Source organism: Acomys russatus, chromosome 3, assembly GCF_903995435.1.
Source record: "Acomys russatus chromosome 3, mAcoRus1.1, whole genome shotgun sequence".
Classification (NCBI taxonomy): domain Eukaryota; kingdom Metazoa; phylum Chordata; class Mammalia; order Rodentia; family Muridae; genus Acomys; species Acomys russatus.
Window position 1 is genome coordinate 49527139 of NC_067139.1, and position 144179 is coordinate 49671317.

A 144179-nucleotide genomic window follows, 5' to 3' on the forward strand; every position below is an offset into this window, starting at 1 on the left:
AATCTAAATTAAAGCCCCACTGAGATTCCATCTCACCTCGTTCAGAATGGTTGTCACCAAATATATCAAAGAACAACCATTCTGGTAGGGATGTGAGAGTAATACAATCCCTAAACACAGGAAACGTGGGAAGGTGAAGTATTTATCTCATCCTTAAATAAGCAAGGAGGTGTCTCACAAAACTGAAACCTCCATTTTATCTTGCTATAACTCCCCTGAGCATACAGTTAAAGAGCACAGCACTAAAGTGATGCCTGTGCATCCACGGTTTTTGCTGCACTATTCATAACAGTCAAGTAGTTAAACTGATACAGTCGGGGGGTGGGGGAGGTGTCTTGATCTGATTAATTTCCTCTGTGGGCTACAGAATTAAGAATCAGGAAAAAAAAAAAAAAAAAAAAGCAAACCAAACCTCAGCAGGCAACAGATAAATCCATGCACTGCAAACAGAATCATCAGTTAAAGAGGTGTTTATTGGGGGTGAGGAAGCACATATGTGCAGCGGACTCACAGAGAAAAAGAGCCTCTGAGAAGCAGAAAGGGGACTTGGAAAAAAATCTAGTCTCAAGCCTCTGAAGAATCTTCCTCTCCTAACTTAGGGTTGGTCAATTTGAAGACAGATAGGATGGTTGAGTGGTCCAGAACTCTTGTACCATTCTGAGCAGGCCTTGAACTTGTTGAGGCAGTCCATCAGCAGGGGCCCAGCTAGTAGGAGATCAATGTCATCAAGGCCTTTGTTTTAAGCTGCCAGGCTTTTGTCTCAAGTCAGAAGATGAGACAGAAACTTGCCGTCTTAAATTTTCACCATTCTTATTACTAAGCTATGCCTACTGTCCCTGTTTGCCTACCATTTCTTTGTAACTCTTAGTCTCTTAAAACCATCTTAGAGGACCTCCAATAGGTGAGCAGATAAACACATGACAGACACATGTAATGAACCTGTGACTGCCACAGTAAAGAATGAAATGTCATTTGCAGGAAGATGGATCATCCTGTAAAACAAAATAAGCCAGGTGTCTTCATTCCCAGTGCCCTCATTCCCAGAGTTTGACAATAAAAGCATTCTGTCTCTATGTGTTCTTTATCAACAATTACACACTTACAAATTAATAACAGAAAATTCTTAAGAAAAGCCAAATTGAAGGACTCAATGCTCTTCATGAGTCAAGGTCATAAAAATAACAGTAGCAGCAGCAACAACAACAGCAACAAGAAATGAATAGAGAGAAAAAAATGACTAGAAAGTTCAAGATTAGAGCAGATTAATGAGATATAACTATTGACTGCAAGATAACATTTGGGTTGGATCTATGTACAGTAAAAAGAAACTACTAGGGGAAGAAAAATGGAGGGGGACTGTGGGGAGCAAGAAGGTCCCTATGCCCATGGATCTCCAAGGAAACCGGGAATGTTAAGCACCAGGGTTGTTCTTTCAAAAGGAAAGGTGTGTAACATGCTTTCCCAGAAAGCTGGGAACTGGATGTAATAGCCTGGTGACCTGCATCACCGGTTGGGCCAGGCTATATCAAGTTCCTACAGTCAGGACCTGAGGTGAGTAAATAATCTAAATGACCTTTACATTACCTGTACAGCCAGGGGCTCCCCCAAGCTCCGACAGCCAGGACGAGATGTAGCCAATATCCCAAATGACCTCTATGCACTCTGTATACTCTGTATGATGAGATCAAGCCAGACCATTCCTTAGACCCTTAAGGCAATGGAGGTAGCCTATCTTGAGAAGCAATCTGCTTGGAAGAAATGACATGTACTTTGAGTTGTGTTCTGATGTAATTACTTGTGCTTCCTTGTGCACTCATGATTGTATTACACCAGGAAACCTTGTTCCAGATTATATTCTGTTCAAATACAACAAACCACCTGACATCAGACTCCATAAATTTTATACAGGTTGACAAAGTCTATCTGAATCAAGTTTTTATTCTCATGTCTTCATAGATCACTGTCTGCCTTGACATCTGCAGAAACCCCTTCAGAGGACCACATTAGTAAATTGTAAATCTCAAATTATTCCATAATTTAATTTAGAGAAGATTGCAAATTCAAAGTCCTATAAATAGAAATAGACCTAAAATATTCTAGCAGTAATTTAGTCACTGAAAAGAAAGTGCATTATGTACAAATATGACATATAATGGTAAAATCCATCACTTTTGTAACTTAATTACACATATATTTCAAAAAAAAACATAGGGGCACAGGTCATAATGTGATACATTTTGATTCACTATGTTGAGTAATGCTTTTTCCTTGACTAGAACTATCAGCTTTTTGGTTTGGTTTGGTTTGGTTTTGAGACAGGATTCCTCTATGTAGCTTTGGCTATCCTGGAACACTCCATGTAGAACAGGCTACCTTCAAACTCAGACAGATCAGCTTGCCTTTCCCTCCCAGTGCTGGCATTAAAAGTGTGTACTACTCTGCCCAGCTAACCTACCAACTCTTAAAGTGTTTAGCAGATACTGGACTGGTAGCATACCAATATAGGGGTAAACATCAGAAAGACATGCAATTATCTAAATATTCAGCCTATTATTTAATGGACAAGAATTTGTAAACTTCCATCACTAAATCTGTTGCAGACTAATATCTCTTAGTCCATTAAATACCCAGTGGCCTCTTCCCCCATGACAGCAAGTGGATGCAGTCAGGACAGACACGCAACAGGTGGCTGCAGTTGCATGAACATGGAGCACCTGGAGAATCTGGAGAGACACTAAACATATAAGGTATAGAGATCAATAAATGCATACATGACTGTTTTAGGCTTCAGTAAATTAATCCCAGTTCTAATAGTTATAGTGTGTCCCATGTGCCCTGTGTTCTTCAGGCACGGTCATGGGACTTCCCGGTGGGGCTTCTTCATCCAGATGAATCTAGGCCAGTACTCTTCCACCTGAAGAAGGTGGGACCTTAGGTGAGTGTAATCTCCTCCTTGGGTTTACTCACCCATCAGGAGTCAGATTAGCATATCATGAATGTCAGATAGTTGATGTGTTGAGGGACAGCTTGTTGCCTGACACACAGGAATGACTGTTTTAATTGTTTTGCATTGTATGTTGATTTATGTAATACAATGAGGTCTTTAAGTACATCCTATCATATCGAGTCCTAAAAACAATGTACTCCATCTCACTTTAAAAACAAAGCATTACATAGGTAATATATTGTAGATATGTGTAATAATATAAATGTATATGTAAAAAATAAAATAATTTTTAAAAAAAGAAAGAAAAGAAAAAGGAAAACAAGGCATTATTCCTTTGCATCGCAATGTTTTTACTGTTTTATTACTCCTAATGAAAATACCCAATTTGCTTTAGAAAGAATATTTACTTGTTTCCATTCATCCCTAAAATACATCTCTGGTTTGAATTCTAGGTACAGTGGTCCAATCCTTCTTCTTGAACAAAGAGCATGAAGTAGCTTAGGGGTGCCAGGCTATATGCCCTTGAATGTGTGGACATATGGAAAAAGCTAGAAAGATAGAGACCGTAGATGGTGGCATCTGTTGGTCAAGGATTGATCAAGAAATTTAATCAAGTACATAACATGGGCTCATTCAATTTTCTCCGAGGTGACAAGTCGTTACAATTAAACCTATCATTAAACAAAGTCTTCAGCTAAAACTAGCCCCATCAATTTCAGATAGTCACTAGAGGCTTCAGACCATTTAATCTATGGTTCAGTTTGCATCAAATCTAATTTTGATTATGTCAGGTTGAGCTCAGCAGAATAATTATGCTGGGTTCATGAGGCATCATTGATTCCATGTATTTTCATCATCAGATTCATAACCATTAAATTTAAGGGGCAGAACATAACAAAATAACATCTGCTAAAATGACAACAATAACAATGAGGAGAAGGTTGACTACTGACTCACAGGGCCTTAGGGCAGCATTCAAACATCTCTCAAGTTTACTCCCAGCATAGGCCACTCACTGGATTTCCTTTCTTAAGAGTAGAACAGCAAGTCCCTGCCTCTCTCAGCCTAGTTCCTGACCCTAGTGTTGTTGTCATAGAGTTTTTAGAAAGAAGCTGGCCATTCACTCATGCCTGATAGGAATTCTTCAAAGGATCTCAAGTAGCCAGGAAAGACGTGTCTAAGAACTCAAGATAGGGGTGCTAAGCAGAATAATGTTAGTGGGGAGTGAAATAACTCAGACCCATGAAGCCTTTTCACATGTGTGATACATAGATTACACATATGCATGTGCACACAGGGAAAAAGAAAGGAAGTTATTTGGGAATGCTAAGGGAGATAGCAGGGTTGGGGTCCAAAAGACCAAAACAACCCAAGCAGGCACAAGAGTCCAGCAAAACAAGATCTTTATTTGAGTTAGGCAGCAAGAACTGACCAGTCAGGGACACCAGCACACACTCAGGAGCCAGCTGGATCTTTGAACATTCATCTTAGTAAGTGCTTAAGCAGATAAGAAAATCATATTGTACTCAGGCTGTTACTGATCAATCAGGGCCACAGAACAGACTCAGGAGCTGACCTGAGACCCCAAAGAGAAATTGCACAGCATTTTAAAAAGATGGAATCACAAAGTGAGGGAGAGAGGGCTGTAGCATTGTACAGTCATAGTTTTATATAAGGTGTTGAGCAAAAAAGTAAGCATTGCTGACTGCACTCTATCTGGGTCACCTGGTTTCAGGGTCCCAGACTAAGAGTTTGCATTCAAGTCCCTCTTGGACTCCTGGCCCAGAATTCAGAATAATAAAGGAAGAGAGAAGTGGGCAAGCTGCTCGTGGTCAATTAAGTCAGGACAGGTAGTACATTTATGACTGTGTACCTTAGTTTAGATAATTGGCACCTTCCCTCTTCACATGCTTTACTGGTTAACAGACAAATGTGAAACACCTGAAGAAGCAGGATGGGAACATGGACTCAGTTTGGACCTTGCCAGCAAGACGGAGGTTGTTCCTGAGATTGCTGGGCTCAGGCAACTGTCTCCTAATAGCAGAAGAAGGGGAAAGAGGAGGGTAATGGATCATGACTATGGTCGTTTGCATGAGATACTTAAGTAAAAATGTCATTATAAATCCACTTTGCTTTGTGTGTGTGTGTGTGTGTGTGTGTGTGTGTGTGTGTGTGTGTGTGTGCGTGTGTGTGCGTGTGAAGAATTTTATTAAGTCTGTTAACTTCTTTTTTTTTGGTTTTATTTTTTTATTAATTTATTCATATTACATCTCGATTGTTAGCCCTTCCCCTGTTATTCACACACACACACACACACACACACATACACACACACACACACACACACAAAAGAGACTTGATACCCTATGAGCATAATATACAGGGGAAGAGGTCCCCCTCAGTCACAGTCATAGGAGAAAGGAGTAAGGGGAAAATGGGAGGGAGGGAGGAATGGGAGGATACAAGGGATGGGATAACAATTGAGATGTAATATGAATAAATTAATAAACTATATTAAAAATCCACTTTGCACAGTGAATATACAGACAAGATCCCAAAGGAACCAGTGCCCCCTCCTTAAGGACCCCCATTAAGGCCAAAGTCTGGGAAAATTCGGCTTACCCAGTCCTCCCTTAAGGATCTCCATTAAGGCCAAAACATGTAAATTTCTAGAGGGTCCAGCTTGACTGGAAGACAGGCAGGTTGTGTAGGGTCCAGCTTGAACCAAAGACAGACAGCAATATCAGATCACTGTGTGTGTGTGGCAGGGACAGAAAAAACCTTGTAGAGTCCAGCTTCACTCAAGGACAGCCAGTTTGTGTTACAGCTTGTGTTTAAATTTTTCCACCACCCCTCCCCAACTAAGAAAGTCCCAATGCTAGTCTATTAACCAATCAATTTTCTCTGCTAAGTTCTGCTTCTGTAAAGAGTATTAAAAGACCATGCTTCGCTCCTCGAGGTCTGCAGTTTGAAAGATTTTGACAGACCCTGACGCATCGGCTCAATAAATTCCAATGTGTTTTGCATTGACATCAGACTCTGTCTCTCACTGGGGACTCTGGAAATAGATTAGAGATCTCTCTGGAGGTCTCAATCTTACAATCCTCAAGTGCAATCCTGGTGATGATTTTTAGAGCCCATTATCAAAGGAAAGATCTTGAAGCTACAGACTGAGCCTGTCTGTGGTGGGAATGGCTACAACAGAACCAAGAACGTCCTTTCTTTATTGCGAATGTGCTGATCTCAGAAGCTGGTGGCTTCCTGGGAACATTGAGCTCTGAGGGACATTCTCAATGAATCTTGGACAGAGGCTAGAGTAAGAGGTGGGTGTGATGAAATGTGGGACACACAGGTAATTACAACATTCTTCAGGACATCATGCCTCATCACCAGTGGCCATTCTCCCCTTTAAAATAGTTATGTAGACATGAAGCCAGCAGGACTGATCATTTATCATTTTACCTCTTTGTCTGTCAACATATCTGCATGGATATTCTATACTCACTTCTCAAGTATGAATCCTGTTCAGAAGACAGAGGTAAATTCATTTAAAAAACAAAGATACCTCTGAAAGCTGACAACCACACAGACATACCCAGATGTGGTGTTAAAGATATGAAGGGGTTGGTTATATTTTCTACAGCTTTCCTTGATTGCCCCAGTGTAATCTTCCAAATGTCCCTTGATTAGTGTTCAGGTACACAGCTTTCTGGGTCTGCCTTATTGAGTAACACAGTCTGTGGGAAGTAACAGTTATTCCCTTCTCAAGGCTCTGGGGTCCAGGGGTCCAGGGGTCCAGGAGCAAGATGCTGACAGCTCCAGCTCCCAAGGTCTCCGCTCTTACAGGCTACTTCTTGGCTCAGCATGCCTGGTTTCTTTGTGAAGGCAATAGTCAGATCAAAGGCCTCATTTCCCTTAATCAGTGACATCAAGGCCTCATTTCTCAACACAGTCACATTCTGAGGCTCAGGCTTCCATCTATAACTCTTGAGAGTCAAAATCCACCCCACAGGTATGGCAGCAGTTGCAGAGTGATCTGCGAAGGCAAACAATAAAGCACTGTATATAGTGTTGTCTATTAGAATATTAGAAACAGTAGCCACACCCACTGCCAGTGCTGAATATGAGAAATCTGAGCTCCCATCATCCCCCAAGGGCAGATTGCTGCTCTTCTTGCCTGGGGCCTCTTCAATCTTCCACTTGCACCTCATATGCCTCATATGCATGGAGGACATGGCTTGTGCTATGGTGTCAGGGAAGTTTTCTTGGTCATTACCTTGGGTCCCCTTGCAGTTCTAAGTCTCCATCTACGACTTGCCTCCTACCGAGATAGACAGACCGAGGCATGTGAGACAGAGGAGGCATGGTGCCTAGGTGTTTTGTTGGGAGATTTGAACTTGCACTTGACTGAGTTCAGGTGACTCTGCATCGGGTTCTGGATTGGCTCTCAAACATATTTAGGACCTGAAAACAAGTGTTGCAAACAACTGGAAGGAAATCAGATCTCCAGCAATGTAAAATGTTGAAAGGGATCTGGGGCAATGCGCAAACCAGAGGAAATTCTACATGATGGAGAATAAATATACATTTTCCCTTTTTAAGTTATACAACAAGTGTGAGGGGCTTATCTACTTAGAGTAATAGTGTACATGCAGTAAATTAGATACAATTGGAATGACTGATGACTTATATATGGTGGATAATAAGAGGTTAGGCTGCAGCTTTGTGGCCTAGGACGCCATCTGTAGTCAATAAATTTGGAGCACAGAATTTTTTCTCTTCTGACAGTACCATCATATGAGGCAAAGGGTTATTATAGATTCACAAGCTACTCCATGAGAGGACAAAGTTCATGCTTTTATGTGGTCAACAAAGCTCTTCCAAGCACAATATTGAAAACAACAAACAAACAAACAAACAAACAAAAATCGCTGCATCCCAGGATTCCTACCATGGTCAGTTGCAGTCTCCCTGCACTAGGCCAGCAGGAGACATGAGGTGGATCTAGCCCATGAAGAGTCCAGTTCAGAAGATGTGGGTGCAGCATAGATAACTATGTGTTCCAGAAGCCATCTCAGCATATTGTCATCACTACATAGGGATTTAAGCAAAAGTGTCTGGTAAGCTGGTCAGAAAACTCAGTTTGGATTCCTCCCATAGTTAGACACCAAATTAGTGATTTGTAAACAGAATTTATTTCAAGGTGAAGGAAGTACTGAAAAAGATACGAAGAAGGAAGTGGGAGAGGAAATAGAGAAATGTGTGTCTCCTCACATCTCTCCCCATGATGGCCAGGAGAGGTCCTTCCTGTCACGGAAACTGACCACACACTATAGAATCCATGATTCAGACCCAGGAAAGCTAGAATATATACACCAAGTTCTCAGTTCTTATCAAGGGGACTTTTATTAGATGGTAAGTGTGCCCTGGCATCTATAACCTGCTCTGCAAGAGGCAACGTGTGCAAACATAGCTAGAAAAACACTTAGGAAAATGTATGTGGGAGGTGTCGTTGGCATTTGCCCTCCACACATGGAAATGTCCTCAGGGAGCATTGGACTGGCTGCTGCCAAGCAAAGAATTGATTCTACCTTTACTGATATCCTAGGAGCAACCTGAGAATCAAGTGTTATCATTCTCTCTTCTTTTAACATCTACTATTCTTTTTAATTATTGGTTAAAATGTGAGAATTAATAAAACGACATGCCTCTCAGTAGGTGATATGACATCCATAGAGTAAAGCTGTTTGCACACAGCTGGCCAGACTGTAACACTGCATGCTCCATGCTGATCTTGGTGGGACATTTTCTTGTTCTTCTTATTTTACTCATCTATAAAATGGGCCAAGGAGTTGTATGTACTATAGCGGGCAGAGAGGCTCTTGTGCTCAGAGATAAGCACTGGAAAAAAAAATCCACAAGAATAGTAAACCCGCATTGCTGTCTGTTCGAAGTAAGAGATGTACACCTGTTTTCCACCCAGCAGTTTGGGAGAAGAAGTAGTTAATATCCTGGTGACTTTTTTACTATCTGTATGACTGGGACCACACTAGCTTCTCCCACAGGTCCTTAAATGTCATGTGTAGTCAATCTATAGAACCCATCTTTATGAAAGAAGTCACAATTTGCAAAGAGTTTCACTTTAGCCATGCCTAAAAATTTGTTGTGCACATAGGACTGAGTTAATTATTACCAGGAAACTTCTCTCAAAGTCTATTATGCTTAAAAATACATTAAATAAACTGCCTGGGGTTAGCCCTGAAGTTTGAACCAACACTGGCTACTGAGTTGTGCTGAACTGGATTTCTTTCTTGCCCCACATACTGCTGGCTGCAGTATTTATAGAGACCTCCCAGTACACTTGGTAGTAAATGTGGTAAGAACTAAAGACAAGAGAAACAAAAGTTTGCACTAGGCAAAGTAATTGTCTTTTTAAAAAATATTTGAATCCATTGTCTCTATTTTTTACTTATCCGTGGATTCCTCTGTCCATACTTAAGCCTGAAGACACCAGTCTTGTTGACAATAAAGTGTTGGAAATATCAAGCTGGTCTGTCTCCCTAGAACCTTCCTGCGGGTAGCACTTTGTGAGAGCTCATTTCTTTCTACTCTGCATTTTGTCTAGTGATCGTATCTGTCCCCTCCAAGAGTTTGGTAACAGACAAGGCTGTCTCTACCATGAAAGGCTGTGAAAGAAGATTAGCATCTTTCCTGTTTTCCCACAGAGGAAATTCAGATAATCTCAAGGATTCTGGTGAGTTAATCCGTCTGACCTCCATGAATCACTGTGTCTCCAACAACTGATGACGTTAGCTCAATGACAGCTTAGTAATAACTAGCCAGCAGCTGCATTTCAGATTGTCCTTTACTTTATAGGTGCTCAAGAAATATGCTTAAGAAAGCATAAGGATTTGGTCTGAACACCAGAAAAACTGCTAGGTGCTATTCAAGCCAGCTTCTTTGGTAAGATGCAATAACACTCTGCCATTCAGATGTCTGCAGACTTAAAAGATGAAAACAAATACTCTGACTTTTTTCTTTTTTAAAATAGCAAGCTGCAGAATATTTGCCAGACTTGGAAGGAACACAGATCATGAAGTTGATTAACTCACTGTTTGCCCTGAGCTTGGGGACAGCTTTACAAATATGTTCATGAGTTTTCTCAGAAATCCCAGTCTCAAATTTAGACCACACCATGGTAGGATTACTGCTAGATTTGCTTACTCTCTAGTGTCACACAAACTCTCTTCTTGGCTTTTGAAATTCAGTTGTGTAATACAAATATGGAGACAGAAAGGAAGAGAGGGCGAAAGGGGGAGAGGAGAAGAAACCAGGGAGAGAGAAAGAAGACAGACATGAGAGAGGGAGAGAGAGACAGACAGACAGAGACATGAGAGAGGGAGAGGGGGGAGACACAGAGAGAGACACACACAGGGAGAGACAGAGAGACAGGAGAGACAGACAGACACAGAGAGACAGACAGAGACACACACACACACAGATAGAGATAGAGAGAGAGAGTTAGAGAGAGAGAGTTAGAGAGAGAGAGAGTTAGAGAGAGAGAGAGCTAGAGAGCAAGAGAGAGTTAGAGAGATAGAGAGAGAGTTAGAGAGAGATGGAGAGAGAGAGTTAGAGAGAGAGAGAGAGAGTTAGAGAGAGAAAGAGTTAGAGAGAGAAAGAGTTAGAGAGAGAGAGTTAGAGAGAGAGAATTAGAGAGTTAGAGAGAGAGAGATAGAGAAATAGAGAGTTAGAGAGAGAGTTAGAGAGATAGAGAAATAGAGAGAGAGAGTTAGAGAGAGAGTTAGAGAGATAGAGAAATAGAGAGAGAGTTAGAGAGAGAGTTAAAGAGAGAGAGTTAGAGAGAGAGAGTTAGAGAGAGTTAGAGAGAGAGAGTTAGAGAGATACAGAAAGAGTTAGAGAGAGATAGAGAGAGAGTTAGAGAGAGAGTTAGAGAGATAGAGAAATAGAGAGAGAGTTAGAGAGAGAGAGTTAGAGAGAGATAGAGAGAGAGAGTTAGAGAGAGAGAGAGTTAGAGAGTTAGAGAGATAGAGAGAGAGTTAGAGAGAGAAAGAGAGTTAGAGAGAGAGTTAGAGAGATAGATAGATAGAGAAAGAAAGAGAGAGAGAGAGTTAGAGAGAGAAAGAGAGTTAGAGAGAGAGTTAGAGAGATAGATAGATAGAGAAAGAAAGAGAGAGAGAGACAGAGAGAGACAGAGAGACAGAGAGATTCAGAAGCATTGCTGATTTCTTTGATGCTGATGAAGTTCCCCTAACACATATTAATTCTTTTTTCTCTTTTCTGTCACCACTCAGGAAACCATGGGTATTTTCTCAATTGAAGTTCTCTCCTCAGAGATGACCCCAGCTTATGTAAGCTGACAAACAAAACAAAACAAACAAGCAAACAAAACAAACAACAAACAAAACTCAAACTAGCCTGCACACTTTTTGTTTCCGTTTTCTGGCTCACAACTAGCCAACAGAATGAGTCAGGGACACCACTTTAGGAAGCCAGGCAGACAAGAGCACTGGGGATGAAGAAGGGTACAACTAAAGGACAGCCTTGTCTTGTCAGCTTGGCTGCACTTGATCACTTCTGTCTTGGCTCAAGGAAACAAGTATGACTTCTTTGTTTCTAGAACATCATACCAGCATCATTTTTCCTGTGTGGTCATGCACACTTTTAAACATGTTATCCAGGGGCCACTTGTAGCAGCAAACAGATCCTGGTATCTTATCTTGAAAGGACAAAATAAACTCTTAGAACTGTGGGTAATCTTTGGCTTGCATCAAAGCAGGAAGCCTCAAGGAAATTTGCTAGTAGCTGCTGACATTTTCCCTAGGCTTATTGTTATTTTATGTTCATTACTTGTTTTTGATGACTGGGATAGAACTTATCAGGAAGGCAGTTACTGGCTTACAGGAAACTTAGAGACAGATGTGGGTCCACAAAGCTTCAAACACTTTAATTTCTGTACCCATGAAGTGGGCAGATAAGACCATCCCAAGGACTCTCAACACTGACACTGTAAGCAATCATCTGCCTTCAGAAACCGAGCAGCAATAAGCAGAATTTTCCATTGCACCCCTCTGCCAGCAAAGCCAAGAGAATAACTGTCTGAGTCAACAAGAAAAGCTCACGACACCCCAGATTGCCGTATGCCTGGTGATATCAGAGCAAGAATGACTGTGGGGAATCAGAGACAGACATGAAAAAGAACAGTGCTCTCCCAGCGGACTGTACAGCAGTGATTACAATTTGTCCAAGTCTTATTGGAAGTTCTGTCTTCTACTATGTAAGTTTTTTTTTTTTTATCACCTTTAAATGTGTTCTGGTTGAGTTGGCATGTTTTCTGATTTGCTTTGCTTCAGAGATAAGCACATTGTCAAAGATTAGATTAAAATTCCAGGGGCTTTTTTTTTTTTTTTTAAATTTAAAAGGTGGAGGTTGAGAGAAGACACAGTCTGGTAAAAGGTACTTTAAATACTACTATTTAAAGTGTTAGGACTTGAGATGCCCTGTGCTTAGAACAATAAGATGGAAGCTAATTCCAAAGTCTTCCAGTGGCTCACTATGAACAGAACCTCCCACAGAGGGGTGGGAAGTGAGGCGTCAACCTAGGGTCAACACTGCAGGCTCTCGCCTCACAATTTTTTCACTCATCACCTTGGTACGTTGTTGGCCTAGTGGGTAGACATTCTTACACACTGGCAATTAGATAATTTTCCTTCAGTTCTGTCATGAATAGACATGCTAATCTGTTACTTTAATTATTTTATTTGATTTTTATTATCTAATAGTCTTCCATTCAATTCATGGTAACCTAAGTTAGTGTTCACCTTTTTGGAGCACTGAAGACCCTGTAATCTGATCATCTACATACAGAACTCAGGGAGGGAAGTTCCTGCTAAGCTGTTGTTCATCTCTCAGTGCTACATAAAGAATTACAGACCAAGCATGTGGGTTTTCAACTTTTCTTCATCGGATCCAGGATATGACTGTTCTCACTAAGTCCTCAGAGACCTCCCCTTCATGAGAACATTCACTGGACTAATGGATAGGCCATGAGGAAAAGCAACTTTAATTACTAAGGGGATGAAGAAGATTTTGAATGGAATGACCTGGAGTGGATTATCTAATCCCATACATGGGAGATTTTCAAAATGAGTGTGACTCACATATGCAAATAAATGCACTTTGCTTAATTTTCAGAAGAATGTTACAGCTAAACTTACAGTGTATTATAGCACTGTCCTCCAGGCGGCGCTGTATCTTCAGTAGTGCAGGGACTCCTCCGGATGGCTGGTTCTTCCATCCAGATCAAACAAAGGCAGCCCACCTGACTTCAGTCTCCCTTGATACAGAAGTTGTAGGCCCTTAATCCAAACTAACATCTGAGAGTTGTCTCTTGGTTTTTGTCTAGACTAATACTTCTTGGAAGGTTAAAGTGGGTGTCAGTGCAAAGGCTCTCTGCTCTAAGAGTCTTGCTGATTTCTTCAGCAAGCCTTTCAACAGACTGTATACAGTCAAAACTCCAGGGCTTACTGAGGATAGAGCTGAGAGTCTGGGCACCCTGAAGATAATCTCATGTGGCTTAGACAAGGCCAGGGGCCTCAAAAGGGCACACTAACCCTAACCCTCGTTCCTATAGGGCCTTTTTTTTGGTTTTTCAAGACAAGGTTTGTCTGGGTAGCCTTGGCTGTCTGGACTACATGGGCTTTCTAAAGAGCAATTTCTCATGTTTTAAAATGGAACTGTCACAGGAACCAGCCACCTTGTTCAGCAGAGCCTATGACAGAATGGCAGGACAGGAGTGGTTCAGAGGCTAGGAGTGCCAGTATATGTGTCATGCACAGAGGTATACAATGTTCCAAACTCTCGAAACTTAATGTTGGTACATATGCCATGTTTCCTACATATGCTGGGGTATATTAGTAACTCAAAAAAGTATCTCATGGGGTCTTGCAAGCATTAATTAAGACAACTTAGAAGAGTATTTGGGGGCAAAGTAAGTGTTCTATAAGTGAATTGTGATAACGGATTAGGGCATTCTGTAGTCACCGTAGGGTTTGGACCTGTATTTTCCTCTCCACACAGATTCCTTCAGGGAATGGCTGCCACCTTCTTTCCTATGGTCTTCCAGCTTTAGTTCTTCCTTCTTGATCACGTTCACCCTACAGCATACAAGTGAGCCTATCATGCCCCACTCCAGAAGGCGAATGGGCTTCCTTGTCTCTGACTAGAGTTGGGACATGGAATCTGGTATCTCCCTTGTGTGGCAGACGCACAGCTGTATACGATAACAGAACGCATTCAATTTTACCAGGTTGCGTCTGTGCTTGTTGTCAGCCAGCTTGGAAGGAGTATCTAAGAGAAGACCTCCATTCAGAAGAGACCTGGTTCAAATTCAAACTCTAATACTCTCCATCTGGCCTCTGTTTTATATACCTGGGCCAATGGTCACTTTCTTCTCTGGGGCTGAGAGGTTGGGGACATTAGTGGTGCCACCATCCGCACCCATGGTTTCCACAGTGCCGGTGCTCTCCTCCGTTCCTGGCATAACTATTTCCATCTTCGCCACATATTCCTGCCCACCCAGGCAGTCTGAAATAAGATACGTGTCATGTTTTACTTCCCCATTGCTTCCAGCACAGAGTAGAAGCAAGGTTCTTTGTTTTTGTTTTTGGTTTTTTTTTGTTGTTTGTTTGTTTCTATTGCTAGACCTAACCATTTTGAAAATCAGATGCTCATCAGCAGGCACGCTAACATGCCCAGTCTGAGTGAAACACATTTGTTTAACCATCTTGGCTAGCTAAAGTCTGGCAGACACTTAAATAGTTAACAATTCAGCTCTGGATCCCCAGGGTGCCACAGTGCTTAATGACACACTTTCCCAAATGGTAGCCTTTCAGAGCCACAGGACTGAGTTTTTTTTCTCTTTAAGGTAAGTGGACCTCTGGACCGACTACTGTTCCTTCACCAATAAGTCACACTGTTTTCCATGGTTCAAAGTTAAGCTTTTATTCAGTTTTAAATTAAAAAAATAAATTTCATTATTAAATAGTGAGATGGGTCTAAACTGATGTTCAGAGAATTTGTTACTCAGGAACTGGGGGGAGGAAGGGGAGACAATTAATGAGGGAAGATCACCTAAACTAAAATTATTAGTGTTGTAGTGTTTGTGAAAAGTTCAACACGGTGTGATTCAAAAGAAACTAAAATACAAAGTTTTAAACGTGTACAATGGTGGAAGAAGAGAACCACTTATTCTATTACAACCAGAAGCTACCTTCCCAATGCCAGGCAGTGTGGTCCTTATACCACAGTGCTAATGTCATCAGGCTCATCTGCCTTCTTTTGCCTGCTTGGCAGGGATTTCAAGTATTCAAGGTGTCTCCGGGCATCCTCCTGATTCTGCCTCACATAATATACCACGTAAGAGATCACCATGGTGAACCAGCCAAACATGGTGACGAGCATGGCATAGTCAGTTGTCTTTTTAGGGAGGTTACAAAGGTCAGCATCATTGGCGGCATTGAGGAACGGTCTCCCAGCATGCTCATCCAACACTGAGGTCTTGCAAATGACATTGTGTGCTGTCTCATGATTGGATGCCATGCTCCTCAAAACCTGCTGGAGGGTACAGTCACAATGCCATGGGTTGTTGGCAATCCTAGCCCTGGCCTTCAGATTATTGAAGGCATTTTTGTGCACGCTTTGAATCCTGTTGTCAGACAAGTCCAGGGTCTGCAGGGTTTCTGCTACCCCTTTGAATGCGTGCTCGTCAATAAACTCGATGCCGTTTTTGGACAGGTTGAGAACTCTCAGTTGATGGAGGTCCTTAAAAATCTCATTGGGGATGGATGTGATCTGATTGGAGTCCAGATACAGCAAAACAGTTTCAGGAGGGAGATCTCTGGGTATTTCCTTGAGATTTGCATTGCTACAGGTGACGTTTAAACCCCCAGAGGAAGAACAAAGGCAGCCTTTGGGACACATACTGGCAGAATGAAAGCACAGTATCATCAGGACAAAGCTCTGGAGGAGGAGACACATGGAGAGGGAACGGGACAGCCACAGGTCGACCAGATTCATTCTGGAACCTCAGCATAATCACGAGTCCATTCCTCATTCACACCAAGTGTCTTGATGGTTCTGGCTCCACCCACTCTGGATTTCCCTGGTGGTTCAAAAGGATGCAGCTAGCGCAGGGCCTTCTTCATCACTCCTGTCCTTGCCTGGGAACCTAAAGGAGAGGGAAGCAGATGCAATTAGCTCATGTGCAAGGGGAGGAACATGGCAATTAACAAGGCTCTCAGGTGTCTGCCTAACACAGGAAGGTGAGTTAGGCAAGTAATTTCCATTCAGGCCACTGGGGCTTTCCTGTGTAATGGGAATCTCCTGCTGAAAGCTCCAGGGCTGGGGGAGAGGATCTCAACAGGGCTCAACATTTCCACATCCTGTCACCTTCTTTTCAGCCAGGGCAGAATTAGAACAAACTTCGCCTCTTTCTTCTCCTCTTCTGGACCCTTCCATGGCAATAAAAGCTACATATGCTTTTTACACTTCCTACAGTAACAGAGGCATTATGCAATTCAGTCCTGCATGTGGGCAGCAATGGGAAGTCGTCCCTGTACTTCAAGGCTAATGACCGTAGACAGGAATGTCTGCCGCGGGCTCTGAGAAGATACTCACTGTAGAATATTGTCTCTAAAGAAGCCTCTACTGAAGAAGTGGATGGTGCTTCTGACCTTCACTGCACAGTATTGCTGGGAGCAAACCAACAGAACCCTCAACAAGAATTGCTTTCCTTCTGAGCTCCCGAGACTATACTGTACCCGGGAGGATGCTCACATAGGTACCCCAAAGGATTCTGTCTGTTTCCTAAACAACACACCCTCAGCCCAACTGAAACAGGGCGCATTACTGTAGGGCTTTTTATATAAAAGAAAGATAATTAAGAAATACTGGCTTATAGGGCATCCACAATAGGCTATTTATTTTTCCACAGATCCCCCTCCAATGCATGCACACACATGCATACACATACACACAGCATGTAGGCATGTACCATATATGTTTATATATACTATTATGTATATGTGTAGTGTGTATGTACATAAATACACATCTACATATACACATGTTACTGTTAGACACAGCCATAGAAATTGCCTAATAGATGATCTTTCTTATATGTTTTACACACACACACACACACACACACACACACACACACACACACACACGGTGGGGGAATTGCAAAGTTAAGTGGCATTAACAATATTATAGAGTTTCCTCAAGAGCAGAGAGCAGAGGAGAGAACAAAAGCCAGAATTCAGAACTGCCCTATGATCGTGCTCACGGAAGGGGTGAAGGGATCTTACTGAGAGTATGTGGCTTCCCTAAGGTCAAATAGCTTGTAGGAGTAAAGACAGGAACCATGCCAGGCCTTGGCTCTGACTCATCCCTGTCACCTCTCTTTTCACTGCCCCCACAGCCCCCTCCACTCCCATCTGCTCTAGGACTGCAGGCTGGCTCCACACAGTGTTGCTTTTAGGGATTTTTTTTTTTTTTTAAAAAACACTATTGTGTCGCAAGCAGCACTTCTATGCTTTGAGTCTTGCTCCATGTTGTGAACCTCACGGTTCTCACCTGAGGGGCCCCTGAATGGTGAAGGAAGCACACCCGACTTCAGAAGTTTCCTTTCAGGATTCAGGGAACAGTAAGTACCTCCACTCAGTGAGCATCCAACAGCTTCCTGCGTGAGCACTAAATGACTTTGTGTGAGCATATCTTTTATAAAGATCCCAGATGGATAAATTCATAGGGAAATGATTCCAAATGTTACCAAACTTGCAGAAAAGATGATTAATGTGATCTGGAAACATAATGAACTGAGTTGTTAATCATGAGAAAATTCAATTAACAAACAGCAGAGAGGCGTGGATGTGCTTTTTGGAGTCCTGCATGCCTGGAGTGCCAGAAAGCAAAAAGGAAGGAGTTGAGGCATACTGGGCAACCAGTGAGGTCCTGCCCATCAAACACCAGAACACATAAAGGGAGGAGCCCAGAAGCACCAAGCCCTCTGTCAATATCTGGTTTCATTTGTGGTCAGGTGTCCCTCCCTCACATGCTCGCCTTTGAAACTACATTTGGTAATCTCTGGAAATTATCTACATGGGAGAGAGACAAAAGGAACAGGAAAGGAAGCAGCATGCAGACAAAAGAGAAAGGGGCAGAACTGCAGCCGGAGGATGACAGGAGGTTTAAAAGATAAGAGGGGTTGGTTGGTGGAAATAGAGGGAGTCCACATCAACCAAGTGACTGCCATCAAACCAGTGTGGCCCTCTGCCACCGATCAACTGAAAGGTGGCAAACTCTTTGGGGCCTTTACACCCTGAGAGTTCTAAGCTGATTGTTTTCTAGGTCGATGTGTTTCTTAGTTCCAAGTATCCTCAAGTTCCTTGAGGATATGGACTTGTGTCTGTCTCATGTGAAACAACAGTAAATAGTGCATAAGCACTGTGTGGTCCAGCGTCAGTCCTTGATAGCATTATTCAATTCTTTAAATATAATTCCTCTATAGTTTATTCAATATTACAAAGGTACTTTGTTATGAAGTTGACCTGAGAATTATATGACATAATATATATGGAGTTAGAGCTCAGTACTTGTCAGTTCTAGTTACTATCACCCTTCTTGGATGTGTACCCACCATCCACATAGTGAATGGAATGTGGTAAGATATAAATACTATCAGCGAATGAAGCAATGTGATTTTTAACTTAAAAAAAAAAAAAACAACTCATTAAATGTCTACTGGTTCCACATGCTAATCTGGGAACTTCGGAAACACTGTTTTTATAAGTACTTATGGAGAGGGAAAAATGGATCACTAGACTCCTCTACAGTTGTGATGGTTTTGAAATCCATGGTCACACATAAGAAATGACTGTAACACACTAAGCTCTCAGTACAAGATTGCAGCCCATCTTGAGATGGGATCCCTTTTCCCCAAATGAGCTTTCCATAGATGGAATGTTTGTTGGGAAAACTAATAGAAAGAATCTCTCTCTTTCAGAGATGCTGGGTTCAAATGAGTGTCTTGTTTTAACCATGATATTTGAAAAATGGAGAATAAAGCCTTTTGGGATTGACTAGTGGCTCAGCGGCTGTGGCTTGGTTCATACCTCCATCTGGGATAAAGTGACAAGAGGTATAGAATGTGGAGAGCTGCTCTGACCTAAAACCCTTATAGACTCTGTTAGCTCTTGTGTTGAAAACCAATGTCAACACAGGGGTAATGCAAATACATTTGTGGAGGGGCAGAACTGTTATGTGAAGCATTAGCACCCATGAAAACACTTCTACATTATGTGAGGACACATGGAGAGCATCATCTTTGAACAAGAAAATGAGCCTCCATTACATACAAAATCCTTTGAAACCCTGAGCTTGGATTTGCCAGAACCATGGTAAGTGAATGTCACTACACCACCAGAATAAGAAGACTAACATAGTGTCTTGGTGACACACAACACAACTCAACTATACAATCAAGGTCAAATCATCATCTTCCTGAGAGAGGAAGGAAGGGCTGTAATGCTGATTAACTAGTTCAAAGCAATTGGCATCATGGTGTGGCCTTAATTTACTATACATAAAAACAACAGCTGGTCAGGACCAGGCTCCAAGAAAGCGGTAGATATTCCCATTGGTTATGACCCACAAAGAACAACGTTAACAAAAACATGGAAACATGACCCTCCCAGACTGTTTGGAATCAACTTTGCACACAAACCAAAAGAGAAAATAAGCTGTGGCGCTGGGAGAAGAAGAGGACACCATCCTGCCATCAAAATGTAAGCTCATAAGAGAAGGGCTGGGGTCACAGAGGATGGCAGAGACACCATTCACCGACTGTCCCTCTGATATAGAACTGGCCAAGTCCCAAAGCTCCATTCCGAGCTCAAAACTCCTCCTCTGCATGTCCCAATTCACTGGATTCCATCATCTCTCCTCTCTTATCCTCTTGCCTATGTCAACCCCAAAGCCCTGATATTGCCAAATGTGGTGGCGAGGTGTGACCTGTCCCTGAAAGAGGATCATTTTCTACCACGACTCATGCCATGCTCACATCTTCTAGCCACATAAGCTTTTGAATGCTGGTTGGGTGACGGCCATCGCTCTTGCCAGAATAAAAGAAGCTAAGTCTCCTTAGCAGACAGATAGCTCACTCAGCAGCTGACGGACTGTCCTGTCTGACTCTCTATCTCTTTCTTCCTGTGATTAAGGGACAGTCAGGACTATTGAGAGGTGCTAAGGCAAGAATCAACAACCCTGTGGGTAACCGAGTATACCAGTGTAGAGAAACAGATGTACTCACTGCATTCTGAATAACTCGGCTTGGAGCCAGGAGGATTCAGTTAAAAGGCAAAAACCACAAAACAGGAAAACTGCTAAACTCACAACCTAGAAGTCAAAACACTGGGGGAAATATCTCTTAACCACACACATTTATAATGTTTATGTGTCAAGGGGAAGATGAGAGAACAAATGGCTTGAGTCTGTTTTTAACTTAGAGAAGACTCTTCAAAGGAATAAAAAATTTACTTAGGAGGAGAATGAGCAGAAAAATATATATAGTATATATAATATATACATATACACATTCATATATACTTGAATATATATATATATATATATATATATATATATATATATATATATATATATATCACATATATAAAACAAGCTCTCACTACCTGTAAAACGAATTGAAGCTGAAATATCAATGAACGTTTTGAAAGCAGGAGGAACATTTAGTGCCAAGAAATGTGCAAAAAACAAAGTGCTTCCAGCCCCTTCTAAGTGCAGAGAGCAATGCACTCGTTTTTCACAAGTAATACCATGCTAAATGTAGAGACAAGCTTTTCTGATGTAATGATAGCAAAGGGTGACCCCCAAGGCAGCTTGTAAAGGAGGTTCTCACAGTAGAATCACATGTATGTATAATGGTATTAAAAGGGGTAAGTAGGCAAATAAATAGCCCATATTGACAATGTTTAGATAGGCACAGGGAAATTTTGTAACTCTAAGCAAATAGTGGGGCAGAGAGACTGCCAGAGGAAAGCACAGAGCATTGCCTACCTCTGTACAGTCTGAAATTCTTAAGGCATAAAATTACTACTATAAACGCTGAAAAGATAATAATACAAAGATGCCATGGAGGAGCTAGAAAATTAACACAGCTTGGTTATTCAGCAAGTTACTGTTCTCCCCATGCAAGGGCAGGACAGTGGCAGCCCAGGGAACAAAGGCAGATCACATTTCAGGATGAGAGACTGAAACATAAACGAATAACGTGCAAAAATAGAAGTGTGAGCCATCCCCTGCAGCAGCTATCCTGTGGCCACAGCACACCCTCTGGGAGAGCCAGACAGTTCAGAAGGACTTCACCCAGAAGCGCAGTTTCTCTCATTTCTGTGCCTGCTGCCTGTTCAAGGTAAGCACAAAAATCTACACATGCACCCTGCCCAGCACCACAGATGCCCAACTTTGCTCAGCCCACCATCAGATTCAGTGGCCTCCATCAGCGCTCATATAGAGTCTTCCCCTTACTCTCTGACAAATGCCAGACCTGGTAGATGGCTTGCCTGATATTAAAAAAAAGAAAAAAGAAAAAAGAAATCTGAATAAAGAATCCTTATTTGCACGGCTTTCATTTACCAAACGTAAAGTTTATAATCTGGATATTTTTTGAGGCTTGATTTTCATGTTTTTTTTTTTTCTTCTGTATACTAATAATTTATATGATTGGGTTTTGATTTATGGCCAAGAAAAATTTAGATGGTGAATGGATTACAACCAACAGGCACAGGAAGGTTCAATCTGGGCCTCACCTGAAATATCTAAATGTAAAATCAAATCTAAACCCTTTAGCTTCACCCAGAGATCTCCCAGATCTGCCGTAGATCAGTTAGTTATCCTTTCTACTGACAGCCCCTTCCTCCTCACGTCCCTCACCCCTTGCATTGCATGGCTGCTGCCTTTTTCCTAGGTCAAATGAGTATCTTTGCCTGAAAGAGAGCAGAGGCCATCTTCCTCAATGGCCTGGACCCAGATTTTCCTTGCTCTTGTTCTCCCCATGCCAGGCTAAAGCGACCCCAATCCTTGTCATTCCTCTGATGAAAATCCTTAATGATTGCTTACTGCTCAAAACAGCCTTGTTTTCCCATCAGTGTTCAGGACACTTCTTTACACAGACAAAACCTTGAGTTTCACAATCACAGGTCAGAGCACATTTGCGTAATAATGACTGGCCACAGAAAAGGAAGCTAGAGGAAGCTACTACAGATCTCTACATTGTAGAGCTGCCTACCTGATTTCAAAACCAACAATGAAGATGTGGGCTAAGGACCAGCCAAGAGCCCATCAGTAATGTCATCTGGGTGTGATCATTCAACAAAGGGCCTCAATGCTCCCCGAGGCCCCAAACTCTCCTCTGTCACCCCAACTGCCACTCATTATCACTTTCTGCCTTAATGGCTACTCTCACCTATTACAACGGTTAGACTACATGATTACAGGAGAATATTCACGGTCTTACCCATTTTTCACATTAGTGACATTAGTAAAAAGATACTGAAGTGAATTTGGATCTGTTCTCTTTCATTACACACAGCTAATGCTTGACATTTGTTTAGAGATCTACCCATCTAACAGGGTGGTAGAACTAAACTTTGGACCAGGGTTCTGGTATAATGGATGTAGAATTCCCAAATAAGAGTTAAATTATTATAAGGTGTTTGACTGGCACAGGCTATTGTAGTCTAACCTCCTCTAACATACTTTGCGAATGAAAAAGTTCCAAAGGCGCCTGACTCATCATCTTCTTCAAGGGGAGTTTATTATGCGACCCTTGGAGTCGGGTGGAGGAGAGTGAGCTAGAATCAGAATCAGTCAATGTGTTGTTTGGAGGTCATCTTGGTGATATTTGGAGAGTAGGTGGGCCTGCTCCTCAGTCCGTAAACAGGGATGAAAAACTGTTTCCCATGGGCCACATATGCTCACCGAAGGCAAAGGTGTCCTCTAAACCAGCATAGGTTGTCCCAGCAACAAGAAAATATGGGAGGATGCTGAGCGCTAACCAAGGAATGCCTGTGCTTAGGTTTAGATATATGGACAGCGAGAATGCATGTGGTCTCAGAGTCATGGAACCATAGAAAGAGACTGTGTCATGGACTCTCATCAGGTCAAGTGGCCATAAATCTTCCCATCCATTTGGACTTCTAAGGGCAGTTGACAGATCTCACCTGACATGGGGGTGCTGGGGGTGGAATAGACAGGAAAGAGAGGGGAATACATTTCCCCTTTTCTCTCTTATCCTGAAACAAAAGAATGCAGAGAAAAGTTGCCTATGAGAATCAGTATTATGATTAAATTTCTTCTGGAATAAATTTGTACTTTGGTTTAAATTAATTTTGTTACTTAAAATAATGTTAAGATAGTACTCTCACTGTAGGCTCCAGCCTATTCATGGTGTTCTCACTCAGCAGCTGAGAATGATCAAAGAAATAGAGATTAAGAGGATGCTGGGCAAGAAAGTGGAATGGCATTCTCTTCCCCGGGGGATGTAGGACCATCTTCACCACACTCAGGGAACAGCTAAGACCCTGGTGTGATGAGCAAACAAAGGCTTCAATAGTTACATCCTGTTCACTGTACACCTGCTCAGTGTCAGAAGCAGACCTCTAAGTCCAGCTTTTTAGCCATGGTAAAAACACAGCACCATGGCACATTGTACTAATGTCAATCAAATTCCTCTTTCCTTCTCATCTAACTCCACTAAAATGGAAATACCAGCCTAGATGCAGTTTATCTCAAAACAAATGTGCTGGTGGTAGAAGAGGATGGAAGAAGGAAGCTCTCATGACAGAACTCAGACCTCAGACATGCCCCAGGACAGAAACTGGATCACAGACATCACTCTGTACAGAATTCAGACCCCTGGTTCCCCCAGGTTCAAACCTGAACTCTAGAAGTCATGAAAGAAGAAGCTGGGAACATAGATTCCCTTGATAGAATCTGCTTCTTAGATGTCCCTCAGAACCCCTGAGATTGTCCTCACATAAAACCTAAAACTCCAGGTGTTCCCAGGCAAGAATTTGGACTCCATATGTTCTCAGGACAGAAACTGGACCCAAGATGTCCTCCAGGACAGAAATGCAACCTCAGATATCTTCGGGACAGGTTCTGAACTCTAGATGTCATGTAGATAGTTCTTATCCACTATGTATTTGATCTGTGCCCTTCTTTTCCTTTTCACTTCCAATACTGAGAGTCTAAATAAAAGTACTGCATTTGAATGTCAAATCAGCTCTCTGTGAATCTTCTGATAGAGTCTGGTAAATTGAGACCACATACCCTCAACTTCTCTTGTGAGGCCCCATACTCCACCCTGACAGCACAATGGCATGAGATCCATTGGTGCTTGTTCAAGTTAGCTGTAGTACAGCTCTTTCCTGCTTAAAACTCATATCACAAGATACATCTTGTGCTGGCTGGTTTTATGTCAACTTGATACAAGGTATCACAGAGGAGTGATCCTCAACTGAAAAGAAAAATGCCTTCATAAGAGCCAGCTGTAGGACATTTTCTTAATTAGTGATTGATGGTGGAGGGCCCAGCCCATTTTGAGCAGTGCCATTGCTAGGCTGGTGGTCTTGGGTTCTACAAGAAAGTAGATGAGCAAGCCAATAAGCAGGGGCCCTTCCATGGCCTCTGTCTCAGCTCCTGTCTTCAGGTTCCTGCCCTGTTTGAGTTCCTGTCCTGACTTCCTTCTATGATGGACTAAAATGTGGAAGTGTAAGCCAAATAAACCTTTCCCTCCCCAACTTGCTATTGGTCATGGTTTCATCACACCAATAGAACCTCTAACTAGGATGCATCTTTAATTGAACCTTTGAGATACTGGGCAAAAACTGCCTCTTCTGAACATTGTGTCTTCTTCCTACATAATCAAATGATCACACTGACCTGAATGGATTTCAAAGAGCTTCTTTGTCCATGAATCCACTGGAAAAAAATAAACAAATAAAGAGCCCAAGACTCTTGTTTCTCAGCCAAGAATTCTTCCTGCTGTGGGTTCAGAGCACAGGGTAAAGATATTTTCACGTCCTGACTAATATCCATAATTATTATACAGCATGCCATACATTTATGAGATTTAACAGGAACCCATCCACCTTGGCTTCTCTCTGCTTCTCTATTATTATTTCTCAGCATGTGCTTATAAATTTACAGCAGTGAGAGCTTTTGAAACTTTTAAAATATAATTTCCATAAATTCAGCTCTCCAGAGTGCAGATTACTTGTAGGTCCCCCTTTAAAAGACCTAACCTACAGTGGATTCAGATATAGCTCTGTGTCAGTGAGTGACTGTTAACTTATAAAAAATATTTTATTCTTTTAAACCTAGTCCAGTATCTATTTTATAACAAATTTATACTAGTCACTGGCTTGGGAGGGAAAGCACTGGATTGAGAGAAACCAAGATCTCTCCATTGGATTCAATCTTAGAGTCACAAGGAGCAGTGTTCAGAAATGTATCAAGTCACAAAATTCCACACTCCAAAGGCTTTGGTATCAACCCACTCTACCAAAGATAAGCCAACACATGAACAACATCCGCCTCAGTGCTCTCATAGTTTCCAGGATATTGAACTAAATTAAAAAGAAAGATGTTTCCAGAAGCCTTTAATCAGTAAAGGAGATTCTCTATCTTAGATTTCAGTAGTTGTGACCAAAAACATCAAATAGTCTTGCTGGAGTTATTTTCTTATTACATGGGATCCATGTCAGAACAAACTCACAACCTGGATCCAAAGGAGATGAAACAATCATACTGATCACCAGAGATGGAGGCACTTTAGAGTGAAAGATTACAGAAGAAGAACAAACAGAGAACAACACTGAGAGCAGCAGGAAGACAGGACACGTGACCTTCAGATGGAAGGGGAAAGCACATCACAGAGACATTGGAAAAGATGGTCTTTCCCGTTTTAAAAATACTGAAAAACAGATATTTGAAGAACTGGGAAAGCACGAGTAGGGAAGGAGTCTTAGACGCTGTCTTAGTGTTCTATGGTGGTGAAGAGACGCCATGGCCATGACTACACTTATAAAGGAAAGCATTTATTTGGGGCTGGCTTAAGGTTTATAGGTTTAGTCCTATCATCACGGCAGGAAAACAGTCGCATGTAGGCAGACATGATGCTGGAGAAGGAGCTGAGCGTTTTACATCGTAATCCTCAGCAGGCAGCAGAAGTGACAGTGGCTTGAGATTCTGAGACCTCAAAGCCCACCTCCAATGACACACTTTCTCTAACAAAGCCACATCTACCCCAACAAGGCCACACCTCCTAATAGTGTCAATCCCTATGGGCCTATAGGGGCCATTTTCTTTCAAACTGCCACAGATGCTATAGTGTCAACTTTAAATTTCTAGGGCTTCTTTGTGATGTGAGCAGGACAGAAATGGCCTTTATTCTCATGATGCTGAAGTATTGAGAATGACTCCTCAAAATATTTTTTTTTCTGTGACTAGAAAGGCAAGGGAAACAAAGGTTGTTACAATAGGTAAGGGAATGCCAGGATATGCAAAGGCCATTGTAACATTTTTAAAACTTGTCTAAAAGGTTTTTTTTTTTTTTCAAATGAAAATTTGGTATAGGGGAGCTACTGAATAAATACATACACACACACACACACACACACACACACACACACACACACACATCCTCAAGAAGAGAAGATGCCTCTTGGAACAGTAGGAATGCCCCAGTGATACTAGGGAGAAGTAAGAAGGGGCTCTTTGTGATTGTGCTTTACCACCCCAGGACTCTGGCACATTGCTATGTAAATCATATGCAGAATGTACAGGGTTTTAATTGGTGATTTCCATGGAAAGTGTTTGTCTTTTTGACTAAAGCAAAAAAAAAAAAAAAAAAAAAAAAGTTCAAAAACTAGAAATAGGATTGACAAGATGGCCCAGCTGGTAAAGGCTCTGCATCCCTAGTCTGATGACATGAGTCCAAATCTGGACTCAAATGATAGGAAAGAGAAAAAGCCAACCCTGAACATTGCACTCTGCCATTTACACGCTCACCTGACATGCTTACACACATGATAGATAATGAACTATAAAGTATTCAAAAAACTATAATTTATTTAAATACCTACCATAACAAAATTCAGTAAATAAATATGCATGTCAATAAAAATGAAACATCATTTTAAAAGAATCAGATATGTATCACAAAGGAAAACTTTGAATGTATGATCACCTGAGCACAAAACATAAGGGATCACATGTAAATGCACACATGCATAAATATGCATGACAGACACATTTCATATATACCCTCATTCATATGCACTCATATTCACATAGTAGCCATATACACACATATGATCACATGCACACATATATACACATACTATAAGCCTGTATGCATACACACTTGCAAAAATACATAACATGCATATACATGTGTATGCAAACATGCATGCATTAATCTACATGTATGCCTGCAAGCGTGCAAACACACACACACACACACACACACACACACACACACACAAGAGCTTTCAAAGAGTGTGGATAAACACTAACAATTGTTTACACAACTCCAGGGAAAGGCTCTTTTTAGCTGATTTATGTTGTAAACTTTTATAATTGTGCTTGGGATTAGAACCCAGACAATAAAAAGAAAGACTGTCCTGTCAGCCCTGAGTGCTAGACTAATCTCCTTTAGGACTTACAGGTGATAAGCATGCACAGGAGATGTAGTTATCCTTACCAGCCAGCCACCTTGGACAGTTTACACTTTCTGAATCTTAGAAAAGTGCCCAACAGATGGTACAGGCCTGATTCTATGCAAATCCAGGTTCCCCACCTCAGATCCCATGTTAGCTGAGGCCCCAGAACAAGCCAAAGCTCCAGCCTCAGTCCCTCCTCTGTAAAGGACAGCATTCCTACTTCATTCCTCTAGGCCCTGGTGGAGCCCTGTGTTCTTGCTTGATATACTTGGAAAGAGATCAGACCAATTTCCCATTTTCGATGAATTCCCTAGAATTCTAACAGTCTACACATTGCACCAAATGAGCATCCTAGAGTCACCCTTGTGGTTTTGATAATAGCAGTGGACATCAGCCTCTTAGTATTTCTGAGAATTAACAGCAGATTAGTGAGTAACCCAGATTTTCTCAAGCACACGAGCCCCTGCCAGAGAGTTCCCATGCAGTATTGTGCTTACACAGTGCTACCTCCTAAATTCAGATCAAACTGAACAGCATCAGCACTCCCTCTACTACAGCTCTGCAGGGATGCCCCTTACCTCAGCAACATGCTCTGGGGGAGCATGAGGTGAAGGGCTTGCCCAGGGACTCCATTTGCCTTTGATCAGTACCAGTCTGTATAGTACCACCGTGTGGAAATACTCAGGCAGCTAAGGATGACCCAGGCAGAGATGAGAGAGGTGGCTACCATCATGGTCAGGTTTATGTTTAATTATGTTCCTTGATTGACACAATCTATACCTCTAGTAATGAAAATGAAAAGGTTATTGCTCTTTGAATTTTAATCCTTTGATATTTCCTCATCTTTGGTCACAACTTTCATTGGGCACTTAAAATCCTAACATTTGGGCACAAGAGGAGTTCAAGGTCATCTTTGTCTACAGTCTGAGTTTGAAGTCACCCTGGGCTAGAAACCTCATTCAAACAGAAGAAAACAATGACCACAAAGCTTTGGCTGGTCCTGATGCATATATGAATGCAGGCCAGCAATCACAATGATTCCTGGCTGCTGAGGCAGGAACATCACATGTTTAAGGTCACCCCAGGCTACAGAAGGAGTACACAGCCAGCCTGGATAACTTAGAGAGACTGTCTCAAATTAAAAAGTAAAAATAGGGCTGTGGATATAGCTCAGAGTGCTTGCCTAGCACTCAGCATCCCTCATTATTCAACCAACTAATCAGCCGCCAAAAATATTTAAAGAGAAAATGAGCACCGGAGTTAGGCATGGCTTAGTGTCTAACTGTTATCCAACCATCTGCCAATTATTAGTGACTTAGAGAACTGTGCTGCTTAAGAGTTTTGTGATTTTAGGGTGTCCTATTTCACATTTCATTTCAACATTCCTATCCATAAAATGAGCTTAGAAACATTTATGTCTAGTGTGTATCCCTCATACTGTAACACCCATGCACCTTTGCAATGTGATCTTAGGTTTCCTCCTGTCCAGACATAGAGTCACCAATCTCCCTGACTGGACTTGCTTTGGCCATAACAGCAGGCAGAAGTAGGAGGGTAACTGGTCTGATTTTGAGTCTCTCTGAAAGGTCTTCTGTACTCTTGTTTTTCTTGTGAGGACCCTGCCAAGACACACATTAGCATACCCCATGGAATCTGCTAGAAGATGGGAGGCCACACATTATAGAAGCCAACTGTTCCACCTGAGGCATTTCAAGCCTGAGCCAGCCCTGCTTCAAACATGTGAGAAAGCCCAGCCTGAGTTATCAGAGGCAATTATCTCATCTTTAGTTGATCCCTCTGAGTGAGCCAATGAGGGCCCAAGAACCAAGCTACCCACACTTGTGACCAATGACAAGTGCCTTGCAGATACTTTATTATGTAGGTGATAAATAAACATGATCACCGTACCAATGCAGTAGCTTAACATATTTGTTCCTTACCACAGGACTGGCTAGTACGTGTTTAATATCAACAACTAATAAATATTTGCTCCTTAAGAAAGTATAACAGAGACCTCATTCACAAGTGCTGTCATTGCTCAACGCTGAAGGACATCAGCAGTTCCATTCCACTGTCATTAGAAAACAAATTACTTAATGTTATTTGCTGACCATCACAGTCAATGATATTCCGGGTTGTTATGGTAACCTCTGAGCAGTCCCCAGAACCTGACACACAGATGAAAGATATTCATGCGATCTGAAGGTCAGACTTGAATAACAAATTGAAATACTGTTTGCTCTTGTTTCCCTGGTGTCAAGAACAATGGGTGAGGTGGAAACACGCACCTCGTGTAGACCTTTGGCTAAGAGCAGAGATTTGGAAGTCAGCCTCAGCCTCAACTGCAGCTCCTTTGCTGTGCTTACCTTGATTCCCCTGTGTGTGAGCAGAGAGCCACAAAAGCCCTTACTGCTTTGACATTTTATAAGGATAAAGCAAGATTACTTAGGTAAGACACTTGAACAGAACCTGGCTCTGGTCTGTGGACAATGAATCTGAATTCTATGCCTTTGTTGAACTGCTTTTGTTTCTCATGTGATCTTGGAAATAGAGCCTAAGTTTCTGTCCAGCTCTCAGAGTCACCCTGCAAATGTCACAGGAAGCAAAAGTTACAGAAATTCAGCAGGAATTTAAACATCATGTCAGTGTCCTATGGTACACAAGTACAATAAAGGACAATTTTCCAATTCTGGACATACTGCTACCATGTATATATCTGGTATAAGGTCCCATCCACACTAAGCAGAGCCCTGTCCCCATCACCCTGGAAACCCATAGAGGGCCCTCCCAACTGTACTTTGGTCACTTCCTGTCCATGCACCTTCCCCAGAGCTGTGGCTTCACTTAGATTCTCGCTGAATCACCCAAAATCACATCCTGAGACTGAAGCCTGTTCTTGACCTCAATCAGGTATGAGGAGGGATGTCCCACTTCCAGGTTCATCCATCCACCAGCTGCTCTTCCTAATCAGGCACTCACAAATCTGGGCAGAGGCAGGGAAGTGGGTGAGGGCCTGGCGTGGAGGCAGATTACATAAACAGTGCATATAGAAGGGAAAGCCAGAAGAGTCCGGAATCATCTCACACAGCCCTTAAGGATGGACAGTTGTTTTTTCCAAAGCCAGAGCTCATCACATTGGACTGAAAGCCTCTACACTACTAGCAGAAGCAGCTGGCACAAGACCAGCACTGACATCCCTGTAATGTCCCTTCGATTTCTGATTGAGATTTCCATTTTGTTAAAGCGCCTGCATAGGCATTTTACCTTCTCCACCTTCTGCATGGAGGATCACGGGAGGTCAAAGCTGGTCTCAGAGGTTCCATCCTGAGATCTACACTTTCAAAGAAGCTGAGGCCCTTAAGGAGAACTGGGTCTATAAACCATGACTAATCACCTCTGTCAGGGCATTCACAGGACAGGGGTGCCATCAGTGGGCCGTTGCTTCTGACAGAAGGGTCACACAGGCTGTATCTGCTTACCTATGATTGTAGTGGGCCCACGAAGCAGTCCTTTTAGAATACTCTTTTTTCTCCCTGCTGCACTTTTATTTTACTATTTTCCAACCAAAAGCAATCATTCACTAGACAGAAATCCCCCAAATCAAGAGGCAATGTGATCTGAGACTACCATCTTCCTTGTTTTGTACAGTGCATGAAAGCTGTACTGGGAAACACACGGCTCTGAGTTTGTATGATTCTCCTCCGGGAAGTACCCGGAAAAATTAACAGGCACCTTGGGACTGGGCTTTGTCAACAACACGCCCAATAAAACTTTCCGTGTCCCTTTAATTGTCTTCATGAAGCAAGGAGTTGTTTCCTGTCTCCTTGCTCAGACCTAAGAGAACAAGTCTGCGTTTTCCTGGCGTCTCTATTTCTGTAACCCAACCCGCAGGTTAGAGGAGGCAAAGGTGGCAGCAATATATTCAGGGGAAGCTGAGAGTCCAGGAGAAGAAAGTAAGAAGACCTGGCAGTAAATCGCTGTCCTGTCCCCTCTGAATGCTTGTGTGAGCTCTAAAGGCAGACTGCTGACATGCTGACACCCTGTTCTAAATGTCACTGTGTGTGGTGGTTTCACAAGAATGATGGAGGAAGGGAAGAACAGAGAGATACTAAGTGAGAGACACTTCTCATGCAATGATTTTCAAAGTAAGCACAGAGAGCCCACTCCACCAGGAAATGGGGAAGGCAGGGCCCTGCTCATGAAGGCTGATATCCATCCTTTGTCTCACAGGTTGATTGGCTCAGAATGCCAGCAGCTACTTACAAAGCCAATCTTTATACACAGTCAACTCACACATGGGTTAGGACAGGTGCAGCTATCTTATTTTCACCCTGAGTCACAGCTTACAGAGCTGGAAGCATGCATCTGGCATAGTCTCCCAGATTCCCTCATTTACAAACATTGGGCTGAGGCGCTCAGCCCACTGAGCACCTCTTTCCCTGTCATTGTTTTGAGCTCAACAAGTCTTAAAGTCACAGATGGGAGGTTTGGACAGAGTAGAGCAAGACATCTGTGTATGGTCCAGACAGCAGACCATCTGCATATCACAGCTGTGGGTATCTCCAGGATGGCCGGGGGCTGATGGTATAGCACATGCTCAAGACAAGCTGCTCAATGAAGGATCAGATGCCTGAAAACAGGGCAGAGCATCTCATGAACCTAAAGTGCTCATGGGAAGGGCTGACCTTTGCCTCCCCTGAGTTGTGTGTAGTCCATAGGAAAACAAGGGAGGAATAGAAGGCTACTGATTGAGAGCTGTTTCTCACAAACTTAGATTCAAAATAGAAACAGGGAGTCTAAGTCACTGGGAAATGGAGGCACATCCAGGTTTTTGAAGTGGACAACTAAACAGATCAGAAGCCACTCAAGATTCCCCTGGTCAGCAGGAAGCCAGGTGACATCAGAGTGGCCACTGTTCAACATGTCAGTACTGATTCTGTGTCCAAATGCACTGTCCCCAATCTTCTGACACAGTACAATTTCCAGAAATACACACTTGAAATGTGAAGGCAAAATACTCACAGGGAGGGAAAGACAAGGAGAAGTGGGCTGTAAAAAAATGTTTCCCTTTTCATTGTGTTTAATGATGTCATCGCTGACCCTGGGAAGATGGCAGGGCTACATCTATAGGGTTCCCATGGTCGGCAGCTGGGTCCTGTGTGGTCAGCATCTCTCTACAAATGGAAATATCTGGCACTTGCCTATCACAGGAAAGCTGAGGCTCTGGTCACATGGAGAGCTGATATGTGCCAAGCAGAAGAGTCAGTTCACAAAAGAATAGCAGTAAGTGGCAGCCGAAGCCACTCTCGCAGTACCACTGCCAGAACCACACAAGGGCTGGAAAGCGTACTTCAGGCAGTGATTAAGAGGGTGAGCTGGGGACAGCCATTGCCTTCTGCTGGTGCTGGCAAGTCATCCTTGCCCAGGATAAGCACAAGGAGCAGCATTATTCTTTCTGTGGTCTTCTACTTAAAATATGTGTCCAGGCTCTTTTTCAGTGGGTCCTTCTTTATTGGCCAGACAAGGGGAGATGTGGGCACATTTTTGAACATTCATTGTCCTAGATTCATTCTATCTTTGTGACAAACATCACAATCTTAGAGGAGGAAAGGGCGTATTTGGTTTACACTGCCAACTCACACTCCATTACTGAGAGAAGTCAGGGCAGGAACCAGGACTCAAGAACCATGAGGAATGTGTTTTCTAGCTCACTGGCCTGTTCTTCAGCTCATACTCAGCTGGCTTTCTTATATAAGGTCCAGGGACACCTGCTAGAAGTGACACTGCCCACAGTGGACTGGGCCCTCCTGTAGGAATCAAGACAGCATCTCACAGATACAAACACTAACCAATCTGACCCAAGCAACTTCACCAACTGAGACTCCTTCTACACATAAGCTAACTACAACATTCATCCCACTACTATTCATTTGCAACAGTTAAATGTTTTATTAGCATGTATTAATTGTACATAATTGGGAGCTTCATCCAAACATATAACACATGTTGATTGTACTCACCCAACTGCCCTATCTTGTCTCCCAATCTTAGACCATTCATGTTATCCTTACAGGGTGACAGCACTACCCGAGTCTCTTCTGAGATGGCCACCACGAGAGCTTCAGTAAGATATCTTTACAAACAAGAAGCTTTACAAACAAAGCAAGAAACAATTTGCAAAGGATCTTTCTGCATGCTGAAAGGAAGCTGTCTGGTTGTGTGGCTGCTCTGCTCAGCAACCAGGGATGAATGAGATAAGGCTGCATGAGGCGAGAGTGGCGAGGCCAGTTTTTGACTATTTCAACTGTAGATTATCTCACCCTTTCCCATCTGTCTCCTTGGTGGTCCCTGGTCGTTTTCACCACTCATTATCACCAGTACCAGAGGGAAGGCAGAGGAAATGAGGAGTGATGAAATTCAAATGAGTCAAGTCAGCCACTTGTAGGCTGCTCAGCTCTCAGTACACATGGGAGGAGGCTGCAGTCGGTGCCGCTGTGGTTTCAGTTCTCTGTCATTGCCACCCGTCCCCTGTGCTGCCAAGCAATCTTGAGTGGGCTGTATGGAAATGATCTGTAGGATGAGAGAAGAAAGAGAGAAAGCTCTCTCCCCCAAACTCTTCTTCAAAGAGGGAGAGAGGGGTGGTATGCTCTGAGGAACATTGTCACAAAGAACAGACACAATCTTATTAAAGGAATCCATATTTGGATGCACACAATCTCACTGGTACTAGACGAAAGGGAACTGCAGTGAGACCCTGATTGTCACAGAAGCAAGAAGACAGTAAAGTGTCCACAATGACCAGACCAAGAACAGCACAGGCAGAAGTAAGCAAGAGCATGCTAAATCATTACAGGTTTGGAAAATGAGAGAAGATTAGCACTAATACAGGTGGTGCCAGGGAACCCAACTTGGGCAAGACAAACTACTTTCTTTACTCCAGGTTTGTTGGATGGAGCAAAGATAGATTGGTCAGTAATCTCCTGTTTGCTCTGTCACGGTGGCCAATGTGGAGTACCACGTAGGTGCGTGGGTATCCCTGTAATGAGTGCTTGACAATACTGGATGGGCTGGAAGCAGGTAATTCTGTGCTGTTGGCTTCATTGAGGCTTGTCTCTATGACAGACACCCACAGAGCCTCTGGGAACAGCCAGAGACAATGAATGACAATCAAAAGGAACACAGCCTGTCCAGCTCAGCTCAGCTAGTGCTACCTTGATGGGCTATGCTAGCTCTTGAGTTGGGCTGTGCCTGCCAGGTGGCTGCATCAAAGCCTTCGTCTCCCTCTGTGCAGTCCTATGGACCTCAAGTGTCAGTCCTCAGGGTACTCCCCAGCAAACTTCCTAAATGAAAATCTCTGCCATCAGACCTTCTATAATCCAAACGGGCAATGTACACCATACTGCAATGAGTCCAGTTCGCCACCTTCTTCTTAGTTTAAGATACATTTTATATTATATAAAATTGGTATTTGACACAAAAAGAGAGACTTTGCTACGCATCAAAAGGAGGCGTGCAAGGTAACAAGGGGAAGGAAGGACTCGGGACAGAAGAAGGCTATGAGTGACACTGAAAGGGATGGAGTAAACATTTTGAGCACCTAGCACTAAAAGAAGGAAATTGTTGCAAGAAGCTAGATCACTAAGAAGCAACAGGTGCATCATTCATTTAAAATGGGACCCATCCTAGGCCAGAGTCTGAGGAAAGGAGAGGTAAGTGGATGAGGATGATCTGGGAAGACCTCATTCTGTCAATGCACTGGTAACTGAACATTTTGGCTAAGAATATGATGTTTTAGGGGAGCTACTGGCAGTGTATATTTAGCAGAGGCTTGCCGAGAGAGAGAGAGAGAGAGAGAGAGAGAGAGAGAGAGAGAGAGAGAGAGAGAGAGAGAGAGAGAGAGAGAGAGAGAGAGAGAGATTGCAGCTGAGATGCTGAGTGGCCCCATCGAGCATGCTATTCAAGTGTGCCATTCGAATGGCATCAGGTCTAGGCTCTGGATCTGAAAGAAAGAAAGATTTGTGAACAAACACCCTTCTGAATTATTTTGTAGATATTTTCCATCCATTTATATACCTAAGTATAGCAAGGGATGGATGTAAAATAGTATAGATGGTACAAGTTGCCTTTAAAGACAATGGACACCGGTATATATGGCTTGAGGCACCCTGTCTCAGTTCCAGCTCTTGCAAAGAGGAATCCTGACACCATCTTTGATGTGGATGGTGTCCTAGCATCACCATACTCCTTTAAGAAGGTCAAAGCAGCGTTCAGTACTGGTTCTCCTAGGACAAGGGACAATGACCCCTCTCAGCTCTTCTTGGTATAGTCATGCAAATCCCTGGGCTAACATCATTTGTATGAGCTTTAAGCACTCCCTCAAGTTAACATCCACTCTCCTCAGTCTCCTTAACTCAGGGTGTCACTGGGAAGCAGAGGGCACCCTGCTGAGCACTTACAGGAGTGAGAACTAACCTCCCTCTTTGGAGAAACTGTGACTTGGAGCTTGTTATTGCCCCTGCACTATGAAGTCTACCTTCACTGTGACAGCCCTGTAACCTTCAGCAAATAAAGGGATGAAGGCTCCGAGCCATCACATGCTCCATCCACATCACGTGTTAGTGAGATGGACATCGCTTTGGAAAGCAATGTGGGTGGAGCAATCGATGCAGGAAACAAGAAAGTCATGGCTAAGGAAGGTGGATCTGAACTTTCAGAGGATCCCAGAATATGTGAGGACAGAGAACAAAGCCACTGCCAGGGAAACTTTCTGGAATGCAGCATGAGAAATGAGCTCATTCTGAAGTTGTATGTTCTCAGGGTAAGAACTGTGGCTTGAGTGTTTGCCGTCTGAAAAATTACCATTAGAGCACAAGAGTCATTGTAGCAGCATAAAGATGATGGACTTTTATGCAAAGAAGATCCATGCCATTGTAAAAGGGCAACGAAATCCCTTCGGCTCTTGGTCCTTCTGTTTCCTGCCATCTAATGGCAGCAAGAAAGGCCCTCAGCAGAGGCTACAGTCGTGGACTTCCTGGTCCTCAGGATTTTGAGAAGTACATTTGTGTTCACAGTAAGCCATTTGGGTATTCCATCCAGAAACATAAAACAGACTGCCAAGAGAAGGACTTTCCATCAAGACTTCCAGATATGGAAACAGCAGACCAGGCCCTGCCAACAAGACACAGAAGAGAGGTGATGACAAGCATCATATGAACAATCAAGTCCGTGACAACACTGTCCACCAACATGCCAGATCCCCAATGCCCTGTGGCCCTTTGATACCACAGAGACTGAGATTGACTTGAGTTCCTGAGAACCAGCTGGACACAGCAGCACTGTGTAATCTGCTTGGCCACTCTCAGCAACTAAACTGTCTTTGCAGACAGACCTAAAATGTTCTCAACTTTGTTTTCAAGGCAGGGGATGCATCCAAGAAATTGTTCAGCCAGCCGTGGTCGTGAGTGAATAACTTGAGCAAATCATCTAAATTGGCTGATTCACCAACAGAAATGGGATGACTCCATAGCAGACCAGTCAGCTGGAAGGATCCAGGAAAACTGAGAGCAATGATATGTGGAGTAAGGGTCAGAACTGTGCCTCACACCAAGATTCGCCAGACAAAACGCACTGAAGTGAGACCAGAGGCTTATTCCTAAGAGAGTCTGCTGGCATGCAGCAGACCATCTCTGCCCAGGCAGACAAAAGAACAACATGAAGTAGAAATCAGACTAGGCTGTTATCTTGCATCTGAAAAAACAGATGGCTGGACAGGATGGTGTGGTGGCCTTGTTTATAGTAGGAAGGATTTTAGGATCGGAGTCTTGGGTTGGTTTCACTTCTCAATAGGGATGTAGTCCTTAAGCACTGAGTTTACTTATCCACAAGCCTTCTATTCCATGTTGGACTGAAACACTGAATATCCCTTATGTATTCAGGAGTCTCGGTGGTACTCTGCTATGAGTCTAGCATGTGCTTTCCTTAAGACCCTATGTATATCTCCTAAAACCATGATAGGGCTTAGGCCTGACTGATGGGCCTGAACCACCAGAGTGCAGTTGCAGGATGCAAGCTTTGTTAGCATTAAGAGAGCTATCACTGCAGTGTATTCAACACACCAGAAGCTGTGATGTTGAGACACCATCTTGAAGTAGGACAGTGTTCACTGTATATTCCCTTCCTTTCGCTTGACTTTTGAAGTTAAGGGGCTGGCTACTTCCTGAAAAGAGACACATAGCTCAAAACAAAGAACAAAGGAAAACACTATATAGTTTCCTAGCTTTGCTTTTCTGTTATGATCTCTCCTGTCTCCCTTTCCTGGAAGTCCTAGCATGTCTTAATTATGCCTAGAAAACAAAGGTTCTCAGACTCTAATGAAGTGATACCTGCAGACTCAATTAGTGCTGGGACAGACTGAGCTACATAAGAAGAACCTGTCAGGGAAAAGAAAGAAAGAGAAAGACAAAAGCAGTCTCCAAATGATGCAGCCATGGCTAAAGATCTAAATACACAATGCTGGGATTGCTTCCTCCTGCCAGTCTCATATGCTACAATTTCTGGATAGAGACATGGACACCAATCAGGAAATCTCAGTTCCCACACTGTCTCGTGCAAATACACTGGAAAAGTGAAACAACACAAATCTAAGTAGGTAGAGGGAAGCCAGTGGTGTGACACCACAGTGCTGCAGCCTGTAATGTTCAATGGCACAGAAGGGATTGTTGTCTGGGGTAGTGCCACAAGCAAGCAAGACTCTGAGGGTGGCACTTACATGGCCAGTGCTAGTGAAGGATACACAGGGCATGGTGAAGAACAGCCCTCTTCAGGAATTTCTTCCAAGTTCGTATTTTTTCAAGTAACCAGGAAACTTACTAGAAAGTCCTGGAGACCTTTTCAAAGGAGACACTGTGGTGTGCATGGGGCGGGATGAGGATGAGGAGAACCTGAGCATTTCCTAGGACAAGGTAGTGGCAATGAGGCACAGGCTGTAGGAAAAGTGTCAGAAAACAAAAGTAACGCCAAACAAACAAGTCAGGCAAGGCAAAGGGCTGGCATAGAGCTCCTGCCTGAGTCTGCGTGAGATTTTGCTTGGTTACAGTGTAGAGTGGATCTTGCTAACCATTAAATCTGGCAACCACATTGCACATGCTCATTTATGAAATGTACCCCTTTATATAAGCATTCAAGAACCTTCATTCATTTTAAAACCATTTTTATTTATACCAAGTCCATCAATCATCTGGTGGTTCTTCTCCTACCAGACCGCAGTTGGCACTAATGCTAACACAGCATTAAATATAACTATGGTAACTGCTGTGGCTGATGTTGATGCAGTCTTATTCAGGACTTTGTGCACTGTGTTGACACATCCACTTGTCCCTTCAGAGCCATCATAAAAGTCCAAACCGTTAACCTTAGCCCTTTTAATAGCTGAGGAAATCAAGGCTCAAAAAAGCATTCTGATTATGGGTGCAAAGCCTGGGCTTGATCAGTTGGAAAACTGAAGAGCTAGGATTCCTACACACTATGCACTGCTGTCTCTTGTAAAGGAGAGACAAAGGGTTTTAGTCAGTTATGCACCAGGAGGCCAGGAGCAAGACTGATTTCTTATGCTACTGCTATAATGCTATTACAAGAAGTGTAATTTAGTCTTAGTTTTCAAATCCATGGCCCTGTTACAAGTACATAGTCAATACAACATTTTCTTCACAAAATCTATACCTGTATTTGTTTGTTCAAGGAATATAGTGTGTTCCCACAAAATTGGCATCATGATTAGTTAAAAAGACTTTTATAAACACAAAAGATTAATAGAACACCCAAGCATACATCCATGTGAAAAGAGTGGGCTCGCTTTCTCCCTTCTCTCCTTTCTTTCTCACTCCCCAAGGAACATGGTCACTAAACTGCTGTCCTGGTCAGGGATCCTGTTGATGTTATGAAATACCTTGACCAGCAAAAGGTGGGGAGGAAAGGATTTATTTGGCTTAAGCTTTCACACCTTAGTTTATCATTGAAGGAAGCCAGGACAGGAATGCAAACAGGGCAGGGACCTGGAGCCAGAAGCAGATACAGAAACTATGGAGGGTTGCTGTTTATGGCTTGGTCCTCATGGCCTGCTCAACCTGCTTTCCTATAGAACTCAGGATCACCAGGCAGGTTTGGCACCATCCACAATAGGATGGACTGTTCCCAGTCAATCGCCAATTAGGAAAATGCCTTACAGCTGGATCTTATGGAGGCCATTTTCTCAACTGAGGCTCTCCCCTTTCAGATGACTCTAGTATGTGTCAAGATGACATAAAATTAGCCAGCACAACTCTCTTTCTTAGTACATAAGTGACAAAATTAAATATTTGAGCAAACAAAAGATCATGTTTCACTTGGTCTGTCCAGTATCGCCTTTAGTCTTTAGTTTCAAAGGCAAAATCCAGTGAATAGCAACAAGATAAGAAAGAAGGCCATAACTAGGCAAAGATGCTTCTTTAAAAATATTTGTAAATCTGTGTTTGAGGGTATGTCAAAACAGATTTCCTGCTGGGAGGTAGGCAATACCATGCTTTAATTTTTATTTTAAAAATAGCCATTGACATTCCAGAGGAAAGCACCAGTTGTAATATTCCTATGAATGCAACAAGCCATCCAGTTCCCCCACATTATTTGTGGCTTCTGCACTGTGTGGGAAGCTGTGGAGGCCAGCTGTGCATTGGCGGTATGTTCTAGAAGGAAAACTGCATGCCCAGCATGTGCAACAGAGAGGCTTACTGGATTATTGAGTGATCACAAGCAGCTTTTCCTGGTAGGCAAATGGGTGAGCCATAAAGTCACATTTCCAGTGTTCATTGAGGAATTCCCAGTTCCTGACGTAGAGCAGACCACACACAATAGAATCCTCCATAGAATTCTTTCCCACTGGACTTGTGAAGCGAAGGTACAGGCTGCTTCCCAAGCACATAGACACATGTAGCTGAAAGACAGAACTCAGCAGGACTCCCAAGCACACATCTACTCCCTCAGTGAACATTTTCATTGGGGAAGTGAATGCCGAAGGGTTTGAGGAAACAAGCAAAAGTTATTGATATCTTTGGGTTCATAAAAAATAGTGAAATATTGGCTGTGGCAGGAACCAGGAAATTCATATCTTTGTGAAAGTTTCTGAAGATTAATTTCAGTTAACAATAAAGGTTTGTGCTTCCATGTCTCAGATTAAAAAAAAAAACAATAAAATAGGTTTCATTGTCAATCATATTTGAAATTCTTCTATAAAAGCAAAAGTGGCCTGTGGGCCTGCATCTGTTGGTTAACACCAGTACAATTTCCAGTTAGTTATTTTCTCTCTTTTGCTTTGGAAGACAGGGCAATAGCTATCCAATCCTTGAGGTGCACAACCATATCCTCTTTTGTTTTCCCTAGGTGAAGCACTCAGGACACGGGATCCAGGCCAGGTAGATAAGAAGAGGGGCCCCATGCCACAGGGAAATTCTGACACTCTTGCAAAGGAGGCTACCCCTCTCAGAGAGCAGAAAGCAGTTAGGATCAAGGGTGCTAAGGGTAGCTCTTCTTTCCTGAAGACCACAGGACATGATGGCATGAAGCTGCCCATGTGAGCTGTAACTCAGAGTGGAAGTGAAAACAATCAGGCTTGCATGCTGACTGTGACAGAAGGATGCTCAGCTGCTATCTGGACCCTGAATTCTACAGCTGCTGGGCTGGGGCTTGATTCCTTTTTGGGTACCTGGCAGAGGAGCTATACTGACAGTCAGTCTGCACTTTGTGCCCCCTCCCTTTTTTTTAAAAAATAAAGGATTTTAGATAACGGCCCCAAGGATGATGTAGTCCAACTGAGTATCGGGGTTGAGGAGAGAGACAAGACCGTGTGAATGGACACCTAGAGGTCAGAAAGATATGCCATGTGACTAAAGTAAGACCGAGGCACCTGCGACAGTGACAGGGTATGTCATCGTGACTTATCCATACCGCAGAGTAGAGATAGCTTCCGTGTGATAGAATGTTCACCTGAGCAAATATCAGCGCCTCCCTTCATTTAACCAACTCCATTCCTTCACATTTGGAGCCAACTGTGTGCCAGACACTAAGGAGCACAGGCTGTGGGATAAGCACAACAGAAAGAGCAGCGACTACACGTCACACAGGGGGCCCCTGCCGGCCCCTTGGCAACTGCCTTTTCTAAATACTCGTGATAACAAGGGGTCATATGGAGAAAGCGTGAGCCTCAAGCTCACTGCTGCGCAGTCTTGCCTGAGTACTATGGCTCTAGGCAGATGACTCCAACGGCTCTAATATTTTGTGAGTGATCTATAAAATGAAAGCAAGACTGCATGGTCTTTCATGTCTTTTTCAATCTGCTGCTGTTTACAAATGAAATGCAGAAAAGACACTTTCTTGCTTTGACAAAGACACTGATAAGGGCTACAGGAAACCAGTGACTTACCACTACTTAACACAGGAGCCTCTCTTTCTCTCTGCAGCTTTCAAATGTCTAGGGAGTTTCTCGGTCATGTGAACTAACAAGGTGCCAATTCATAAACAGATCATCAAGGACAGCGGCTCTCCCTTGAGAAGATGGGCTAGGAAGTACTTCTGCTGTAGGCTAGTATTAAACTCCATTGAGAAGTTATGTGAATAAAAAGCTTCTATGTTCTTTTAGCTTTTTTAAGGTTGAGTGTGTGTGTGTGTGTGTGTGTGTGTGTGTGTGTGTGTACTGCCATGGCACACGTGGACATAAGAGGATAGTTTTGGGCAGCCATTACTCTCCTTTACGTGGGTTACTGGGATAAGACTCACTTTGTTAAGCTTGGTGACAAGTGCCTGTAGCTACTGAGTTATACCATCAGTTCATTTTTGTCAGTATAATTAACGACAGTCACATGGAATTTGGAATTGGATGGTTATCTGTGGGGAGAAGGGTCCAGGACAGGACTTTTTCCCCTCTTGAAATGTAAAACAAAGCCTGAGAAAATATTTGTTTTTTTTTTTAAATAAATTTAGTCAACATATGCAAATCCCACTTGGCAAGGTGATCTAGGCCTGTAATCCCAGCACTTGGGAGGCAGGCACAGGCAGACCTCTGTGAGTTCCAGGCCAGCCTTGTGTACAAAAGTGAGTCCAGGACAGCACAGAGAAATGCTGTCTTGAAGAGAAAAACAAAACAAAACAAACAACAAGAAGAAAAAACAAGCAACCAACCAACCCAAAACAATAAAAATCAAAGAAGTGCAAATTCCAGATTCCCTGGCAATCTAGAAGTTGACTGACATTTTGGTTTTCCGCCACTGTCACCTTTAACAACTTAAGTTTCAAATTAAGCTAATGTGGAATGAGAAGTAATCCTGGGCGAGCTTGCCCCAGGCTGAACTGACTCATCCTGAAGCTAATCAGGCACTTTCCTTATTGTCCTTTTTCTGAAAAGGCAGCAAGATACAGGAGACAGCTAGGGGCGGGAGAAGTAGGGACCTATTCCTCCCTGCTGGTGTGTTTACTAACTCCTGTCCTCCCCAGCCTTCTCAGCAGCCCTGCAGGCAGCTGGCACCACAGACTCACAGGCTCCACCCCAGACCTCTGGAGTGGATCAGAGTAGGCCTTTTTGGGTTGCTTAAGAAGAAAGGAAGTGAGTGACCTGTAGGCCTGTGTTGCTGGAGAAGTATATGAGGCTCAGGGATGGGAGCCCAGTCCGGGCATCCTTCCTCTCTCATTCACTCATTTGCTCCTTTAACAAATACTGTCCTATGATCTCTTCACTCGCCAGGCACTGTTCCCACTGGAGCTGGCAGGCCATGTCTCTGCCCTCAGGAAGATTTGCACATTCATTCCTCGATGGGAGGGTATAACACACGGACTGGTGATGCCGCTGCTTCAGGTAGGAACTTTAACAGCAGTATCCAAGGTCATGAACAGGGGCAGGGAGTTGATGTGACAGGCTCTGAAGGGTGAAGGGACTAATGCTCAGGGCAAAAGCCACGGAGAGCACTGGTGCTTTGAGTCACCTCCACTTCTTTGAGGAATGCATGAGAAATCTGTGGTCAGCCACAGTGCAAGGGGCAATGGTGGAGAGAGGTGTGGAGAGTACGGTATATGGTAAAGGCCCTACAAAGGTGAAGTAACTCACTTTCTTCCATTTTCTTACTGAGAAATCTATTTTGGATCTCAGGCAGTGCCAAGTGGTCCCCATCAGTGCCTTCCCTGCAGAACCACAGTGATTTTGACCACATGCCCCTCCCCAGGACACTACACCACCCTGCTCCAACATGCGGAAGGCTGAGTAAGTAAAGGAGAGGGCCCAGCAATCTTAACCAAGGCTATGCAAAATAGCGTCTGATGCAATCGGTGAGCTATTTCATCGCTGTGAGGCCTGTGTGTGTAGGACAGCAGTCTTGGTACGAAGAGTCCACTCAAGAATTGATGCTCTGACCTTCTCCATACCAATTTTCACTTTCCCCACCAATGTTTCTTTCTTTCTTTTTCTTTTTCTTTTTTTTTTTTTTTTTCCTGCCAGGAAGAAGCCCTAACTGTTTCTTGCAGAAAGCCTTTGTTTTCTCTTTGATCTCATGGGCTTTTGTCCTGACCTTCAACGGAGTATAAATCGGGAAATGCGCAATCTTCAAAGGCTATTTGATGTCTGGTCTGATGCACCTCTGATTTCCTGGCCCTGGGGGTGTGCTGCCAGCTCTTCTCCTGAAGCATCTTCCCCTGTGGCTCCGGCAGCCCCTGCTCTCTCGTGTAAACCTTGAATGGAGATGGTCCTCAGGAAGCAGACTCTGATTCCCCAGGGGCCAAGAATGCCCTCTCTGCTAGATGTTTGTGAATTTGCCAGGAAGGAGGCTTGGAGTTTTCTATGAGTCTACAATCAGTTGTAAAAGACTTAGCTTGGCCACAGAGTCTATCAGCAGTGCAGTTTCGGCCGTGAATGAGAAGACAACTCATGAAGTATCACTGAAATTTGGGCATCATCTCTTGTCTCCTTGTAGCATAGGAATGGGGCTCCCAGCATCCCCCAACCACTGGCCCATCGTCAGGCTGCTGTGACCCACACAGCTCCTCTCCTTCTCACAGTCATCCTCTAGACTGAGTGCTGGAAGAGGTGGAAGAGCCTGCAGCCTGGCCACCATGCATATTCCATGATAGGGAAATGTTTGCACAGAACAGCAGCCACTGGCTGGGCTTCCCTGGAGGTCAGTAGTGCTGTCTGCATAGCTCACAGCCCTAGGAGTTAGGTACTTTCTGTATCACCTATTTCCTACCCACACACCCACCCACCTTAATACCTCTCACTCCCCACCCATCCATCCTACTCCCTCCACCCCCAAGGAGGCAAGAGTGTGCTCCACATGCTCTTGGGTACTGTTGTGTAGTACTGCAGTTTTCACATACTTGATACACATTATTTCTCATGACAGTTCAGCATTCCTGGGTGAAGCAGCATGGTTTTCATCTCCCTGTGGCCTGGAGGCCACTGATGATTCATCTTGGTGAATGTTCTGATGGAACCAGATCAAGAAAGCTTGCTCTCTGACCCTGGGGGCAAGCATATGACCTTTGGTCTAGTGCCATTTCTTGTTAGCAGTGACGCCTCACCAGACTTCTGCATGGGACTGTGGCTTTGAAGTGTCACCTCTTCCGTGGTCCACTGCCATCCAGTGAGTACCTGCAGTCAACCTTGGATTATCAGCTTTCAAGGCACACTGTTGGACTCTTTGTCCTGGGCTCACAATGTTTAAAACAAAATTAGCTACGAACAGAGGGCAGCCACAGTATATATTGTTAAAGGCCACTGCTATTTCATGAAATCAGGGGCAGGTTTCACCATAAAGAAGAGAAAGGAAGCCATTTAAAATAGCAGCTGTTTTCCCATGAAGACCAAGCATGGTATATCATCATCTCACATTTGAAACACAAAAGGCTGGAGTGATGTTCTGCAATTATGATTTTTGTATGCAATTACTTAACTTACATGTCCTAACATATCTATCTATCTATCTATCTATCTATCTATCTATCTATCTATCTATATTTTTTCATTCCATTGTCTATATGTTCAACAACGTAAGAAAAGCAGTTGTTCTAGTTAATCTCCTTTTTATCAATAACATTGTCAAACCTCCAGTTTCACACCATTTGGCAAAAATGGAAATAACACTTGCTGGGGCTTCTTCACACAGCTTGGAATATTCTGAGCAAACTGAAGAAGTTGAGAATTAATTGTTTCCATGCCACCAGCGGATTTCCCACCCTCTTTCTGGAGCTCCAGGGAGACCGTGGGTAGCTGGCAGACTGTGTGTCTAGCTGAAGGGAACAAGTGCTCTGGGCAGGGTAATGTGGCACTGAAAGTCACGGCTAGGACCAGGGGTGACGTCACGGGCCTGACCCACTCCATTATTTGGAGGCATCTCATAAGGGAATCCAGACATTGACATACAGACCCAGCTTTAGAACCACAGACATGGGGGGTGCGGTTCAGTGTAGGATATAAAGCAGGAGAAATTGCACAGTAGATAAGAGTGCTTATAGGTTGAGCCTAACAACCAGTTTGAGCATTAGAACCCAATGTAAATGCGGAAGGAGAGACTCAACTCTGGGTTGTTAGCTTCTGACCTCCACACTGGGCTATATACACGCACATATGCACATGCACACAGGCACACACACAAACACACACAGAGACACACACACAAACAAACAAATGCAATTAAAAAGTCAAATAAAGATTCCTATAAACTGAGAGTCACAGACTATGTGCATGCCATGCCTCACTGTTTCTCAGTGCTTTGACTTTATTGCTTTCAGGGAAAGACCGACAATCTGCATGCTCTGAATTTTAAGTACAGACATCTAGTCTTATGGAGTACAAATGAAGTGAGAATGGCCAAATGGGGGAAACTCCACTACAGGGCACAGATAAAGCCCAAAGCCAGTTAACATCCAGAGATGTGTTGTCCTTTCTGGTTGGGTTGCCAGGGGCCATTTTGATGGGTCAGATATAGGACTCAACGTAGGAAGAGCACAGCGAAAAGGATCTCTCTGATTGTCATCGTATTCAAGCGTATTTAAGCACCTTCCATTTGAAAAACATTCTAGAAGAGGGACCTTGGCCAGGAGAGCATCAGGGAGGCTGCAGACTGAGAAAGGAGACCCTGGACGAGTGGTTTATGACTCAGGTGAGACAAGAAAGGGACAAGAATAGACCCATGCTTGAGAATCTCTAAAAGGGTAAAGGAACCTATGGGATATATTTTTTAGGTTGTGATGTCTTATAGATACTTGTAAGTTCAAACAATGGTCTATATTATTCATCATAGATATTTACTGTGCTGAGTGTGAAGGAGAAGGAAGAGGCTCCTTCCACGGAGAACCTATATTTTAATAGTAATAGCACCTGCGATAACATTGTCCTGAAATACAGTGTGTGGAAATTTTAAAGAGCATCCTTCATTCATTTTTATAAGAAAACGCAATCAGATCCAGCACTCAGCCATTTGCATAATGCCCATCGTTTGCTTTATTTGGGTATAGCTACTTTAGTCAAAATCTTATTTTTACTTCAGTGCATTCAATTACATTTTCGTATTTCTATGTTTTGCTTTTATCCCATGTCAACATGACAGAAACATTTATCAAATATTACAATTCATCTATCAGATTGGAGAATGCTGTGACTTCCCACAGACCACTGAGGGATTAACTGATTAACTCAAGGTGGTGTTGTAGTGTGAGCTCATCTCTAAGTCCCTGGTTAGTCTGCATGTCTCTCCTGGAAAGCAGAGAAGGCCTGTGGCTCCAGTGACTTCCATCAGATTATAGTCCACCTCATCTCAAAACCTTTATCATTATTGTACAGTACAAGCGGTTTGTTAATCTGTTCTTTACTTGTTTATCAACTCATTAATTGTAATCTACACTAAGATAGGGGTTAGGAGAAGGCTTCAGACAGCCTGCTTACATTCCCAATGTGGTCCTCAGCCTAGGGTTCAATTTCATGTCCAAGAAATTCAGAAGAGTGAAGTGGAGAAGGTGTGTACTAATTTCTAGGTCCAACAATTACACCTTGTTACTTTGGAGAAAGCTTCTGATTTTCCCAGATTTAGACAGAAGCCAGGATGCCTCTGTTCCCTGGATGTTATGCCAATGGGGTTTGTTAGGACCTTTCATGTTCCGTGGCATGCTAGAAAGAACACCCAGGAAGACCTGAGCCAAGGAGCAAGGCTAAAGAGAATGCTCTCTTCTGTAGTCACTTCCGGTCAAGCCACTGGCGTTTTCTCTCCTGCTCTACAGGTAAGAATGGGCCTGGGGCAGGAAATCTCACTGTTGGGTACTTATCTTTGCACCACCTACCTCAGATGCTAGTCCTGCCCTTCAAACCATCCCTCCCAGCAGAGAAAACCTAACGAAAGAAAAATTGCCTTGCTCTGTGGCTCAGCACTGAGCCACTGTAGATTCTTCCTGCCTGTGGACCTCTGGGACTGGTCTTCTTCAGAGTCAGTGGGTTTACATCAAACACACAGTAACACTGTGGCTAAGGACATCGTCCTCCATCAGTGTGGCTTGATATTAAGACTTTAGGACAAGAAAAATGAAAATTCATAAGCTCAGTTTTAATGGTCTATAAGGATATGATTTAAATCCTCCTATTACAATGTGGAGGAAGAGTGAAGAGGGAAGTAAGGAAGGAAACAGAGGAAAGGAGAGGCAAAACTAAGAGCCATTTGAGGGGTCATATGGGTACCTAATACAATAGAGGCTTCTTAAAATATGTACATATATGAAAGAAATTTAAATTATACATCACTAAATATCAGGGGAGACAAAACTCCAACTTGTTTGGTTTTGTCCTATCTAAGTTTGTTTTTAATTTATATTTATTATTATTATTTATATCTCTCTCCACCAAATTAAACCTTCAGTGTCAGTGCTATAAAATAGTTACATCTAAGTGAGTTGTTGGCGAAAGGGGCCCCATGAAAACACCCAAACAGCCCAGGCTATTGCCTAGGTTACTGGCTACTCTCTATATACTAGTGGTACAACTCTATGATACAACTCTATTGCTGAGTACAACACCTGCCTGACTCACTGAGCCCAGACAGCCCTTGCTTCTACTGACTAGTGTTCATGGTACTAGAAGGTTCTCTGTTTACTACTAGAGGAGAGAAGTAAACACCAACCCAGCTAAAAATCCTTCAATTTACAATGGTGACCCACCTGCAACATATGCTGGTACAATAGTGTCACAGAGTGTGGGAGTCACCAGCCACTATCCAACCGTTATTGGAATTAAGGCCTTTCAATGAGATGGAACATGTGCCTGACACAGCCCCGGTGGCTAAGAACCTGGGACTTGATAAGCTAGGGACCTAGAGGATAACAAAACACTACTGTGCTAAAGGAATGTAGCAATAAAATGACTCTTAATGATCCTCTGCTGGACAATGTACAGAGAGTGAAAGACATGGTAACATGTTCCATCAAATCCCTCTCTTCAAGGCTCACAGAGATCTGCAGAGAAAAAGGCAGAAAGACTGATGCAAGTGTGACCTCACAGACACTGTGACAATGTCTACAGGGCCTACATAGGTCTAAGCCAGACAGGGTCCAGCACGAAGAAGGGAAGTAGATGACCCTCCCCCACACCTAACCCTCTTGAAATAACTTCCTGCAAAAGAAAAATTAGTTTGTCCAACAAAATTTCACTGGGTACACAAACAACATTTAAAGTTAGGCCCCATGATAGAAGGCCAACAAAAAATAAACTTAACTGGATGTTTGGAGGACTTTCGTTTTGTTTTGTTCTGTGTCTCATAATGCTTTGTCTGGACATTTCTTTTTCCTTACAGGTCTTTTGCTTATACATTATGGTTTTCAATTTTGTTTTTATGGGTTTTCTATGTGTGAAAATGTGTCTCAGCATCTGTATGTGATTTTGTGCTTTTTTTCTTTTTGGCTCTTTTTTCCCTGCTTGCCTGTTTGTTAGTTTTGTCCCATTTCACATTGTTTGTTTTTACTTCATATTTATTATATTATTACATTATTCATTATAGATGCCTATTTGTACTCTAATGAGAGAAAAAGAAAGGGTGTGGATTTGGGTGGGTGGGGGAAATGAGAATGGTTTGGAAACAATTAAGGGAGAGGCACCCATAATCAGAATATATTGTATGAAGAGAATCTATTTTCAACTAGGAAAAGAATATGATTTGTAGGGGAAAAGTAAGAAGAAACTCTGAAAACTTTGATTTTTTTTTTCAATTTGGCATTTGTGCAAACCGCGATGGCTCGCCTCTACAGCATACCTCTTATTTGGATTGCATGAGAGTAACCCCTGAGAGTCATCTCACAGAGCAGCGCTGACATTTGCCAAAGCTAGGCATTGAGTCCCAGATGCTGGGAGCATGGGCTAACCAGAGGTGAGGGGAAGATTTTAAGCAGTAAGTAAGCTTAGCCTGCCACATGGCATCCTTAATCCATCACACACAGCTGCTGGGCATCCTCTTATATCCCAAATTTCCCATGTGCTCCAAACGGGAGCTATAGACTTGTTTCTGAATGAAAGAACTAGATACGTTCTACTATCATAAGTCATCACTTGGACAGCTACTCTGGTTTTAGCAATAGATTTGGAGACATGATTATAATTGTTGATAATAAATTCAATATTTCTGTGCCTCGTAACAAAAACGGTACTGCCAGGGTACCCGCAGGGAGCAAGGTATGAATACAACCTGTCAGGAAGGAGGTGACAGAGAAACGTTCCTTTATGAATCTGGAGGTTCACACTGCCCCGTCAGACAACAGAGGGATCGGCTTGTGGTAGCTTACAATTAATTATCTTGAAATTACTAGAAGTGTTCATATCTTGGTCCTTTAAAAATAGTTAAGAACTGATGCCGCCACTGAGATGAAATTAAGGAGAATTCAGACCGGCCTATCTCGAACAGGTTGGCACCTTACTAGAGAAGATGGCTCTGCCTATGATTCCCAGGGAGCTACACCTTACACCATTAAAAAGCAACCCCCCTCCACCCTCCTCTTTGACTTATGCCTTACCTTCTGAAAAAGCTCCTCTTTCTCTGGGAAGACAACACAGTGGGCAAAGTAATTTCTGTGGAATCATGGGGGCCTGAATTCAGATCCTCAGCACCCATGTAAAAGCTGGTTCTGGACATGTGTGTGTCTCAGGGATTGATAACCAGCCACTATAACCAAAATGGTAAGCTTCAGATTCTGTCTAAAAAAAAAATGAGTTTAAAGCTAGCTAGGAATGACTGGCTTGTTTCATCAGAACAAACAGACATTTGGTTAGGTCCACAGTGGATAACAGTGTGTTTCGTCTAATTGAAGCTGGAATCTGGAGGGGAGAAGGACCCACAGATCACTGTTGATGAAGGTATTTAAAGTGTATTTAAAATGGGCTTAGCAATGAGTTCTTGCTATCTTCTCTGGGTTTTTAATTTCTTCACACTAAATAGATGGTACATTAAAATATACATCATTTTTATTCTCAGCCTTTCTGGCAGCTTGATGCTGAGTAGGGAGGTCAAGGCCAGGTTCAGAGGTGAAAGGATGAACTTTAGGGTGGATCTGAGGGTAGAGTGAGGCTCTGTGGAAGACCATCTCCTGAACACTCAGAGTAAGGTTCAGCTGTGAGACTCAGCTTCTATATCTGGGAAATGAGTCTAGATTAATTTTGTAAGACATATAAAAAAACCAAGTATGTCCACTTCTCCCAGTGCTGAGAACAGGGTTATATATGTAGCACATATGTGGCAGCACAGAGACTCAAATAACCGGGTGCCAAGATGCTCACTGGATGTCCTTTGCATGTAGCAATGAAACCACCAATGATCACTGAACTTTCACTGTGTGGTGTTGTCACATAGAACTTGTCATGAGCATTGCTGCCTCTCACTCTCCCAGCCTGCAGATGCATTGCTGCCTCTCAGTCTCCCAGTAGGCAGATGCACTGCTGCCTCTCAGCCTCCCAGCCTGCAGATTCATTGCTGCCTCTCACTCTCCCAGCCTGCAGATGCACTGCTGCCTCTCACTCTCTCAGCCTGCAGATGCATTGCTGCCACTCACTCTCCCAGCCAGAAGATGCATTGCTGCCTCTCACTCTGCCAGCCTGCAGATGCAACGTTAAGATTGTCTCTATACTCTGTTGGGAGGGAGACACAAGACATCATACAACAAAACCCAGATGCACCTCTGACTTACTTTGTATATAGTAAGGGAACAGATGGGTTTTGCCTTTAGATGGTTAAGTAAACCCTTAGCGTGGCAATGGTTCTTGACAGTTTTACAACACATGCTGCATATCATGGGATTACCAACAACCTGGGAATATAATTTGCTCCATTGGATAAAGACAGAAAACTCAAGGATGCAAGTAGGATGTAAGCATGATGAAAAAGAACTTAATTCCTTGGGGTCACAACACTGTATTTTCAGTGGCAGGGCCCACTCTCCTGCACCCAGTGGGTACACTGAAACCACAGGTATGAAAGGCTGAGTGCACTGTTCAGGGCCCTGTTGCCTGCTGCCCCTCCTGGTTGAAGAGCAAAGAAAGCAAACAGTATTTCTTCACATCTAGATACCCACTGGGAAATGTACACCTTTTTCTAAGTGACCTTAGCATGTTCTGTGATAAAAGTCCAAATTCATTAGCAGAGCACACAGGATAGAAATGAGTGGACCAGAGGAGAGAAATGACAAGCGTGAGGCACTAGACCCAGTATGGTACAGAAACCCCAAGAAACAGTAATTCAAATAACTTACAAAAATAAAGCGCCCTTTCAGAGTGCCTGGGATGGGCCCCCAGCACCCACAATGTGCCTCCCAACCCGCTGTAATTCCCTCTGGAAGATCAGATGCTTTCTTCTGCCCTCTGCATGCACTGTACACACACGCATACACAAACAAAGCATCCATACACTTAAAAACATAGCTTTAAAATTCATAAAGCAGGACAGAGATGGGAGGAATATTGTATCAAGCTCCAGGAAATGTGATTACAATTGGAAAGCAATGGGCTGGATAAGGATAGTCCTATCCACAGGTTAAAAATTAAACTTAACCAGGCTAAACTAGATCAGATCAAAATAACCTAAAATGGTCAAGACAGAACAGCTTTCCTTTACACTGCAGACTATGGAAAACCCAAGAAGTCATCTTTTACCATATAACCATCAAGAAAGATTCATTTTGGGGGAAGAAGTAATGAAGTGCGAAATAGTTTTATTTTTTTAATGGCAAATAGGAAATGCCTTATTTTCCAAGTTGCTGATTTGTTCTCTTAACACAACAGATTTTTTTTTCCAAGAGAGTAAATCTCAAAAAGTAATAATGAAGGAATTAGGAAAGCTAGGATTCAACTACATGGCTCTTAGTGCCATCCTGGGGTTAAAAATAACTACTCATTATCTTATCTTAGAAACGTTCATAAACTTGGGGAATCTCCTCTCATTCCCGATGCGACGAGGCCAGTTCAGGTCTGTTAACTCAACCATGGAAGAAAGACTACCACACAAGGTGAGCAACTCACTGCCCCTTAGCAGAGGAAAGCCCACAGAAGCCAGGTCTTCTGTATGTAGCTAGCACTTCTGAGTAGGACCTGGCATGCTGGTTTGAAAGAGAATGATTCCCCTTATTCATTCACATGTTTGAACACTCGGTCCCCAGTTGGTTAAACTCACTGGGGAAGATGAGGAGCTATGGCCTTGTTGGAGGCAGAGGGTTACTGAGGGAAACTTGAAGGTTTCAAAAGTCCAAGCCAGGCCTTGCCTTGCCTTTTTTTTTTCTACCTCCTGCCTGTGGATTAGGATGTAAGCTTTCAGCTATTGCTCCAGTGCCATGCCGCCACCTTTCTGCTGCCCACCATGATGACCATGGACTAACCCGCTGAAGCTGTAAGCAATTTCAATGGGTGCTTTTAGAAGCTGCCTTGGTCGTGGTGCCTCTTCACAGCAATAGAGCAGTAACAAAGACACATAGAAATAGCAAACACTCCACCAGTCACCCATTTTCCCATCATATTTCTGTTTTCACCTTTACAAACAAGAGGAATCTTTGGCACATCAGTGGATCTTTATAACATAAATGATTTGAACCCAGTCAGTATTCATTGACTGAGAGAAAAACAAGCAATGGTGTAAGCTACACTACATTCAGAAGAACTTTATAAATGAATTTGCATTTACAAATATCAACAAAACAGCTTTGTATGTCTACCTAATGTTGACTATGTATGGGACACGCTGGTGCAATCACGGGGTAGATAAAGTCTAATGTACAGGTGGATTTGGGGACCTCTGTTGGGATCCATAACTTTAGGATAATTCAGGTGCTGGAAGGAAATCCTTCCTCTCCCAGTAGACAATCTGCCACAAATAGAATTTCAGTATGTCATCCTGAAAATGTTTGCAGTCCTTTAATGGAAAAGATAAAAAGAATAATACTTTGAGACAGCAACTCTTTGCCACTGGTTGTAACATTTTGGGGTGAATATTTGCTTTCTGGGTTACCCAAATTTTCTATGATGATAACTTAGCACTTTCAAAAAGAAAATAAATCACAAGAGACTTTTAGCAGATAGTCTTAACAGCCCTGGACTAGGAGGAAATCCTAGTTTTCTGTAAACTTTTATAAAATTCTAGTTTCTTGTCAAATGTTTCCACTGATACCTGGAGACCTGTTTCTACAGAATGGCAGTGGAGTGATGGAGACCTAATGTGCATTCATATAATGATACCACCTAAAAGATAAGTGTCTGATGTTGATACAGAGCACAGCTTTCATATTGAAGGGAGTAAGAGCTAGTTTATTCAAGAGCAGAGTATGAGTGACCATTGCCTTGGAAATAGATTTACGTTGTCTAAACCCCATATTCCAACATGATAACCATTCAATGAAGCTTTTATAATAACAGAACATAGAAAGTCATAAATTAAGCATTTTCTCCAGTTGAAAGACATCTAGGTTGCTTCCAGATTCTGGCTATTATAAATAAAGCTGCTATGAATATTGAGCAAATGTCCTTGCTGTATGGTGGAACATATTTCAGGTTTATGTCCAGGAATGGTATAGCTAGGTCTTATGGTAGCACTATTCCCAGTTTTCTGAGGAATCTCCAGATTGGTTTGCAAAGTGGTTGTACAAGTTTGTACTCCCACCAGCAATGGGAGTACATCCTCCACATCTTGGTCACCATATGCTGTCACTTCAAGTTTTGATGTTAGCCATTTTGGTAGGTGTAAGAAAAAATCTCAGAGTCATTTTAATTTGCATTTCCCTGATAACTAAGGACTATGGGCATTTTTAAGTGTTTCTCAGCCATTTGATGTTCCTCTGTTGAGAATTCGCTCTTTAGCTTTGTACCCAATTTTTTTATTGGATAATTTGGTTTGGTGGTGTTTAATTTCTTGAGTTCTTACATTGTGGAATATTACTTGGCTATTAAAAATGTGGAAATCTTGAAATTTGCAGGCAAATGGATGGAACTAGAAATGATCATCCTGAGTGAGGTAACCCAGACCCAGAAAGACAGGGATGATATAAACTCGCTTATAAGTGGATATTAACCCAACATAGATGTCCTCTGTGAGACTCCACCTAGTGGGGGAATGGGACAGATGCTGTGATTCGTAGCCAGACTCTGGGCAGAGGGTTGAGAGTAGTATGGAAGAGTGGGAAGAAGGAAAGACCCAGAAGAGTCAGGAGCCCCACAAGGAGACCATCAAGGCCAGCAGATCTGGACCCAGAGGGCCTACACAAACTGTTGCACCAACCGAGGACAATGCATGCAGTGAACCTAGACTCCCTGTTCAGATATAGCCAATGGAAAACTCATTCTTCACGGTTGTGGAGGGAGCAGGGACAGCCTCTGACATGAACTCTGGTGCCACTGATTTGATCACTTCCCCTTGGTGGGAGGAGGGCCTGTGGGCACAGAGTGGAAGGGGATGCACGCTATCTAGATGAGACCTGATAGGCTGTGTTCATATGGTGGGGGAGGAGGTCCCCTTCTGTCAGAGGTCTAGAGGAGGAGAATAGGGTGGAAGAGGGAGCGAGGGTGGAAATAGGGAGATACAAATGAGTGCATAACATTTGGCATGTAATCTGAATAAATTATAGTAATTTTTAAAAAAGAAATTTCAAATATGTTGGTGGGAACATCAGCTATGTAGGGTAGAGAAAAGTAAAGAAACCTTTGCTATGGGCCTCAGATGCTGTCTGACTATGTTCTTAGATCTTAGTTAGGTGGAAGTTGGTGGTCTGATAATACACCTCCAAAGTTCCACATGATAGTCATAAGGAAGTTAGGTCAGACATAGAGCTGGGTAAGGAAAAGCTTAGTGGGCTAAATATAGTCCATGGTGAATTATTATTAGGTTTAGGCCTGTAGCATTCCAGTCACTCCCAGTCACCATGAAGTTCTAATCAGCCATGAAGAGGGTCCAGTGCGAGATGCTACTTCTTTTCAGAAATATTCCTTTACACTGGCCAGGATAACAGATTTCCAATGCATAAGTCCCTGACACATTCTCCAGTGCCTTCACTGACCAGGATAATGGCATTTCCAATGCAGAACCTGACACAGTCCCTGACGTCTTCACTGGCTCTCTTGTTGAGCCATGTGGTGACTTCATAAACTCAGAACTTTCTCCTCCTGCCCAGCAGCCTCTCTGGTCTTAAGACACCCACCCACTTCTTTAGGAATTGGCTCTGCTCTGCTGGTAGCCCTTATAAGGATTACCCTAGTGACCTCTTGGAAGACTCCATTCCTCAGAACACATCCTGTTTAAAAAAAAAAAAAAAAGTCCTCTGGATCTCCTCATATAGCTCATTTATTTCAAGGAAAAACAGCTTGATACTAAATGTACTCGTAACATAGATTATACAAAGAGCAAAACTGTTATTTAAAATACTTAACTCTAATGCAGACATGCTCTCATTGTTATTTGTAGAGCATAGCTTATGCAAAACATAATGATGATGTTTCCAGACATATCAAGAAGAATTTTTGATAATCCAGTTATCTCTGCCAGTATGTTTAGGAGCTGTTGAACAACACTGTCAAGGGTGTCCACTATCTCCATCTGTTTGATAAGAGGAAGTCCACTGCTGCCAAGAACACCATCACCAGCCTTGCCTATCAGGTTCCCCAGCTCCCTTGCATCTTAGAAGTGACCTAGAACAGAAAGGTTGGCTTACGAAAGAGGAAAACATTAGGTGGCTCTTGCGGGGAAATTTTCTCATAAAGGAAAAGGCACATTCTTCTGCTGCTGTATCTGATTCATGGAATACAGAGATAATGGCAGGGTCATAAGGATGGTGAGAGCCATATTTTAGGCATGTTAGAAGAGTGAGATGCAAGAGGCCTGGGTCTTTCAGTCATTTCTGGAGATCTCAATCTCACTTGGTCAAACTTCAATAGTTCCTTCCTTGAGTCTGTATATGCAGGAGAGATTTCTTTCATCTTTCTTCTTGCAGCCAAACAATCTTAAGGGCTATGTAGAACTTTGGAAACTGACAGATATTTTAGCAGGATGCGTCATTAGAAAGCTTGGTAACCCTCACAGAGTTAAGTCTAGCACATGCCTATCAAATACTAGTGTGCCTTAGGAATCCACTTAGAAGGTTCCACCAGCCTCACACATCATCTTTCATCATGGATGAAAGGCCATAGGCTTGGGCAGACCAGTCTAGGCAGGGGTTGTTTTCTGAACACTAAAAAAGGTCATTGAGAGACAATTTTCCAGAATTTAGAGATGTCAGGCTTTACTACATAACAATGACTTGTTTGTTATATTTAATAGTGTTAGCAGAACTGGTTATTATATGATATCAGTGTTTTCAACCCCAACTCTGATCTTTGGTGAAAATGCTATGGTTGAAATACTACTTTTAAAGCAGCAAGTACTGTTCTGCAGACTATCCAAACAGTATTGCTAAAACTATCAACATCATGATACCAGTGGGAAAAGTAGAAAGAAAGTTTGAGGAAGCGTCACACATCACAAGATGTGTAGACAGTGTTGGGGAAGGGTGAACACCAAATGTGTGACAAATCCTGGAAAAGAAAGCCATATGGGTTGGGGATGTGGCTCAGCTGAATAGTATCTAGAGTTCAGCTGAGGGTAATCTGCTGGTACTGTAGTCTAAACTATGGCAAGCCACCTGACTACAGTGTGCGATGGACCATGGGGATGGGGAGTGCGATAAAGGAGCTCTGGGCTCCATCTTCACAACTCTCTGCACAGCTAAGTGGGTTGTGAATCAAAGCGGAGGTTGCTGGGAGGGTCCCTGATCTGATAGTGGGAATTGAGTAAATGGGAATATCCTTTCAAATGGAATTCTCCACATCCCACCAACTTTTAGAGAATTCCTTTTATGTATGTGTCCTTATGCCTCAGCACGAAGGTGTTACAACCTCTCCAGTGGAGTCTGTGTGACAAACTTTACCACAGAACAGAGGTGACAACCCCTACCCAAGGAAGAGCTTTTTGTAAAGGGTCTGACATTCTTGTCAGGAGTAAACTAACTATAGTTTTTTTTTCACTCATTGTTCAAGAACATCTTGACTGTTTTTTTTTAAATGTTTTTCTTTGTCACCTTTGTTTTTATTTTTCTATCAAAGAACTTTTTAGACCTAACTGTTGTTAGGTGACCCTTGACTTAAAACTACAGCCAAGGGTCATTTGGTCAAACTTACCATTAAGTTTTGTTTCACTTGTTAATGTAAACATGGCTAGAATTAGTCACCAATAAATAGTTTATGTTATGACTTACAAATAAAGTTTTGAGTAAGATTTCAGATACTGGCAGATGAGTTAAGAAAACAAACAGTCTTGACTCACAGATGTTTGACATAATGAGAGAACATTGACCTTTGATAAAGAGAACACATGCATTGATACCAATCTAATGACTTAGGAATGATTGTTCAAGATTGATGACAACATAACTACACTACATCCTGTATTTTGATTTGTATGGAAAAATAATGTAACCACATGTAAATACCCCCATTTAAAAATGTGTATATAAACCTGGATTGCCTGTCTCCAAAATACACTCAGAATCAAACAACACCTTAGTGTGTGGTTTCTGTTGTGTCATTTATCTATCTTTGTCCACCGACACTTCAAAAACTCCTGACCCAAGGACCGATCCCCAACCGAGACGGTCCGTACCAAGAAGGAATCCGTTCTTCTATAATAAATGTTCATAAATTGGAATTGCTGTTCCTAACCCTTTTGCTTCCACCATCAACTGTCTCCTTGTTGATGTTCAACTACTCTTCAGTTGCTCTCCATTCTTCCCAGAACAGTTTAACCTAGGTTTCCTTCTAAATTTAACCCTTGCAGGACCCCCATGGTGTTTCTGTCCCCAGAAGCAGCTCATGCCTGGCTAAGGGCAGAGGCCCCGCCTTCTCCACATCCTCCTTCCTGTGCTTGCCACAGATTCGCTTCCCTGGAGGGACAAGGAGTAAGTAAAAGGCCCAGTTCATGAATTTTGAATGACTTACGACATTTGGAAATGCTCCAGTGTGATATCAGCCTTAGTTATGACACTAAGCGTTAGCTTGCTCATATTTATGTCAAAGCACTAAGTGAGACAGATTTTCTAGTATGTGAGCAACTTTGGTGACTATTGGCTGCCCTAGAGAAGCTGGTAGCACAGGAAGAAACTGTCTTTTAGAAAAATAAGAGATATCCTCTCCTATTTATATTTAAATAATTTTTATTTATTATAAAATACCTCAAGACCAACTACATCCCCATAACTGTCAAGGTGCTTCTCCTTTCTTTGCAAAGAACACTTTGTAAATCAACAAATTAATTTTTTAAAAAAGTTCAGATGCTTTTCTGTTCATGCAGTCAATTTTAGTGTCTGGTTATTTGTTTTTACTGTATACTTTTATGCCTCAAACCTCCTCTCTATACTTGTCAGTATTAGACTCAGCTCCTTTCTAAGATAATGACAGGTTGAGGTTTGTTTTAGTAGATTACAATAGAAGAAAGCACCGGAGGTGTCAGGTGGCAAGAAAACAACTCCCACTGGACAAAGCAATAAGCAACCAGGTAGTATTTTTTTTAGCAGAATCCAGTGAGGAAAGTTGGAAGAGAACAAGAGTGATAAGAAGAAATGATTTAGTGTGTGTGATTTCAATTGTAAGAAAGGGAAGTTTGGTTTTGTAGTTGTATCTGGAGATAAGCCAGTCTTTCAAACAGGGATGGAGCCCTGGTATAGAAGGTGGGGCTGACAGGTGCTGTTGCACTGTGCCCACCACCTTGAGGGTATCAACATACAGGGCATTCTGCTGTGATCTCATCCCTAGCTGCCCATGCCCATATCTTTATCACAGAGCGGCTCTCCGCAGCCATGACCTTTCTCCATAAGCCACAGACAGCAACATTAACATCACTAGCAAATTTGTTGACAATGCAAACTTGTGAGATCTATTACGGATCTCTTTGACAGACTCTCTGGGGAATGAGACCTGTTTTAATCACCTTTAACTAGCAACTGGATATGACCTGAAGCCAACTAAGAAAGTTGTCTTAATTAAGGCTTTCTCTGATTACTCTAGCCCAGGATCAAGTCTATATGGGGTTGTCTTGATTGCTATTTGAGATCGGAGTGCCTACCCCACTGTGCCGGGCACCATTCCCAAGGCAAATGCTCCTGGGCCATATAAGAAAGCTAGCTATGTAAGAGGCTGCAAGCAAGCCATCAGAAAGTAGTGTTCCTTCATGGTTTCTGCCTTTGAATTCTTGTCCTGATTTGCCTCAGAGATGGACTTGTAACCTGTAAAGTGAAGTAAATGCATTCTTCTCCAAAGTTGCTTTTGGTCATGGTGTTTGTCACAGAATAAAATACAAGAGTTCCCAAGAGCCTGATGTTATTTGGGCCTTTTATTTCACTCCAATACCTGCTGGCCTTTGAGACCCACAGTCCTACACACATGAAAGCTAAGTAATGAGTTGTATATATTGAGGGGTGGGGCAGCCCCTAGCCAGTGCTGATGAATCTGAGACTATTAACACCCCATCTGCCTCCCAAGGTTGGATGCCAAAGGTGGCCTCTACAGTATTTCCAATATTCTCTGAAAAGATAAGCCAAAATAATCGTCTGGGAGACTCTCTAAGTGCTACCTCTTTCTTCTTTGTTGGGCTTCCTTCTCTTTATCTCACTCCTCTACACCACTCCCAGTCATGTCACTTCATACACATCTTCTCAGGGTTATCTTCTAGAAGACTGTGCTAAAAAATATACCGTTTGTTGGAAACATGCTGGTGACCTTGTTATTGTGTTAGCAATGGCTGCTAGACACCAAACACTACAGGAGAGGGGAGTACAAATAAGTAGAGAGGATCTTCTCTGTTCTCTGAGAAATCACAGCCAGTAGCAGTCACATGATGTGGAGAAATTCTCCACAGTGGTAAAAACAACACTTGCCCTAGTTTCTAGGAAGAGGCATATCAAGCTAAGAGCCAAGTATGGGTAGAGGTTAGTCAGCATAACAAAAAGCAAAGAAAATATAACAGCAAAAACCATGAACTAAAATATGGAAATAAGAAACAGAGGAAACCCAGGAGGAAATTGATGTCAATACAATGTGCGGCTTAGGGTATGTCAACTTGACACAATCTAGACAAACCTTGATTTCCAAGAAGAGGAAATTACAGTCAAGGAATTTCCTCCATGCTACAGATCTGTAGGCATGTCTATGGAGCACTGTGTTGGCCACTGATTGGTAAAGGAGGGCTCAGCCCATTATGACTGCTACTCTTCCCACCCCAACACCAAGATAGCAGGCTTGGGGCCATATAAGAAAGCAAGCTGAGCAAGAGAGAAGGAAGACAGCTAGAGGGCAACACTTCCTCCAACTTCATTTCCTGCCTCCATGTTCCTGCCTGGAGTTCTTACACTGGCTTCCTTTGATGCCGAGCTGTAACCTGTGGGCAAACAAACTCTTTTCTGACCCACATTGTTTTTGAGTCATTATTTTATCACAGTATCAAGAAAGAAAGCCAGAACCTACAGGATGGGAGTAAAGAACAGAAGACACACAGGATAGGTTTGGTTGTGCTGCGGTATTGGGTTCCAATGGAAGAGGGCAGGGGAAGAAGCTGAAAATCTGAGGATGTCTCAAAGTGTGTGAAAAATCTCTGTGTTTCCAGTACAGACAGCTGTCTCCCTTGGGCAGTGGTATAGGCTGAGAAGTTTTAAATATAAAAGTAGCCTATCTGCATGTACTCTTAGGAAACCCCTCTCTGCTGGTGAGGAGACCTGGTAAAATAAGTCTAGCCGGTTCCATGACAGACTTCCGTTTCTTGTTAGCTTGGAGCAGGCCTGAGCCTCCATTCCTCAAAAATTAGTTCAGGAGTTCCTGGACATACCACAGAAAATGGACAGCCAATCAGGAATGGCCAGGACACCTGGCCTGAGGAAGATAAGGTTGCTTAGCTACCAGTTTGAAGAGCCCCTAACTCCTGATCAGAGTCATGTAGCCTCCTTGGGCACTGACCAATCTCAATGAGATCACGTAGCCACAGTAGAAACTCCCCTTTCTGGCCTTTAAGAGAGGCCTGCACATTCCTCTCATAGTTGTTGCCATTTTGTTTGTGTGTTTGAACTCAGCCTGCTGGAATAAAGACTCTTTGCTTTTGCACATGACTTCAGACTGGTGGTCTTTGGGGGGTCTTGAGATCTGGGCGTAACTCTGGATGTGATGGTGCATGCTTGTAAATGTAGCACTTAAGGAATGATGGAGGTAGAAGGATGCAGAGATTGAAGCCATACTGAATTGCATAATGAAAACCTGATCCTCAAACAAAACAAAACCAAAAAGCAAAACAGAACAAAACACCCTCAAGGGCCAGGGATAGAGATGATGGGCAGTTACTGATGAGTGCAGTCCCCAGTTTAACCCCAACATCACAGAGAGAAGGGAAGAGTGAAAAGAAGAGAGAGAAGGAAGAAAGGAGGCCTCTTCCTTTTATTAAGGGGTGGGGAGGTGGAGGCTACCAGCAGAGAGATCAGGTAGAAAGTGTGATAACAGCCCAAAGTAGCCATCATAGTATCCCACTAGCAGTAGCAAGAACCCTGGAAAGTAGTGAAATCAATAAGAATCAAGAGACACCCAGATTCCCTCCCAAGAAACGTAGTTGTTATTCATTTAAGTTTCAGGATGACAGACCCAAGCATTGTGTTCAGATGTTGACTAAATATTGTACTGAGTAACAGGGAGGAAGGAGGCAAAAATGCATCCTGGATCCAGAATGAACAATACTCATAGTCATTAACGATGCTCAGAATTGTTATTGGTGCCATTTTGCCATTTCAGGGCAAGGACTAAAACAAGCATGCTGAGAATTGGAAACCTAGACACTTATATTCTAAATTTAAAACATGTATGGAAAACTTATCCATGCAGTAAGATGCACACAGCTCCAATTAGCATTAACTCAGAATGCCCAATCAACAAACCCCCAGGTACAATTAATACTCAAGTCCTTTCAGTTAATCACAACTCATGTATACTTATTTTAAATGAAATGTTTATGATTTTTCAATACACCCTAAGCAATTAATAAATTCTAAGTTTTAAGAGAACTAGATACAGAGTGATGCAAATATTTACTAGGAGAGCAGACTTTAAAATTAAGCTGTATTTCTGTTGGGGCAGAATGGCGAAAACAGAATTGGCAAGGCAAGTGGTACAAACTTGAGTGTGCAATCACAGCAAACATGACACTTAGCTCCAACTCAGAAGTATTACTATGAAATGTGCACATTTCTCAAAAGCAGAGCTCAGTCAAGCCAAAAGCTGGTGGGAAATCAGCAGTCCCACGAGAATAGCTTGCAAAATGTTTTCTCATCAGATGGCTGAAAGCACAACCCAGTAAACTCTGACTCTGAGCTCAATACCCTGGGATAGATGACAGCAAGGTCCAACCAGCACAGCTACCCAGCAGCCCCTTAAACTTTAGATGTGACCCGACACAACAGATGTGCACCCTTCATTGTTCCCTTCCTCCTGCCCCATTTAACTTTCACATCTAAGAACTCAAGATGAGAGAAGTGATGACGAGGGATGAGTCAGCAAGTGTGAGGCTTTTACAAAAGCCATGGAGCTGAGCCCTGGCCTTTCCATGTACTCAGTACCCTGAAGTGAAGGCTGCTTCGTCTGCCAAAGAAGCAGCTGGGTCAGTGAGAAGCGGAGGCTGTGACTGGAATCAAGAGAATGCCAAGACCAAAATATTCACTCTCCTCCCAAGAAACTTAGCCAAATAGTAAGAGGAAAAAAATGCAGGTAGTGTTAAAATAGACATATAAACATATACCCAATATGTGTGATCCTAGGTCTATCATCTACCTATTTTTCTACTTATCTCTATTATCTAGCCAAACACCTTTTAGTTATATTTATCTAGTATCTGTTATTTTTTATATATCTATCTACCTATCCATTCACCATATCTCTCTCCATGTATATTATACATACAAACATGTATACAGACATACATGCATACATACATACATTATTTATGTACCCATCTACCATCTATTGTCTGTCTATTATCACGGTAAGCAATAAGGAAGCATGGAGAGTTAAGATCTGTTTGGTAAGCTGGGAGCGGTGACACACACTTGTAATCCCAGGACTCTGCCTCAAAAACAAACAAACAAACAAACAAACAAAAACAAAAACCCAAATCAAACAAAAAAAATGTGTTTAGTAGAGATTTTCAGCCTTTGGCCTGGAAACTACCAAGCCTAACAGGAGTGTAAAGCATCTAATGGGTGAGAGGGCATACATTCACAGGATAAAGTAGTAGAAAGAACTAGTTGCTATTAATTCTAACAACTGTTTACTTCCATGCATAACAGACCAGGACGAGGTTAGAAAACAAGAAAGTCCCTGTGTATAAACGTGGTTACATTCTTTAATTTGGAGCACATGTAGGGCATGGCTAAGTCTAAGGACAGGAAAGAAACGTAATTGTAATGGTGTAAGTGACAGAGCAGGCTAGCATTAGTAGCTAGAAAAAAAATGACCCAATTAGGGAAAGGTGACAACTTTTACTAAAAGGTCTAAAATACACATTTCTTTAATGGTGAGGTTAATAGGACTAAATTTTGGAACAGATAAGTGAATGCTAAGGACATATGTTAAGGACAACCACATTATTGGGGAAGTTTTAGGATCCTCTGTCCTTGGGGTTACTAGCAGCTTTGAAGGGATTCTGAGAATTCAGCCATCTTTCAAGTTTTATGAGAAACTGATGTCCATCTGAGCCATTATTGGTTTCCTGAAATTCCAGATTCTAAAAACCGGTAAGAGATACCAGCTCGGTCACTGGACTTGAGCTGAAAGAATCAAACAAGACCATGAAATATGCATTAGAAGTCAAGGACAGCTGTATTAACAACACTGCAGCTCAAGCAACATTACAGATTTGTGGTGTCTCTTCAAGTGTGCTGCCTATCACCGTAAGTGCTGGCTGACACTGATGTGCACAAGGACGCACATGGCTGCATTACCCAGGATAGAGGAGAACCAGGAGACAGAGATGCTTTTCACTGAGGCCGCTTAGACTGCCTGCCATGATGCACTGCATGTGAGATAATGTGGCCATCACAGGGATGCAGGGATGCTTCAAATGTGAAAAGGAAGACCTCTGCATGGCGATCAAGACTGATGGCAGAACAGCCGAAGGCACGGAATTCGCGGGTGTGAACAATGAGAGGTTGGAGAAGATGCCCAACTCTTACTTATTAGCATGCTCCCTATCTACTATAAGAAAGCACGCTGTAACCACAGGAATGGAGGTGAAAATAGCAGTGAGTTTGGGGGAAGGTGTGGGTTCTTACGCCACCTGTAGAGTCCCACAGATAATAAAGACAATACTCATTTATTTCCTTGGCACAGGATCTCATTATATAGCTCAGGCTCCTCCTTCTGCCTCCTGAGTGTTACAATTACAAGGTTGAGGGACCAAGCCTGGTGTGAATATATCACATGGGTCCACATCGAGGGATGCATTGCCCATGCCCCTGATTGCTGCCTAGTGTTCTACACAGAAGAACCTCATAACCAACCAATACCTCACAGACCAGCCTACACATTCCTTGGTGCATGTCTGTCTGTGCACACTGAAGAGATTTTAGTCTATGACACACACCTCTTGGATTGTTTCCATTCACTGGTTAAAATGGCACAAAAGATCTTTTTGGAATGTTTTTCAAATTGTTTTATTTACTAAAGAAAATTTCTGGAGCACTTGCAGTACCATGTAGATTTGTAGTAGATCAAAGACAAAACTTTTTCTGAAAGTCAGTTTTTACATTGACAGTTTCAATTGTTGTAAGAATATTTATGTACTTTCTTTCTTTCTTTTTCATCTCTCTCTCTCTTTCTCTCTCTCTCTCCTCTCTCTCTCTCTCTCTCTCTCTCTCTCTCTCTCTCTCTCTCCTCTCTCTCTCTCACTCTCTCTCTCACTCTCTCTCTCTCTCTCTGATTTTTTTGAGACAAGAGTTTCTTTGTGTAGCCTTTTCTATCCTAGACTCACTTTGTAGAGCAGGCTGGCCTCAAACTCATGGAGATCCATCTGTCTCTGCCTCCCTGAGTGCTGAGATTACAAGCATGCACTACTGTGCCCAGAGTGAGGATATTTTCTGTGTGATACTTCATGTTTTATCATCTCCATCACAGGCTCCTGAAATAGATCCTGTTTGTATCTACACTGGAGGATCAGGAAAGAAAGGAAGCCCACCCATTCTCACCCAGCTGGGATCAGACACAGGCAGCTCTACCCAGGGTGCTCTCTCTGTCCTTAGTGTCCGTGCCTCTGATAACTGCCTACCTGTTCTGCACAGAAGAACCTCATAACCAATACCTCACAGACCATTCCACTTTAGCTTTTCTCTAGAGCAACTCCAAACAAGTAGCACAATGCTTTGGAAGACACAAGTATGCATTTTCACCCCTGTCTCACAGAGGCCACTTCAAAAGGCTAAATGAGCAACTGTTATGGAAGCCAAGGAAAGGATGGAGCTATCAAGGGCCACTCTCCTCTCACTAAATTGTTTTTAAATGTTATTGAGTTACACACACAAAACTATTTTGGTTCCTGTTCTAGATTGAATTTGATAATCTACGTAGGAATGATCATGATCTGTGGTCCAACGGAAACAAATTGTGATCCATTTAAAAGAAATGAGACAGAACAAAAGCCTTGTTTAAAAGTCTCTTGCTTTTCTCCAGTGACTTTCTGACAGAGAAAAGAGATCATTCATGGTCTGGAGGCCCCACCACCTCAAGCAGCATCAGACCCCTGCCCCACACTCAGATCCTGCATTTCTTTAACTTATATTTTTGTTTTTGTTTTTGTTTTTTGGAGATAGGGTTTCTCTGTTTAGCCTTGGCTGTCCTGGACTCAGTTTGTAAACCAGGCTGGCCTCGAACTCACAGTGATCCACCTGCCTCTCCCTCCCAAGTGCTGGGATTAAAAGTGTGCAACACCATGTCCAGCTCTTAGTTTTATATTTTTATGTTATTATTTTTCTTTTTTTTTGTTATTTTTTCTTTATTCTTAAGATTATACATGTATACAATGAAACACGATTATATTTACTTTCTATTCTCCTTGCCACTCCCACTAGCCTTTCCCCCACATCATACCACCAATTATTTGTGTTTACAAAAATAAAACTCAAGTCCAGTTGCAGATGTCCATGTGTGTATGGTGTGGGAGCATCTGCTGGGCATGCACAATTGACCAGGATAGAAGGAAACGGCATTCCTACATCCCATCTCCTCCATTATTGAGGAAATTTTCATGATTATTAGCTGCTAGGAGAAAAGGAATCTTGGTGAGTTTGGGGTCAGGAGTAGGGCTGTGATCACGGGTGGGTGCCACCACACCCCGCTACAGGCTCCTACGTTCTTCCACTGGACAGAGTACACAGTGGTGAGAAAATCTGTACCTCATCTCCTGCTAAAATTCAGAGGGGGTGGAGGGAGTGTGTGAAGCTCCAAGCCTGACACTCTTACAAACGTGAGAGCATTGGCAGAGGGAACACTTGTGGGGATGAAGCAAACAGCAAGAATCGTGGTCTAAATTTGAGCATGAAAATGCGAGGGTGAAATCGCTATCATCACAAAACACCTAAGATCTAAATACAGACAGTGTGGAGAATCATTTCAACCCAGATGAGACGACACTTCCCAGAGCAAAATGGAGGAAATCCTCCTTCACAATAAAGGAATGAATAAAACCAGTTGATGGACCATTTGTTGGAGTTGAGCCTCTGCAAAACATCCTATATCCAGACCTAAACAAAGACAATTCAAACAGGTTTGGTCATATAAGTGAGAGTCCAGGATAAAACAATTAATCCTGAAGAAGTCACAAAAATATGGAAGTAGAGACTAGCACAGCATGCACTAGATATTCAGATGTTGCTATTAAAATTACCTCATTACTACTCTGGGGTGTTTACTCATGGACTCCTATCTTGGTCCTAGACTTCATATGATATTTATAGAATTTCTCATGGATTAAGTTATTTCAACCTCTTAACAATCTCGAGAGTTTTTCAAAGCACGAAGACCGAAGGATTTACCAAAAGGCAGAAGCTAGTGGAGGGATGCCCTAATATTCTAGGCAGGTGAATATGGGCATTCGCTGTGTCAGACCAGGGAAGATGCATAGCACAGCGGAGGAAGGAAGGCAGCCTGCTCTGACTTGAACTCTGAGCTGTTGATCTGGGGAATTGTGCTTGGCCTCTGTGTACCTCGCTTTCTCATCTGCAGAGGACACTGCAAGAGTATCTGCTTTGTATGATTGCTGTGAGCATTTAAAGGCATTAGCCTGTTATCCTTCCTCTGAGTGCCACCAGATCTCCCCCTCCAGGGGACATGGTCAAATATGAGGCACCAGAGTACGTGTGAAAGTCATACCCCACTCTCCACTCAACTGTGGAGAATGTTCTGTCCATTGGCTAGATCTGGGTAGGGGTTTGAAGTTTATGGCCTGTATTGTCCTTCCCCTCAGGCACAGTCATAGGGGAGGGGAGTAAGGGGAAAATGGGAGGGAGGGAAGAAAGGGAGGTTACAAGGGATGGGATAACCATTGAGATGTAACAAGAATAAATTAATAATAATAAAAATAAAAAATAAATAAATAAAGGCATTAGCATTGCCACCAAGCTTTGCAACCGGCAAGCACAGCACATGCAGCAGTAGTTGAAGTGTTTGTGCAGTGTGACCGAGGCCTGTAATCCCAACTGCTTGGGAAGCTGGAGCATGGAGGTCATAAATTCGAAACCAGCCTGTGCTGCTCCGTGAGTTCAAAGCCAAGGCTGAACAACTCTGTAAGACCCAACCTCAAAATAAACCCAATAAATAAGCAAAGTGCTGGTGGTGCGGCGCCGTGGTGAAGCACTTACCTAGCAGGCACAGGGCCCTATAGCTCTGCTTCCTATCACTTCAAAAGAAAAGAATAGAGGGGGGAAAAAAAGGAAGAAAAAGTCTATTTGATAATGTTCCTAATATTTCTATGAACTACCACAGAAGTCCAATCAAGCAAGCCAGTACCTGTACCTACCTCAGATCATCAGTCTGTGGGTCGCCACTCATGCTCCCCCTCATAGCTGACCATCCTCTGCTCAGCCTTTCTGCTGTAGTCATGGCCCCATCACCATACCACTGAGAGAGGGGAGCTTCTGCCCCTTTCCTTTCCACGATTAGGGCAGATACAGTCTTGGGAGTGAGACTGCTTAAGTCACGCCTATTCGCAGTGACCTGGAGGAGACACTTGATAAAAAACACTGTAGACTGGAAAAACACAAGCCGGCCCTTTCCTGTTATGGTTTCTTCCTACTATTGTAGCGCCGCCTGGTTACTCCTCGCAGAGATATAGCATCTGAAAGTGTTCTTTTATAAAGACAACTGACTGGTAACATTGGGACCTGCTTGTCAGCTCCCCAAAACTCAGGATTGGGGGGGGGCAGATTAGGTCAGCCCCAGGAACCAGGGTGGAGTCACCAATGCATTTTAAAATCTCAAGCGAGTCCTGGGCACATGAAAACTTGAAAACCACACACTACCTCTGCACAGGTACTCTGGTTGTGAACTGACCTCAGTGGAGTTAGTCTTGCAGACAATGTCACTCTGTTCGTTGGCTGATGGGGAGTTGGTCAAGATTATGTGGACCTGACAGGCCATGAGCACAACACAGGAGATTTCATAATCAAATGATCAAGACTCTTCCTGATGTTTCTCTCCTCCACCTTATTATTTACTTATTAAAGCTTGAAAAGGCGGATGGAACCTCACCTGCAACCGGGATATGAGTGAGTCGTTCTGCTCCACCATTAGGACAGGCTACACCTGTCAATTCATAGCTGTACCAGCCCAGCAATGTACCGAAAGCGAGGCCAGGCGAGCCTCCTCTAACAAGCAGCTCAGAAGGCAACCTCAAAGGCAACCTGTTCTGTGGCTAGAAACAAGAAGCTCCAAAGGGCTCTAGCAAAGGGAAAAAGAACAAAAGGGAAACAGTTTAATGAATCGCTCTAATTCTGGAGCTCCTCAAGGCATGAAGCAGGAGCAAGCCTGTTTAAATGACTAATACCATCAACTCTGAGGAGTGACTTAGCAAATATGGAGGTGGAATGGGACAGCTAAGGATAAACCTCTCAAAGGAGAGACACGTGGGAGGGGCCAGAGATTGCTCCTTGCCAGGACAGTGAGTCCTGCTCAGCAGCCACCAGACCCTGCCAGCAGCCAGCACACAGGTTTGAAAGCTGAACTCAATTGTGTTACAGATGGAGCAATGACTTGGATGCCTATTTGACATCCCATAGTTTTCATACATTTTCTCACAGCCCTCTGTTTCTACACCCTGGACCACATAAGAAGGCACCATCAGCACCTTTGCTCAGCTCATAGGGCTAGCGTGAATGAGCTGATTTACAGAGCTGCACAATGGCAGAAGGAAGGATCTAACCTGAGCTTCCCTCTCAAGGTCTCAGTCTGTGTGTCCCGCATACTAAGCCCTCAGTTGCTTTGCCAAGAAGTGCACATTTCATTTCAATTCTGATCTTATATTACCCTGTAGAATAGAAAGCAACAGGACCACTTGATTGTGATTTCAGATGGGCAAACTTGCTAAGTGGCTTTCCTAACTAAAGTGTGATATTCCATCTTCAGATTTCTGTACATGGGGTCTTTCTTCTGCTTCTCTGGTAGGGAAACTTTTGAGAATCTAGTTTTCTTTCTTTCTTTCTTTCTTTCTTTCTTTCTTTCTTTCTTTCTTTCTTTCTTTCTTTCTTTCTTTTTTTCCCAAGTCTGCCAAGTTACTGAATTCTGGTCCAAGAAATAAGTTGAAGGACAGGTGCCCCTCTGAGACTTGGTCCCTGGGAGTCCCTTAGCCTGGTCCTTGGGCCTAGTTGATGGCTAGGTTGGAAGCAATAACATTCTTAAAGACCATGTACTGATGACAGCTACACCACAGTCAGCTGAGTTCCTGAAAGACAGTGGATCTTGCTTGCTGCCTTGAAGGGATTTAGAATCAGCAGAGAAACAAGTCCCTGGGCCTGTGTAAGAAGGAATAGCTAGATTTGTTTAATTCAGCATGGCTGGTATCATTCTACACCCGGGGTCCCAGACTGCATAAAAAGGGAACATTCATCCATCTCTTTCTAGACTGTGGTAGCAGCATGACCACCTCTTGCTCCTACATCGTCTCTTCTCTGCCATGACCAGATCTCCTAGAACTATCAGCCAAAACAAACCCTCCTGTCCTGAAGAGAGCAAAGACATCTTCAATGCCCACTCCATCAACCAGCCTCAAACACCCTCAGGTAATCATGTCAGCAAAGCTTATACTGTGTTGAGTTACTCCATGTTTGGACTCACTTGTCATTAAACTCTTAGCTACAATGCCTGTCCAGCCCTGCATGCCAGCTCTTTAGGATAGCAGCAGCAGCAGCAGCAGCAGCAGCAGCAGCAGCAGCAGCAGCAGCAGCAGACCTCGTGCTTTGCTTTTCAGAGACTATCAATTCTATCTCTGCTGTGATTCTTCGGGGCACTCATAAATCACTGAGCCAAAATCATCTGGGGGAAATGAACAGCCAGGCACAATCCTTTGGAGGCAAGTATAGAAGGAGATGAGGTCTTTGCAGTCAAACAAAGCTCAATTTGAGATCCAGCTTCATTGTCAATTAGTTTGCATTGTCATGGTTTGCATGGCTATTCCCCCAGCCTCTCTAAGCCATGGTCTCTTCATGTGTAAGGTGCATAATTAGGTTCACTTACATTTTGAGCAAATACAACATTTCCGGGATTATCAAGCCCTTTTCTGTAGGCAGGATAAGAGACGATACAGTCTGAAAGCACATTGGATATGGGCTGCTGTGATTTTTGTCAGGTGTTGAAACCACACCTCCAGCATTGATGGGAACATTCACATTGATGCAAAGGGTAGCTCTGCTCACATTCTCAGGGCAACTCCAACAAAATGCCCATCATGCCCATGCAGGGATTGGGTAGGCCCTGGCTTAGCCTGTGAGCTGCCTGGGCCAGCCCCGATTCTTCACCCACCGTGCCTACCCTGATTGGTAATGTTTTGTTTCAACATCATTTACTGACTTCCCCTTCCCACACAAGGACAGCACCTCAGACGCAGGATGAGCAGCAAGTAACTAAAGAACCACTCTGATGTGTTTTTGTGGCATTTGCTTCAAAAGTTGAACTTCTACATATGAAAAAGGATACAGCTTTCCACCTAGGGAGATAGTTAGTAGCTAGAGAGGTGGATATACAGACGTAGCTTTTCTAGATACATTTAAGTAAACATCAGCAAGTCCATTTTAAGAAGTATACCAGGAAACACTGTCCAAACCTCTGGAGATGGCAACGTAATGGCTCCAGTTAGGAAATGTCCATTTTAAAGAAGTATATCAGGAAAGGCTACACAAACCCCAGGAGAGGGCAATGTAATGGCTCAAGTTAGGAAATGCCATTCTAAAACACTGGCAGCCTCCTCTTGTGACACAAGCTTACACTGTCTGCTTTCCTCCTGGCATTGCTTACCATACACATTAAGACAATTCCTCCTCTCCAGCACAGAGAGTAGAGTGTCTAGATGCCCAGGGACCCTTAGGAGGCACCCTTCTGCCTTTCCATACTCAGCCTGCTCTCCCCCAGGCCTCCGGGCCATAGGTATAAAGACCTTTCCCCTTCTCATCTTTTGCATTTACTGTTTTCTCTGTCTACAGAGTCCAAATTATTTCCTGCCACTCTTTGCTGGTCCTCATTTCTATGACGTGTTTCTGTGGCATATCGGCAACTTTCATCAAGGTTTGCTATGCCATACCTTATTTTAGCCAAGCATCCAAAGCACCTGGAAAACTTTTAAACCACCAATGGCATACATAGTCCCTGCTTGGAAATTATGACTTACTTTGCATCGACTGTGGCTTGGAACTTACATGCATCAAATCTTTCAGGAGACGTCTAGTGTACAGTCAAGTGTGAGTGCCATTGCTACACACAGCCAGATGTTTCACCGAACCTTTGCTATTGGGGTCACCTTCTGCCTGTTTGACCTGCTATAGATGACATGGCATCAGGGAAATACATGAGTATCCACGTGAGGATTTTTACAAATCCATCCTGGTATTGTTCAAGGACACTCAGTCTTTGAGTGATTTTAACCATGATTCCATCTCATTACTGTGCAGGTTATTAGAAACAGACTGGGAACAGAGGCGCATCACAGAAATTCTGCCAGGCTCTGGACTGCTTTCCCATCTAGGAAATGTATCATGAAGGCTATTTTAGGTTGTTAATTAGTCATGGAAAAAAATGGAGCCATCTGGTGCCACCAGGTATGGACACTATAAACATTCTCTCCACTATCCATATAACATGACTCATTTCTTTAGAAACTAAATGTAGTGTCTTCAGTGTGGTGTCTCTTCAGAGCTTTACTTATCTCAGCACGCGAGGGTAGGCTTGGCTCTTTGCAATAGACATCTCTTAATGACCTAGGACCCGGCTTGGAGTTAGTGTCACAGAAATCACTTCAGACCCTGAAACACACATCACAGCTGAGGCTTCTCCGAACCTCGGGTTATCTACTGTGGTTTGGAGGAAAGCTTTAGATTTTTCCTGGGTGAATTCTTCCTTTGACAGTTTACATGTTTTTCTGCTTTAGTCCTCTACCTGTCTCTCTGAGATTCAGGTCAGTGAGAACTGACATGCCAGCTACTTCTAAACCATTACTAATGACAGGCCAGTGTCTGCACCTCTGAACTCCTGTGTCCACCCAGTCTTCCTTTGCCTTCATGCTTCAGTCTGAGGGACATGACAGGAATTCTAGATTGTGGGAGAAACTACTCAGAATTAGGTCCTGGCTACATCAGACATCTGGGCTGATGGTCAGGGAGAATCAAGCCACGTCTTTTCACTAACTACCACACGTAGTATCTTTCTCCCCCCTTTTTTCCTGGTTCAGCAGCTATGTCTACTTGGTGATTGTCATTTTGGGGGGCACTGTTGTCCTTTGACTCCTGAATGTTTTTCCTGGCTTCTCATTCATTGTGTTCTCACCCAACCCACTCCACCTTGGGTTTGGGGGCCACCTTCCCCTATTTGTAGGTTTTCCAAGTATGCCACCTTTCCTATCCTTCATCCTTGCCCCAGGTAATGCTGTACACTGGCAAATACCCTCCAGAAAAATAAAGAATCCAACACATTAGAGCTCTGGGCTTCTGCCCAAGTAAAAATGTATATGGGCATGTTAAAAAACGGCACAGAGAAGAGCACTCCCCAAAGGTGAGCATGCCTTTAGCAGGGTGCTTCTTAGGAAATCTCTGTGTTTATTCTGCTCACTGCCGCCACAGCTTTGTTATTAGACCTTTAAATGAGATGGCATGCACTTAAAATAATTTTAGTCCCCCCAAATCTGTGGTTCTTTTCTTTGGTTTAAAAGTTAAAGTCAGTTTCAGGGGTGCATGTGATCTAAAGAGCAATACAGGATCCGAACACTGGGAACTTTTGGCAGGGCTGACTTACACCTGTACAAAGAAAGATGGGCATGTGGGCTGAGGGGTTCCAGTGTGTTCTAGCTGTAAGCATAGAACATGGGAGCTGCTGCTGCTTGCCAGCCTCTCCTCAGCCTGCGTGTGCTCTCCCACCTCTCCTCAGCCTGCATGTGCTCTCCCACCTCTCCTCAGCCTGCATGTGCTCTCCCACCTCTCCTCAGCCTGCATGTGCTCTCCCACCTCTCCTCAGCCTGCATGTGCTCTCCCACCTCTCCTCAGCCTGCATGTGCTATCCCACCTCTCCTCTGCCTGCATTTTATTTCCCAACTCCAAGGTTCCATTCCTTGGCTTCTGTCTTCCACCCGACTTCACAGCTATGAGGTGACATCTAACGTTTCCTAGCAGCATATGATGCCAGGAACAGGTGCCTAAGCAGAGACTGGGAGAAAAGGAGAGGCTCCCACAAAGACTGGGGCTCTCCTGCCAGCCTCAGCTGGTCCTACTACTGGGTATCATGGGTACACGTAGCTTTCTCTGGGCTTTGCAGAAGCCAAATGCCTCCTCAGCTTGCTGTTTTCTTTTCTTAGCCCAGAAGGTGCTGTCTGATCACATACTGTCCCAGCATCCCTGGCTCCACTTGCCAACACACAGCACAGTGTGGCAGGAGGCCAGACACTAAGAATCTGTGATGGTGAAAGTGGTTCTGCAGCCAGACCTGGGTTCAACGCCAACCTCTGGTACTTGTTTGCAAAAGGACCTGAGCACCTTCTAGAATGGTAACTTGGAATTGACAGAAAACAAATCAAACATTCTAACTGTAGTTAATTCTTAGAAGAGTGGTTTATAGGCTTCGCCGAAAGAAGAAAATTTCCAACTTCTCCAAAGGAATCCCACCTTTAAAAATCACTTTCAGCTAGTATACAAACTAATGGCTTTCATTAAGGCCCGTGTGTGTGTGTGTGTGTGTGTGTGTGTGTGTGTGTGTGCGCGCGCGCGCGCGCGCGCGCGCGCGCATGCGTGCATGCACATGTGTGCATCTGGAGTGGGTATACATATATACTTTGCTCTTGCTTGCTCCCCTCTCCCACTGCCTTCCTTCTTCCTTGTAGTTCCTCTCATGCTGGGCCCCTTCTCCTCTCCAAACAGTATCCTGCCCCCTTTTTCGGCTTTCATGTCCCATGTGTTCCATTACCCATGTTTATCTCTGCCTCATGTTACAGTTTTCCACACCTTCTTAAGGCACCTGTGATGGCTAGATTTTGTCAACTAGTCACAAACTAAAGTCACTGGAGAAGAGGAAACCTTAACTAAGGATTTGCCTCCATCTGACTGACCTGTAGACAAGTGGGCTTTGCCATCAACCCTACTACAGATTATACCTCCCCTGGGCAGGTATTAGATTTTTAAAAAAAGGGAGGGGGGACGTGGGGAGAGGCTGGTGAGCCAGCGAGAGTGAGTCAGTAAGCAGTGTTTCCCATTGGCTCTGCTTCCGCTCCTGCTTCCAAGTCGACCTTAAGTTTGTTCCCCGGCTTCGTTTGCTGATGGACTGTAGCCTGTGAGCTAAAACAACCCCTTCCTCCCTGGGTTGCTTTGGTTATGGCTCTATCTGTGTAAGGAAAACCTAACCAAGACAGTCCCCCTTTTTATTTTCATGGCCTACATAACACAGCACACATGAATATTTCCATTCCCTATACGAAAGACAATGTGATGTTTGTCTAACTATGACCGATTTCCCATAACATAATCATCACAGTTCCATTCTTCTTTGTGGCTGAATGAAATCCTTGATCTATCAAAAGATAAATGGTCCCCCACTTTTTAGGTACAAGATAATTCTGTGGCCCATAGGAAGCTCATTGGCTGCTCACCACCTCAGTCTAGCCCCAGGTCACTTGAGGACCCAGTGTCCGTTCTCTCAACCCTCAGTTGCTTCTCTCATGTCACATGGAGCACTGACTTCCTGCCAGACACTTTTGTGGATGTGGAAGAGCGGAACAGACATAGCATGTGACATGGCCCTCAGAGCTCAGGAGCTCAGCCATCAGCTGGATGGTGAGGGAGATACATGGAGTGTGAGACATCATCTTAGATCAGTGCTTATTTTTTAAATCAACCTTCAAATATAAACCACAAATATGTGGCCTACTTAATTAATAAGGCAGAAAATACAGATGAAGCGAATGTAAAAGGCTTATTAAGCAGGAGGTTACTGTCCCCAGACATGGTTAGTGGAACCTTCTCTACTTGTTTCTATGCTGGGCCACAAAAGGATGGAATAGTATGGGATACATGAGGGCAAAGAGAGGAGAAGGCTTCAAGTAGAGGCCACACTGGAAGTGGACGGAAGCGGAAGAAAACTAAAGTCACGAACTAAAGTCAGTCTTGATCATGGCCGTCATGAGCACAGAAGTGCGAGATGGCCACATGTACCAGGCTCAGGTTTGTGGCATCGCAGACAGTTGAGTTACTTAACAGCTTAAACAAAGAGGGATGGAATTCAGTGGCACCTTCAGAAGATGGGCCTGGTGGCAACATCCACGGTGATGAGGCCAGAGGAGGAGCAAAGAAGGAGCAGTTTTTGGGTTCTGGAATGAATGATTTAGAACCCAACCGAGGAACCCCATTTTCCCATGTGATGGAAAGGAGTGTCCACAAAGAGGTCCCCTGTCACAAAACTGAAACTTGGATCATGTTTCTGTTTTTATTTTGAGAAATAAAACAAGAAGGGTCTGGTAAAACCTGACACTCTGCTAGCATCTAGGAACGTTCCCTTTGGTCCATTCACATAGCTTTGCTTGTTAAGTTAAAGCCTCCCCAGGAAACAGCACAGGGAAGAAATCAGGAGGGGCAGGGCACTGCTGTGAGCATCAGAGCACAAATGCTGGTTTCTCCAGGAGAGAAATGGAAGCTTCCCAAATCTACACCCAAGGGAAAGGGTTGCTCACGTCATTCCGAGATTCTGTGAGATGATTTTTTCTTCCGAGACAACCCAGGATTGAGTCAGGCGACACAGAACGAAAGCAGTGCCTGTGACAACCTGGACTCCAGCCTCCATGCTGATTGTTATTTTTTTATTATAGAGGTGGCTCACATTGGAGACATTTCTGAAAACTGTGTGTTAACCCATCCTCTGGGAGAAGGACGCTCTCTGGCTCCACCTGTGACTCCACCAGTGCTCTTCTCAAGAAACCTGCTCCCCCTCCCCACAGAGCATTTCCATTATTATCCATGAGATGCTTAAATGGAACAAGGCACGCTCTTGAAATCTTGGGCAGCCGGGTTATTTATTCTCTCTGTCTTGGGTAGGTTGCTCTATCCAAAGACATAGTTTACAGGACAAATTTGGTGCTGCAACTGCTAGTCACTTAAGACAGGCAAATTAACAGTGAAAGTCTTCAGTGGGCATATAATGAGTCAAGAGTGTTTGCGCTGTACACACCTCACAGTGCAGAAAAGGACCCCTGGGAGACTGACAAAGAGACCCCATATCCTAGGCCATGTTGGCAGTGTGTGCTGGTTGTCTCAAGAGGGAAAGGAAGAGAAGAAGCAGCTAGACACAGAGTCTTGGTTTCAGGAAGTGGGGAGAACAGTTTTAGAGCTCAAAGTAAAGTGATTTCCCCAGATTCAAAACGTGCTTTCATTTTCTTGAGCTGGGTATGTTCATTTCCTCTGAAATGAAAAGAACCTCTTTTCAATTCTTATGAAAATTCGGGGAGTGGGGGTAGGGTGGCAACACTGGCACCTTATCTCCAAGGTGTCAGGGAACAAGGGCTTCCTACCACCTCCCATCAGCACTCTCTGCCTGATTCAGTTTCCACCAGGAGAGCTTCACACTTCAAAAAAAAAAAAAAAAAAAAAAAAATCACCTCTTTCTAAACATGATGAATAATGGATTGAGCTTTCTGAAACTCCCTTCCTCTTCCTCCACAATTTAAATCAAGCCGCTTTCAGAGCCAACATACTCTACATATTGATTGAAGACTGAAAAGGTTATAAATAGGAAAGGTTGAAAACTTCCCACAAAGGTAAGTAGATGAAGAAAATTACATTTGCCATCCAGTGGCAAACTGCGTTCACCATCAAGGGTTGTTCATTACAGCACTATTGTCTTGTGGAGGTACAATAAACCAAAGTCACCGAGGTGTCACTGTGCAGGTCTCTATCCGTCTCAATGCTGGGACATGATGGCATTTTCCTGAGGCCAGTCTTGGCACAGTTAAGCAGAACTAAGTCTCTCTACCTGGGTATGAACATTGTTTAAATGCCATGTACTCCATGGGACTGGAGTCGGAGTCCATGAGCTACTGGGTAGGTAGCAGGTTCTAAGCTTCTCCTGTTTCAAATCTCCATCACCAGGAACATTACATCTCGACAGTGATGCACAATGCTCTAAGAATACAGAAGGGATACTTGAGGCCAGAGTAAAGGAGTCTATTCATGGGCAATGAGGCAGAGATTAACAAAGTGAGGTTTTCAGGGTGCTTATAATTTGCAAAGTTCTAACAGATTTTTGATTTAATGCCAAGAATGTGCATATGGGGCAGTTCTACTTCTCACAGAGTGTTTAGTATATGCAGGTACTGATATATTGGGGTGTGTTGAGCACAGGGCCTTTGCTCTGATGGGAAAAATAGCTAATATGCACAAAACACAAACAATGGAAGTCGTGAGAGAGTCTATGAAGAAAATCCATCAGGGTAAAGTGCTAAAGCATAAACTGTGGAGTGGCGCTGTTTCTACAGTGACTTTTGAGCTAAACACCCAGGAAGTTGAACAGCAAGGGTGGGGTGATCCATCAGAGACAGGGGCATGCCAAGCAGGAGGAGATATGATCTCTGGAACTCCAGACCAGAGAGATGGCAGAGGTTCTCTGCACAGACTGCTGCAGTGGAGGGCAGGATGCTGGGAAGGAACGACTGAGGACAAAGAATCCTGATGGAAGATGAGGGTACCGACTCGCATGTGTCCAAGGGCTGTTGCGGGTCAGGCCTAGAACCAGGTTTAGGGCCTGATGATCATGTCTAACTCATCCTACAATACTTCATGTTGCCTTTCCCAAGCCCGGCCTTCCCAGAGCTGGCATACTCCACCATGTAGGAAACAAGGGGCACAGAATTGGAGATATGGTGAACCCTACACAATCTGTCTCTTCTGATTCCACACTAGGGCCAAGCTTATTGCCTGGCTTCCAAAGCTGCAATTCTCCTCAATACCAAGAGGTAGTGTTTTTGTTCTTTGTCCTTGGTGGCCTCCTGGCTGACGTCCCATCATGGGCTCCACACTCTGGGGGAAACTCGAGCACTGCAGATGGAATATAATTACTGGAGCAAACTGGAAAGGTGACTGGAGAAAAGATAAAACATATTTAATGCCTCCAGGACAGGAGTCCAAATGGATTTGAGGAGCATCGCAAGGAGAGTGGAGTGTCTGCTCTCCCCCACCCTGCTTGGACACAAACTGAAATTGCTTTAGAAACCTGTCACATCGAATTAGCAAAAGCAGACAGTCATCCAGAGGCATGCCAGGGTGGCAGCGCTGAGGAGTGTTGTGAGGAGGCTTCCTGAAGCATCTTCCGGGGGCTCTGGCTCTCTCCTCTCCCTGTCAGTACAAGCAACAATGGGATTTCTGGTGGGTTGGGGCTCGGCATCTTTGAGGACACTCAGGCCTGTGCTGTGAGAACTAAGGAGCATGAACAACACGCGCATCTGCCAGAGGAAGAAGAGAATAGCTGGGTATTCTTCAGCTGGGTCCAACCTGTGCTCATGTGACGCAGGCCTGAAACACTGACCTGTGTTGATCCGGCAGATGTAGCTGACTCTTGGCCGGTGGCACTAGGGTGAACTCAACCCCCACCAAAAAAGGCATGAAAACAAAACGTTCTTGACGACAGTGGTTGGAGGTCTCCTCAGAAGACAGGCGCTCTGATCCTTGGTCGTTTTTGTTTTATTTAAAATACTTAGCAGTGTTTGAAGTCTCCCATCCCTTTACTGTTGCATCGAGCCTTGCCCCAGCTCTGAGAATAAGGCCTACACACAACGACCATTCTAAACACTCTCTGGAGGAAGAGTAAACTCACAAAGCCGGGTAGACAACAGCAGGGTCTGAGCTGTGGAGGTTGGCATCCTCTGATTAGTGGTAACAAACAAGACTTGCGTCCATTGAAACTGAGGCCCTCAGAACTGTCCTCAGGAACAGAGGCCAGACCCCGCCTTGGTGGTAGATAGTGCCTTTGTAGTGAGTTCTTGTCTGTGGAGTAGCTTGCTAAAAGCCTTGGTAGCTCTCTGAGTGGTAGAGACATGTTCCTCTGGAGGCTCAAGGAAGGTTTTTTGGGTGTGTTTTTTTTTTTTTTTTTTTTTTTTTTTCATCTCAACACCTGTCCCTTGCTCTATACAATAGTATTTTTAGATTTGGGGATTTATGTCTAAGACATACCAAACTCAAAATGATCTAGTAGTTTTCACTTTTAAAGATGTCTGCAGAAAGACTGTAATAATGGAAAAAGAATGTTCCAGAGTGGCTCTTCACAGCCTCTCATACTCACCATCTTCTAAGTGTATAAGTATGCATGTATGTGTGTATGTGTGTATGTGTGTATGTGTGTATGCATGTCTCTGGACATATCCTTAAACGTGCATGTCTGTGTATAAATTGTGTGGATCTATATGTGCATATATGTTTTTATGTGTGCATATATATCTGTGACTGTATCTATGCCTATATACACGTGTGCCTACAGATCTACATGTGTGCATTATTTACACATTACTTATAAATGGGCACAATATATGTGAGAATTACTGAGTAGATATACCTTAATGGAGCTATTGAAATATTAGTTGGAGACATGGATGCACTTCATACTTCAAGGATGAAACACTGAAGCTATGATCTTTAGTGATATCTATTACATTTAGGAAGACTAAAACAACTATCCTGTTCTCCAATAAGCAGTTCACTCTCAGACCTCCTTGAGAGTTCACGAATGTGCCCCATGGCCCTTCGTTTTTAAGTGGGCACTGTGAAGGAAGGATCACATGCTGATTCAGTGGCTCTATCTCTGCAGTCTCCTTTAATTTGAATTGCTCCACCCTGTTTTGTTACATGCTTTATGATACTGACATTTGTGTAGAATCCAGGGCCACTTGTTTTACATAATTTCTTCTCATTTTAATTTGCCTGCTTGTTTTGTCTAATTATATCCAGGTTAAAGTCTAACACTCTAAGTACCCAAAACAATCAATCAGAAGAAAAATGTGAAATAAGTGAGGTTCCCAAAAGGACAGTTTAGAATAAGTTATCAAACCAATGAAGATTACACACACTCTTGACAGGTGTAGCGTGTCACCCGGCAAAGTGGTCTCTTCTGAACTTGTTAGAACAAAAGCCTCATCAACATGATTAAGTTAGAGCATCCCACGTGTCAGCTACTGGATACAAGCACAGGAGCCTTACCGCATCACATTCTACCTGCACTGGTACTGTTGAACTCTCCTTCCAAAACTCCATCTTCGACATCACTCACAAAACTAAGACTGATATAAATGATTTTGTGATGCATGCTGTATTTCCCTTATGTCTATGAAAGTACTTACAAGTATGCACAAAAATATACCCATATAAAGCCCCTTCAACCAGCACAGTGCTATGCTAGAGGACCCTGAATGGAAGATGGTGGCATTTCCTAGGTGGCATGTGTCGACGGGGGTGAATCTGTGTCTGTATACTTAGCTCGACTTTTTCCTGTCCAAGAAGTACGGAGACCAGAGCCAGTGAGATTGCTCAGTGAGAGGCACCTGCTGGCAGGCCCAGTGCATTGAGCTCATCCCCAGAACTCATGTGGTTGAAAGAAAGAACAGATTCTCATGGGTTTCCCTCTGTACTCCACACGCCATCATGCCTCCCCTTGTGCCTCCTCCAAAATCAGTGTAAAAAATTAAAATAGGAAGTTTAAAACTCTTAGGCCAGGCTTTCAAGTCTAAGGGAATGGCACCTTGACAAACAAGACCACAACGTTGAAGACACCCAGCTGAAGCCTACGTTCCTCTGATAGCATACTGACGGCTTTCTTATTCATTTCCTAGTCCAGCTAAGGTTAAGAAGCCCTGAGGACATGCTTCTAAGGCAATCTGAGAGAAATGGAATCCCCGAATCTACTAGATCCCTCTTCAGATCTGTTATCAGAATCCTGCAATTCCATACTTTCTATACTTTAGCAGTCCAGGATCCTGAGCCCAGAGACCATGGGTGGGTAGTCCAAGAATGCACAGCTGCTGGGTGACTTGAATGCTCCCAGTAACTGCCCGTTCCAACTCCAATTTGAGCAAGACCATACTATAAAATACTCACTAACCCTAACCCTTCTCACCCCATGCCTGCCTCATGGGAAGGACACTTGCTTGGCATTGGGATGGTGGAGCAAATGTCCCCATTTCTGTACCCACAGCTTGTTCACTGGCCAGGACATTTCAGAGACTCTTTCCTGTCCTCCATTCTGTATCCTGTGGGTTACTAGCTTCTATCCATCTTTTTCTCCTTCCTTGTGAGTATGCTGTGCTACATGCCTTCATTTTCTCCGTGTCTGTTCTCTTACAAGTATTCAGTGGAGAGTTCCGAAAGCTTCCTCACCTGGGCACGACAACACAGTGAACACATGGGACTGGAGAGGTGGCTACATGGTTTAGAGCAGGCCCTGCTCTTGCAGAGGACCCTAGTTAAGTCCCCACTCATATCAGGTGGCCTATAACTACTACCTGACAGCCCAGCTCCAGGAAATCCTCTGCATCTGGCCTGTGCAGGCACCTGCATATATGTGCACATAGCCATACACAGACACATCATGTACAAAAATCTTGTAAAACATTAATGAACACAGAAGCATGTGTGTATCCAGCTGTCCTGTGTTATACCAGGCAACAGGAAAATGTAACAGTCATGCCCAGCTCCTCAACACATTAGATTTTTGAAAATATATAATTCTTTTTACATGAATTTAATAACATTTTCTTACTGTCATTTAAAAAAGTAATAAACATTAATTTTTTTTTTTGATTTTTCAAGACAGTTTCTCTGTGTGTAACTCTCACTTTCGTGGACTCACTTTGTAGACCACCCTGGCCTCAAACTCACAAAGATCTGCCTGTCTCTGCCTCGAAAGTACTGAGATTAAAAGTGTGTGCCACCACCACCCGGCATATATTAATAAACATTTCTTAGTGTTATTTTCTATTATGGTTCCCATGATTAACCACATTAAACCAAAACTCTTTGGGTTCTCTGTGAAAATTGAATCTCTAAGTTTCTCATATATTAAAAAAAAAATTTAAAAATCTGTACTGCAACAAGTATATGAATAATCTCTAAAGAGAACACTTATTTAATCAAGTTAATCCTCTATTCCGATCCATCCAGATGCTGAAGGCAGTAGACACAGTATTTGGCAAGGCCCTAAGCACTATGCATTACTGGCAACAACACCTGGGTTACCATCTCACTCCTCCTCCTAATATTTTTCATGTTCTTTTCTGCTACATTTAGTCCAGGGCTCTAGAGTACAGAAGAGGTGGCTCTGCCTTTTACTGAAACAGGTGCAGGGACCATTGACTTTATATTGTGTTGACCTGGATACAGGAAACAGTGACTCTATATTGTACTTATCTGAGTATGAGATATGTGGCTGTGTTCTGTGATAATCTGGGAGCATAGAAGGTGAGTCTGCACTGACCTGAGCATGTAGAATGGTAACTGTGTTCTGTTGACTTTAGTGCATGGACCATGGGGTTCCAGGTAGGATAAGTCTGCCTGTGTCTTGGGAGTGTCTCACTAGGATGACACTGTCTATGGGACATACGTTGCCACAGCTTCAAAGCTCGTCTGTTTAGTGAGAACAAAAGTGGTCCTCCAGGTCTATCAGCTCCTCCAGGTCTCTCAGCTCCTCCTCAGTTGGTATCCTCAGTGTCTGAGGCAGTGTATGCAACTCCAAGGCCAAGATCTCAGGTTTCCTCTTGCCACTCAAGGTGTTAAAACACTGGACTCTTTCTCATTCTCAGGTTCCAGGCAGCCTTGGCTTCTCTCCCTCTGAATCCCTTGACTTATTTTCTGACCCCAGCTATTCTATAATCACTTTAGGCCCATCACCCATCTCATGCCTCTTGCTGTTTAGGTATGGTCCCTGATCAGTGAGTTGTCCTTGATTCCCCAAGCTATGCCCTGCTACAGGCATATCTGTATATCTCCCACAGTTGTAAAGTATCTGACTCAGCAATTATTACATTTTTTCCCTATCATTCAGGAGGCTTTACTTCCCTGCTCAGAACTTAATTTATCTCAAGTCTCCAGTGTTCTTTCTCAGATCCATGTTTGGCAGAACACCAAATGCATCTTCTCTGAACCAACCCAGAGACTTTTCAGTCATTTGTGCCTTTTCACTCAACTTCCAACCCAACTGGATAGTACTCTCATCTTCATATTCCCAAGAACACATCATGCCTAGGTAGCCCTACATCTACAACAATCTTCTAGACTTAGTTTTCCACAGGCTTCTCTGATTTCTGTGCCTGAAAACATCTCACCAGCCATATGTTGATATCCCCCATGCCATAGTTAGATGACCTGAACAGAAAGGAAATATAGTAAACACCATATCGTGGGCCCTTTGGGATGACTCACATTCCAGGAACAGAGAAAGAAGATGAAAAAGAAAGTGGGGCTGGTGAATCCAGGCCAGATACGGCAGTGCGCATATGTAATCCCAGCTCTCTCATCTCTCAGGAAGTTGAGGCAGGATGATTTTTAACTGGAAGCTAGCCTGTGTGAAATGATGGGGCCATTCCTCTGTACAACAACGTCAATGCAACGGAACCCACATTTCTAAGTTGAGAATCTAGATAAAGCAATAGATTTTCAGGTTGTTAGGGATAAGAATTACTAAGGGAGTTTGCTAAAAACAGGACACTTGCAGTATTCTGACCTAGTTGGTTTGGGGCAAGGCCCAGACCTTCTCTTTAACAAACACAAGCTGTTGTCAAGAACAAGGTTTTCAGAACACACCATGAGAGCCACTGCCAGAAGAATTGCAAGGAAGGGTGCTCAAAGGCAGGCTTCTTAAATGAGGCCATCCTGGATCACTTCAGGGAGAGGTTGGGGGCTGGAGTGAGAACATTTTATCTGGAGCACAAATCTTCAGAATCAAAGGCATCCAGAGTATGAGCCTTTCAGGGCAACTCACAGAAGGAAAATGAGGTGGTTTTTTTTTTTTTTTTTTTTTTTTTTTTTTTTTCTTCATATCAGGAGACGAAGCATCAATTTCCTTTCTTGATCTCTCTACCTAAACTCAACCTTGAACTTTCTGCCCATGAAGCAGAGACCACTGGGTACCCAGAATATGAAAAATGAATATTCATGAGCAAAGGCCCATTGGGGGGCCATAGAAAACAGAGATGATGGAAGATTTGGGGAAAATACTTGGTTCACAAGAAGATTAAAAAAGAAATTCAGAGAGTGGAGCACAGACCTAGGAGAACTATGCCCCTGACTCTCAGACACTACCACTCACACTGTGCCGAGGTGCCTTCCCAACGGTTTCCACATATAACTTAGATCTCTGCTGTCTGGCAACCATGTTGGGCTACTGAGCACGGAGGACATGGCTGGAGAGAATGAAGGAAGAAGCGCTTAATTTTATGTAGCTGTGATTAAATGAACGTTTAAACATTTTCCATTATTGGAAAATGTTTTAGTATGTAGCAAAAACCTGACTAAATACCATACATTTAATGAAATCTAAAAAGAAGCCAAATATTCCTGGTAAAAATGCAGAGTTTAGCATTTGGTGTTGTATAATTCAAGAATATAGGCTACCTCTTGGAAGATTAATGTGAACAAAACTCAATAAAGTTTAATGTTATTATTTGTTAAAATATTTTATTAAGATATAGTTATATTATGTATTAAGATATATTGTATATTAAGAAATTCTTTTATTAAGATATTATTGGGATTAATTATATATTTTTCTTGCATGTTTAGTGTGGTGTTCTGGTTAGTTTTTGTCAACTTTACACAAAATAGAGCCATTTGGGAAAGGGGTCTCTCAGTTCAGAAGGTGCCTCCCTCAGATGTCTATATGTAAGTGAGCGTTTTCTTGACTAATGATGGATGCAGGAGGGTCCAGCACACTCTGAGTAGGGCCAACTCTGGGCGGCTTGTGCTGAGTTTACAGGATAACAGGCTGAGCAAGCCATGAGGAGCAAGCCAGTAAGCAGCACTCCTCCATGACCTCTGCTTCCGTTACTGTCTCTAGGTTCCTGCCTTGGGTTCTTCCCCTGACATCCCTTCAGAACATATAGTGATCAGGGCATGTAAGCTGAAAAAAAATCATTTTCTCCAAGTTACTCTTGGTTATTGGACAGAGTCATAGAAGCCATAACTATGAAAAGTTTGCATTATCTAAACATCTAGTGATGATGAATTTCTGCTGAACAATAGAACACTATCCAAGACCATACGGAATGTGGCTATTGAAGGCTGGGCACAATGGCACAGATTTGTAAACCTAGCACTGAGGAGGTTAAGATCGGATGATCACGAGTTCAAGGTCATCTTGGGCTACACAGAGAGAGACCTCGTCTTATTTAATGTCATCACTAACTACTTCAACGAAATAGTAAACACTGTGCTAGTGGACAACAAACAACCCTCTCTAAGGTAAATCACTCTCTACGGGGCTACCAGCTGATTCCAAGGATACAGTCTTCTGCAGATGAAATCCGAGCTGAACCTTATCCACCTGGCCCTGGCTATTATAGAGAAGGCTGGACCAGTGTATGAGTCATTTGAAAAAGAAAAACAACACAAGGGCTTCTGTTCCCACTCCATCACCCTAGCACTTTCACAGTCAACATCCTCATCACAGATAGTGTTGGCATACTCCAAACACCACCCTCACTCAGAGAAGCTGAACACTAAACAATGGTGCCCGGAGCTTCTCAGCATAGTAATTGCCTGGTGTGTGCAAAGCCATGAGATTCAATCTCCAATATTAGAAAAAAAGGAGCAGGGAACAGTGATGAGGATATTTACAACACTTCACCATTGTCGTTAAACATAACCTAGCATTGTTCTGAATGAATGAAAAGGTACTTCTCCCCCACAGGACTGATTATGAGCTAACCACCTTTTTTTTTTTTTTTTTTTTTTTTTTTTTTTTTTTTCTATTTTTTTTTTTTTTTTTAATTTATTCTTGTTACATCTCAATGTTTATCCCATCCCTTGTATCCTCCCATTCCTCCCCCCCCATTTTCCCATTATTCCCCTCCCCTATGACTGTTCCTGAGGGGGATTACGTCCCCCTATATATTCTCATAGGGTATCAAGTCTCTTCTTGGCTACTTGCTGTCCTTCCTCTGAGTGCCACCAGGTCTCCCCCTCCAGGGGACATGGTCAAATGTGAGGCACCAGAGTATGTGAGAAAGTCGTATCACACTCTCCACTCAACTGTGGAGAATATTCTGACCATTGGCTAGATCTGGGAAGGGGTTTAAAGTTTACCTCCTGTATTGTCCTTGGCTGGTGCCTTAGTTTGAGCGGGACCCCTGGGCCCAAATCTGCCTATCATATTGTTCTACTTGTAGATTTCTAGGACCCTCTGGATCCTTTTATTTTGCTGTTCTCCCATGCGTCTCTCATTTAGAGTCCCAATAGGATGCCTTCCCCTCTGTCCCAGTTTCCTTTTAAAGTTGAATTATGCTATGTATATTTTGTTAAAATTAGCAAGCACAGATGCTCCCTTAGAATCTATATACAGGCCTCACCTGTATGGAGACAATGCTGGTTGGCAATTGTCTGGGATATTTGCTGATTTTTTTCCACTGACCTCCATGTGGAATTGGACATTTCCTTCCATGCTAAATGCATGCCACAGATTATATCACTAACACCTGTTTACTGGAAGTCATCAGGAAGAGTCAGTTTCCTTTTAATAGGACAATATAGATCCTTGCAGTCTTAAAATAGTACAGATTCAAAACCACGTTGATCCCAGAACTCATACTACCTGGGATGAAATGGAAGCAGCAGGGGTCTTTACTATGCTGCCAGTCCTTCCTATGAACACTGCCCTCACAGACAAGAAGGATGCAGTCATTAAAACAAAATTTAAAAATTCAAATGGGAACTTCTAAATTCTTCATTAATTGTCTTCTGAAATATGATATGCTCATGGGCAACTAGTCAAGCCCAGCCAGGTCAAACACATCTATCTAATGTCTAAGATAACTCCTGAGGAGTGTACTGCAGATAATTGTTTAATCATTGATAACATGTTAGGCAATAGGATAATCTGCTCAGGGTGCTTTGGGTCTGGAGTCTTGGCACTTGGGAGGCTGAGGTGGGAGGACTATGAGTTAGAGACCAGTTTGGGCTACACTAAGCTCTCTCTCTCTCTCTCTCTCTCTCTCTCTCTCTCTCTCTCTCTCTCTCTCTCTCTCTCTCTCTCTCTCTCTCTCTCTCTCCGCTCTCTCTTCTCTCTCTCTCTCTCTCTCTCTCTCTCTCTCTCTCTCTCTCTCTCTCTCTCTCTCTCTCTCTCTCTCTCTCTCTCTCTCTTTCTCTCTGTCTGTCTCTCTCTGTCTCTGTCTCTCTCTCTCCCTCTTCCCTCTCTCTTTATCTCCATATATGCATGAAAGAGATGTGCACAGGTTCAAGGAGACTGTGAAAGGAGTCCTCTGCAAGAACCACAGGAAAGATCTGTACTCTAGGCAACCTGTGCCTGGAAGCATCTGCCATCTGTACCGTTCACTCAACCACCTGGTCCTTTCACGGTCCTACTGATGTTTTGTAGCCTGCTCCCTGTGGGAAGAAGGTCCTCCTGAAGATCTGCACCAAGGAAAGAGAAAGAAGAAACTGGACTTCCTTCCTTGAAGAGAAGAAAGGCTCGCAAGAGGAAGTCCTGGAGCTGATGTGGACTGGGGGGGCTGGGAGTTGGGGATGTCTTAAAGGGTGGGACACTAGCACCAATTTCCTAGTAGTGCAATAAATCAGCAAAATGGTGACATTTGCACCTTCAGCAAGAAAAGTGAACTCATCTTCCCTGTTATATCCCTAAATGACTTCCCTCAGCTACTCAGCTCTGCAGTGTCCTCCCCACAGACAGCAAAATGAACCTTGCACAGTAAATACGAGTTCAAGGAAAGAAACTCATGTTGGAGGCCTGCATATCATGACACTATTGCCCAGTAGATAGAAACAGCCCTGGCTAAAACTAGCACTGTTGACCTTAGCATTTTTTTTTTCATGTTTTAACATGAGAGGGTGGTGGTGGAGAGAGAGAGGGAGAGAGGGAGGGAGAAAAGGAGAAAGGGAGAGAGGAAGAGAGAGAGAGAGAGAGAGAGAGAGAGAGAGAGAGAGAGAGAGAGAGAGGAGAGATTCAGCCTACTATTTAATATTGTCAATGTTTTCCCCATTATACAACTGGAATGCTGTTACCTAAGCACCTCAGACTTCAAACCCCACACCCACAGGTTCTGAACTCAGCTGCACCCAATGTGATTAAAGAGGAAGAATACCTTGAGGAAACCACGGCTCTGCTGACAAGGAGCAAGCCCCATGGAGTGAATTCCTTATAGTTTCTGAGTCATTTCTTATAGCAAGAGAGAATCGTACAGGCACCATTTTGTCAGAAAATCCTGCTTGCTGTGGCAGGCTGACCACTGGATCTGGACAGGCCCTGCTGATGCCAGGGTTCTAAGCCTTTGAAAAGGGAAGGGTCAGCTGATTCTCTTTCTGTAATCTCAAGGAATGGAGGATCTGAGCAAGTCAGCATCCAAACTTGAAAGCTCTCTATCAAGAAGAGTTAGTTCCAGGAGACCTTGATGGAATCGCTAATGCCTAGACGCGGTTGCATGCTTCGTGCTGGGTAAACAGGGAAGCATGCTGACTGCATTTGTTTTACTATCCTTATGTCTCCATGGGGTGAGCCAGTAAGGAAAGGTGAACTCATTAACATCTTGGGGTGTAGTGGTGGTGATGGTGGTGGTATGTGTACTTCCCTAAGAAAATCTAATTTATTCTTATTTCAAATTAGCATCACAGGGATTCTTTAACATGGAATGAACTGTTTCCCAACTATCCAGGTGGAACATAAGTTATTCTCTTGGCTGGAGCTCACACATTCAATCAGTACATAGCTATTGAAGGCCTACTATCCATCAGACTGTGGTTTACCCCAGATGAACAAACAGGTTCCTTCTCACTCAGCTAGAGGCTGAGTACCCAAGTTGGCCCTCAGTGACTTCCTCTCAGGATGATATTGAGCAGGGTGGCTTCCACAACAGGAAATGTTCTCTTACCTTTCTGTAGAAGGTGCAGCAGGGTCAAGTGTGGCATGAGCTTCGTTTGGATGGCAGTAAATATCTTCTCACTGTGTCTTTGCATGGTTTTCCTTGCATGTGAGAGAGGAAGCAAGCTTTTGGTGTCTCTTCTTCTGAAGAAGCAAGGCCATTGAAGGGACCCCCCTCTCACCCAAACCATGTCTCCAAGGCTCTGTCTCCAAATAGCAATGCACCGGGGCCTTGATTTAGGATGCTCACTTAATACAAAACTGGCTGTTCCATCTCTGCGCCCAACACATTCAACATTGCCAGTACGGAATAGGTTCTATGTCACATATGACATGTGTCTACTCAGGAGACGGAGACCTGGGCTCCTTTGGGGATCAGCACTTACAGAGATCAGAGGGACAGCTGAGGAAGATCTACAAAGGCAAGAGATTTGTCAGTCCTTAGGACCCAGATAGCTCAGGCTTTGGGTATCTCCAGGTGAGTAGAATTCCCAAGTTCAGGTCTGCTCCTGAATCAATGGGTTTAAACATTCAACAACTGAGCTCTCTCATTAGTCAGGTATCTATGACTCAAGGCTTGTCTGCCTCTTTGAAACTGCCTGTGACCATGTTGAGTTGGGCAACACATGAACAAATAAGGATAGCATCAATCAGACACCAGCGTGGGTGACAGATAATAAACCCCAACGTTTCCATAAAGCCACAGCACCAGATTTCTTTTAATCCAGTGATTGGATGTGAGTCAAGTGATAAGTGTGTGTTGGGGGTGCGTGTCTGTCTCCTGACAATGTCGAAGCCAGTGTGCACTGAGCACAATCCCTCACCTAGAAATAAGCAGGCTCTCTCGGAAGGTTTGATCCTCTCCTTGGAATCTTGCATGATCAAAACTAGACTGGGATGGAAAGGGATCAAGAGAGAAGAATGACAAAGCCAAGTTCACTCTGATATCTCCCTGATGGACCGTTGATGTAAATGAGCCCCTGCCTGCACAGAAAGAAGATGCTCCCTCATCTCCTGGAAGGAGCTAGGTGAACACTCAAAGGGCATAGGTGGCACCTGTCACCTTGCACTCCTGGTGCATAATCAGAGCCTCACCGCTGGATCTCTGGCATAGACTTCTAATGTGCAAAGTCCGACTTTGCCGAGTGTTGTGCACAGAAGGAAGCAGGAAACATGTCAATGGACTCCCTTCCCCCACCCACTGTTGGAATTTAGGAGGCATGTGCAGGCACTTGGGAATCCTCAAATGACTGAGCTATTCTGAGTCTGTTCTGGGTCTGCTTCTGTCACAGCACACAAGGACCTGTGGATTATACCAACGCTTGTCTGATTTGTACAAACGACTTCCATCATCCAAAGACTTCTGGCAGTAAGGTACAGAGGGCAAGAAATATAGTAAGCGTTTGGCAGAAAAGTGATGCTCAGAGCTTATGGGACTCACCTATGCTCACAGATACTGACAGGCAGAATCACATCCAACAGAAGGAATTTCAGTTGCATATCTTAACACATTTAAACAGGCTTGGAACTTAGACTCCCCTCTGTGGTGGGTGCCTAAATATAACCCGACTGTGTGATCTCTCTTGCTTTTTTATTGTCTGTATTAATAAAAAGCCTCACTAAGTAGCCCAAGCCACTCTTAAAATCTTCCTGTCTCAGCTTCCTAAGTGTTGACATTACAATCACATACTGCCATGCAGGCTTTCATGTCTACTTTGACTGAGTGCAACCACTGCATTGAGGGTGTCACATACAGCCTGGGAAAGCTGAAGCTGGGGCCTGCTCGGGTACATTCAACAGACAACAGGAGCCAGTAGCTTGCTTCCCGGAGTATCAAAGCCCCAAGCAAATAAAATCCTCCTCCTCTAGTATAAAATCCTAATGGGCTTTCATTTGGTCCCCATCTCTGCCTCTGTTAATGTGTTGCCTCCTTGTCTATCTTCACTGGTGGATGGGAACCTATGATCATCTTTTGAAGTCAGTCTACCTGCCTCAGGCTCCAGGAAGTCAATTTTCATAAACCTGGAATAGACAACAAGCTTTCTTCAGAGCTCTGGAACACTTTCTCGTGCTGTTTATATGTGTTTATTTTATCTTTATTTTTATTTGATGAGTACAGGTATGTAGTCTGCATTCCTATCTGGGTATTACATACCTGCAGTGCCCATGGGGACTCAAGAGATTTTGGATCCTCTAGGACTGGAGTTATGGATAGCTTGAGCTGCCTTGTGAGTGCTAAGAACTGAACTCAGGTCACGGGCAGCAAGTGCTGCTAACCAGGGAGCTAACTCTCTAGTCCCATCAGTCTGTTTTCACAGGTACATGTTCAGTGCTAAGCACACAGTCAGCTATCAATACTATGATTTGCTTGATGTCAATAGCAATGCTTTAAGTGTTATTTGGCAGGTGCCAGACACTGTAAAAAACACACACTACCCATATCATTCTCTCAACTGCCTATTTTTATATCCATTTCACATAAAAAAAAAAAAAAAAAAAAAAAAAAAAAAACCAAAACTGAGGCATCCTAAAGACAGGAAGATATCCCAGTCTCTCAATTGGCTGGAAAATGGCAGAAAAGGTATTGAGACTTCGTCTGTTAGCTCTAGATGGATAGACGTGTGCAGTTAATAAAAGCTCCATGTTGCAACAAGCTGGGATCGAGAAAAGGAAAGAGCAGCAACTCTTTGCAAGTAGCATGGTAAGAGTAAAGCAGGGCTATGGTGTTTGCAGGGAAATTTCACAACTAGACTTCCTGGCAGGTGTCCTCCTTTGTAGCCTAAACACACTCACCCGACTGACTTTAAAATGCCAATATAGCACTGGAGAGAACAGGAACAACTGTCAGCACGATGACAAACCAAGCTCCAGCCCAGAGGTGCTTACAGGATGCCAAGGAACACAATAAAGAAACAGAGAAGAGCCAGCGAAGGACTGTGACACTGTCCTAGAGATGAAACCCTCCTGTGTACAACAACCAGATTGCATCTAATGTCTTAATAGAGAGTAACAGAGTTGGGTACAATTTGCGTTCCCCCACAGTGAAATTTCAGGAAATCCTTGTCTATCCCCTCTACCTCTCGCCTAACGATCTGTACAAGGAAAGTTGGCCTGTTATCTCCTTCCTCACCATTATTCTCTTATCCATGCAGCTCCATTGCCAACCAGATCTTGTACCTCTGCAGCATCCACTCCCACCTGTAGGTTCTCGGGTTGCAAATGCTCCAGGTATCCTTGGCCCTCGATATTACAAGGTGTCTGCCCTCTATCGTTGCACTTGTGCCTAAGCACATACGAGGGTGTGAAGCAGTTCACATGGGGAAGCAAGCACATGGATTATAATCCCAAAGGCATACTCATGGCCATTACAGTCCACGCTGTTGGGGCTTTTGAGGGATCTGAGTACCCATTTGTCCTCTCACTGAACATTTCATGCATCATGATGCCAGCATATGACCAGAGAGATAAATCTATAGCAATTAAGACAATTTTGGTTTCTGACATGTTGTCTCTACTCTCTAAGCCAGAGACTTCCTTGAAGAACATGATTTTCTACTAAAGTAAGTTCTGTTTTACTAGTCATAACAAACCAAACTGTTCATCTCAGGAGTGGGACATTCAGTCATTGCCCCCAATGCAGGATGATGAGAGCCATCTGTTTAGGGAACACATCATGACTGCAGTCCACTGTCCACTCCCTACCTTAAGAGTTTTTCAGATCCTGGATGTTTTCCCATGGGCCCCGAACCACCTGCCTGCATTCTAGAAGTTTCCTAATAGAAAGTGCTCAGGGAAAGGAAGTAAGATTCTCAAAACCACTGGCAATGCTGCTGAAAGGGAACCGTGCTGGTGAGGAAGTCGACACTGCTGAGAGGCACTATAGTCTCACGGCAGGCCATACTTGCCAAGGCTGTGGGGAATCTTATCCAGAAGGGCTGTTGCTGGAAGGTGAAATGCAGCCAGTGCTCATCCCAGCATTACCACAGGTGCTTCTAGAGGCAGCTACTCCCAGAAGCTTTTTTTCCCAGTCCTTAGAGCTACATTCTGTAGCCTGGCAGTGGTTCTGATATGGGATATTCTTTCAGCTAACAGTCTTCTTCATTTTTCAACAGTCCTAATGCCTATGAGTAAGGAAGAAAAAGTAATTCCTTATTGTGGAGAAGTTAAGATTTGCCTAAGGAGAAAGGTTGGGCAGCAAAAGCAGCCACGACCCTTCTGTATTTACAACTCACCACCACGATTCACAACAGCATACACCCAGCAGTTTGGAGAAGCAAGAATGATGCTTCTCATCTTCCAAAGCTCCCTGGCAGTGTAGTAGTCACCATGGTCCAGTGTCCTTCAGTGGTCATGGACTTGCAAGACATCGATAAACAAAACCCAAGTCACCAGGCCGTGAACCATAGTGGACAGAAATCACGTTTATTCATTAACTTTCCATCACAATGCAGCCTTCCATCCTGATGCCAGCACAGGCCTCATATGAAGCAGTAGAGCTAAGGATCTGTCACCCTACAGCTGAGGCATTCATTCATCCTGTAGTGTGCTTAGCTCCGCACTTCCACTGACTGCTACTTTGAAATGATAGCACCTAAGTCAGCCACAGAGGTTATATAAACACTTGCATTTCATAGGTGCCTGAGATGAGAGCAACAGTGGCTAGAAGTGAATGTGTGCAATACACGTAAACATATTATTCCAAGGCCCCACAGCTTCACCTGATCTGCCAAGGGCACTATGGCACAAATGGTGGTAAGAAGCCAGGAACATGGGAGGGGCAGTAATGAGTTATTCCCGTGTGTGAGAAAGAAACATGTACTTCTGAGCAGATACAGAGAATTAGTAGCTCCTTAGCTCCAATTTCTTTAATTTTCCTCACCACTTCAGGTGACATGCCTCACACTCCCTTGGTGTCTTTGATCCTCTTGGTCTTGGGTCTGAGCATAATATTAGACGCCACTCTCTTGTGCTAAGACTTCTTTTCTTTGCCTGATTCAGTTCCTTGTGGTTTTCCTTTCCAACCTGCCTTCTCTGCTGCTCCAACCTCTCACCTGGCCCTCCTGTACCTGCTGGCTGCCCACTTCTGCCCCTCCTGAGGGTCTGCAGCTGAAGACAGACCGCCATCCCAATTAGGAACAATAACCATTGCACTGAGGGGAGGTATCTCTAAAACACAGATGGAAGAACAGACAGGCCATCCCAATAAATGTCTGGACACTGGACACAGGAAGATGAAGGCTTGACTTGTGAGATGGGTGGAAAGCATCCTGTGGGGAATTTCATTGGCCCCCATGTAGGGAATCCCAGAGGCCAGATCAGAACCTTCCTCCTGCCCATGTTCCTAGCCAAGCATATTGCTTAGTCACTGTGAGTACAGAACTAGGGGAGGTGGGGCAGGGAGAAGAGCAGCAGAGGAGGGCAGGCCTGGAGAATATCTGCTCCTCCAAGTCAGAGTGAAGGTAGAATGGAAGACCATGGGAGAGCTAGAGAGAAGCTTCCCAACTAGCTTTACTTTACTTTAGCTTTAAGTAAGCACTGGGCACTGTTCCTGCAGCCCCGCCCTCCTCTAGAGACACTTCCTGTGAAAGTTCCTCCTGGCAAGGTAGTAGAGAGACTACCAACACTATCAATAACCCAAGGAAGAACGGCTGGGCAGGAAAGAGGGAGGGAGGGAGAGACAAAAGGGGAAAGAAAGAAAAACAGGAAACTAGCCTATATTTGGAAACAGAGTACACTAACAAGCTTTTGCCATCATACTGGAAATAGTTTGCGATACATTTTAATAATATTTTCCCCCAATAAAGGCACTAAAACACTTTACAAAGCAAACTGCCTAAGAGTGTAGTGATATTTGCACTGGGAAAGTATCAACATAAAGCACAGAATGAATTGATAAATGTTGTAACCTTTCCTAATCTGCTTATCTCTCTTCAAGACAAAACCCATTCTTATGGCATTAGTTCTCTTTCCAAGACTTATTCATTCATTTATGAAGAATTGTATGGGCCTTTCAATTACTTCACCACTTTGGGGAAATACCACTGACTCAAGAGAAGACTCTAGACTTCACTGTCACAGGAACTCACCATGTCCCATAGCTCAAGAAAAGACCTCAGACTTCACTGTCTCAGGAAATGGCCACGGCTGAGCTAAATCAATAGCTACGATTTTGTATAGAGTACACAGAGGTAGATGGCCATCTCTAATCTAAAAGTCTGATCCCTCCTGCATTGTCAGAAAATGTTCAGAGTCACAATATACAGATAAAATACAGTGCCAAATTGCAGTCACGTAGAAAACTCAAATGCGGATGTGGTCTAAGATATTATAATGGTTTAAGGCAGAATTCCTGAGGATAAAGTTTCTTTAGTTCTATTTTGATCTTTTCATTTTGTTTTGTCTGTTTCATTTATGGAATTGTCTCAAACCCTTTCCTTAGAATCTTTTCTTGGGAGCGGGGGCGGGACCGGGGGTGAAGGCAGGGGGCTCAACACAAGGTTTCTGTGTAGCCCTGGCTGTCCTGGTTTGTAGACCAGGCTGGTCTTAAACTCAAGAGATCCTCTGCCTCTGCCTCTGCCTCTGCTCCAGAGTGCTGGGATTAAAGGAATACACCACCACTGCCCAGCTTTAGAATCTCTTTTGTCTTCTCTTGCTATTAAAAAATCTAAGTTGGATGCCCTGGATTTTAGTTATCTATTTTTAAATATTAACCTAAAATGAAAACAATGCATAATCACACTGTGCAAGGCATAAGCATATACAGTGAATGTGTTTTGAAAGAAGTTTTCTTTTTTTTTCTTTTTTCCTTGTGATTACTCCCATAGTTGCTTAGTTTTGCTCTTGTCACTACCCAGGACTTCTGTGCTGGTGTGTTACCAAATTGGGGGGTGATGTAAGTGCTACCAAGTTTCCATTTTCACTTGTAATTCTCGCCATTCTGGTGGGCCCGAGAAATGGCTTCATCCCTAAGTACTTTTAAGATGCTAGAAAACATCAGAAATAAACAAGGTTCACAGGACCTAGGAGTCTAAAGGCAACGGTTTCCACATTACTTATGCCACAAACTCACAGAACGATGGTAGCCAGCACCACTGCCCTCCTCCCCTGGAACAGTGGTCTCCAAGTTCCCAACAGTATGTTCTCACTCAAGCCCCACAAAGACACCCTCCTGCGGAATATTTTTGCCACCCCGAATTGCCTCTGACTTTTGAGTACAAAGTACATCACGCATAGGTCTCCAGCTCCACCTCTCACACCCACTAACATGTTAGGAGAAACTCAACAACGGCTGCTTTCTTAGCCTGGCTTTTGGTGCACCTCAAGAGACTCTGACTCTAAAGACATAGCACATCAGTCCTTATGCTCCAGATTCTAAGTCCTCACATACACCCCTGGGCTTAGACTACAACAGAAGGGGCCTCAGTCATTCACATCTGCTGTGGACAGCCTTTACTACAAAATCTGCTTGTGAGTTCGGGGCGCACAGCTTGCCAGTAGGTGAACCAGTCCTACTACGCACCGATGACACAGAGCAAACTGATTTTCCATGGCTTGATTTTCCCACTTATACAATCACATCAAATTACTTCACCTAGCTATTGGGTAAATTAAAAGCAACACAAGCATCTACAATATCCTGGTAAGTGTCCGGCCCTGCAGAACCACCTCCACAAATGTTAAAAGGCACTGCTATAGATCACCCCAGTCTCCTCAGACAGTTCAACCTCTGGCCCAAGCCACCTCAGAGAGGCTTTGAAGCCTTCGCTCAAATTCCCAAGAGATGAGACATTCCAAACAGAGGGCGAGCACAAATCCCGGTGAAAAGCATCAGAAAGCCTATCAGAGTGGTCCTACCTCAGATAGCCAGGTAATTCAGAAGTTGCATGCTGTCACCAGCCAGGTCTGACTGGGGAGGGTGTGGCCGCCTTTGTGCCCCAGAAACACATCCACACATCCGAAGCTTTTTGGAGGGAATCCCCATCTTGGTCCTGGGCTCTGGGGCTGTCTGTTTTGAAGCAGGCAGCTAGTAGCCCCAAGTGCTGCTGGGAATGGGAGGGACCACCATAGAATCCACAGAATCGCCCTAGCGTCCTGATAGTCCACCCCTCTTCTGAAAGGCTCTGACTGAAAAGCCAAGCAAACTGACTTCAATTCTGCTCTTTCCCAGCTAGCACAGGATAGGAGAGGCAATCACAGGACAACCTAGGGAAGGCTGTTCTACCAGAAGCTGGAATACGAGCAGTTCAAGCAGGGAGCACCTGGGAGCTGTCCACTCACTCACTGTACAGCTTCCATAAGCTTTCCCACCCAGCCAGGCAGGGACCAGAGGCATGCAGGACTCTTAACCCAAAGTGTCCCTGGAGATGGGTTGAAGAGGGCTATGCACCTTCTCTCCCAGACATGGTGATGTGTTTCTCACCAGGGTAGTAATGAAGGGCTTAGAGATAAGAGAGGGGGGCACTCTTTCTTCCGAATGGATCCCCTAGGCCCCTTCCCACAAGTGGTCTTGAAGGCCAAGTGGCTGGGGTGCAAAGGAAGATCACTGCATCCATCAAACCATCAGAAATAACCAGGGCGATATATTTGGGGGTTGCAAAGTGGGTAGAGCCACCTCTGATCCCGAGACCAGGTCAAGAAGCTGGGTCTCCCTTCACTGGAGGAGCTGCGCACACCCCCTTTCTCTGAGACTCTCCACAGCACACCCCAGCTCTAAGCTGAAGATCTTTCCTAGCCCAGCTCTGGGCTCCCCCACTCCCTTCTTTGCTCAGTCCAAGTGCAAATCTTGAAGCAGGGCGGAAAAGGTGGTTCCCAGAGCGGCTCCCACCCTGCACTCTCCTCTGGAGGGTTGAGACCCCAGCCCAGCACAGAGTTGGCTGGGGAGTTCCCTTCGCTTCCTTCTCATACATATAACCCTAAGGATCAGGCCAGGAGTTCCCTTCCCATTCTGGGACGTGGAGAGATCCTAGACGCCCCAGAGCTGTCAGAGGTGGGCGTAGATCTACCGACCCGGTTGCGGAGATGAAGAGGTGTAGAAAGCGGAAGCCGGAGAGGAGAGGGGCTGTGGTCGGTCCTCTTGGAGCCAGAGACAGCTTCCGCGGTCCATGATCTGAACATTCAGTCACCGCCCAAGATGCCAACGCATTCAGAATGTAGCCCAGAGGTTTGTTTGTTCCTGGGGAGGGAGCTCTATCTACCCCAGGCAGAAGCAGCCAGCCTTCCTAAATACCCTTAGGCAGGAATTCCAGGGCTGCCTCCCACCTCCGGACCTCCCAGGTACCTAGCCCCTCCCCCTGTATTTACACACCCGGGCCAGCGGCCTCCACCCCGACCGGACTTGAATCTCTTTTCCAAATCCTCTTCAGTAGCCAGGGTGGGATGCCCACATTAGCAGAGCCTTTCCTCTCCCCTCACCCTTGGGCAGAGCTCATCCTCCACTGCCTCCCGCATCCTCAAGGGGGATCTTTTCCTTCCAGAACCACTTCACCCACCCAGATCAACACTTGCATTTCCCATGGCACATAACCATAACCGAAAGCCACTCGGGGAATTTTTATTATCGAATCGAGGGTGGCGGGCTCCAGCGGTCTGACACCCACCACCCTGGATGAAGACCTCGGGTGGCAGCAGCCTTCTCTTAAGTCCCACCTATCCTGGTTCGCCCTCTTTGCCCCTACGCAACTGCGACAGGCAGGAGAGGCACTACTAGATCTCGAGCCCTCGCCTCTGGAACCGGAGCTGCAGGGAGCAAAAAGTCGAACTGCAAGAACACAGTGAGAGAAATGGGCAGATGCGCTAAGGCAAGGGGAGCTGGGGGAAGGGCGCAAGAGAGAACCGAACAGGAGCCACACCAGGTGAGAACCACGCAGGGAGGGTCACAAAAGTTTGCAGACTGCTGCAAGGCACCTGGCTGCACGAAAGCGAAAAGGGTCGACTTCCCTTTGCCAGGCGGGGTCTCTTCAAATATCTGTGTCAAAGGGACTCGAAGGTTTGGACCGACACGGCTCAGATCTGCGGGGACCGGCTCGTTGCTACCCAGAGAGATGGCCTAGGCACCCCGACTGGGAGCTGATCCCGCGCTCTGCGTAAAGCAACAGGCGGCTGCACCTTACCTTGCGCCAGTCCTGGGTTGGGATGGCTGCTCCATCCTCGTGGCGCAGGGAGGAGGCGTTTGGTGCGTAAGCCTAGGGGTGTGCGCGCCGCCAGAGCTGCAGCGACCGCAACCTCCAGCAGGCTGCAAACTGGGCTACCCACCCTGACCCGGCCCGCCGGCCGGGCTCCGCTCCGGAGCGACCGCCCTGGCGGCGTGGATGCGCTGTGGCCGGGGCGCAGGACGCAGACGGTGCGTGGCGCGGCTGGCGTCTTTGCGCGCAGCCACCGAGTGAGGGTGCGGCCCCGGGCTGCCGTTTAGGGCACGACTTGGCTTTTGCTGCTGCGGCGGCCGCTGCAGACCCTGTGCGGGGCGCAGGAGCCTCGCTGGAGGAGGAGACAAAGATGCGAAGGAGGCAGAAAGCCACTCGCCAACAAGCAGGAGGCTCAGTCACTAGAGGGGACTGGGCTCCAAACCTGGGCTGGGGATGGAGGAGGAGGGGCAAGGCTTCTGAGGACTTGAAGAGCTAGAGCGAGTGAACGTGACGGGCAGAGCTGACTATCACCTCATTGGCACTGTTCTCTCTGCCTTGTAGCTGGAGGTCTTGAATGGGGAGGGGAGGGGCTTCATTCAGTCTTTGCAGAGGAAGCAAAGCTGAAAGAGAAAACCATAGCCTCCTCCTTTGCTACAGTTCCAGGACAGGTTGCTAAGGGCCCATTCTTCCTTCTGTTTCCTGACTACTGAGACCAGTTTAGCAAAGGCCCATTGTTGCCAACAGGGAAAAAGCAAATATTTAAAATTAACTCGCAGTGTAGACCAGGAGCTCAGGATAGCCAAGGCTACACAGAGAAACCCTGTCTCGAAAAACCAAAAATTAAAATAATAAATAATAAATAAAATTAACTTAACAAATGACTTATTGGGTGCCAAGTACTCTGTTAAGGTATTTTAAAGGAGGATGAGGGAGACAGGAGACAGGACCCCCAACACAAGGTTCCAATGTCAGATTTCCAGATTAGTATGCCCTGAATTCGGGATGCCCAGCGTTTAGGCACGGAGTTGTACTCCTTAATCCTTGGTCATCCGCTTCTCCTGCTTCCCCAGGATTCCCTGTCCTTCCCAGAAACGCCTTCGAATGTGCATCAAAAATTGTCCCTTAAGAGGAGTGTGTGTGTGTGTGTGTGTGTGAGAGAGAGAGAGAGAGAGAGAGAGAGAGAGAGAGAGAGAGAGAGAGAGAGAGAGAGAGAGAAACACAGAGAGAGACAGACAGAGAGACAGAGACAGAGAAAGAACAGCCTATTTCAGTAAAATTCTTATGTCATTAATTCATTTATTTATAAGAACAGCACCAGAAACCTTGATTAACTTGCCTTTCCAGTTTCAACAAACACCACTGTCTTTCTAAATCTCCTTCTTCCTTGCCTCTACCCCAGGTCACATTAGTTTTTCTTTTTCTCTATGCTATCACAGACTTTAATCTCCCATCACTTGTAGGACTGACATGGAGATACATTTTATCATTGCATTCACCGGTGAGATCCCTCCCAAGTGTAGTATCCAGCACTGCTTGTACTTACTGAGTCCGTTGCATACTAGGAACACTTAGCTATTAGAAGATAATCTCCTTCAAGAGCAATGAATCCCAGTGTCCCTAGAATAAGAAGACCCTTGTGACAGAACCTCTGGTTTATGAGGAGTACCCGCGCAGTGATTTTCACAAGCCCTTTTGCGGAGAATACACAGCTATTTCCTTTCTCATTGTTCTAGTCCATCTGCTCCCAGTGACCATCTCACTTCCCCGCTAAATTCCCATGGGCCAGAAAGTCATGCTATTGAGCTCATGCACAGGGCAAGAGTCAGGCATCCTGCAGATAGCACCAAGAGCAAACCCATTCCAGATTGGGATCCACCAGAATGTCTGCAACATTCTCCCATTTGCAATGATGCTTTCTTATAGCAGATGCATTTAGAAGAAGCTGAGCAGTGAAGAAGTATGCTGGGTTGGGGCACATTGCAAAAATATAAACCACTGGTACCCCACAGCAGGCATACCTTATGTTATACACCCTTATATTCTATGGCTTTTGTTGCTAACACTTCACAATGTGATTTGATTCGTCTGGATTTGAATTATCACCAATTTTTAAACACTTTTAAATTGAGTTTCAGGACATAGAAATAAATAGATACGGATAGCAGGTATGTAATTTGGTGTAATTATTTGCAGAGAAATTTGGCATTCTCATTAGAAGTATAAAATTTGTTTGTGATACTGTGCCAAGGATTCTATTTCTCACTGAGAACATACAACAAAATGTATCCGTAGAGGTGAACACCAGTCTGCTGTACACGCAGGGGAAGGCTAAGAGAGGCTACACGATGAACAGTGAAGTTTTTCCTAGGAAATTGTGATAACATGTTGCACGCTGAGCTATTACAGATGAGTACTGCTGTGGGTGGAGTGTGCGACTTAAGCTGAAGCATTTCAGAAGCACAAGATGACGCAGAACTGAATGGGGGTCAGAATCTGGATCTCCCACCACGTCAAGGCCCCTTCGCAACTCTCGACTATGCCATCGTACACCTGAATCCTCAGTTTCTCTGCTGTGTGATCTTCTAGATGCTCTGTTTTTAAACAAAATGGTATTTGGGGAGCACTCACTAATGTCCATAATTTAGTTAAACTTAAAAATAAAAATTTCAGAGTTAGGGATTTAGCTCAGTGATAGCGTACCTAGAAAGTACAAGGCCCTGGGTTTGGTCGCCAGCTACAAGAAAAGAGAGAGAGAGAGAGAGAGAGAGAGAGAGAGAGAGAGAGAGAGAGAGAAGAGAGAAGAGAGAAGAGGAGGAAAGAGAAAGAAAGAAAGAAAGAAAGAAAGAAAGAAAGAAAGAAAGAAAAGAAAGATTGATTTCTGACTGTGGTTTGGATAACCTTCATGTGGCTTTTGGGTTTGGTTGCCTCATCAAGTTCTCAACATGACTGGCTGACTGTTGGTGTCACCCGTGCCGTAAAAAAGATAAATGACAGGCCACGGAGTTTGTCACCTCTGATATAAGCTTAGATTTGTTTTGTAGCAACCAAGAATCAAGTCCAGCTCAGCAAAATATGGTCTTTAATATGAGAAGCTCATTGGCTGTTTCCTCAGCTTGTGCCAACATCCAATTAAAAAATGTAACAGGAGAAGGGAGGCTTCTGGGAAGCTCTGGCCACAACTTAATTAGTGAACCTGAGAAGGAACTTAGCATGCCAGGGTCATGAGACTCTGACCTTCAGATTCACCTTCAAGACCCTTCCGCTTCAGAGGGGGTCATCTGTAAAAGATGTCTGCACATACAAGAAATGTTACAAACATATACAGGGATATGGGATTTAGTGATGTTTTCTAATGAACTTCCTTTAGGAGTGGAGTGCATTGTTCCACAGTAAGTATGTTATAGAAACCTTTGCATATAGCAGAAATTCCTTCAATTCTGCACTGCATTCCCAATTGAAACATCGCTACAAAAGTGCGATGCCTTCCTCTCAGTGTGGGGGTGGGGTGAATTTCTTAAGTTCAGACAGGAGCCTGAAGCCCTGTTATTTATAGCCTTAAAAAAAAAAAAAAACAAAAAAAAAAAACAAAAAACAAAAAAACCTCAAGGCATGAAGATGTTGCTCCCACAAAGCCTTTGCTAGAGGTATTCTATGTAATAGTAAGCCATGGCAAGGCAGCCTAAAGCTGGAATCTGGGCAAGGACACTATACAGAGCAGACATGCCACTGAGCTCATCCTCAACCAAAGGAAGGTTAGACTGTGTGCAGCCTTGAGCTCCATGGGAGCTGAGGCCTGGTGGTGATTACCCTATATGCATTTCTCCAGGGGTTCTTGTCTCTCTCATTGCTGATGGTTTGGTTCCCATGGAGAGGGAGGCCCAGATGCAATCAGACCATGCCTTAATAATGAACACCTGATGGTTCGTGAATGCCCGTGATACAGGCTTTTCCAGTCTGTATACAAAGTCATAAATATTAATCCAGAAAGTGTCAGCACAAGAACAACAGCCTAATGATTTGGATGACTGACAAGTGAATCTACTTCTTTTCTAATTAGGTAGAGAATTGGAGAACTAGTAAGTTAAATATATTAACAATAGAATACAACACTTGATTTAATAATGATTTCATATAGGAAAGGTTGAATTGCTTCCCATGGTTTGAAGGGCTTCTGAGATTTAGCTTGGCACCTGTGGCCTCCATAAATGTCTCTTGCTTTCAGTCCATCAGTTCAGATCAGGCCCATGCACAGAGTATATGCGTGCAGCAAACTTATTGAAAAGATGAATAATTCAAACCCCTTTACCTTTCCCATCCCCAAAACAGCAACATCACTTCTGAGGTACTCCCCAGGGATGCTAATTAATTCTCTGAAACTGGAAAATATTTTGAAGTTCCATAGTACTTTAAAAGCACTCAAGAACACTAATATGTGCAATAAAGACAGTATTATTACTTCCCTGACATAGAAATGGTGAGTAATCCCCCTTTAATGTGTTTGTTTTGAATATATTCAACACATTACACAATACACATTAATGTATTGTTGGCTCATGTCTCTTGGGGACACCTTGTGTGGACTGAATAAGATGTCATCTCTTCTGGCTCTTTTTTTGTTCAATTCTTTAGTGTTGAGAGCTTCCATTTATCTGCATCTCTTGTCAGGAAGGTGAAAACGACATCAGACTTTGGAGGTCCTGTCTTATTAGGCAGTTTGTACACCTATGGGTGACAGATGTTCTCTGGCCACAAACTGCCACATTGCTACCAACCTACAGTCTGATAGAGATCCTTGTCTGACTGGATTTTCTGGAAAATTTTGAAGAGCTAACTGTGAGAATTGGATTAGCTATGGCTGCTGAATCGACCACATGGGAACCCTACATGCCATATACATGTTTGTCCACCATTTGCAGGATGAGTCCTAAGTTGTCACACTGGGATACTGTCAGAGACAGTGGCTCCCTGGGTAGCCTTCCACCCTGTCTGCAGCCATTACAGCCATTTTTTCTGCATTTCTCTCCGCTTTTTAATTTCATCATCTTGTTTAAATTAACTCACCTTTGTGCTTGAAGTAGTTCAAATTTGGATTCTATCACCCAGGATCAAAAAATCCCCACGATACAGCCTTGAAGAACAACTTGAGAAATGAAACGCCTCTCGGAGAAAGTTGATTAAAGGTTCAAGAGAGTGTCTGCACTGATGAGCTCTCTGCTGGGGGGCTTTTCTCTCCTAGTCAAGTGCTCAGCAAACAATGGAAATGGAACTACACCTTCTAGAGATAAGAACTGTACCTCAAATATGAAATTCTGGAGCAGGGCAGGCACTGGAGTAAACAGAGGCTTCCCGAGGCCAGGGACCTGGGCTTACCACAATACCCTGATGACTGGAAGAGTATTTTGCACGTTTAATGCATTTTCACTTCGTGAGTGGATGTGTTTGTTTGTACCTCCCCCTTACTCCCATTGGAAATAATGAAAGGTACAATTTGCTAACTCATTCTATAAACCAGCTCTAGCACTGAAGCTCCTCCAAGCTTCACTCAGCTTCTTAGGAGCCCTAGGGTGTGGGCGGGGCATCGATGAATCTGAGAGGACTTGTTCTCATAGATGGAATCATTTGCTTGAGGGCACCCCTGTTCTTTTGGCTGTGATCATGAGTTGAACCTAAGTGTCTCCAAATGTTTTTTTTTTTTTTTTTTTATGTACCACAATCCCCTTAATGTATTTCACCAAAGGGCAGAAATCTGTTCTGGCTAATAAGCCCTCATTATCCACAAAACTAACTAGCTTTCTTCCTTTCCATGTCTTTCTAACCCTCTCAGCACTTACCAAACTGCTTAATTCCCACCCTTCTCCCAACAGTCTGTTTCTTGGATAACCTGAGCAGCTCCCAGCCCTACTTACTCTCCATTCCCAAAGGAGAGGGTCAGGTTGTCATGTGTTTTCAAAGAAGAGGCCAATGCTCACGAACTTGATTCTTCCCTTTAATAAATAGCTAGTATATGGGACATAAGGTTCCAAGTGGCCTCCGCCATGTGCTGGACTTCCCTCCTAGAGATGTCATAGTGACTGAACAGACAAGTCAGCTTACATCAAAGATCCCAGGTCACATTTTTGAATAAGGCTCAATTGCGCTAGAACAGATATTTTCATCTCTATCCAAATTTAGTCCACGAGAATTATAATTGTGAAAAAATGTGGGAACCACTCAAATATTGGCCAACTGAGAGAAAGACCAAATATATCTGTGCTGTAGAATATTGCTTGGCCATAGAAGAACTGAAGTTAATTTACTATTTCAAATTGGCTTGTAAAAAGGACTTTTGAAAAAGCAGGTGTTGCTATTTTATTCATGGTTAAAAAGAATGTTCCCCCAGACTTTAATTAGTATTTGTATATACTCCATATACTGTATATACGGAGTAGATAGTGACCTGTTGGGGGAGGGTTGGCAGGTGTAAGAGGAAGATAATAAAGAGTGTTATGAGGGAGTGTAATCAAAATGAATCATATACATGTAAGAAATTGTTAAATAGTAAATTAGTTAAAAGATAAAATATTTTTAAATGGCCTAGTCATATAAAAATCTTAAACAGGAGAGAAGGAGACAAAGGCTTAGAGGCCTCTGATTTCCCCTGGCTGCTTAATTCCCTGGCAACTTAATTAGAATCTGACTTTAGAGTGGCCTCTCCATTTTGACTTTTAAGTCTCTGGGTGATCTAAGCTCTTTTATTTTTCCAGCATCCTCTGCCTTTTGTCATGTTTCCTATGAATTAAAGCCTCTGAGTTTTTATCTATATCTTCTATCTACTATCTGTCTGTCTATCTATCTATCTATCTATCTATCTATCTATCTATCTATCTATCTATCTATGTGTGCCTCTAAGTCTTTGACAAACCTCTATGTACTCCATATCATTGTGTTTTGTTTTTGCTTAGCGACCCACTGGCTTTTTCAGGGCTACTTGCATGGGCACCAGTGTGAGGCTATCTGCTGTAGCATGGTAGCTCTGAAGTGGTTACAGATAACTTTCTACAGACTCCCAACAGTCTTCGACTGCAATTAGCTCTCCTGCCTGAGGTGGGCCCTGATAAGTCCCTCTGATCTATAATTAGATGTTCACCCAACGATTGTGAGTTTATGAGTGCCATGACATCCATTTAACACAGTGTTTCACCATCCTCCTCTCTATCACTCAGCTCTTATATTTTTTCTATCCACTGTTCTGTGGTGTTCTCTGAACTTTGGAAGTGTAATACTGGTGCTGTGTTTTAGTCTGAGTACCCACTATTCACCTGTACTCATCACCTTGACTTGTCACAAGTCTTCATTCACTACAAAGAGAAGCTTCTATGACTATGGCTGCAGATAAGACTAATCTATGGTTATAAACATAGATACTTAAGAGGCACTTTGTTAACACATTTATGTAGTAGGCTTACCCCTAGTGCTGTTGACCTCCCCAGTTATGGGCTTTTGACCAGAGCCATGATGTCTTATATGAACTTTCTCCCATAGAGCAGGTCTCAGATGCAATTAGAAGTCAGTTGGCCACCCCCATAACAGCTGTGTCACTATTGCACCAGGAGGCACATCTTGTTTAGCAAGTTGTTATCATCACATGCAGAGTCCAAAGCTGGGAAAGGGCACCACTGACTTTTTCTTTACCCCCTGTCTGCATACCAACTCTGGAGGAAGCTTTCAGCTCCCTTCCAATGTGGCTTCTTTATATTCTACAGATAAGGTGTATAGTACCTTCTGCCATAGGATCTTACCATAGGATCACCAAAAGCAGTGATCCCAAACCAAGAAATGATATATGACCACCAGGCTGAGAGAAGTGCTGATTACTCTGATTGTATCGTCCCATATTGTGTAGATGTGTTCTATCTTACTGTATCCCCAAAATACATATGATAAGTGTCTATTAAAATAGAAATGTATTTTTTAAAAGATGAAGCCCATCAGTAAACTTTCTGTTACTGTCTATGAAAGAAACTACTTCACCATCACATAAAAGAACTATAATAGAGAGATCCTCACAGCCACAAGTAGATTTGTGGTTGCTTGGGGCAGGATTTGGGGTAAGATTCCCTTTGAAGAGATGGCTGTGTTTTAAAGATCACCTCAAGCAGCAGCAGAACTGATCTGTGCACATGTTAAAGGTCACAAAAACATGTGCACACAAGTTCCATCTAAACAAAGCTATTGTGGGCAGCTCCACTCATGTGATGGCAAAGCTAACATTAGATTCTATTATCTTCATAGTCTCTCTCTACTTGTCTTCTTTCTCTCCAATTAGATAGGGGCCTAGAAGTGTAGGCTAGAAGCACCGCAGTGTCATGAGCATCTCATTTAGGTCTTCCTTATCTAGCAAGTCTCCTTGCTATTCCGCAGGTGGAGATTTGGACCTACAAAGTCTTTGGGGAGTTTCAACAATGAATTAATATCTTTCTTCTTACCATTTAGCAGAATGTGCCAACTCAATTTGAATGCCCGAGGTTTTCAAGGAAAGCAACAAAGAAAGCACAGTGACATTTTAAAAAATGATGCTGCAGAGGCCCCCATCAGCAGTTATTTATTCTTGTTACTTTTGCATCCCATCGAAGATGTTTGTATCTGCAATCAGGCATTGCAGACATACTACTGTTGCTCTGAGCCTATGTGTGAGCCCTGACTGGCTGAGGCAGGCTCCCCCTCCCTCCCTCTGAAATGCTTAGGGAAGCCAGCACAATATTCCTGCTAGCTGGTCTGGAGTTGGTTCAGTATATAATTATGGGGTTGATTTCCTTCTTTTGTACTAATGTTTTCTCCACCCACTGGGGGTGTTTGAAGGATCTGACAGGGAAGCTTTCTGGCCGCTCACATTTCATTGTAAGAAGCCAAGGGCATGAGGGAAAAGCCCTCCCCATATTACCGGCTGAGGTTGCAGTCTTTCCTCTACACTTTAGGGACACAGAAAGCTCTAGGGAAGCCATGGAACTTCACAGGCATTAGTTTTCTCTGGTGGGAAAAAAAAAGAGAGAATTGTTTCATTGTCTCCAAAGCTTCTTTTAGGGTAGGTATTCCCCCAAACAATCCTCTCTTCAGGTTTGCAGACCAGAATTTGACAAACACAACAGAGTGCTGTTGTTTTGTTGCCTAATGAAGTCTCCTTTGCATAGCCTCTTGCTAGGATATCAGCCCTGAGGCAGCCCTGTGCTCTGAGCTAAGCTTTCTCCAAGAGAGTTAGCAAACATATACGCAGAGGGCTACAGCGAGAGACCCCCTAAAACATGAACCTTGATGATGTGCTGCAGATATCCACACAGATACCACCTTCATCCCTGCCTGGGTGGTATGTTCTACCAGGACACTCCCATACAGACGTTCCCTCCAATGTGGGCCTACTAGTGTGTTCTGTCAACCCACTCCCACACAGACGTTCCCTCCAGCGTGGGCCTGTGTGGTGTTCTGGCAGGATACCCACACAGATGCCCACCTCAGTGTAGGCTTGGATGGTATGCTATGTCAGAAGACACCTACACGGACAAACTCTCCAACAAGGGCCTGAATGGTGCGCTGTGTCAGGACACCCACACAGGTACCTCTCCGGTGTGGACCTGCTAGTATGCTATTAGAAAACTCCAACACAGACATCCCTTCCCATGTGGGCCTGTGTGTTATTCTGCTCCAGGAGACTCCCACAGAACACCCTCTCCAACAAGATCTACCCATACCAAGTGATACCCACACAGCTATGGAGAGATCTCTCCAAGGCTGTCTGAGTACCTGGAAGGTGAATATTATGTGAGTGCATCCATACTCTCCAGTGTTATCATTCCCAAGGCAATTGCCCTCACTCTGTTTGCAGTGTCTTGCTAGTACTGTGGCATGGTCTACTGACAGTTGTTCGATAAAGTTGGAGTCCTTGGTTCCACACTGGTTAAATGGAGGAAGCACCGGGCTCACTCGGTGAGGGAGACATGGAGTCTGTGAGCAGGTCTGGCCCACACTCTGCCTATGATGAGCTAAGGAAGCTTTGTAGCAATGAAGCGGCTTCTCAAGAGATGGACACTAGAAGAGCCGGCTTCCTTATTATGCCCTTCCTGTCAACCCTCAACGAGAACCTAGTTTAACTCCTTCTTGTCCCGTATCACACTGTTCTTCCCTTCTCCTACGCTGATGTTGACTGAGAACATTATCATCCCTCACTTGAGCATTATTTCATCACCCTGAGAGGTTTCCCCCTCCCCTGCCTCTTCTCTTGCCTGCCACACCCCACTCTGTGCTTCAGGCATGCAACGTGACGGTGACATGCCTTGCTCAAAATGACTCAATGGTTCATGATAAAAATTTAACGTTACTAAACAGCCAACATGTTGAATTACAATGCGACCTGCCTATTCTACTGGCTTCATTCCCTGCCATTCTCCCTTCTCTGGTGGTCCAGCCAGATTCAGATGTTCACAGCTGTGCCTCCCACCCCCCCCCCAGTGGAATGCTTTCCCAGTTGGGGCTCCTCACACAAGTCACCTTTCCCTTACTCTTTAGCCATCCAACCAACACGCTCTTGAGTTAGATTCCTGATCTTGAGTTAAATTTCATAACCCTAAAGATGGCATTGCCTGTATAATCAATGTTGCAGTTGCACTCTTGAATATAGCAATCATGAGATTAAATAGAGATTTCATGGTGGCCTTGAACATAATATACCTGATACTATGACCAAGTGTTGAATTTCCATCTCCCAATAACCAAACCAGATAATGGATGCTCAAAAATGCCTTTAAAAAAAAAAAAGAGAGAGAATAAAAAGGACATTTATAAAGTACCTAAAATGTGTCAGCCTGTGTACTTGTAATTTTCACCAAAGCTTTAACATTAGAAATGATAAGATATGAAAGTCTACAAGATAAGTCTGGAAGAATAATAAAAGCAATGAGAAAATTGGCAGATAGGGTAATAACAAATATTATACAGATTGAAAAAACAAGCCAGGAAGTACTCTGATTTTGAGGTTAGAAAAGGTGTCTGACTTCATCCATGTGGCTGTGTATTGAATTAAAGGGTCATTTCTCACCCTTTAAGATTCGCATATCAGCTTGGAGTGGTGGCATACCCCTGTAATCCCAGTACCCAGTGAGGCAGATACCTGTGAGTTCTAGGCCAGACTGGTCTACACAGCAAGTCCAGGACAGCCAAGTCTACAAAGAGAAACCTTGTTTCAGAGGGGGGCGGGGAAGACTCCCATGTCAGCATAGTTCCTTGTAGCAGACAATGTTGGTTGCAGAACCAGTAGCCATCACCTTCCCTGATAGTCTTTGCACAGAGCCTGTATCTCAGGTATGCTGAAAGTCCACTTTCCTCCTTGCCCTTGCACTGGAAGAGCAAGCATCAGATAGGGTAACAGTCAGTGTGCACCCAGACATTTACAAGGATGTTTATAGACAAGTCTTTCTCCCCGTAAAGGAATTATAAAAGAACAGCACACTTTCCAGTCATGGTGTTGCCAAGACTATCTCTGGGTGCTGGGAACCAGTCCAACTACTTGCAGATCAGCAGGTGAAATCCAGAAAACAAAAGTCAATAGGTCAAGGACAGAACACCAAAAGAAGAGAAACAGCCAAAGTCCTTCGGGGTGTTGTTTGAGGTATTCAAGCAATGTGAAAAGGACCTACAGCCAGGCTTTGTGTGTGTGTGGAATAGTACAGAGACATTTTTAAATTCTTGCGATGTAGTCAGTGGAGCAAGCATGTGAAGGCCTAGAAGCCCTTAAACCTTGAATCTTGAGTGTTATCCCACAGCAATAAATAAGGTTATGCATTTTAACCAGATCTCCAGCACTAGTTGGCGCCATTTATAATTGGCAGTCCTGCTGCTTACAAACAGAAGCACTCTCTTATTACGGTGCACTACTCTCTTTTTAAAGTAGAATTAATTGTATTTTATTTTGTTATTCCACAGTATCACGCTATGCTCTCTAACACAAACCACACTTAATGTTGTCACTTATAGTACAGTATACACATAACACCGTGGAAACCAGCCAGGGCATTAGCCCTCACAACTACCTGAAATTCTCAAGGCAGCATTGACTGTCTAACATCTGCATCCCCGTTTCACCTATCATTAACTCCATAAAACTTAAATTACTTAAAACTTAAAAACTTAAACATTTAAGTGTTTGTTGATTAAAACAGTAAACATGAAAAATTTTGCTATTATTTTAGCCAATAAAAAATGTTGAACTTCTTAGTAGCTAAGTATAAAGAATTCTGAAGTGTGCTGTGCCTTGCATGCCTTAGACTACACATGTATTCTATTTTCTTGTGAAACCCCCTTTACAGGGAAAGCTCTTCCTGGCCTAATATGCTTGATGAATTTGGAGTCTTCTTGACAGGGGTCCATGTCGCTGCTTTCCTCCTAAGGCTCAGTTGCTTAGTTGACACTGGAATAATGGAACCCATTTCAAGGTTGTGTCTGTCAAAGCCACGAGCCCCAGCCCCCTAGGGACTGTTCTGTATGTTTAAGTGCTTAATTGAAAGCAATCAATGCCACCAATCAATTCAGGATTTAGCATTAAACACTGTTTGCTGAATAAGACCAGAAAGGAAATCCCTGGTCTCATAGAACGCAGGAAAACCCCAAAGTGGAAGGCTTGTTCTAGCTGACTCTGACTTCTTTAAAAAAGCGCTGGCAGGGCCAAGCCTACAGAAGCTAGAATGCAAAGATAAATATAGAAAATTGATTTTGCCTTTTTATTTAATAAAAAGCATCTGAAGATTTAATAAAGTAGAAACTCTGCATTCAATATAGGTCATTCAAATAGAAGAGACACTCAACACACACACACATACACAGAGAGATACACACACACACACACACACACACAGAGAGAGAGAGAGAGAGAGAGAGAGAGAGAGAGAGAGAGAGAGAGAGAGAGAGAGAGACAGACAGACAGACAGACAGACAGACAGACAGACAGACAGAGACAGAGACAGAGACAGAGACAGAGACAGAGACAGAGAGACAGAGAGAATTTAGTCTATACACCAAAATAGAGAATTCCATTTGGCTCACTATTTTTTCCACAATTTTCTAAACACAGCATAATAATTTGCCTGTAATAGTGTACTGGCACACACCATCCATATCTGATGACCAGACTTCTGTGGTGTTAATGCTTGACCTGAGAGAGGAGCACAGGCTTCAGGCCAGACTTCACTCTGCTGGGAGGTGTGAGGCGACCTCATGCCAGCCTCAGAGCACGTGACTCCACAGAGCCTCACCCTCAGGTCAGGGGTGAGTAAGAAGACTATGTACGCTTCTAGAGGAAGTGGCTTCGGTGATTTCTTGGATATTATGTGAGTACATTTAGAGAAGCTGGCTGCCAGACATGCCTGTCACTGTTATGGCAAGGGGATCTCCATGTGGGGGCAGCTCTCATTATGAAGAGGAACAGGCATGGCACTGCAACACCATCCCCAGCAGTGCTAACAACTTTATGACATCAAATGAAGGCTTAACTCTGCCTCAGAGGAACCAGGCATGGACAACAGACATGTACCACATCAAAAAACATGCACCCCAACATGCTTTTGAAAGCAGAAAAGCACAAAAGCTCATCGGGAGGCTCAGAGAATCTGGTAGCACATTGCATCTATTCAAATTATTGTCAAGATTGGGAGAAATCGGTCCTATAACTTTAGAGTTATTATATTTCATTCTCAGAAAAAAAACTAACTTCATATTACTAAGAGTTTGGTTTGTTGCTTGATTGGTTTTACGAGACAAGGTGTCGTTGTGTAGCCTTGGCTATCCTGGACTCGCTGTGTAGACCAGACTGGCCTTGAACTCATAAAGATCTGCCTGCTTCTGCCTCCTAAGTGCTGGGATTAAAAGTGTGCACCACCACACTCAGCAATAAGGGTTTTAAAGCATTAGCCATTTTAAACTTAGTAGAAGTGAGTTTTCCATAATGACAGTCTTGGATAATTGATTTATACTTTTCAGCTTGGGTTAACAGAATCTTATACTCATGACCAGCACTCAAGGGACCATGGAATCCTGAAAGGTTTGGCAGTTTCCCCAAGCTTACATACTTACAGGTAGCACCAAGGCCACTGTTTTTTAAAGAGCGCTGTTTTGCTGTGGTAATACTCCACAATATTACCTTGGGGAGTAGCGCACTGTCAGAGCAGAACAGAAGAAGCAATGGAGGAATGCAGTTTACTAGCTTGCTCTCCATGGCTTACCTAGCCTTTCTTCTACCACCCAGGGCCATCTGCCAATGGGTGGCACTGCCACCAGTGGGTGAGCCCTCCTACATCAATCATTAATCAAGAAAATGTACTACAAACTTGTCAGCAGGCAAATCGGATGGAGGCATGTCCTTAACTGAGGTCCCTCTTCCCAGATGACTCTACCTTGTGTCAAGTTGACATAAATCTAGTCAACACGTCTACTGTAGTTGCTTTGATTCACAGCAATGATTCTCAACTGATGACAGTACCCTCCCTCTCCCAGAGACCACCAGATAATGACTAGAGGTCATCTTTCTTGTTATAGTGTGAAGAGAGGGTCTCTCTCTGAACCACTCACGTTGAAGCTTGTGTGCAATCAAGTCCCGCCGTATACAAAATGATCCCTACCTTGGAAGTGCCACATTTACGTGCAAAGGCTTACACACATATACGCACAGTCTCTCTCCTCAACACACCCCTCTCTCAAGGTACACAAGGAAACGATAAAATAGGTCCTATGTCAGTCTAACATGTTTTTTATTTTTAAAAAATCAAGAGCGGTAATAACAACAGTAGGTCTGGAAATTTTCTGCTACTTTTCCCTTTCATTTCCACTCCCAACAATTCATCTCCAGTATCAGCCTGTGTTTACAGCTGCACCCTCAACCTGTGACCCCAAAGCAGCTGCTCCATAGCCCACTTAGTTCTTACCACCCGGTCCTTCCTTACTGCAAACCATTGCACTAACATCTCCACCCCCATCCCTCTCTCAGGCTCTTTCATAGTTTAAGCTTGTCCCACAACCCTCTCTAACAGACAATGACCTTGGGCTTCTGATCCTCCTGCTTACAAGCCTGAGTTTGGGGATTGTGTGTCTTGTGCTACATCTCTGGCTTAAGGGATGCTTGGGATCAAAGTCAAGGCTTCATGCCTAACAGGAGAGCACACCACCAACTAAGCTATATTCTGGGCTTCTGTTTCGCCTCAGCACCCTTTCAGTCTACTTTCCCACTCAGCAGTCACAGCTACCTTATGTCCCTTCTTAGTTGCTCAGTGGGACTAACATCATATGTCAATGCACGAAGGACAAGTATGCGGCAGGTGGCAGATTTGCAGTAGGATGCTGCAGGCACTGAGCATCAGGAGACAGGAAGACAACTTGTCTGTAGCTGAAAGATTGTAAAGATGATTAGCCTAAGCTGTTCTGATCCCTTGAGTCAGGACGCAGAAAGTACTTTCCAGTCTGCTTGCTCTCTGTTTTCCAGTCACTGACCTGTGTGGCCAGGACTGGTTTCCAACTCTAGAACATGGAGCTAGTTGATTGCAGCTTGAAAACTCTTCACTGAGGATCTGAGTCTCCCTCATTCATTTCAGTCTCATTCAGAGATATCATCCAAGAAACAGCATCAATTCACTGTCTTAATGCGACTGTGCCCTCCTCATCGGGGGCAGGAATAAGCTGGCTTTTCCCCCTTATGTATGAATACCTGATGTCATGATACAATATGTTTATGGTCGTGGTGAGGGCACAAGATTTTTGTTTGTTCCATTGTATTTAGTACCAAGATCAGCTCCCACCATGGTGAAGACATTAGCTTGCTTTAATGTCTCAAGTTTGGAAGTGTGGAGTGTTCTCAGACCACAGAGGAAACCCAATTTTCCCTTTAACTTGATGACTATGCATTTAAAATTTCTCGGCTTCTGAAAACAGCCTAAATTCACTGAAGGCTGTTTGCAAAATTATACTCTAAAAGAACTCACATCTATCTTTGTAGACAGAGCATGACCAATAAGTCAAGATATTTCTCAGGTGCTTTCTGAGTCATGGACAAAAGGAAGCATCTCCAATTATTTTTATTCATGTAAGACACAATTAATGGCCTAATTAAGGAACAACAATTTCATGGACTATTTTGTACTTATGATATTAAATGTACAAACTGAACAAGAATGGTGAAATGAAGTGGGGGAGCATTGCTTCCCATTAGCTGTGATGCAAGCTTGAAGTCTGATAGCAATGTACTTGCCTAGGGTCTGGCTTCAAGCCAATGAGACAAATTTCTCTTCCTGGGGAGAAGTCTATACAGATCAGGGCTCACCACACTCCTTCCAATCATCAAGAAGAGCATGATGACACCTCTTTCTAACAGTTTCCTGAGTTATGATTATCCCTGTTCTTCCTCTTAGTCTCTGCATCTACCCTGGAGATGGAGCTTAGATACAAGGACCATTATATGGGCACACAAGTATATATATATATATATATATATATATATATATATATATATATATATATATATATATATATATATATAGCAACTCATATCTATGGACTCCATGCGTTTTTGAATCATCTTCCAAAGACTTAGAGTCCATCATGGGAAGTTTTGTGAAACTGGTTAGTTAGGAGAGGCTCTCAAAGGGGAAATGTGGGAAGCAAGATCAGGAAGGGGAAGGAATCCAAGTAGAGATACAGTCTTATCTGGAATGTGAGGTATAACACCGAGATGGTTCTTCTCAAGGGAAATGAGGCAGCCTTGGCTTTTGCCTGCTCAGCAGAGGAGGATGTGAGTGCCTTGTGACCTCACAGGTGATAAGCCCTTAGTCCACATACAATTCTTCAATAACCAGAGCCTGCAGCTATCATTATTGACAAGCAGTGGGGTGATGGTGTGCTCACACAGGTGAGGGAGTCTTGGGTGTGGTACAAATGGTATTTTCTCCTGCGTACCAATCTCAAAGACTTGTGGATCATAGTTGTAGCCATTTTTTAATACCCTAAGCACTCTCTCAAAGTGTTGCTACTTGACACCGGGTTATCTGGAGTGGCCTTCAGCATCATAGCTGGCATCCTGGGTTCATTCTGAGGAAGTTCTTCTAATGAAAAGCAATGTGTATGCAGCTTTGGCAATCCCTGATAGCACCTTCTCCTTGAAATCCTCTGAGTGTTTCACAAGGAGCCATTTTAACATGTCTCAGGGAGCAGTGGAGGGCTCAAGCAAGATGGTAAAACATCTGATCTAAAGATGAGAAGAGTTATTTTATTACCTACACTGAATAATAATTAAATGAAGCCATTTCAGTAGGCCCCTCAGCAACCTTATTTGCATTTATATTTTTTCACTTATTTTTTATTTATGTCTCTGAAGAAACATGATCTTGCACCGCATTTTCCAACCTCAGCATATTCACATTTAGGCTGAAAACATTCTCAACTGTGCTCTGCATTGCAGCATACTTGCCAGGACCCCAGGCCTCTGCCCAGAAGACGCTGATGATTTGTGCACCGGAGCCACCCTTACTTCACCAAATAGGCACTGGAAGTTAAACTGTCCTTGGTTGAGAAGCTAAAGGAATCAGAGATCTCGCCGCTATTTATAGCTTGACCAAGTTCAGTTATCCTAAGCATCCATTCAAATTTATTCCAATTCCTGTCAGTCCTCTCTGTTCTACACTTCTATCCATTGCGACAATTGGCATTGAAGTGGAGTTATTGATGCACACTTGTCTCTCAGGCTGGAGCTGGATGCAGCTGAGGTCTCTCTTGCTATTATTTTAGATGCAGAAGGCACTGAGTTAAGAGTCACTTTCCCTGAATTAAAGTAACGAAGATAAAGAGTAAAGAGCCCTAGTTGTTCAGCTTGGAGAAGCTCTTCTAGCCTGATGATGATCACAGTGATATTGATCCCAGCTACCACTTACTAAATACGGAGCTTGGATGCTGTGCTGAGCCCCTTATACATTCTAGCCTCACAGGATAGCTATGAAGCAAGCATTACTCTCTTCATTTAATCATACTTCACTGTCATTCAGAAGCTGGGAGCCACGAAGGCTCATGCACAGTCTATTGATTAGGACCTTAGGGTCATACAAAGTGGATATGTGAGAGGACTTAAGGTCTTTGGAGACTCTAGATCTGATGGGTGCCCCAAATGGGAGGGAGGTAAAACATGTATTACGAGTGCTCTAGGTTTGCATGGGGGTGTCTTGTTCATTCTGAATCCATCTATTATCCCTAATACATGATGACTCAGAACAGTCCACTGTTGGATACAAAGGCTTCCCAGAGTTTCTTTCTGGTCCTACTTTGCTTCTAATCCCAGTTCAAAAAATTTTCCAAACATTGACCAAAATAAAAATCAAGTTGGGTTATGAGCATAAATGTCCTTCCTTAACTCCATCTTAGGCATGCAGGGTATGGCACCATCTTGGATGCTACTCCCAAAACCAGCCATACCACTCCTGGCCATATACATGAAAGATGTTCCACCTACAGCAAGGACATTTGCTTAACTATGTTCATAGCAGCCTTATATGTAATAGCCAGAATCTGGAAACAACCTAGATGTCCCTCCACTGAAGAATGGATACAGAAATTGTGGTACACTTACACAGTGGAATACTACTCAGCTATTAAAAACAAAGTAATCTTGAAATATGTAGGCAAATGGATGGAACTAGAAAAGATCAACCTGAGTGAGGTAACCCAGACCCAGAAAGACACACATGGTGTCTACTCACTTAGGAGTGGATATTAGCCCAACATAGTTGTCCTCTGAAAGATTCTACCCAGATAGGGGTTGGAACAGTTGCTAGGTCTTGCAGCTAGACTCTAGGTGGAGTGGTAGAGTTGTATGGAAGACCTGGAGGAATCAGGAGTCACAAAGCTGGTGTATCTGGAACTAGGAGGCCTGCCCAAACTGATGCACCAAGCAAGGACAATGCATGCAAAATAGAACCTAGGTCATCTGTTCAGATATAGCCAGTGGATAGCTCATTCTCCACTGTTGTGTAGGGTAGGGAAGGGGAGGCACTGTGGGCACACGTTAAAGGTCTAGAGGATGGGAAAAGGGCAGAAGAGGGAGGGAGGGTGGGAATGGGAAGATAATAATCAGGATGTAATGTGAACAAATTATAATAAATATTAAATTTTTTTATTTTTTTGTTTTTATTTTTTTATTAATATATTCTTGTTACATCTCAATGTTTATCCCATCCCTTGTATCCTCCCATTCTTCCCTCCCCCCCACCATTTTCCCGTTATTCCCCTCCCCTATGACTGTTCCTGAGGGGGATTTCCTCCCCCTGTATATGCTCGTAGGGTAGCAAGTCTCTTCTTGGTAACCTGCTGTCCTTCCTCTGAGTGCCACCAGGTCTCCCCCTCCAGGGGATATGGTCAAGTGTGAGGCACCAGAGTACATGAGAAAGTCATATCACACTCTCCACTCAACTGTGGAGAATGTTCTGACCATTGGCTAGATCTGGGAAGGGGTTTAAAGTTTACCGCCTGTATTGTCCTTGGCTGGTGCCTTAGTTTGAGCGGGACCCCTGGGCCCAAATCTGCCTATCATAATGTTCTACTTGTAGGTTTCTAGGACCCTCTGGATCCTTTTATTTTGCTATTCTCTCATGTGTCTCTCATTTATAGTCCCAGTAGGATGTCCTCCCCTCTGTCCCAGTTTCCTGGTAAGTGAAGGCTTTCGTGGGACATGCCCCTTGGGCTAGTGTGCAGATATAACGAAATTTGTGGATAAATGGATTGAGCTAGAAATGATCATAATGAGTGAGTTAACCCAGAAGCAGAAAGAATCAAATTTTTTTAAAAAAAAAAGAAGAAAAGCTCTTTTTCGTGGCTCCTCCTAGGCAGTCGGCTGTGTCAAGATGAAGCTGAATATCTCCTTCTCTGCCACCGGCTGTCAGAAACTCATTGAAGTGGACGATGAGCGCAAGCTTCGAACATTCTATGAGAAGCGGATGGCCACGGAAGTAGCTGCTGCTGCTCTGGGGGAAGAATGGAAGGGTTATGTGGTCCGGATCAGTGGTGGGAACGACAAACAAAGGTTTCCCATGAAGCAGGGCGTTTTGACCCATGGCAGAGTGCACCTGCTCTTGAGTAAGGGGCATTCTTGTTATAGACCAAGGAGAACTGGAGAGAGGAAGTGCAAGTCTGTTCGTGGATGCATTGTGGATGTCAACCTGAGTGTTCTCAACTTGGTCATTGTAAAAAAAGGAGAGAAGGATATTCCCGGACGGACAGACACTACTGTGCCTCGCCGGCTGGGACCTAAAAGAGCTGGCAGAATCCAAAAACTCTTCAATCTCTCTAAAGAAGACGATGTCCCCCAGTATGTTGTCAGAAAGCCCTTAAACAGGGAAGGTAGGAAACCCAGGACCAAAGATTCAGGGTCTTGTCACTCCCCGTGTCCTGCAAACAAACGCAGATGCATAGCTCTGAAGAAACAGCGTACTAAGAAAAACAAGGAGGAGGCTGCAGAATACGCTAAACTTTTGGCTAAGAGAATGAAGGAAGCCAAAGAAAAATGCCAGGAGCAGATTGCCAAGAGACATAGGCTGTCCTCGCTGAGAGCTTCTACTTCTAAGTCTGAGTCCAGTCAAGAATAAGTCTTTGATAGTAACAAATAAATGATCATGCCTTGAAAAAAAAATAAATAAATAAGAAGAAAAGAAACTGTAAGCTTAGGGAAAAATAGCGTGTGTTAATGGCACACACGGTCAGTTCTAAGTTCTCTGGATCCCTGGCACAACACACTGCTAACAACAATGAACTCTCTGCTATACATATATCCAGTGATTAGGTCTTAAGCATTCTCATCCTGAAAGCTAATGACAGGAACTGATAGGCAGGGCACTTAGCATGACTGGGGAAATCACTGCACGAGGGAATCCATGGAAAATACTTGCAATGCTGTCAAGAATACTTCCACCGGAGCTGAGAAAATAGATGAAGAGACCAAAGAGCACATCATGAGAGAAAATCCCAAAGTGCAGAGCCTACAGTTGGGAGCAACTCTCTAAGGTCTAACGCAACTTTGTGGAGCCTTCCTGGACCCCATGGCTGAGGCCTTTTGGAATAAGCAGCCTGCTGCTTTGGCCCAGTTGCTGACTGGTGCTGATCCAGTTCCACAGTAACTGCCACAAACTGCTAAGAATTAAGCAAACTCTCCTGTCTGGAGTCCCAGTTTGAGAAACCAGGGAGAGTAGCCCAAAATGTTTGCATGAAGCTGTCAGCTTGAGAGAACTGGTCTGCAAAGCCAGCAACCATCTCCGAGTCATGAATTCTGATTAGGAATGTGATCATTTGGAAACCTTCATATCCAAGACCAGCATGGAGGTGGCACCACCAGTGCTCTCTGTCCAGTGAAGCTTAGCTCTTCAGCAGGCCTCTTGGAACTTTTATTTACTCTCAACCCCAGCGAACTCAAAAATGACAACTTTTCTTTCCTCACTAGGTTCCTAAGTCCTACCTGTGCACTAGATGCAGACAGAAGGCAGTTTGTTAATGCTTAGATTAATCTTGGGCATTCTGTAGATTATTTTTGAATGAACAAGCCCTGAAATATGAGGCAGCCCTGGTGCTGGGTAAGTTTGAGTGCATTTCTCCCGATTTAATTGTCTTTTTCTCTGATGAGTGTTAGGAGATGAAGTTTGTATTTTTGGAGGCACTTGGGGCTCAGAGATGTAAGGAATGTGTCCAGTATGCTGTGGTCATATCTGAAAAAAGACCATTCGTCTGGTCTGCCTTGCTCTAAACACTTACTGTGTTAGTTAACTGCTGTGGCATAACAAGTTGTCCTAACTCTTAACAGATTAAATTGACATGCTGATGACCTCTCTCAGAAACTTCCCCCCTCAGGAAACCTCCAGAATAATTCTGGTGGGTGGTCCTAACAGGGACTCTTGACGGTGTACAACCATGTTGTTGGAGCTGAATATGGCATGGAGCATCACTGGAGAAGACCAGTGCCCATGTGTGGAACTTCAGGAAGCTTTGCCTCGCACCAGCTACCCCGGTTCACAGTAAAAAGGTGGCTTCAGCAGAGAGAATAAGGAGAAGGAGCAACAGAGAGAAATGTAGGAATGGAAAAGTGGGGAGGGAGGGATAGAGACAGAGAGAGATAGAGAGACAGAGGCCAAGACAGTTATGGACTGGAGTCCAGAGTTACTGCTTTAAAAGGATTCTCACAGCTGCCCTGGCCAAGGTCTTCCTACTATGACGTACTTGCGTTCTGAATGTAGAGAGAGGACAGATCTTTTCCTTATCCTTTCCTTTTCCTAACACTGTGACCATGGGAAGGAAAGGAGGACTACATAAATTTAATTCTGTTTGCATCCTTCCAAGTACTTGGCACAATTTTGAATGGATATAATTAGGGCCGGGATATACTCCTCAATAGAGAAACAGAGAGAAAGAAAGAAAGAAAGAAAGATAGATAGATAGATAGATAGATAGATAGATAGATAGATGAGAGAGAGGGGGGCATTATGTTGCTTGGGCGCACAAAACCTGATGAAGAGAGAAGGGGAAGCAATGGACCATAGATATTGGAGTCATTCCACAGGACAACAAATAATAAAGTCCTGCTGTTCTTTACATAGGTCTGTACCCACAATTGCATTTGACCCTTTTAAAAATAGCAGTGGGAGACTAGAGTGTTTCTAAGACAAAAGTGTCATCTTCATTTTCAAACATGAATAAGCTATCCTGATGGGGTAGCTGGGGGCTGGAACACTAGCCATGGAAGCTCAACAAAAGAAATGGGCAGACACTTTTGCCGGAAGTTCCAGCAAAGTCTCATTTATTCATTCATTCATCCAAGTAGCACATATAAAACCTTTATCATTAGCTTTTGGGAGGAGCTATAAAAATATACAGAGTGCAGGCCATGTTCTGCAGAAATGTGACAGTATACCTTGCTTCCCACAGATTCAGTAGACCAACATGGTCTCCAAGTTAATCCATGCATGTGCCAAATGCCCACGCATTGTTTAAGATACTGCTGTGGTAACAGCTCCTAGAAGCAGGGTCTGTCTTCCAGGGCCCACAACCTGTGAGAACCAGATCTGAAGTGGATCCAGGTCAATATAAGGAGGAAGAACCAAGGGGCGGGGGGGGGAATTGTAAGGAAAACCTGTCTGTACTGGCTCCAGTCTTTGCATATCTCTTCCTCCTTCCGTTTCCCAGTCACTCCCTTTGGAAGGTCAAAAGTCAGAACTCACCAGAGAAACTGAGGCTGCACTGAACACATGACAGGTACTCAAGGGATTGTGTCTTGAAGTTTATAGGGGTAAATCCCATTTATGGCAAAATATGTGAAATACACCATCTCCACTGTGGCACAATGTAGAGTGTACATCACTGTTCCATGTTAATCAGATCCCACCTCATCAGAGATGTTCAGAGCAGTGAAAAGCTCTCCAGGTTGTTATCAAAACTAGAGAAATAAGAGTTTGAGGCTGCACCTGATGACTCTAAGGCATGTCCTCTCTCTGTCATAGTGTGGGGTTTCTGCACTAGGCAGTGTGCTGCTTCAGGAGCTAAAGGAATGGAAGGCTTCCCAGAGCAGCAAGGGAGCTGAATGGAAACATAGAAAGAGGTTTTAGACAAATTATGAGCGGGACCCTGGAGACCAAGACATTGCAACAGTTGTGAAAGTATAAGAACACATGGGAGGTCAAAACATACAGGTGTCAAAAGGGACAGAGATAAATTCAAAGACATTCATGGAAGGTCATCTGAACCCTCTATAGCTAGAAGTATAGGCCCATTTTGGGGAGTGGGGCCAAATACCACAGTGCATCAAAGGAAGACAACATTGTAATCTTTTCGACTTGTGCCTCTGTTGGACAGTTTCTGCACTAGTGCCTGAGAACAGCGCAACTGAGCCACATTTCTGGGACACTGGAGATTTTGAGCATCCAGCTGCTTAGCCTAGATCTACCGAGTAAAAACGAGCCACACAGAGATACCAGGAAGGAGCCAGCTCTTAGCCATCTGTCTGATGGGTCACCAGGCACAGAGAGAGTCAGCTAGGGGAGCAGCATCAGTCCTGCTCCTGTTGAAACACTAAAGATGTCTCCCTAAAGACAGTCCCAACATGACCATCCTGGAGACCAGTGTGTGGCTACAAGGTGCTTCACAAAGAAGCCCAATTTAGGACTTGGTGTTAGTGATCTTAAACTTTCCCCATGTCCTCCTAGGCTGGCTATATTTTTATAGATAATATGACCCACAAACAACAAACACTGGTGTCTCCTCATGGAGAATACCATATACCAAGCAATACTAAAGATGCACAGCCTCCTGGAAACAAGCATTGGCCCTGGAGCCAAATGTTCAGATTCAAGTCCCCAGTCAACGCCGTAGGCAGTAGTGTGACATCAGACATTGCAAACACTAGTTTCCTTAATTATAAAATAGGGCTAAGAACACATACCTTACTTTATAAGGAAAGGCCAGCCCTCCCAGGGTGGATATATGCAGAAATGAGATAATGTGAATGAAACTCAATGCTATTCCACAGCAGTGAGCATTTGGGCTGTGGAAGAGATAATGAAAGTCATTTTCTAATATGAGCGGAATGCAATTTGCGTCTACTAGCATGCTGCCAAGGGCAACCAGCACGGTGCTCCCAGGCACTGGTCTGTAAACTAAGCTATCAAGTTCCTACAAGTACAACAGTTGCTTCATGGAGCAAGAACCACCCCCAGGGTTCCAACATTACAGCCTCAGCCTGGCAGTGGAAAAAAGAAAACTTGGGTGTTAGGGAGTTGTTTCAGGGAAGGTCTCTGGCCACCACTCTTGCTCTCAGCATGTTGTCAAATATTCAACATGGTGACGCTCCAGTGCATTTCTATTTAAATATGCCTTGAAACAATATATGGCTATAAAAATAGCCATCTTTACTGTTCCCCTCTTTAGTGACTCATTGCTAGTTCAACGGCCTTGACGCAGTGATAGAATCACCATAACTTGGTATTCTCAAAGATGTGCTCCTGACTGAAGCCTCTCAAATAGTATTGCTACAATGAAGATAACATCAACATTAGATGTAAGAAAGAGCATAGTAGATGCTCAGTAAAGTCTCGCTGCCTTTGGTATTGTGATTGCTGTACTATACTGCAATCATTCTCTTACATAGGGGTCATCTCCACTAGATTGAATAGTCTAGAGAGAAAGGGGAGGAGATGACCTGAGTGAGAGTTCACCTTGATGTGACTAGAGCTGCCTTGAGTCATTATCACCAAAATTGCCCCAAAGTAACTCCTGCCAGTTTTTCCACGTAGGTTTCCAGCAAACTATAAATAGATAAGTCATTGCAGTGGTGTGTAAAGCCTGGCTTCTGGGACATAGCTGACAATGATATCAGCTCAAGATGAGCTATGCACATAACAGCCAGGATGACATCACTCTTCTTCCAACCAGTAAGCACGCACCTTTTTTAGAACCAAAGTGCAAGTACCCTATCAGACCTCTGTGAAATCCCAGGTCTATCTGACCCTCTTTCTTGAGTCTCATGGACCCTTAAGGCTGGTCCTCATGCATTAAGGTTGTGTTTTTATAAGATACCCCTCACGGTAGGACAGCAGTTCTCACCTGGTGGGTTATGACCCTTGGGGAGTGCTGAACAACCCTTACACAGGAGTTGCCTACGACCACAGGGGGGGAAAAACCCAAATATTTACATTATGATTTATAACACTAACAAAATTATAGTTATGAAGTAGCAACTAAAATAGTTTATGGTTGGGGGTCACCACAACATGAGGAACCATATTAAAGTGTTGCAGCATTAAGAAGGTCAAGAACCACTGCTGTGGCAGATAAAGAATAAATAAATACAGAAAAGCTAGCCACTGATCTCAAGCAACTGATATAAGGAGCAGGAATGCCAGGCAAACTTTCTGGAGGAGGAAATACAAGGAATTCAAAATTGATTGTCAGAAAGAAAAGATTGGGGTCCTGCATATCTGCAAAGATACAAGCTGCAGAGCGACCAGAGCATTCATCAGTGCCACCAGAGAAGAGAGTGGGTGGCACATTTGAAGCCTGAAGTCCCGTGTGCATAATGTGAACTGTTGCCTCAGGGCAGAGGTTCCAAGCAGGACTCTGGCAGAATCAGCTTCGTAGTTTTTGCCAAAAGCTGATAATGCGATGCTGGGAAGGATCCAATGCCACTCACATGCTTGACACACATGCTCTACATTAGAGAGACATCCCCAGCTCTTCCTTAATTAATTTTGAGACACTGTCATAGTCACCAAAGCTGGCCTCAAATTTGCAATACTCCTACTTCGGTCTCCCTAGTAGCAAAGATTGCAGCAATGTGTTGTCACGCCTCCTTGCACTATCTTAATGTCTTCTTTGAACTGACTCACCATTTGTTTAATCAATAAACTTACTTTATAAGGAATTCTTACTATTGTAAAAAATAACTCTTATTATCCGGCATAAATGTAAGAGAATGAAACAAATAGGCTAAAAACAAACCACCTTAATAAACTCTAACTTGATATTTTGCCTGCTGCAGGTTCTGAACTGAGGTAGCTGTCTTTGGCTAATGGTGGGAATGATTAGGTTTCAGGGATGTGGTGTTGAATAAGCCCACTGCGAGCTCTTTACCTTGAAGAGTGGAGAGACATCTGGAAGCATGCAGCTGTTGTAGCATGATAGGAAGTGACATAGTTGCTGTGAACATCTCATAGCATCCTTGGGGTTCCCAGTAGTGAGGGCCCCACCATTTGAAAGATTCTCTTGGAGTTGAGACATGGGGTGCACCTCACTCTGGGGCATTGGGCAGGTGTCAATCCTTTAAAAATTATTCAACGTTAATGGCAAGGTTCTCAAGGCTCTATTGTAAACATTCCTTTTGGTGTTTCTTTGCCTATAAATAAGCAAAAGCTATTTGGAATGGGCAATTGGACTTTTGAACTAGGTGTTACTGTTCTGGCTCACTGTCATGAGCAAAATGACTATTGGTCAAACAACCAGAGAATACCCTGTGTCAGCAGCAGCCACCATGTACATGACCATAAGAAAACTCCAGAAGACTTCAGGAATTCCAGTTTCTAAAATGGATGCCCAGCCATGATTAGCTACTTTGTCTTGGTCATCTTTCTATCAGAAATATTCGAGAAATGGACAACCCAGCAACCAGCTCCATCTAGGGCAAGAAAGGAGAAGTGCCTGGTGGTCTAAAAGAGGGATTGTTACATAGAGTACTAAGTGGTTAAGGCTATGATTAGGGTAAACGGGAACTTTTATTTACACAGGAGATGTTCTGAGCATTCCTTTGTCTGGCTGTATAAGTCAGCTAGCTGGCTTCCTTGGTGAATGGGCAGGCAGATGTTCTCCGTGTTGCCTCCCTTGGTATCACAAGATTGGGGTCAGTGAAGATCTTTAGGGGCATGGTCTTTCTTCAACTCTTTTCAGTCGTGTGGTCTAAACAACCCACATGACAGTGCACAGTGGTGGCTACGCTGAATAGTCAAATGGCCAAACTGTGAAAGCAGCATGGCAACTGGCTGCTTAAAAGCTCCAAGAAGCAGCCAAAGAGTTCTCGGGTGTCTATGGCAGGAGGAAGGACAGCAGATTAGAGGAAAACTAGGAGAGAGCAGAGGCTGAAAGACAGTAATGACCCAGAGATGAGAATGCAAGTCCCAGAGGCCAGAAAGAAGGAAAGAGCTGCCAAGTCAGAGAAACCAAGGATCCCAGACACCCCAGGGCAAGAGCTGTGACTCTGGCTGTGGCTGGAAGTTGGGGCATCTCTATATGTAGTCCCAGACAAGAGCTGGGCCACATGTAGACTGAAGCATGCCAATATCCGAGGTATTTATGAGGAATGAATATTAGAGGAGGCCACCTGCAGCTGTCGTTAAACACTAGATGAAACCGAAGTTGTGAGACACTTGAAGAGCTTCTCCTTGCACACCTGTGACTTCTATCTGGGTGAACCAACAACAAGAACAAAATACCCTGCCAGCTGATTGGCACTGGAGATCAAGGAAAATCTTTGAAAAGTTTTAGGGAAGTTTATACCTTTGGAGCATCTTACTGCTTGTGTTGTGGATGAGAATTGATGGAAGCCGACTGGCTTTCTGGGAATCAACAGGAAAGAAGTTGTTATAGGCCAGGTGACCAGTCAGACTTGGGGAAGAGTTCATATATTGAACCCTTTGTCCTTATTAAGGCTGTAAAGATGGCAAGCCAACTAAAGAAAAAGCGATATGTGCCCTATTCTCCATACTTAATGATATTTCACAGTTGAAAACTCTTTATAGGAAACTCAAACACAAGGAGATGACACTTTGAAAATTTACCCAGAGAATTCCAGGAACCCAGGAAGAGGCTTGTGGAGTCCAGAAATGATCAGCCATCCTTGCTTTTAGTTAGTATTTAAGTGAGGTAAGAAACTTATGGGCCAAGCAAATGTCTGGGTCTTAGGTCATTTCTCAGTGTTTCTGGGAAAACAATTTCCTTAGCCTCAGGTGGCTCAACACGAGGCATGGGAACCTTTCCTTTGAGTTATTGGTTAAAGTTGTCCAAGAGACTCCCCTCAAATTATGCACTATTGTTATTGCCTTGGATGCCCCACAGAGGTAAGTTCCTATTGCTAAAGACAGCTAGCTCATACTATTTTTTAAGTGAAGTGACTAGGCACAGATTATCTAACTAAAGCTAGAAATAGCTTGTGAGTCTCAGATCTTAGGAAATTAATTTGGATGTGTGTGTGTGTGTGTGTGCGCGTGTGCGCGCGCGCATGTGCGTAAATCTTTTCCTCCGTGTGGGGCATTCTAAATTGAGAGGCAAGGAGACTAAAGCTCCACTGATTGGGTGCGAGTGAATGATAAGGGACACGACCCAGAAAATGGGAAAGGGAAGCTCTGCTTAGGGAGGTAGAAGGAGATAAATACGAAGAAAGAGGGCAAAATAACAAAAAAGATGTCTGGAAAAGTCATAAGGAATTCTGACTAACTATCTACCAAAGATACTTAAGTATGTGTATAAATACACACACACACACACACACACACACACAAACCCACACATCTTGACTAACAATGCTACCTCCAAGAGACAAAGACCATATGAAAAAACTACCAACACGAGGCATGAGAAACCTTCCTTTGAGTTGTTGGTCAAAGTTGCCCAAAAGACCAACTATGGACTACTGTTATTGTCTTTGTTTGTCCCACAGACGTAAGTCTCTATTGCTGAAGAAAACATCCACTTCACATGCACAGCCTTAACTGACCCAAATATCTCCCTGCTGAAGAATAGCTTTCATAATACCATGGAAACTTTCAAAAGAGGAGTCAACCAACAGCCCTACCCAGCTACAATGTCTGTTAAGTACAACAATGACTACCATGACATGATAAACCCAAGAAAACAGGAGTGGCACACATATGCTGGTGGTCACAAAAAGCTCTTCAATCAGACCTAGGACCTTTCCAACAGGAGAGGATTCATATCTGGTCCTGGAAGCCTATCCATCTACCCCACAATAATGAAGGCCTGGACCTTGGAGGAGAACCTACAACAACCATTTTACTAAACCAGCAGAGCCGCACCTACATTCTAAACCTTTGTTCTATATCCACAGATGAACATTGTCCTCATCCTTCAATGAGGAAACTTCTCTTTGCAGCTGATGGAGATCATTACAAAAATCATGCAACCAATTACATTACAGAGTTGTGAAGTTCAGTCTTAATGCATAGATACACCTACAAAACACTCTCAAGATCATTGTGGAAGAGGGGACAAAGAAGATTATAAGAGCCAGGGGATCATGGAGTTATCTGTCAGATTCTGTATCCTAGTAATATTAGAAGCTGCACCCATTAGCGTCTCATAAACACAACTGCCTAAGCATAAGTGAGAGAAGGACTACAGTATTGGACATGCTGAACTGAAGGAGGGAAAGAGCACTAGGCATCAACCCTACAAGAAGGAATACTGGTGCCTAAGGAATGTCAACAGTGGGAAAAACAGTTTCCCTAAGAGCACATACAACTTGGTTATCAAATACCAACTAGTCAGCTCTGAAAATATAGAAACAAGTAACATTATACAGATTAAACAGATAATATTTAGGAATATACATATGTGCATATAATAACAATTATTAAAATATAGGCCATGAGTTAGAAAGAGAGAACAAGGGGCCCTATGTGAGGGTTTGGACGGAGGTATAGGAAAGGAAGAAATGATGTAATTATAATCTCAAAGGAAGTAATACTTTTAAAAAATGAAGGGAAAGAAAAAGAGTGTACCCCAGTGGCACTGGCGCTGTACTAATGTTAAGCAGTGAAGACCTGAAACCAGAACCTTCTCCTGTTTTTAAGAATAATGTTGTGTGTTCATTCTATGATGTCTCATATTGAATACACAGTGAGGAGGTGGAGGAAGAAGACATGAAGTGCTCCAAATGGGCTCATGAGTAGACTAGTCACACAACCAGATAGTTCTTGTGAGAATGCAAACTTCTTTGGACAAGAGGAAGGAAGGGCACATATACACTGGAAAGTGGCTGCCCTTTCAAAAGTTAGAGGCGCACTAAGAGTCTTCCCCCCTCAAAACTAATTTGTTAAAATACGTATTTCTCTTTTCTTCATTCTCAGTGTGTTGATTTCCACTAAGTGGCTGTCACTTGAGTTTGTTCATGGTGAAAAGTTTCTACTTGAACTGTCCTGCTTGTTGATTTAGTGTTGAACTTTATCCACTTAAAAAGATTGAGAATGCTTTTAATTAGACTTAAAGGTACTTCTTAGCTCTTAGAACAGAGGTCAATGGCTATTGTAAATTGTGACCAGTCAGAATTCTTAGCCAATGAGAGCCAACAGGGCTTTGGGAAAGAAAAGCTTACATACATAATTGCACTATAGCCTTCTGTGTCAGGGACTCAAAATCCCTCACAGTGGTTACAGACCCTGATCTTCATCCAATGTATGACTATCCCAGGAAGACATTCTTTGCCATAAAACTTGGTGTCCCCATTCAAATCAGACCCTTACTATGATAAATGTACTTAGGTTTCCATCCTCCACATACTGAAGGTCAAAATGATGGCATTTAAAGCAATGGTGCTAATACAGTGTCTCACTAGAATTCCCAGAATACTTGACAAAGTTGTGTAGGGTGCCCCCCCCCACAACCGGAGTGCTCATATCAGTATTTTAAAGTATAACCCTTCCCATGGACAATCCCGGTGGTCAGCCTGCATTGGGGGACTGCTGTTGGGGTATTCCAACTCTCTCTTCTATTGAGCCCTTGTTTTCAAGCCAGAGCTCAGGAACATTTGATAAGTTTAATGTGAAATAAACTTAAATGCGGTGTTTCATTTTTTTCCAGTATTGTGATGAATGTTTTCTTTTCTTTCTTTCTTTTTTTCCTTGTGGAACAGACTTTAATTTTGCAAAGATGAAGTGTCCATTAAGTTGGTTGATGGTTGTCCCAAAACCTTTCCTGGTGAAAACATCACATTTCCTTTTATACCAGAGCAATCACACAACAGCCAAAGAGAGCTGAACTTTGTCCCTTCGGACTGCACTGCTGGCTTACTCAGCTCTGTGCTTTTGCCTAAGGAGAAAGCCCACCATGCTGCCTCCCAGCCTCTCACAGTGGGATGCCTCAGCTTCAGTGGGTTGTTGATACTGTAGGACACTCCCCTCACTAGCCAGTGAGTTGTTAAAGAGTCTCAAGAGTGTCTATTTTGTCTAACACTGTACAAGGCACAGTTAGCAAACAGTGAACATGATCTAAACCCTTCCCCAAAAGCCATCTATTTATGCGATTGTCAAATACTGAACAAATGTGAGTTGAAACATTTAGATTTTTTTTGTGATGGTTGGACATTCACCAAAATCAAAAGTTTGCATTTTAGAATAAAAAGAAAAGAGTCCCATCACGTGGACATTTTCTGTGTATAAACTGATGACATGACTGATCCACAGTTTGGTTAAGGGGGAGGGTGTGTTTATTCTGGATACTAGAGAGAGAGAGACAGAGAGAGAGAGACCGAGAGAGAGAGACAGAGACAGAGACAGAGAGAGACACAGACATAGAGAGACAGAGACAGAGAGACAGAGACAGAGACAGAGAGACAGAGACAGAGACAATAGCCATAGGCACGTGGAAGACTTTATAACAGAGAGGCAAAGAAGTAAACTGAATTATGACCAGCAGACTGGATTTGGCTAGGGCTATCTATAAGAAATATGAGAACAGCAAGAGACAGACAATAAAGAATAAGACAAGCAGAAGGAGGGGGGAGAGGAGGGAGAGGGGATGAAACATACTGAGAATAGGAGGGTTATAAGGAGAGTGAGTACATAGTGGAAGGGAAGCCTATGAGCTGCAGGAGGGTTAGTGAAAGGAGGAGGGGAGGAGGGCCAGAAAAGGTGCTAGCATGGACTTTGAAGTGTATAACAAGTACTTGTGAAAGGACAGAGCCTGGCATCCCATTTTTCTCTCCTGCCAGAGGTAAGGGAAATGGCTCCTTTTGGTAGAGGGTAGCAGTTTTCCATGTTCCTGAGGGGTGCTGGCTTTTATCTAACTGCTGGAAATCCTCCTATAGTTCAAGTTAAGTTCACTGGACTTCCGTTTGTAGATCCATTGAACCTAACACTCAGAAGGGTCTCAACAATTCAACACTTGTTGCAGGAACTCACTGGGGTGTGTTGCAGGGGAATGGGGTTCCAGGAAGCAGCAGATAAACTAGAGGGTTGGGATGGGTAGAGTGGGCAGAGAAGCTGGATGAAGGACAGGAAAGCAGGACACTGTGATTATGTTCCTGACATTATGGCAGTGGGAACCTTCTTTGAATAAGAAAGGTGATGTGAATACTTCTTTGGGAATAAAGAGCAAAGAAGGAGTCAAATAAAATACAAAATTTCTAGGTAAAGGACGTATAGAGATATGGACTGTTGTCGGGCAAGAACCCAAGAGCTTGAGCTAAGACACAATGAGTTTGAAGGTATACTAGGACATCTAAGGACCTGGCTCCAGCTGGCAGGCGAAGATAAGGGGCTGGTGTGTCTGAATAAAGAAAGCAATCTTCAGTTTTCAAGCAAGAAAGATGCACCAGGGCCATGATGCAAGTGAGGGGAATACTGAACTATCTGGTGTTCTCTGCAGGTAAAGTAAGGAAAACAGAGGTAGGAGGGTCTGGGGGTTGCCAATGGCTTCTGTGTGAGGCAGTGACACTTGCTGGCAGTAATGTGAATGTGATTACATGGGACTTAGAGGCAACCCAGCCCAGGCCCCTGCCTACCTTCTGTCTGGAAGAGCCGCTCGTATTCTGTGATTGCATTCTAGCCAATAGCACCTTACCCCCTTTGGGTAACAGTTTCAACATCTCAAGTCAGTTTCCCAAAGTCAACACCATTAAATGTGTTCCTGCATCTCTTACTTAGTCTTTAACCCTTCCCAGCTAAACTGGACCCCTGTCTCTGAACACCCCTTTGAACAATCTCTTCATCAGCTCTAATTAAAAACCTAGTCTGTAAGAGAAGTTGACCTTCTCTGATGAGAACTCTTTTGAGGTTTATGCTTAAAGAAGCCTGCCTCCACTGTCTTTGAGTAGCCTCCTTGCTTTTCCTCCTTACAGTGCGTGGGTAAATAGCTCATGCCTGGTTTTAATGAAATTGCAATTTCGGCCTTCTGTCCAGAGTACCATCATGTTGGGCTGGCGGAGCTCTAGACAGGTCAAGAATCTTCCACCTCGAAGGAAGCTCTTTATGCACATTTCCCTGTATTGTCCAATTAGCTCCAGTAGGAAATTCTGCCAGGGGAAAACTATGCAGAACGGGGAGACACATTTACCCTTTAAAACAGTGACCTTTTACTTTCATATTTTATTCATCTTTTCTCGGTAGATAAGCTTAAACTCCTTGCTATTTAAACTGTATTACTGATTCATTGAAGTCACTATAAAAACATTAAAACTTCTCATTCAGCACTATAGTCAACTTATTTGTTTTTACTTAATAAATCGTAATTTATTTCCCCAATTATTAAGCAGTTAGAGATCCTTATTATGCCAGACTAGGAAAGCAATTCAGGGGCAGCGAGCAGAGAATTTTTACTCAATGTAACGTAACAGAAGTTAAACAAACAAGCAAACAAACAAAAATCAGTCTTTAACTGCTCAGGATGTAGAATAATGGACTAGGTTTATCACATTGATAAAATGGGCCTAATTAGAATCAGCTTTCTCCTGTGACAGGCTGTCTACAAAGAGGGGAACTAGTAAGTGGAATAGCACACCAACAAGCCTCCTGAGCTGCCAGCCCATCATCACCATGATAGTAAATGGTTGTCACCACAGACCCATTCCTCAATGAGTTTAAGGGTCAGGTTTCCAGGGGGATTGTTGCTCCTGGGAATGCTGCATGTAAATGTGCCCGGGATTGTTTTAGTTTGATGATCTGAAAGGTGCCCTATAGTTAAGGGTTTTGCTTTCATTGTTCATTTGGGATGTACAACAAATCAAGTGGAAGGGAGATGGGGAGGGGGGCAAAGTAAGGTGCTCAAGTAAGGAGGTGATCACTATCAACAGCAAGAACCAAGCTGGTAGAGTTCTCTGAAGGAAGGGCTGTCCACTGTGGGCAGGATCCCAGACACTCACTCCTATTCTGCCATGGAATGTTATCCCCAACACCTGGACATTATCCCAGGGACTTCAGGCTAAGCATCTTACCTTTGTCTGGAGCATCTTCAGATAGGGGACAGGGTGCCAGGAGAGCTGCAGAAGTCCTCAGTGACCTCCAGAGAAGGTCACAGGCACAGACAAGAGCATCCAGCAACAATTTGGGCCTGTGGACTCTTAGCTTTTAGTCCCAGGCTCTTCTCCATAAGACACACTGCCTGCACGTCACTGGCTTTGTCTAACTTCAGCTTCCCCAGATGTAAACTGGGGACAATTGCTACTTAAAATAATTTTTGGTAATATCTCATGCATCGTCTAAGTGACATATAAGGTAGCTAGGTTATTAAAATATAAGATCGGTGTCCTGGGAAAAGGCTCATATTTGTTTGCAATGTACGTCAACCTTGTGAAGTAGATGCAGAGTTGTATAATTAGAACAAAGCATACTGAAGACATTTGTGAGTCACTGATTCTAGTTGGTAAGATAATAAATGACTTTTGTTTCTCTGTCTACTTCCTTTTTATGTCCAAAATTATCTACAAAGAGTATATATTGCTCTATAGTAAAAATGAGGCAAATTTTATACATAAAAAATTCTTCTATGAAGAATATTTTTCTACAAAGAATATATATTGCTTTATAATCAAAAGGAGGCAAATTTTATACATTGATTTTTTCCGGGTATTTTTTTAGTATAACAGCTAATTATGCAAAATAACATATGATAGCACATGACACAGAAATTTTGCTTTGGGCAGTAATATTTGTTTAAACAAGAATGCTCTACTAATTAATTAAATGAATGGGGAAGGCATTTGATATTTATGCTCTTTCAATTCTCATATCAATCTTATCTTGTAGCTATTGGCCCTGACCCCACTGTAGACATTTAAAAACCTGAGGATTATTATGAAAATTAAGGCTTATTAAAGAAAAATCCCAGAATAGCTCTTAATGAATCATTCAGAATTAAGTTCAATCCCCTAGAAAAGAAAAAGAAAGAAAGATAGGAAGGATTGAAGGAGGGAGGGAGGGATGAAAGAAAAGAAGAAAGAAAGAAAGAAAGAAAGAAAGGAAGAAAAAGCTACAAATTGGATGCAGTTTGAATAACTATGACCCCAGTGGAATGATGGTTAAAATGAGCTGTACAAGGGTCACTTTATCCGATCATGGTGGGCATCACATGAGCCTTGGGGATTTGAAGCGCAGCTTGCAAGGACAATTTCTATGCATCTCTGAAATGCTGTTATCTTTTGTAACACGAAAGGAAGGCTGGAGGCAAGCACTTTAGCCTGCAAAGACTTCATAGCCAAAAGAGGAGAATGAAGGATGGCTGAATCTCAGACAGTCTTGTCACAGGCCATGAGCAGCACGGACTAGGAGGAGGCTTCTCCATCACAGCAGGCACAGCATGAGGAATACAGAAAGCTCTGCTGTGCACAGAACAGTGTCACCTCGTTTTATTTTGCTGTCAGTAAAGCCAAGGCCATTCTCTTGTCTGTTAGAGTTCTTGGATTGCCAATTTCTCTTAAAACCTTGGAACTTAATTAAGAGAGCTTCTAGGGCTATAGTCTGTCAGCTTTACACACTTTCTAGAAAACTCCTCTGGTTTCTTTTTAGCCAACTTTATTATTAAAAAAAAATTCAAAGAGAGAAACTCTAAGACTGTCACTATGAAAATCAGTGAGGGAGGGGAAGGAAAAGAGAAAGGAGGGCACCTTCTTTTTTTCCAGCTTTTTTTTTTCTTCAAATGACAAAGGACTTCAGCCACTATTTGTTATAAGTGGAGGTTTTGGAGATAAATAAGTTCATTTTCACAGTGCCTCTTTGATTCTGTTTTTTTATAGGCCAGGGGGATTCTCAGAAGGGAAGACAACAGCTCCACTGTTGCTCTTTTCTTCTGTCTTGGTATAGTTCCAGAGTGGCAAGGAAGCTTGTTTTCCTTTTATACACACTACCTGAGACTGAAAGGCATGGTTGAGTAGCTGAACAAAAGGCCCTGTGTCCCAGATAGAAAGCTAACCCCAGAATCCGGAGCTGTTGACACCTTCTCTCCTACTAGTGGCCTTGTTTTTGTAGATGCTGTCCTGTCCCCTGCAGTGGGGAGAAAGCCCAGAGTTAACATGGCACACCATGTGGTTTAGCGCCATTCACAGCTCTAATTTGTGACTCTTTCTGTGATGTGACTCGTGTTCCTCCTTACTCTTTCACAATCCCTATCCTCTTATGCTATATGGACTGCTGTACAAGCTGGTTCAGGGTGTCTTGAAGAAAGAAAAACAACCATTTGAACATAATAGTGAGAGATTAGGGAGAGAAAGTAGGAGTGAGAGGAATATGAATTGTGTCTCAAGAGCTGTGATTATAAGCTGGGTGTTCCATGAGAGAAGGAATGCTTAAGTTAAAAGAATAGCTTGGGCCAGGCATGATGGTAGGTACCTACAATCTCACCACTCCGGATGCTCAGGTAAGAGAGTCATGAATTCAAAGTTAGCATGAACCACATAAAAAGACCTGTCTCAAAACAAAGAAAAATGTAAAAAGGTAATGTGGATAAGATTGTGGCCTCATTGATACCTGCTTGAAAAGGCCTTTCAATCTCCTTCAGTCTAGGGATGTCAGAATTCCAGCCACAGCAGGACTGGGTTCCCTGCAGGGCACAAGACTCTGCCGCCCTCCCTGGAGCCTGAATCAAGGACTCCACCTAAGCCATTTTCTATGGTTCTGCATTGCAGTCAATCTAAAGGTTCTGCTTGTTTTCTGGGATTAGGGATAGTTACCAGAGACAGAGAGTAGAAGTACAGAGCACTGTCTGAGCATTAACTGTTCACAGGGATTTCTGAGGCATCATCCATCATCAGCCTGGTTAGAAGTTTTACTAAGGAAACACTGGTGTGTCAGCAAAAAAAGAAATTATGTTATTTAGTTCTAGGCCACCTGTGTGGCCTCCTGGATGCTAGTGTGGCCACCCAGTGCCTGAGAACGTTGGGCTGAATTTCCAACACGGATGGTGTTTTGCCAGAAGCAGGGAGTTTTAAAAATGAACCTCAAGAGCTTCAAAAGAAGGGGGTTCTGGCATGAGCAAATAGGTCCTAGTGAGAAACTCTGGGAGATGGTTTGAATGGCCAGGAGCACCATGTACCAAATGGGGCAGATCCTGTTCTAATTTTCATGGCTGAGTTTCCCCAGGGTCACTCCGTTCCAGTACACACATCCTTCCCAGAAGGGCTCAGCCAAGTGAATGATCAAAAAGGAATTCCTCAGTGTCCATGGGCACAGGGAGGGCACAAGAACTCTGAAGGTTGTGGCTGGTGATCCACTGTCCAACAACATCAACTCTGCCATGGAAACTTCATCCCCCATACCTGGGCTGTTCACCTAAACAACTGATTGAATGCTTCCAATTTCTGTAGTAAACTTCATGACAATAGTGCATGCAGTGAGGACTCAGATATCTGTGGTGTCTGATGATGGTTATGGTGTTGGTTATGATGATGGCGGTGGTGGTTATATTGATGTTGGTGATGAAGATGTTATGTTGATGTTCTCGTAAGAGGAAAGTATTTCCATCGTTATCAAAGGAAGTGTGTTTTTCAACCCACTTTCTCCATTTGGTAAGAGTTATTTTTGTATTGAATAATATTAAGGAAGCTAGGTAGTCTGAGCTCAGGGCTAGATGAAGGCTAAAGGTGGCGTCATGGCACAGTTGTCTCCAGAGGCCATACACGATTCTTTCTCTCAGGACAGCCATCTTCTCAACAACTTTGCAGCCCTACTCAGGTCTGATATCATCAAGAGTGGGATGAACCTACAGTTGTTAGGTGTCCAAGTGGGCGACCTGCTCATTTGGCCTGATGACTTGTGAAGCTTAAGTCTTTCAAAAGGTTTTTGATATGTGCTTTCAAACTCAAGTCATCAGAGGCCAGGAAAGAAGGGACAGACACGACACAAAGGATCTCAGTCAGAGCATTGGAGGGTGACACCAACAGCGCCCATCACTCTTCAGATAAAGCTGTCTTAGCTTCTCTCATTATTTTATTATCAAAAGAAGCTTGACTAATTTAGAGAGGTGAACTCAGGGTACAAAATTGTGATGATGGGCTGGTGCTGGACGATGCTCAGGGAGTGTGTTGCAGCAGCCAGCTAAATGCTCTCCACTACCCAAAGCATGGTACTCTAGACAGACCTCAGGATGGGCCCAGGACTTCGCTACTGTGGCTAATTTATCAGCATGGCCTAACAATGCTTATTATTAGTCCTATAATTATTATTACGGCAGTATTTTCTAATCGGCCAGCAATCAATCAAGACACAGACACCTGTTATATCTTGAAATAGCGTTAGTTAACCTGGGGCAGGGAAGATGTTAATCCCCTAAACTACGTTCCATATTGGGGCCAGGAATCCTATATCATTTGAAAAGTTCTCAGAATTCCAAACAACACAGACTCTGAGAAACTATCTGCAGCTGGCAAAACTACACCCTCGCTAGAGCATGAGGCAAACCACAGTCACCTTCTGTGAAGCAGCCCCATATCCCACACCTAGGATTAAAATGAAAATATATTCTTATAGTATTTCTGTGTTTTTTTTTAAAAAGAAATCAAAGTTCTCACCACACACGTGGACATGCTATTTTGTAATTGGTCATCTGGTCCTAGCACAGCCTTGACATGTTAACAGCTGACTCTATAACTAGTGAGAAATACCTGGCTAGATAGTAGGGCTATGCTATTTTTACATTCCTTCCCTGAAGAAATTTTGAGAGAAAAGAATGTTTGTTGTTTTAAGTTGCTCAGCTTGGGGTGGTTTTTAATGCAGCAGTAGATAATTAAAGCTGTGGCAAGGAACCATATGTTCCACATATGACAATGGATGTATTTATGTCAATGTCCATCTCACTTTATAGTGATATTTGTATCTAGATGCAACATTTCCACAGAACAAATATATATTCTTGTTTCGTTCATTCATTCATTGATGGACACTCATTTCAGGTTTGTCAGCAATTGATGATATCCTTAGAAAATTCCGTATGAGGCAACAATTCCACTTTACTGAACTTTCTTGTGTGCCTCACCGAACTTTCTTGTGTGCCTCACCACCAAGCCTCATGCAGCTCAAAGAACCATTTGTCTACCTTCTTTCTACTAGTACTTAAAAACAAACTTCATAGTGGATTTTTTTATTCATCCTTTGTCAAGTCACCTCTACTCCTTTCCCACATCCCTTGCCCACTCCTACTGGCTCCCTTTCTTTCCTTGGTAAGCCCCATGTTCTTTCATGTCATATGGATTCCACACCAGACTCTCATCATTCCCTTTCCAGTTTTATGACCTATGGCCCCCAGAGACATTTATACACATATGTAAAACTAAAGCCTAGAATCTGCATATGAGAAAAAACATGAAATACTTGTCTGAGTTATTATACTTAATATAGCGATTTTTAGCTCTATCCATTTCTACAAAATGCATGGCTTTATTTTTCTTTATGGCTGCCAATTAAATTCCATTGTTTACATGTACCATGTTTGATTTATCCATTCAGCTCCTGATGGACAGCTTCAGGCTGCTCCAATTTCCTGGCTATTGTGAATGGTAAATCACAGTCCACTAATAAATATGGGCTGGTGTGGGAATGGCTGTCAATGAAAAAAAATCTACAAGGTCAATGCAAACCTTACCAAAATTCCAGTGATTTAAATTCTATTGCAATACATGCTTATTCATTTCCTAGAATTTTACAGTCATAAATTGTGTTATTATGTGGTCTGGCTATTTCCAGTCTGTGTAATTTGAGATCTACATTTTCCTGGCTTCCTGTTTTCCTTTCTTTTGTTTACAGGCAATAGTTTGATTTTGTTTTGCAGAGAAGCACTCCATCAGAGGGTCATAAATCAATCTGTTGCCCTTTTCAGTTGCTGATGGACATTAGGCTGCCACATTCATGTCTGTGTCTCCATGTGAACATATGCTGCCAATTCTCTTGAGGAAGCCCTTGGAGAAGGATGGTTGGTCATCAGGTAGATGCACGCCCATCATTTTAAGAAACTGCCAACATTTTCTGGAAACTGTTCTTTACTCTCCCACCAGGACAGTGAGAAAGTTCTGGTTGCCACATATTGTTACCAACAGGTTGCATGGCCAAGTCTTCCTTATGGTTTATAATGGGTATTGATGATCTCTTCTTGTAGTTAACACCTTTCTAATATCTAATATTGTGAGTACATTTCATGTAATTATTTCTCACCTGTATAGTGTTTTAAAATATTTTGTCCATTTTGGGGTTGGAAACACTATTTAGCATCTAGTTTTGAGAAGCATTTATACAATCTGATTTAAGGTCCTTCCAAAGATATTGGGTTCATGAAAGTAGATGTGTAAAGAATTAAGATCCAGAAGTGTGGGATGGGACTGTGAACTCTGAGATGCACTCTTGAATTCACACAGCTATGGTCACCTGCAGAACACTTGTGCAAGATTAGACCATCAGCACATTGTCATGGAGGAGGCATGAGCTCACCAGCGCCCACTCCTCCATAAGGAATTACTTGAGGTTAATGATTGCCAGGGGAAGATGAAACATTTTCCTTAGCAGTGTAGCAATTGGTGAGGTGCCCATGATCCTGGAAACAATACCTCACTTATACTTATGTTAGTAATCTTATCATAACACACACACACACACACACACACACACACACACACACACACACACACTGACTTTCAGGCACACAACCCTGCCCTGATTGTCATCCTAAAACTGTAAAACTATGTGTTGTGATCCTTTCCACTTTACTTCTATTTTATAGTTTTAGTTAATTTAGGTACTTGCATTTCCATGTATATATTAAAAGCAATTTGTCAATACCTATAAAATATACTTTATAACTCTCTTGGTATATTACATCTTTAGATAAATTTGAGAATTGTCAATATATGAGTCTCTTAACCCAGGAAATGTTTGATTTCACTCTTTATTTATGTCTTGTTTATTGTTCTTCAGGGATGTCCTAGAGTTTTTGAAGTGTGGATGGTTTACATCATTTATCAATTTTATCTTTAACACAGCTTGATGCTGCTCAAATTTATTTTACATTTCAACACTATTATTACTAGTTTATAAAAAAATTCTGTACCTTGTTTTTTTTATCTGAAACTTGCTTAATTACATCTTCTTTTTTATGTTTTGATTAATTTTATAGGCCTTCTTTACAGCCTTTCCTGTCAGCCTATTAATACTGATTAATTTCAATCATCATTCCAATGTAGATACTCAAAAGTTCTCTTTCTTATTTTGAGGTAATTTTAGATTTTCAGAAGAGTTGCAAAGATTATACCCAACATTCCTCCTTTCATCCTTCACAGTTTCTATTTAATAGTAACTACGTGTTCTTATGGTGGATGAGATAGCATCTCCTTATATAATCAGGCTAGGCTCAACGCTGAGGTTTTGAGTGTACAACATCACGAGTGGCTGAATGAGAACATCTTACAACCACGATGAGTTTTCAAAAGTAAAGGAAGAATATTAACAATATATTATTAGTTTAACTAGAGGCACACTTATGATTTATGCAATTTGGGTCTTTAAAACAATAAACTATTTTTTTCATGATGCCACTTTCTTCTCCTGGCATGTGGCCAAGGACTTCTCATCAGTGGGATACAACCTATGGTCTCCTCCATTCCCTCTGACTAGACTTCCTTCCAGTTTAGTGTCTTTCATGATCTCCACACTCAAGAGCACACCAGTTGAATATAGTATGTGATTCAGGTTTATCTGCTATTTTGGTAATGAATATACTCCTAATTATTTGGGGAAGCTATTATCTTTTATACCTTGATTTTATCATTAATAAGTATTAAATTTTTAAATTATTTTTGGGTTTACTGTTTACTAGCATGACATATTTTTTTTTTTTTTTTTTTTTTTTGGTTTTTTGAGAGAGGGTTTCTCTGTGTAGCCTTGGCCATCCTGGACTCACTTTGTAGACCAGGCTGGCCTCGAACTCACAGTGATCCTCCTGCCTCTGCCTCCCGAGTGCTGGGATTAAAGGCGTGCGCCACCATGCCCGGCTCTAGCATGACATTCTTAATCTAGTAAATTGCATGGTTTAAATTTGAACTATACATTAATCTTACAAGTCTTTTATTTTTGGTTGATCATGTGACCATGCCTTTTTCATTCACATTTGACTCT

At 43.4% G+C, this 144179-nt stretch overlaps 1 protein-coding gene and 1 pseudogene across 4 annotated transcripts; one reads left to right on the forward strand and one right to left on the reverse strand.

Moving 5' to 3' along the window:
* Positions 1–15128: 15128 nt before the first annotated feature.
* Lrrc3b (leucine rich repeat containing 3B) lies at positions 15129–101823 on the reverse strand. Of its 4 annotated transcripts, XM_051140042.1 has the most exons (3): positions 100178–101223; positions 99026–99210; positions 15129–16193 (listed from the first exon to the last, which is right to left on the reverse strand). In XM_051140042.1, exon 3 carries the CDS (start codon positions 16040–16042, stop codon positions 15263–15265), a length of 780 nt encoding a protein of 259 aa, XP_050995999.1. In that variant the 5' UTR covers positions 16043–16193; positions 99026–99210; positions 100178–101223; the 3' UTR covers positions 15129–15262. The 4 variants fall into 4 exon arrangements, with proteins under 4 accessions (XP_050995999.1, XP_050995979.1, XP_050995990.1 ...); XM_051140022.1 differs by lacking the exon at positions 99026–99210; XM_051140033.1 differs by lacking the exon at positions 100178–101223 and having other exon boundaries at positions 99026–99579.
* A 19323-nt stretch (positions 101824–121146) lies between these two features.
* Positions 121147–121922, forward strand: LOC127187033 (40S ribosomal protein S6-like; annotated as a pseudogene).
* Positions 121923–144179: the final 22257 nt, after the last annotated feature.

Excerpts from the sequence above, each read along its gene's own strand:
- Lrrc3b (XM_051140022.1), bottom strand. The coding sequence starts at position 16,042 with ATGAATCTGGTCGACCTGTGGCTGTCCCGTTCCCTCTCCATGTGTCTC.